The sequence below is a fragment of the Durio zibethinus genome, chromosome 3 (genome assembly GCF_047325235.1).
Source record: "Durio zibethinus cultivar Kanyao isolate XHJ-2024 chromosome 3, ASM4732523v1, whole genome shotgun sequence".
NCBI lineage: Eukaryota > Viridiplantae > Streptophyta > Magnoliopsida > Malvales > Malvaceae > Durio > Durio zibethinus.
Window position 1 is genome coordinate 11,008,700 of NC_143164.1, and position 144,179 is coordinate 11,152,878.

General features: G+C 30.9%; 1 protein-coding gene and 1 pseudogene across 1 annotated transcript; both read left to right on the forward strand.

The window, feature by feature from the left end:
• The first annotated feature begins 22,379 nt into the window (after positions 1–22,379).
• LOC111300167 (peroxidase 12-like) lies at positions 22,380–25,047 on the forward strand. Its single transcript, XM_089758436.1, has 3 exons — positions 22,380–22,642; positions 23,142–23,336; positions 24,276–25,047. The coding sequence occupies exons 1-3, from the start codon at positions 22,397–22,399 to the stop codon at positions 24,900–24,902; spliced, it is 1,068 nt and encodes a 355-aa protein (XP_089614562.1). The 5' UTR covers positions 22,380–22,396; the 3' UTR covers positions 24,903–25,047.
• Positions 25,048–30,837: 5,790 nt separating this feature from the next.
• LOC111299266 (peroxidase 12-like) lies at positions 30,838–98,069 on the forward strand (annotated as a pseudogene).
• Positions 98,070–144,179: the final 46,110 nt, after the last annotated feature.

The following is a 144,179-nucleotide window of genomic DNA, read 5'->3' on the forward strand; positions in this document are numbered from 1 at the left end:
ATAATACGTCGAAAACTGGGTATCTGGCCAAAAAATTCAACCGGTGCCAGAAAAGCCATCAAAAAATTTAAACTTCGTCGAAAAATTCATCGAAATCTGGAAATTTTTCAAAAATTTTTAGAAAAAATTCAACTAAAAATCCTTCAAAATCTCTAGAAAACTCCTAAAATTACTTATGATCCTTCTAAACGACCTTTTTTCCTTCTATTTTCGCTCTCTCTCTTTGTGTGTCCTTTTTGTGTTTGTTCTAGCACCTATTTATAGGGATTGATCAGAAGAGTTTCTGATCAATCCCAATTCCTTCTTGGATTGGGATTCAATCCTTGAATCCAATATGGACTCTGATTAAATCTCAAATTCACGGTAGGATTCTGATTTTTTCATCCTAATCCAAGTCGAAAAGATAAAAATCCAAAATATATATATTAATAGATAAAAATAATATATGTTAATAGATAAATAATAATCATAATAATATATATTAATAAATAATAATAGTAATAATAAATAAAAATATAAAAATAAAAATGCAATTAGGCTTACCCATTTGGATTAAGCCCAATTGATCCGGACCTGGACCAAATTAGGTGTCTACAATTATTTTAGTCATATTATAATTAGTTTAATTAGTTTTATCCTTGTAAACCTTTAAATCTATCTTTTTTGTTGTAACGTATAGATCTAACGACTACAATTAGACATGTATTACAGGAGTCACCATCAATCTATTTTTGTTAAGATGTGATTGGTCACCTAATCAAATCTATCATATTTAAAAAAGAGTCTCAAGATTGACTTAGGTATAATTAAATAATATATTTTAGTCCACGAAACCAAATTTCAGATTTGGGAGTAGGTTGTGCGTGAAGAAGGTTATAGCACCTTTACAACATCCATCCAAAGGATAGTACTACTCTGATTTAAAATTATCCAAGCCTTAACTATATTTATGCTTTACCAAAACATTTAATATTGAAAATAAATCTTAAAATTACTCCAATAGTTTGGTAGCAATTTAAGATAATGCTTTCACTTTAAGAGTATTCATGGAAACTAGTGTCCCACTCTGAAGAAGCCCCTTCGTTAGATTCATTTAAATTTTAGTTAAAGAAATAATTAGTAAAATTTTTCAATAGTTTGATAAGATTTACTTTGATGCAGATTTCTTAATAGTTTGATAAGATTTAATTTAAGATGCAAATCCCCTAATAGTTTGGTATAATAAAATTGTAAAATATTATATTAACAAAAGATGTTTTTAAATTAATTTATGAAGTTCTCCAATATGTTGGTAAGGTTTTTTATTTATATATATATTTAAAATAAATAAAATTATAAGGTTTTTCAATATGTTGGTAAAATCCTATGTTTTTTTAAAAAAAATGATTGCCTTCCAATTTGTTGGTGAGGTTTTTATTTAAATTTTTATTTTGTTATATAAAAAACATATTTTTTTAAGAATATTAAAAACAATAGACAATTAAATAAATGAATGAATAAGTAAATAAAATAACATATAAAGAAAAGCAAAATTACTTGCAGTTGGCTTGGCGGTTAAAGAGGATGGTTATAGGCACAAATCAACTCGAGCAATTTCGAACTCGACTTTCGGTGCAACTCGCTCAGTGCAATAGATCAGGGAACGAGTTAAAATTAGGTTGCATTAAGGGTCAGGTCTAGAAAACTAAACCCAAAATCCTTCGAATGCAAAACCCTATAGAAATTCAAAGCCAAAACACCAAATCCCAATTATAGAAAATCTAAACAAATCAAACCCATAAACTAAAACCTCTTGGTTGCTAAACAAATTTCTTTCTTTTCTCTCCAGAGTTTTTGTATAATCTTTTTCTCCCATTTTTCTTTTCTCTCAAGAGTTTCTGTGCATATCTTTTTTAAATGATCCCCCTCTTTGTGTGTGGTTTCTATTTATTTATAAGGATTGAACCCTTATAATTTTGGAAAATAAATCAAATTGATTATGATTTTATTGTAATTCTGTAATCTGTGATTTGATTTTAAGTTTTTCCTTTTACAGGATTTACATGAATCAAGCTAAAATCACTCATTTTTTTATTTCTCTCTCTCTCTCTTTTCTATCTTTTTTTTTTTGCAACAAGTAAAATCAAATCAAATTAAAATTGAAAATTTTCCTATTGGGCCTGAAGCTTCGTTTTTTGTCCCAAAAAAATCTCAGACAAAATTAGGTGTTTGCAGTTATCCCTCTTTGCACAGTTTTTGTAAAACAAGAATTAAGCAAAGATAAAAGACATCCATTTTATTCGGGTTTGAAAAATGAAATCGAAATTCAAAGTTAAAGTGATTCGAATGAAGTCAAATTAGAATGTGTAAATGACATAACTGAATCCAAGTCAAAAGTGAATGAGGTGTGCTAAAATGAAGATGATTGAGACTAAGTCAAGAGTCAGAAAATTAAAATGGTCTGGATCGAGTCAAGATAAAAAAAGAGTGACAGGGGATCAAACCATGAGTCAAAAAAATAATATGATCTGGACTGAGCCAAGATTGAAAACGAGTGATGAGGATCAAATCGCGAGTCAGAAAAATAATATGATATGGATCGAGTCGACATAAAAAATGAGTGACTGAGATCGAACCACAAGTTAAAAAAATAAAATGATTTGGATCGAGCTAAGATAAAAAATGAGTGATCGAAATTGAACCATGAGTTAGAAAAATGATCTAGACCGAGTCAAGATAAAAATAGGTGATCGAGATCGAACCGTAAGTAAAAAAAAAATGATCTAGACTGAGCTGAGATAAAAAAATGAATGACCAGGATTTCATCGCGAGTAAAAAAAATAACATGATTTGGACCAAGTTAAGATTGAAAGCAAGTGATCGAGATCAAGCTGTGAATTAAAAAAAAGAACTGGATAGAGCTGATACCAGAAATGGGTGACCGAGATTAAATCGTGAGTCAGAAAAATAAAATAATTTGGGTCAAGCCGAGATTGAAAGCGAGTTATCAGGATCGAATCACGAGTCAAAAAAATAGCATAATCTAGACTGAACCAAGATAAAAAATAAGTGATCAAGATTGAACTATAGGTCAAAAAAATAAAATTCAAAATTTCAATTTGAAATCCAAAGATTCACAATTTGGAAATTCAAATATTTATAAGTTCCATAACAAAAGTTGAAAGATCCCAATATTCCAAGTTTTGCAAAAAAAATAGTAAAGATTCAAGATTCATAAAGGATTCGCAAGAATTTCAAGTTTAGCAAGAACTTCAAATTCACAAGAATTTTAACTTTGCAGGAACTTTCATCATTATAAATATTTGCAAATTGTAATTTACATATAAGAATCAAAGATTCTCATTCAAGAAATTTTTTTTACTGATTTACATCCAAAATTCAAAGTTTCATATTTGAAAATTTTATGGATTCACATAAATTTCAAGGCTCACCACCAGAATTCAAATATTCTCATTCGAAAAATTTAAAGGTTTACACCCAAAAGTTAAAGATTTTCCTTTAAAAAACTTAAAGATTCACATCAAAATTTTAAAAAATTCTCATTCAAAAACTTTAATATGTCACAACCAAAATTTCAAAGGTTCTCAATTGAAAAATTTTAAGGTTTCACGTCTAAAATTTCAAAGATTCTCATTTCAAAAAAATTTAGAAATTTCAAAAATTTTCTCCAATCAAAGTCAAATTCTTGTGTGTGGTAAATGTCATGATGCCAATAGCTTCTACATGTTGCAAATGTATCAATCTAGATTCTCACTAAATGATGTGTATGCATGTCTTAAACAGTCATGTAAATGTCATACCATGATTTAAATGTTTTCTACATGACACAAATGAATGCCCCAACCATGATACAAATATAATTATCAAGGATTTAAATATAGTGTAAACACAATGTATGTAATGCAAATGTTACTAAATCAATGCCATAAAATTTCAATTGTGGTAACAAGGTTCTTAAGACTCCACCATCTCATATGTTCTTTTTTAACTTTTCAACAATAACGATCTCAGAACAAATTCCATCATTCAATCTATGTTGTTTTCCTCATTTAGTCACAACTCATAGATTATGTTGACCAATCTATCAATGTATTCACACCTGTGTCACCTTATTTGCCCATTTTTAAATTATTTTTTCAAGCTTTTTTCACTTCTCTCATCTTATATTTCTTTCAAAAGAATAATCTTTATGAACATTGTCATTCATTTGTTTATCATCAATCTAATTCATGACAAACAAGATAGATTTCCTCAATTCATCGAAGGGATGTACACTTTGTAAAGAAATATGGACAATAACAAATCAACGGTGAACAAAGGCAAAATACTGTGACTATTTAAACTGGATATCAGCATCCAAAATAATGATTTTCAAACAATTTTGAACTCCAACTCAGAATTCTTTTTCAAATACACATTCCATCAATATCTTTAATCTTTGAGTCAATCATCATCCTTATTTTTTGGATCCTCATATGAAGTTATTTTTTCAAATTTTTATCTTTATTTAAACCCCTCTTTCGGATTTTTAGTTTAAGTTTTCTTTTTTCTCTTTTTTTTTGTTTGTTTTGTTTCTTTCATTTTTCATTTATTTTTTTTGCACACCTTTTTCTCATGTTTTCACATTTCTTTTTCTTTTGATCCATCAATGATACTTCAATCAAAATCTCAAACAATCCAATGGCAAGTCACCTTAGTTTAATTTATGATTCTCCAATTTGAGTATTCATATTCGATCAAAATAGACTTTTAAGGGATGTAACATAGGTTAGAGTGAGGGGTTATGAAAGAAATGGATAAAATAGGCCTAAATTGTATTTGAAGGGTTATCAAAACAAGAACCATTTCTTTTCATGTGGAATACCTTAACATTTTACCTCATCAATTTCTCCTTCATTTTTTTTTATTTTTTTTTCCTTTCTTTTTCTCTTCTCTTCATTTTTCAAGAAAAATTTGAGCACAACAAGGCTTTGCCCCTAAAATCACTAAGGATAAACAAGCTTCTCAAACTTTTTCCCCTAGTGTAAGGGAGATCCTTGGTTAGGGTTGCTCAAAAAAAATTTCAGAATGCTTAAACGGGGTAGCAAAGGATAATTTTACTCATTTTGTGAAAGATAGAAGAAAAATGGCCATTTATCATTTCAAACATGAATACTCTCAATGGAAAACATTTATTGACTAAGAAGAAACTTGTGAATGAACAATCGCAATGATCATGTATTACATCACTTTCACCTTTTAATAAGCCAAATTTTCACTAAAGTTATCTTTTTTATTTAGTAGTCCCTATAAATCAACAATCTTAATTTATTAAGTGGATCATCAGGAATGATGTTTTCAAAATCAAATTTTTCATTATTGTCATGACTAGTCTAAGCATTCATTATTCGAAATCAAAGAATAGATATAATGAAAAGATGAAAGAAGGTAAAAGTATGTAACGGTAATTTATAGAAGAAAAAATGGCATGAAAATGCATCAAATCTATCATTTTTATTAAAATGATGAAAAATAAGATGAAATCTAAGTACATAAAAGAGATCTACATTCTCAAGAAATCTTCAAATGATAAGTAGTTTCAATTAGCCTTCTCAAAATCATGCTTCTGGTTGATTGGGCAAAAAGTCTTTATTGACATTTAGTTCTCTTGATTCGTTAAAGCTCATTAAGCCTGCTCGGATCAAATTTTACACATTATGCTTGAAAATAAGGCATGTTTCTATTGAGTGACCCATATTCCTATTATGGTAGTCAAATGTGGCATTAACATTATATCATTTAGGATAGGGTGATTTCAATTATTAGCTATTAGGTAATAAGTAGAATCAATAAATGGTGGATATGAAGCACGACTTTTGAATTGTTTCTTCTCAAAACTCACCACTTAGGCTTCAATTTCTTTTTTCTTAGGCATCTCACCTTTCTTGGTACTGCTGGCCTCTATTTTCTCAAGCTTGTCACTCTTGATGGCATTTTCAATAATCTCCCCTGAGATCACCATGTCAGTAAAGTTTTTTGTTTTGTTCGATATCATCTTCTCATAATAAGGTACTTTTAGAGTGCTAACTAATAATATAATTATTTTTTTCTCAGTTAGAAAAGGTTGAACTTGAGCATATTCTTTGTTGTGTTCAAATTTTTCAAATAGAAAATTTCTCCATTGTTGGGCATATTCTTTGAAAAACTCTGTTGCTTTTTTCTCCATGCTTTGTAAAGAAAAGTGATCAAGAGCCAAGTTTATGATATGATAGTAGTGATTAATAAATGAATAAATCAAGTCCTTTCATATTCAAATACGAGTCTTATCCAACTGAATAGACCATTTTGTAACAAACCTAATAAGGCTATTTTAGAAAACATGCATGAGTAGCTTTTCGTCTCTTATATGGGTAACCATTTTTTGACAATACATAGTGATATGTGTGATCGGGCACTTGATACCATTGTATTTTTCAAATTGAGAGACTTTAAACTTTGGTGGGATTATAACATTTGAGACCAAGTAGAAGCCGACTGCATCCATGGAGGCATAAAAGTCTATACCTTCGATGACTCATAATCTATCCTTCAGCAAGTTCAACTTATGTTTAGAACTTATGTCCTTTAAACTTTCAACCACCTTCAATTTCAGCTCCTCATTCTTCTTGAGGTCATATGAGTTAGAGACTGGGACTAGCTCTACTACTTCTTTAGTAAAGATAGGATTAGCAAAACTTTGAAATTGCCTTTGAATTAAGGCAAATGACATTCTTGTGTAAGTGTACCCTACAGGGAATGTGAACTACTATGGTGATGTGCCTTAAATGGATTGGGCTTGATATGAGCTATAGCAAGGAAGATACAGAGGATCAACAACATCATGTAATGAATGGTCTTTAGGTCTAGCCCCTTATTCTACAATCTTTCCTTTGTTCAGCTTGTTTAACTCCTCTAAAATTTTGTTCAACTCCCTTTTCAGCTCTTCTTGGGCCCTTTCCAACTTCTCAATATAGATTGCATTGTCTTCTTCCACTCTTCTGGCTTGAGCCCAAGTATTATACTTGTGGTAAATTAGTCGAGCTATCTTTGAACTTTGTTAGCCTTGAATTGATCCTTATTTTGAAATGACAAAACATTAAGCTAAATAAGCTTGATAAAGATTTTGAAAAAGAATTATTTAGTACAAGTTCTTAAGTCTTATTATTTTTAGTACTAAATAAATAATATGATTTTCAAAGTTTAAACAAACCTTTCTTTATGTTTTCATATTTCTCAAATCAAAACTATCTTTAAACATTATTTATTTGAGCTTAGATGAAAGTCCAATTGTTTTTCTTGAAGTAAACTTATTCATTTTGACTTAACACAATTTTGATAATATTGGTTTTGAGAAATATATTAACTTAAGAAAATTGTTTTACAAGAACAAAGTTTTCTAACATTGAACTTGTTTTATTTTTTTGTATTAATTCACAAAGCTTTAATATTTGAATTTTATATGGTTGGAAAGCTCTTTAAGCCTACTTTTTAATGGATTAAACAAAATCAAAATCCAAATTTTCTAAGAGAAGATTTTGAATTTTTATTAGACACTCTATAGTTGTCTAAAAACTGCACAAGGGGTAGATTTGAAAATTCACTATAATTTGTACACAGTGAAATAAGTAATGAATTTTACATGGATAGAAATCCCTTTAAGTCTAGTTTCTAAATATTTAAATGGTTTGTGATTTGGATTTGTATAACTCAAAATATGATCAAATTAGTGAGTAGAGTACAAAATAAGATACAATAAAGTAGCTTGACTAGATTAACCATCTGGGTTACAAGATCAATCCCCTAGCTAAACCAATTGATCAAGTCATTTACTTAATCAATTGGGTCATTTTTTCAAGAAAAAAATGGCACAAAACTTGAAACAATCAATCCCCTCATGGAAGGGATCGATCGGGTACAGGCATAAACTCTCAAATGGCTAGTTTTTCATGCTTCCAACAGGCATTTCTTCTTCCATACCTTCCCCAACGGCTAGTTCTTCAATTTTTCTATATATTGACCATTTTAGCACACCAAGGACGTTGATGAATCAAGAGAGCAAGATAAAACAATTCATACTTTCATTCTCTTAAAGAAATCAAAAGTTTTAAAGCTTAAATTCAATATCCTTTGTATTTCTTGTATCCAAAAAATTGTTGTATTTCATTCATAATTTTCTTTGTACTTCATTAGGCAAACACTCAACCTTTAGAGGTATTTTAGTTTGCAAAAATTATTTAGGTTATCTTGTAAGTAAGAGGTGAGGTATTTTCTTGATATTGTAAGGGTAAAAGTTGCTATCTAAGCCTTAAAAAAATATAGAGATTTAGTATAAGATAGGTTTGTATCTTGTATGAGTTTTTCTTCAATAGCGGGCTGAAGCCTTGGTGTGGATAACTAAGAAGAAAAGACGTAAGTGCCTTGTGGAGAAGGATCAAACCTCTATAAATTATTGTATTTGATTTCTCTATTCCTATCTCCTTATAATTTATTGTTGTTTATATTTGATTTTAGGTTCATTAATTGTTCTTGTTTGCATTATATTTTCATCAAAAGTGCTTATTGTTTTAATTTTCATTCAATTATATTGAAATCATTTGTTTGGAAAGAATTTGAAGAAATCCAATTCACCCTCTTCTTGGATCACCATCTAACCTAAAAAGCTAATAATTGGTATTAGAGCTTTGGTCTTTTTTTGTAGATTTAACCACCTTGAGTTAAGATCCTATGGCTCAATTTAGTTTCTAAAATGGTGAGAAAGTCCTCAAAGCTCTAATGTTTGATAAATTTGAATTTTGTGAATGGAGAAGAAGGATAAAAATGTTCATAATGGCCTAAGATTTTAAAGCTTGGAATGTGGTTGAAAAAGGGCTTGGAATTCCTTCAAATGATACAAACTAAATGAGGCAAGTGATGGATGATGCCAAGGCCAAGTGCTTACTATATGGAGCTCTTAACTCTCACAAATTCAACTTGGTATCAAAGTGTTCAACCTCAAATGAGATATAGGAGAAGTTGGATGAAATACAAGAAAGACAACAATCTAACTGAAATGCATTATATCTCATGATTATTGAGGAATCAAAGGTAACCTCTAACTCATGTGATATAAACTTTTATGCTTTTAATGAGTTATAATATGCTTACAATGATTTAGTAATTAAATTTGAAAAATGCATTTAAAACATAAGAAAATGATTTCAAAATTAAAACTTGAAAATGAATTTTTAATGAATACAAAGAATGACTTGGAAAAACAACATGAAAAGTTGAAAATAAATTTAGAAACTTTTCTAAGTAGAAATGAATTTTTGGAAAAGGAAAATTTTGATTTGAAAAAGAAATTTGATGATTTGATGAATGAAAAACAAAATCTTTTAAAGAATTCATTTAGTACTAAAATGATTAAATGCAATTTTTGTAATTTTCATGGTCATACTATACACACTTGTCCCATAAAGAAAAAAGTTTTATTTAGAATTAGGCAAGTATGGGTTCCAAAAGAAATAAGAGACTTGGTGACTAACTTTCAAGAACCCAAAGTAGTTTGGGTACCAAAAATCAAATGAAAAATGTCTCTTGTAGGTGTGCTAGAGTAAGGAGCTATAATGTGAGATTGAAGATTGAATACTCTAAACACACAATGAAGATAGGTAACCTCTAAATTTTTATTTAAAGAGAATTTGAATTTGGTTACCTATTCTTGATGAAATTTGAATGCTCGATTGATTATGCAAAATTTGCTTGACATTGATTACAAGACATATGTTGCATAATCTTGAGAAAATGTGAGCTTGAATTGAAGATGCATTTATTTTGCTTTTAAATATGTTTGAGATTCTTGTTGAAATTGTTTGTGGTGTTAAATTGCTTGAGAATAATTTTGTTGATGAATTTTTTATTGATGCTTAGTGTGATTATTTATGTGCTAAATTGTTTTTATATTTATGCATAAACTTAAAGGGAGTACTCAAAGCTTAATGATTTTGAGACTTTATGTTTTGCTTTGAAAATTATTTTTGCTAGAGTCAAGCCTTAAAATATGAAATTTTGTTTTAGTAAGTTTTAATTGTAAAATGAATTTAAATATCTTGAATTCAATGATTTAAACTTGCTCAAACAAAGAAAACTTGATAACTTGCATTGGTTTTAATTTTTTATAGTATTATATGCAAGTTTCAAAGGATTGTAGAGCTTAAAATATCAAATCTTGTTTTTAAACATTTATGGGTATAAAAACCATTTGGAATTTTTCAATGTGTGATATAAAACTTTTCTAAATGGTTTCAAGAGCTTGAATGTGTGTTTAAACATATTTACCCATCTTAATAGCCTTTTTCAAGTAAATATGGGGATTAAAAGTTGATTTTTTTATTCCCTTGTTTCTAATGCCAAATGATCACTTGAACAACTTTGTTTTGTCATTTGAAATTTGTTAAAATGGTTCAAGTTGGTTAAAAATGAGCTTGACTAGTTATGAGATTTATTAAGATTTTTTTTCAAGCAAAAGTGGGCTTCAAAATATCAAAAATAAAAATATTGAAAATATTAAGCTTTGAATGATTTATCCAATGGTATTTAACATAAATATATTTGTTTGAATGATTTTAGCATGATGGAAATAATTTTTGTTGTTTTTACGTATTTTGATTTGTGATTGTTGAACATGCCTATATGATTATGATGTTTAAAAATTGCTTAATTTGTTTATATTGCTTGGATCTTGTGAAATATTATTTAAACTTGATTATTTTATTCTCAATTATTTTAATTCTTGATTTGTGATTTTAGAAATTGATGATCATCTTGTGCCTAAATCATATATATTGACGTTTGATTATTCATCTCTTGATTTCTGATGAAATAGTCTTGAAATATGCTTTAATTCTTTATCCTTATTAATTCAAAATTTATTTCTTCTCTTGTGTTGATGAATTGATGAACTTTATGTGCTTAAAAGATATATATTGATTCTTTGTTCATTTATGTTTTCGGTCAAAATATGCTTATATGATGATTGATTCAATTTGACCTTGATGCTTGTGGTTTAAAATGCTTAAATTGTTTATCTCTTGATTGTACAAGATATTTTGTAAAATATGTTTATTTTTGTGCTTAAATGTTTTATTAATTTTGTGTAATATTTTGGATCCTTATGTTCAATTGATATATCTGTTGATTTGTGATTTTGAATATGATGAACTACTTTCTTGTAAATGATATGTGTTATTGGTTCATTTATTGTTCTTGTAAGTGTGTGTATATATGATAAATATGATTTTTTTTTATTTGACATGGTTGCAATATGACTTAAGTAAATGATTTTTTTATGATACTTATTTTTAGCTTAAGTCATTGTTGATCATGGCCTATAATTTGTGTAGACATATTTATGATTTTGTGCTAAAATTCTCTTGAATATGTTTTTGATGATAGATATGTCTTCCATGAGTTTTTAGTTTTTATATGACCTATAATTTATTTTGATATATTCTTTGGTGATTTATTGAATGTACATGAATATTGAATATGTCTATTTTGTATTCATGAATGATCTAAAAGGTTTGATTTTTACACATTACATGAGAACTTTTGCTTTAGTGCCATTCTTGTGCTATTTGATGTTTAAATTGATATACAACATTTAGCTTAAGTCTATATCTCCTTTGCAATTGGCAACTTGTGCTTAGTGAATAAATTTTCTTTTGCCTATAATGGCTTAGAATATGGAATTGTTTTCTAACAATTGGTATAATTTTTATCAATTGATTTTCTTGATGCTTCTAATGAAAATCTTTTATCAAGAAATTTTTCTAAGTCTATGTTAAGAGAACTTGAAATAAGCACGAATAAGCCTACATTTTTAGAATTTCAAGTGGAATAAGCAAAGCAAGTCATCTTCATCAATCAAGCTCAAGAACATCAAAGACTAGCTCAAATGATGTGGAATGGAGGATTCAAAGCCTCACTCAACTACAATGAGCACAACAACATAGCTTGACAAGGATGAAGGTAATTGTATTAAATCTATGCTATGTGCCTATAATTTATAATGTTTTAATTCACGATTTGATAAATGCTTGCTTTGATATGTGCAAAAACGAGATATCATGTTTGAATTTGTGAACATAATCATCAAGCTACTTGATAGAATTTGTCTTAACTTTATTAAAAGCTTGGATTGATTAATTCACTTCAATTAATATTCATGCCTAGTTCTTAATTGCTTTGATTAAAAGTTTTAATACATGAATATTTGGTCAATGCATAAATTCTTGAACATGAATATGAGTTAAATTGATTGATTTCTTTGAACATGTTCATTGATTAAGGATATTGAAATAGCATATACCACATTATGTCTAAATATTTGTATCTTTATTGGTATATTGCTATATGTGATTTGAAATATTTTTACATATGCTTTTATGATTTTGATTGAAATATATATTTAGATATTTGCATATGTTTAGATTAAGTTCATTGCTATGCATTGAAATAATTTGAAATATATTTGAATAATTACACTTTTATTGTTTCTTTGCTATAGCTTATGTGTTCATCATGTTTAGAAAATGCTTGAATAATATTTGTTATGACATGATGATAATTGAACCTTATTGCTTATTAGTATTCACGCTTTATTAAATCCATATGAGCTTTTGAAAGATCACTATTATAATTTATGCATGTATTGAATGAATCTCTCATATGCTTGAAGTATGTGTGCTCTATGAAAGTTGTTGAATAAAATTGCTAATAATTGGTATCAAAATTGCTAAAAATTTTTAACTTTAATGGACACTTGTTTATGTGCCTATCCTTGATATAGCTTGTACCTTTCATGCAAATTTGTGTATGCCTTATATTAATTAATCCTTATTTTGAAAATGAGAAGAATCTTATAATACAATTTTACTTGATTTGTTTTGTGATAACAATTGGTAAGCTTCTTGATGATATATCTTTAACAATTGGTATCCTTAACAATTGGTATTAGCTTGTATGCATGTGCTTGAATTTATGCTTAATTGTTATTTATCTTTTAGGTTCTAAGCACATCTTATGTTAACATGATTTATGAGTAGATTGCATATCATTCATTATCCTTTGCTAAAAAATTTCATGTAATAAATTTGATAACTTGTGCCAAAATGCTAAAATTGGATATATTTATGCTTTTATACTTGAATACATGTATGTGAACTTCATTTTGCATATTATACTCGATTACATGCATTCCAAATACTCTTGATATTATTGGTATCAAGCATTTTGTCTCATGCCTTGAATTGATCTCTCTTTCTTTTGGAATGACAAAAAAGGGGAGAGAGTTTATGGATATTTTTTCTTATATGCTTTAGCAATTGATATAGAAGCTTAAACATTTGGTATAAAGACCTTAAACAAAAAAGGAGGAGAAATGCTTCATGAATATATTTGTTAATAATGCCTCTTTGTGTTTATTTGCTCATTAATATGCTCATGCCTTTTTGCTATGACAAAAAAGGGGAGAAATATCATATGGACAAATTTGTTTGTGCTTGATATGCATATGTTTGATTGTGCTTATTTCATATATTTGACTAACATATGTTTGTTGAATTGTGTTGGATTAGGATGAATTAATTAGGTTGGAGTTTTGTCATGCATTGTTTAAGGGAGAGTTTTTCAAAATGTTTTTCAAAATCTTAAATGTTTCAAAGAAAATTTTTCATCAAACAAATTTATCTTTAAGTTTTGTCATATCAAAAAGAGAGAGATTGTTAGCCTTGAATTGATCCTTATTTTGAAATGACAAAACATTAAGCTAAATAAACTTGATCAAGATTTTGAAAAAGATTTGTTTAGTACATGTTCTTAAGTCTTATTATTTTTAGTACTAAATAAATAATATAATTTCAAAGTTTAAACAAACTTTTCTTTATGTTTTCATATTTCTCAAATCAAAACTATCTTTAAACATTATTTATTTGAGCTTAAATGAAAGTACAATTGTTATTTTTAAAGTAAACTTATTAATTTTGGACTTAATATAATTTTACTAATATTGGTTTTGAGAAATAGATTAACTTAAGAAAGTTGTTTTACAATAATAAAGTTTTCCAACATTGACTTGTTTTATTTTTCTGTATTAATTCACAAAGCTTTAATATTTTAATTTTATATGATTGGAAAGCTCTTTAACTCTACTTTCTGATGGATCAAACAAAATCTAAATCTAAATTTTCTAAGAAAAGATTTTGAATTTTTACTAGACACTCTACAGTTGTCTAAAAACTGCACAAGGGGTAGTTTTGAAAATTCACTATAATTTGTACATAATGAATTAAGTGATGAATTTTATATGATAGAAAGCCCTTTAAGTCAAGTTTCTAAATCTTCAAATGGTTTGTGATTTGGATCTGTATAACTCAAGATATGGTCAAATTAGTGAGTAGAGTGCAAAACAGGATACAATAAAGCACATTGACCGGATTGATCCCCTAGTTGAACCACTCAATTAGGTCCCTTACCTGATCGATTAGGTCATGTTTTTCAAGTGAAAAATGGCACAAAACTTGAACCAATTGATCCCCTCATGTAAGGGATTAATTAGGTCTAGGCATAAACTCTTCAACAGCTAGTTTTTCATGCTTCCAATAGGCATTTCTTCTTCCAAACCTTCCCCAATAGCTAATTCTTCACTTTCTATATATATTGGCCACTCCAACACACCAAAGAGGTTGATGAATCAAGAGAGCAAGATAAAACAAGTCATACTTTCATTCTCTCAAAGAAATCAAGAGTTTTAGAGCTTAAATTCAACATCCTTTATATTTCTTGTATCCAAAAAATTGTTGTGTTTCATTCATCATTTTTATTGTACTTCATTAGGCAAACACTCAACCTTTAGAGGTATTTTAGTTTGCAAAAATTATTTGGGTTATCTTGTAAGCAAAATGTGAGGTATCATCTTAATATTATAAGGATAGAGGTTGCTATCTAAACCTTAAGAAAAATATAGAGATTTAGTACAAGATAGGTTTGTATCTTGTATGAGTTTTTCTTCAATAGTGGATTGAAGCCTTGGAATGGACAACCAAGAAGAGAGGACATAGGTGCCTTGTGAAAAAGGACCGAATCTCTATAAATCATTGTGTTTGATTTCTCTATCCCTATCTTCTTACAATTTATTGTTATTTATATTTGATTTTAGCTTCATTAATTGTTATTGTTTGCATTATATTTTCATCAAAAGTGCTTATTATTTTAATTTTCATTCAATTATATTGAAATCATTTGTTTGGAAAGAATTGAAGAAATCTAATTCACCCCCTCTTGGATCACCATCTCACCTAAAAAACTAACAAACCTTAATTTTTCACAATTAGGGTGCAAATTTAGAGTGATGTTTATATGACCATCAAATTATACATGAGATTGAATGTAAAGATGCATGAATGCAATAAGGAGGATTTAATGATGTAAATGCATGCATATTCAATAAAAAAAAGGGGTTAGTAAACATAATATATTCAAAGAACAATATAATATATTAATTTACAAGAAAAATAAATGTCCTATCATGTATCCTATTGAGGATTTTCTAACACAAGGGAAGATATGACTCTAACTTAAGTTTAGACCTTTATGGTTTACTTATATGCTAGGTTCAAAAGTTTGATAGTCTAAGGATTCCCAAATTATTCCTTACATCATTGTCCATTATAGATTAGTAAGGTATCCCAATCTTCAACCATTATAGGCTACAAATAGAAATGGTTAAATTTGAGTGAGAGTTTTTCACTAGCTCATGCAGAGATATAAAATCTCACGAAAGTGTAGGTACTTTACTCCTTCTTAGGGGATAGAACTTAGGTGTAAAGCTCATGTTATGCACATGCAAATAAATGACAGATATATGAAAATGAATAAATAAATAAATAATACAAACAAGGAAAACAATCTCAAATTTATTAGGTTAGGCTTGGATAACAAGAAATCATTTACTGGCCTAACTTTCAATTTTTTCAGTAAAGTTAAAAAATTGTCATAACATATAGATTTGGGGACTTACCACTAGACATAGATTAAAGAAGTTGCCATCAATCTTTTTTTGTTAAGGTGTGATTGACCACATGATCGAAACTGTCATATTTATAGAGTAGTCCTAATATTGACTTAGGTATTTTTAAATAATAATTTTAGTCCATGAAATTAAATTTTAGATTCAATAGTACAGTTACGCGTGAGGAAGGTTATAGCACCCTCACAACACCCATTCAAAGAATGGTATCAGTTTGATTTCAAATTATCAAAGTCTTAACCATATTTATGATTTACCAAAATATTTAATATTAAAATTACTTTAATAGTTTGGTAGTAATTTAAGAAAATTTTATCACCTCAAAAGTATTCATAGAAGCTAGTGTCTCACCCTGAAGAGATACCTTCATTTGATTCATTTAAATTTTAGTTAAAGAAATAATCAGTAAAATCTTTCAATAGTTTGGTAAGATTTACTTTGATGCAGATCTCCTAATAGTTTGATGAGATTTTATTATAAGATTATTTTTTAAAAAAATATATTAAATCTTCCAATAATTTGGTAAGATTTAATTTAAGATGTAAATCTTCCAATAGTTTGCTAGGATAAAATACAAAATATTTTTTTAACAAAAGATTTTTTAAATTAATTTATGAAGTTTTTTAAATAAATAAAATTATAAGGTTTTCCAATATGTTGGTAAAATCTTATTTTTTTAAAAAAAAATTGTTTGCCTTCCAATCTGTTGGTAAGGCTTTTATTTAAATTTTTATTTTGTTATATAAAAATGTTTTTGTAAGAATACTATAAATAATAGATAAATAAATAAATGAATGAATAAGTAAATAAAATAACATACAAAGAAAAGCAAAATTACCTGCAGTTGGCTTGGCGATTGAAGAAGGTGGCTACATGCACAAATCAACTTGAACGGCTTGGATCTTGACTTCTGACGTAGCTTGGCTTAGTGCAGTAGATGGGGGAGTGAGTTAAAACTAGGTTACACTGATAGTCAGGTTCAGAAAACTAAACCTAGAGATCCCAAGAATGCAAAACCCTACAGAAATTCAAACCCCAAAACACCAAATCCCAATTCTAGAAAATGTAAACAAATCAAACCCATAACCTAAAATCTCTTGGTTGCTAAACAAATTTCTCTATTTTCTTTCTAGAGTTTTTGAATAATGTTTTTCTCGCATTTTTCTTTTCTCTCAAGAGTTTTTGTATATATCTTTTTTTTTAGTGATCCCCATCTTTATATGTGGTTTCTATTTATTTATAAGGATTGAACCCCTGTAATTTTGGAAAATAAATTAAATTGATTATGATTTTATTGTGATCGATTTTATTGCAATTTTGTAATCTGTGATTTGATTTTAAATTTCCCCTTTTATAAGATTTGCATGAATCAAGCTAAAATCACTCATTTTCTAATTTCTCTTTTTTATATTTTTTTATAATAAGTAAAATCAAATCAAATCAAATCAAATTAAAATTAAAAATTTTCCTATTGGGTCAAAGCTTCATTTTTTGTCCCAGAAAAATCTTAGACAAAATGAGGTGTCCAAATTGTCATAACATATAGATCTAAGGACCTACTGCTAGACATAAATTAAAAAAGTCGCTACCAATCTTTTTTTGTTAAGGTGTAATTGGCCGCCTGATTGAATCTGTCCTATTTAAGAAAGAGTCCCAAGATTGACTTAGGTATCTTTAAATAGTAAATTTTAATCCACGAAATTAGATTTCAGATTCGGGAGTGTGGTTATGCATGAGAAAGGTTATAGCACCTTCATAATGCCCATACAAATGATGGTACCAATTTGATTAAAAATTATCCAAGCCTTAACTTATTTATGACTTACCAAAATATTTAATATTGAAAATTAATCTTAAAATTACTCCAATAGTTTGGTAGCAATTTAAGATAATTTTCTTACCTCAAAAGTGTTCATGAAGACTAGTGTCCCACCTTGAAGAGGCTCTTTCATTGGATTCATTTAAATTTTAGTTAAAAAAATAATCGGTAAAATCTTTTGAATAGTTTGGTGAGATTTTATTATAAGATTTTTTTTAAAAAAAATGTATCATATCTTTCAATAGTATGGTAAGATTTAATTTAAGATGCAAATCCTCCAATAATTTGGTAGGATAAAATAGAAAATATTTTATTAGCAAAAGATTTTTTAAATTAATTTATAAAGTTCTCCAATCTGTTGATACGTTTTTTTATTTATATATTTTTTTGAAATAAATAAAATTATAAGAATTTTCAATGTGTTAGTAAATTCCTATTTTTTTTAAAAAATGATTATCGTTCAATCTGTTAGTAAAGTTTTTATTTAAATTTTAATTTTGTTATATAAAATTATTTTTAAAGAATACTAAAAACAATAGACAAATAAATAAATAAATGAATAAGTAAATAAAATAATATATAAAGAAAAGCAAAATTACTTGTAGTTGGCTTGGTGGTTGAAGAAGGCGGCTATAGGCACAAATCAACTCGAGTGGTTTAGAACTTGACTTCTAGCATAGCTCGACTTAGTGTAGCAGACGAGAGAGCAGGATAAAACTAGGTTACGCTGAGGGTCAGGTCCAAAAAGCTAAACTCAGAAATCCTTAGAATGCAAAACCTTAAAGAAATTCAAACCCCAAAACATCAAATCCCAATTCTAGAAAATCTAAACAAATCAAACCCATAACCTAAAATCTCTTAGTTGTTAAACAAATTTCTCTCTTTTCTCTTCAGAGTTTTCATATAATCTTTTTCTCCCCTTTTTCTTTTCTCTCAAGAGTTTCTATATATATATATATATATTTTGAATAATCCCTCTCTTTGTGTGTGGTTTCTATTTATTTATAAGGAATAAACCTTTGTAATTTTAAAAAATAAATTAAATTGATTATATTATTGCAATTTTGTAATCTGTGATTTGATTTTAAGTTTCTCCTTTTACAAGATTTGCATGAATCAAGTCAAAATCACTTGTTTTATGATTTCTTTTTTTTTTTTTTTACTTTTTTTTACAACAAGTAAAATCAAATCAAATAAAAATTGAAAATTTTTCTATTAGGCTTAAAGCTTCATTTTTTATCCTAGAAAAATTTCGAACAAATTGAAGTGTCTACAGTTTTAATTAATTTAAGAAGTTTAAAAATAAAAGAACAAATGACTTACCCAAAAGACGAATAATGTTTTTATTATTAAGAAAAAAACTAAATTGATATCAAGTTTTTTAAAAATCTACGATGTTACCTTAACATAAAAAAATAAAACTATAATCACATAAAAAAACCATTAAAAGTCAAAAGAAATCTTCTAAAGAAAACATAAATTTGTTAACAATATAAATGAATATAACAACATAAAATATCTATATTTTATATTTTAATTATCAAATGAAAATTATGGAAAAAAATGAAGAAAAAAATCAATAAATAGATTAAGAGAAAAAAAAGTGAAAAACATGGGATAACAAAAGAAATCAAAATCTTATTGAAACATTAAAACTTGAGTATTACTTTCCATAGTTAATTAACTCATATATTACCAAAACTTTAAAATTCTTGTAAAAAAAAATCAAACACAATGAAAAAAAAAGAAAAGCAAATTTTATGTTGACTTGATTTCCTAAAATAAAATATCAATTCGTAATTTAAACATAAAATGAAAAATTATGATACAGTTGATAAATCAAACCATTCAATCCTCATTACAACACTTTATTTATTGCTTAAAAAACTTCAAAAGTCATAAACATGTCTCAACTGCCAAACAGATATATTTAAATAACAAAAACATTAAACATGGATTATATAAAAAATAAAAAATTATAAAGATGCAAACATAAAGATGATACTTACAAATCTCATGATTAGTAACAACACTACATACCAAAAATCTAAAAATAAAATATATTAAAGATTGAAAGAATTTATATAATCCAAAAAAAAAAGAAAATAAATAATCATAAATAAATAATATAAAAAACAACATTCATGTCTATGGTTTAACTAAAAATAATAATAAATTAAAGATAAGAAAATGACCTGACTAAAACATAGAAAAAAACATATATACATTTTCATTAATCAATATAATTTTTATACAATATGTTGTTTAGTTTTAACATCTCACAATCGACAAACACGAGTTTTGTTCATTCAATAATATTTTTAAGAGATAATCATCAATCGTGGTATATTTTAATTTGTTAATAGTCAAGTTTAAATTACAAAAAAGAGAAACATGGTAAAAAAATTATAAAAATTATATAATAAAAAAAATACACCAATTTATTGACAAACTTGAAATGCAAAAAAAAAAAATATATATATATATAAATCATGATTAAAAAATTATAAAATTATAAAAATGAAAGCATAATAATAAACAAATCTTATGATTAGTAATGGTTAATAGTCAAGCTTAAACTAAAAAAAAAAAGATCATGGTAAAAATGTAAAAATTTATAAGAAAAATAAAAACACTAAAAAATACAGTAATAGGAAATAAACAAACATGAAATGTAAAAAAATAAATAAATCATGATTAAAAAATTACAAATTTATAAAATTATCAAAATGAAAATATAATAACAAGAAAAACTTCATAATTAGTAACATGACAAATAAGAATTGAGAGAAGAAAGTGTAATAGAGGCATAAAAGATATTTATATAACCTCTCATCCTTAAAAGAGATAAAAAATCATGAGTCACAAGAAAATTAAAAGCAAAAAATATGTATGTTACAAAATCAAAGATTTGATCAATAAATTTTAACAGATAATGGTTACAAAAAAAATAAATACAAAAAAATTAAAAATCAATAATCAATAATCCAAATAATATGATAAATAAGAATTGGGAGAAGAAAATGTAAAAGAGACATGAAAGAAACTAATATAACTCCAATCCTTTAAAGAAATAGAAAATCATAAATCACAAGAATCTCAAAGTAAAAAAATATAAATGTCAAAAAATCAAATGTTTGATTAATAAATTTTAACAAATAATGATTTTAAATAAAATAAATATAATAAAATCAAAAGTCAATGATCAAAATAATATGACAAACAATAATTGAAAGAAAAAAAATGTAATAAAGACACGAAAGATACTCATATAACTTTCATCCTTTAAAAGAGATAAAAAATCATAAGTTATAATAAAATTAAAAATTAAAAATATAAATGTTATAAAACTAAAAGGTTGATAAATATATTTTAAAAATAATAATTTTAAAAAAATAAATATAAAAAAATCAAAAGTTAATAATCCAAATAAATATTAAACAATCAAAAATTTATTGTATTTTATATGATAAAATTAAGATGCATAAATTTATAATTTATTTAAAAATGATTTAACATTTATTATAAAATATTTAAATTATATATATATATATATTGATTGTTAATTTCTTCGACAATCTGTCATAGGTCTATCGTGGATTCACATGCACCAAAAAGAGGCTTGTTAAGTAGAAAAAAAAAAAAAAGCACTCTTTTTTTTTGCATAGGAAAACAAAGAACCTTGAAATAATAAAAAGAATTTTATATTTCGAACAAAAAAAAATTATACATATATGGGAGCCAAGTTTGACCAAACGTGACAGATTAGTATTAAAAATTTTATTGGAGAAGGCATTTATCACTCTTAGAACATCCCAACAACTTGCAATTTAATGCGATGCGATCACGTTGTTGACAGGGATGTGTTCACCACATGGCATGTTCCAATTTTCATTAATTGTTCTGCCTAAAGCACTTTGTCAATTTATTCTTTTTTAAATCGGCAAATCACCTTGCCACGGAACCTGTCTTAATTATTAAATAAAAAACTACTACTATAAAAATGTTATTGTTAAATTTTATTTTTTAATAATTAAGACAATAGAATTAATCAATTGATAAAAAGAATATTTATTATTTTGTTTATCAGAATTTGATAATGGTGAAAGTACTTGAGAATAAATTTTTTATTTTTGAAACAAAAGATGTCGTGATTTTGAAGTAGGAGAAGAAATTTTAAGTATTAAAATTTAAATTTTTAAATTTTTAAAATTTTAAATGTTTATTTAAAAATAATTATATAAATTAATTAAATTTTAAATTTTTTAAAAAATAAGATTTTGAATACACTAAATAATATTAAGGGATGTGATATTAAATTCGTAAATGAAAAAAATTAGATATAAATAAAATTAAAAAATGCCATGATGTATGAAAAAAATCTAAGAAAAAAAAATTAGAAAAGCAAGACTATTGTGAATAAAATCTTAATTAATGACATTACGAGGCTATAAATAAGTCCATGATTTGTCTAGGACACATAACACCAAGCCATGGCTAAAGCGACATCTTTCACTACTGTCCTTTTGATCTCTTCTCTATTTCTTGCTCCTTACTTTTCTATCTCAGAGGCAGACACCTCTGCTCCTATAGTGAGTGGCCTCTCGTGGACTTTCTACAAATCATCATGTCCCAAAGTTGAATCCATTATCAGGAAACAGCTGAAGAAGGTTTTCAAGAAGGACATTGGCCAAGCTGCCGGCTTGCTCCGTCTTCATTTTCATGACTGCTTTGTTCAGGTATCGTAATAAATGTAATGTAGATGCAAATACAAACTCTAATAGAGTAATAGTAATTGCTTTTCGAGGATGATCCCTTTGAGTATGAACAGTACGATTCTTCTTCTGACAGTGGTCTGAATCTTGATCACTGTTTGGTTTAGTGTATAGCCTAGCTGCTACTTCTTTGACTTGTCTGAAACTGAACCCAATTTCATGGAAATAATAATTTCTTATGGAAATTACAACTAAAAGAGTTAAATGAAAAAAAAAATGAAGATCATTATTTTCTGGGTTTTGAACTAAATTGCCCCAAATATATCTATTTTCAGTTTTTTGCCTACAAGAATTAATCAAATCTCTTGATCTGCCTCATTTGTTTTCTGGGTTTCATGAAAAGACACTTGTAATGTCGCCAAAATGAGTTGGTCAATTTTTGAAGGAGAATTTAATATGATCAGGTTAGGTCATATGTCTTAATATTACTATATTTGTTTATATATATATTAAAAAATTGCAGGGATGTGATGCATCGGTGCTGCTGGATGGATCAGCAAGTGGGCCAAGTGAGCAGGATGCTCCCCCGAACCTGAGCTTGAGAGCGAAGGCGTTCGAGATCATCGATGACCTGCGTGAGCGTGTGCACAAGGAGTGTGGAAGAGTCGTCTCTTGTGCTGATATCGTTGCTCTTGCTGCTCGTGATTCTGTTTACCTGGTATATAATCACCCAACTAATTTGTTAATTAATTACCTACTTTTCTAGTAGTCTTGGTATACTTCCTATTGCTCTTTTATATTTTTGCATTGTAAATTAAGATTTTCACAATTAGGACTGAAAATTTTCTTTGTCTTTTATTATTTATCAGAAGGGGAAATAGTTATAATTTTTAATTTGAGTTGAAAAAAAAGTATAATTTGAAATTTGTTATTTTGAATAAAAAATTATGTATTAATCATGAAATTAAATATTTGATTACAAAAATAATCACTTCTTCCATCCTAAAATAATTATCCCCAATTGATTTTTTACTCCACGAAGCTGGTAGCAACGGTAAAGAAATTACCAACATGAAATGAGTCTTGTTTCAAAGAATACAGTTTTAGATTTTTTTTGTAATTTCTTATATTGGTGTTTGGTAAAAAATTTATATTTGATTCACGGGGCAATGTATCATATAATGTAATATTAAAATTAGTTTTTTTATAAGATGACATTGAATGATTTTTAAACAATTTATAATTTTTATACATTGATTGTGTATCAACTATAAATTCATTTGGTAAAAGGGAAAGGATTGATTGCTGCGCTCCTAAAAGTACCCTGGACTGAGTCAGTTTTTTTGTGTTCAACCCACTCCACTCTACGATATATTATTTGTTTCGTTGGACATTCTCTTCCTAATTCGTTAATTCACTCCTCTGTTCATGCAACGAAGGTATGAACCATTAAGCAAGCTAGTATACGATAAATTCTAAATAGTTATAAATATAATAACAAAACAATTTTTTCTTTAAAATTTGCCATGGGAAGCTCCACGAAACTAACCAACTCCAACAATATTAGAGTTCACTTTACTTTAAAAGTTACAGTAAAGATTATCTCATTGCAATGAATTGTCATGGAGTTCAAATTTGATTTTTTTCATCATTGCAGTCAGGAGGCCCGGACTATGACGTGCCATTGGGAAGGCGCGATGGACTGACTTTTGCCACTAGGAATGTAACATTGCAGAACTTGCCACCACCCTTCGCCAATACCAGTACCATCCTTGCTAGTCTAGCTACCAAAAATTTTGACCCGACGGATGTTGTAGCTCTCTCCGGTGGCCACACCATTGGCATCAGCCATTGCACCTCTTTCACCAGCCGGCTTTACCCTACTCAAGACCCCAGCATGGACAAAACCTTTGCCAATAACCTCAAGGGAATTTGTCCTACTGCAAATTCCACAAACACTACAGTATTAGATATAAGGAGCCCTGACAAATTCGATAATAAATATTATGTTGATCTCATGAACCGCCAGGGTCTGTTCACCTCAGACCAAGACTTGTACACTGACAGCAGGACAAAGGGCATTGTTACTAGCTTTGCTGTTAACGAGACTCTCTTCTTTGAGAAGTTTGTGCTGTCGATGACAAAGATGGGGCAATTGAGTGTCTTGACTGGCAAGAAAGGGGAAATTCGTGCCAATTGCTCCGTGAGGAATTCGGATAACAAGTCGTACTTGGCCTCTGTGGTGGAAGAGGAGCTGGAGGAGGAACCTTGGTCTGAGTTTTAAGGACTTAATTTATTCAAGCCTGAACATGTTATGTTTTTGTATCGAATCTTTTTCTTTATGGTTTTTCTTGGTGTGCTTTCTAAAGGTGGTATTAAGTACTGATAACTCTGTTAATAAGAAGTATCTAACTTCGTTTCCAAGTTAATATCAGCTTTTCCTCGGTCTCTTTTAATTCCTCCAACGCCTGTTTTCTAGGCTAGATAAAGCAGATTCATTGCAGTTAATTTTAAAACAATCTAAAGGAGGAGGTTCCAATTTAATGCTGGTAGTGGATATGGATCCTTGCTCATAATACACTAGAATTCAACACTCTTCCTTTTAATAGTGGCAAAAATGCATTCTCCTATGCCCACAACCTTACCAAACAATTATTATTCCCACGAAGCCAGATACCCCAAAGAACAAAAGGAAAGATAACTTTCCAAGGAATATTCCAGCTAGGAAAAGCTCACTAGAACAACAATTGGTTTGCATTTACAAGTTTAAATCATGGTTAAAAGAAGAAAGAAGTCTTTGTGGGACTCCTATCCTTGTCCAAATTTCAGTGGCAAGAGGACATTCCCTCTCAAAATATGGAGAGCATTTTCAATAGAGTTGCAACATTCTCAAGCAAGTGTTGTTATCAATAATGTTTCAGCTACACAACAGCTCCATGGAAGGTATTTTCTGATGATTCAATAGCCATAGGAAGTGCTGGATTTTTGGCCAAGTTTTGACTTTCCAAATCCAATTCTAGCTTCTTTTCCCTGATAATGTTGATTGGTAATTAGACCCAAGGCAGAATTGGAGGAAAACACACCTCTGGGCTCTGACCACCATTCCATGCAAAAAGATCATGCCCATGCTAATGGTGAGACAGAGGGATAGCAGATATAATCTGCAAATGATTCTCAGGGACTTGGTAGCAAAACCTAGACAAATCCCAGCACCCATTACTATCAATGCAATTTTTAACAGTAAGGGCAAAATCAAAAGGAAGCCGAGGGCCATACAAAAAAAACCTTAAAAGGGCCAAGTCCTGTCCAATTATCAGTAAAAAAATGGACTTGCTCACCATTACTCAGAATCAATCTAACTCCTTTTTGTAAAAAAGCTGAAGCTTTATCGGATAATATTTAGAGGCAGAAACTTTAAACATTTTCTGGTTTAAAGAAGGCTTTTGACCTTGCTAAAGAATTTGGACCCAAGCCTTATTGGTCTCATGTTTATTATTTCATCATGGCCACCAGCTTGGCTTCTCTAGAGCATCTAATCACAAGGTCTTATGATTCTTTTCTACATCAAGTGTTATATTCATATTCTTTTCTAGGAAGCTGCTGGATCTGTATGTAAACTGCGTGACAAGGGAGTGGAAACTGTAAAGTAAAATTAATTCTGGAAATTAAATAAATAAATAAAGAATTAAAAAAAATATAACAATAGCCAATTAGCCATCCTAGCTATAAGCTATAACAAATTCATCAATTATGACAATAAATAAATGAATCAGCAATCTTAAGCTTCATTTGGATAAGCGATGAGATTAGTTGTTGTGATACTAAAAACAATAATAAAATTTATTGTAACTACGAGTAAAAAAAATGTTATTGTAGTTGTGATTGAAAAAAAAATTAATGAAAAATTTATATTGACTTGATCTCACTGTAATTAACGTTTGGATTTAACTGGAGGTGCAGCGAGATCCAAATGGCTACTTAATATGCAAAGGGAAAAGAAAAAAAAAAAGGAAATGAATTTAAACATGAAAGGAGATAAAGAATGAGTAATTGTTAATATCAAACATTTGAAAGCAAAACTTTATTTTTCATGGCAGTTCTTAAACTAGAAAATTTTCAGCTCACTATTTTTAAATGCAATGACAATTTTTTTTTTTTTTAAGTTTTGTTTGGTAAGGAGGAAGATAAAAAGAAATTGTAATTTAATGTAATAGTTGGAATTTTGGATTTATGATCACATTTGTTAGTTTGTAACTCAACATTTGGATTAAAACTTTTTTTTATTCCTTACCTTCCCACTAAATATACAACCGATTGAGGGATAGTGCTGCATTTTTGTTTTTGCATCTTAAATAATTTATCCACTTTGCACCTGCACATCAGTTCATTGAGGCTTCTAGTATGTAAATGTTATTTTAGATTAAGCTATTGCTTTGACAAAAAAATTTTTTTTGGAGGAATTTGGAATTGGTATTCTGCTAGCTAGTAAAATAATAAGCTAAGCTCATGGAAGAGGTGAAAATGAGGCTGAAATGTTTCCAGGAGGCGAGATGTGAGAGAAGCTAATGAAGCTGCTCATAATTTGGCCAAATATGCACTACTAGTCAATAGGGGGGAAATTCACTGGGTTGAGGAGTGTCCAGATTTTATTGAAACCATAGTTGAAAATAACTGTAATCCTGTTTATGCAATATTAAGAGTTAAGTTTACCAAGATTTCAAATAAAAACAATATAGTAATAATTTCTTTCCTAAGTGTGGACCCTGACCATGTAATCTAAAATCTAAAAATTAATTCTCTTTAAACTAAACTATCCATTTGAATCTTCTAACATTCTTGCTGGCATTCGACTTAGTAAGAATTGGAGCCTCATTTCCCATCTTTTATTGGCGGATGACTCTTTAATTTTCATTGCTGCTAACAAGAATAATTGCAGGAACATGTTGTGCTTCAGGACAATTAAATCTGAATAAGTCTAGTATTGTGCTTAGTAGTAATGTTCCAGATTATATAAAGAAGGAATTGGAGGGGTTTCATGTACCAATGGCGGCAAATCCTGCAACATATCTTGAAATTCCTTCATTTTTTTTTTTTTGGGGGGGGGGGGAGGAGTGGGGGAACCAAATATGCTGCTATCAATTATGTAAGGGAAAGAATACAAGGAAAGTTGCAAACTTGAGAAAAAAAAAGGTTTGCTGTCACATGGAGGAAAGGAGATATTGATTTGTGAATAAGTTAACGGGGATATGGCAAGGTTCTGATGGGGTCAAAAGCATGATGAAAGGAAAATACATTGGTTAAGCTGTCAGCATCTTACTTCAAGTAAGGATCAGGGTAGTATGTGGTTTATCAATTTGTTTTAATAGAGCACCGTTGGCAAGCCAGTGTTGGAGAATTCTTATAAATCCTGATACTTATTGGGTACAAGTTCTGAAGGTTGTGTATTTTCCTAAATGTTCAATTGCAGAAGCTAAAAAGGTGCTAGAAAGGTGCTGGAGCTTCTTGGGCATGGGCTAGTATTCTAGGGGGGAGGGATATATGGAAAGACCGATGCGTACCAGGATTTGGTGAACTGGTCCCAAATGCTAATGTTGAAATTGAGCAACTCCCACAGTTGGTTTCAGAGTTAATTGATAAAGAAAGAGGTTGTTGGCAGTTGGAAACCTTGCAAAATGTGGTGTTTGATGATGTTATTATGAGTATTAAGTCTATTCCTATTTGCCAAGGAGGGGAAGATACGATTGTTTGGCCTAAAACTGGTAATGGATTATGCTCTGTTAGGAGTTGTTATCATTCTATTAAAGAAAGAGAGGCAAGAAAAAAGTATACATGGGACATCAACATCTCACCGGATTGATGAAGTTGTCCGGAGGTTGATATGGAAACTGAAGATTCCTCATAAGATTAGGAGTTTTTGTGAAGAGTTTGTTCCAATGAAATTACTACAAGGAAAATTTTCTGAAAAAGAAGGGTATGTGATGGACCCGTTTGTTGTTTATGTGGCATAGAGGAGAGGAAGAGTGTTGTTTCAATGTGAGTGGAAAGTTAGGCCTATGGTAAAATGAAATTCTGGCAGGGATCAGGCAATTTGAGGACGTAAAGTTGAGTTGTTTTGATAGAAAAGATAATAAAGCTGCTGATTGGATTGCAGTCCAATTTAGAGGGAAAACGAGTTTATCCAATTGTGTTAATAAATCTCCATCTTCTTTGACATATTCTGTTTTGTTTGTACTGTCTACTAATACATCCTCTTTGATTGGCAAAAAAAAAATTGTAAAACAGTTTGGTTTACTTTTAATGGAAGAACCAAATTAAACTGATTTTTTCCAATAATACTGGTTGAGAAAAAATTTTCTGACAAAATTATTTATCTTTTTGTGTAAAATAGGAAGAAATCCATAATTACTGATCGCCAGTAATTAAGCAAAAGTATATATATAAGATTAGAAGTTGGGATTATTGGGAATCACCAATTATGTAATATAATTTGCATTAGAACATCAAGATTTAGACAATATGTTTTGCTTTTCTTTTATCTTACATTTGGTACTTGTTAATTTTTTTTCTCATTAACCTTCTTTAATTAACATTATAAGAATTCACAAAATACTTTCTCAATTTGGTAAGTAACGAATATATTAATCGTTTTGGATTTTTCTATATTGGATCAGATTCACATAGTACATTTTTTTTTTTTCTCTTTGGTTGAACTATAATTATATTATAGAAATTTTTTACTTTTTGGGCCAATGGTTAAAAAATTCTTAAAAAGAAATATATGGTGAAAGTTCAAATTTCACCTTCTCCATCCGTTATTTCCTATCTAATGGATAAAAAAAAAAAATTATCCAGTGCGATTGTTATTTTATACATAAACAGTGATTTTTAAAATTTTTACTTTTAAATTTATATGTTGACAGATTGTTAATTTAGATCAAAAACAAAAAAAAAATGTGATAGATAGATCAAGTTAAGTATGAAAGAAGAATAATTTTTAGAGAAATTATCAAATATACTTATAATCAAAATTTTAGAGTCAGCAAATGGAGTTGATTCAGAAATGCATACTCTTAAGAAGTTAAGAAATATTAAAAAATTTCTCTGTTTCTTATATTTTTATCACCAATTTTTTTGGTGATAAAGAATCTAGTACTTCTAAAAAATAAGGCATGTCTCACTCTTAGCATCCAAACAACTTGCAATTTGATGAGATGCGAGTACGTTCACCGTATGGCATTTTACAATTAAAAATTCATTAACTAAAAGTGAAAATTTTAAATTTTATTGTTAAAATTAATAAGGTAATATATATTTTTTAAAATATAATAAAAAGAAAAATGATCACATTTAGAGCTTTTAAATTTCAGTGTTAAGATTAGTATGAAGATAATATACTAAGGTATATTAAAAGATAAAAAATAATTAAAAAAAGTGAGATATGTGAAAGTTTTTTTTTTTAGTTAAAAAATTTTATTATTAATGTATTAAAATAAACCCTAAAAAATAAAAAAATTTAAAAAAATTGTGACATATGATAATTTATTAATTTTACTTGTAAAATTAAAATAATTTCATATAAAAATAATGTTTTTAATTTTCATTAATTATCATCAGTTTGAAGCACTTGTCAATTTATAATTCGATCCCAAAAAATATAATATATATGGGAGCCAAGTCTGACAAAACAAGAAAGAATAGTGTTTCTTGTACTTATATTTTCATGACCATAAAAATTGAATTTGATGATAAAGAATCTAGTACTACCATAAGACAAGGCATGTATCCCGACAACTGCAATTTGATGCGATGCGCACGAGGTTATAGCTACTGTCTGTAAGACGAGGCATGTCTCACTCTTACCATATATCCCGACAATTTACAATTTGATGGGATGCCAACGAGTTATAGCTAGGGATATGTTCACCACGTGACATTTTCCAATTTCATTAATTATTCTCCCAATATCTCCCGAGTCTCTATAAAGCACTTTCTCAATTTGTTCTTTTTCAAAAAAAAAAAAAAATCATTATTTACCATGGAAGCTCACTAGTTACTGAACATGTTTTACTGTTTAAGATGGACAATCACATTTGATTCCAATGAAACTAAAATAAATAAAAGTTAAAAAAGGAAGAATATTGTGAATGCAATCTTAATGAATGACTTGACGAGGATACAAATAAGACTGTTATGCCGCGTCTAGGACACAATGACTAGCCATGGCTAAAGTTACATCTTTAACTACTTTCCTTTTGATATCTTTTTATTTCTTGCCTCTTACTATTCCATATCAGAGGCAGACAACTTTGTTCCTACAGTGAGTGGTCTCTCATGGACTTTCTATAAATCTTAATGTCCCAAAGTTGAATTCATCGTCAAGAAATAGCTAAAGAAGATTTTCAAGAAGGACATTGCCTAAAGTGCTGACTTGCTCCGTATTCAATTCATGATTGCTTTGTTAAGGTATCTTAATATATGTATGTATATGCAAATACAAAGTCTAATAGAGTAATAGTAATTGTTTTTTGAGGATGATCCCTTTGAGTATTGTTAATGGTAAGTATATGTGTGGTTTGAGGAAGGATTACGTGGATGATTGTGGGCTACATTTAATGATTGTAAGCAAGTGTGGATTGTATTTAATGATTCCATATAAATTGGAGGCTAGTTGGTTTGTTATGAAATGATATCTTGATGAGACATTAGTAGAAGTAGTTAGGGTGAGTTTTTCCTTGTTGAAGGCGAGCTCACTTTGTGATGAGAAGTTTGAATGTTGACCCTTTTTTGTGATGACATGGCAATTAGACATGTGTTGACTTAATGATCATTAGAGTTGACCTTGTTGATTGAGTAAATAAGTATAACAATTATTTTCTGGTCTTGAGGAAGGTTATAAAGTGATTGTTTGAAAGGATGCACATGTCGGTATGTCAGTGGGGTGAAAGGCATTGCTTTGGTTGGCTGTGCGTGAAGACGTGTTCATTTTGGGTGAGGTATGCCATTAAGGCGAGATACATTGATGATGTGTCCCTTTAAGATGAGGGATGTGATTTTGAAGAGTCGTGTGTTTTGTCAAGATACGGGAAACAGTACGTGACAACTTAGAAGAAAATTTTGTATCAAACACTATGTAGTATATACAATACGCCATCACATCTCAATGTACGTTGCTGGGCACATGCCCATGTTTCTGAAATATGTGGTTAGAAAGACACGTGGCATAATGGGGTTGATGAGTTGTTAGACATAATTAATGGGTTAAATTTGAAATTGCACCAATTTAGCGAAAAGGGAAATAAATGTGTTTTTTTTTTTGAAAAAGTGTGTAATCGAAGGGTTAGTCCTAATTAGAATTAATTAGGATCATTTTTATACTCGATTGAAACGGTATTTAATTCATACCATTTCATCATGGTATTTAGTTGAGTATAAATAGAATAGGTAAAAAAGTTTCAAACATACTATGTAATTTTGAAGCAAGAGAAACTATGTGTTGTGTGAGCTTTATGCTGTTAATGTGATTTGTTGTCTCGATTTTCTTGTGGATAAGTGTTTTTATGGGTTTTACTTATGTTTGTTTAGTAATTATTGAGAAAATGGCACCAAAAAAAAAGATAGTGGTTGAGGATTCTAATGATAAAGAGGGTACTAAGGTACTGTCATTAGTGGTGGTTTTCAAGGTAGAAGGAAAAGAGTGCAAAGGAAGGATTGTGGGGGCCAGAAGTTTTAAAATTATAGTGGTCGGGTTCACAACATAGTAATTAGAGAGTTAACGGCTCTTGGATCTAAGGTAAGTGCCCTTAGTATTAGTAAGGGGAAAGGGAAAAGAAAGGGCAAGGAGGTGGTAGTGAAGAAGACCAAAAATCTGGCACTAAGGATGTAGCCACCATATATATACTAGTCTATCATGATATGAAGCATGGCAAACCAAGCCCTAGATCGTGTGGCTTTCAACCCAAAGAACTCTTTGTAATTTGTCTCATTATTTCTTGAAGGTTTCACCATCAGCCAAATTAGGACAAATGAATGGTTGATAAGGTTTTATCTTCACAATTTCTGCCACAGTTTCCATCTGCTGCTAGACCCATTTTACATTTGGTGTTTGCCACCTTCAATGTAGTTGCATCATAGTTGGTGTTAAATGCCTAAACAATAATGGTGATCTATTTCATCTATTACACACTAAAAAAGTGGGTTCCCTCAATCAATGTTATCTTAGCATTGTACATGCTAAGGGAGATTAATAGGTGACTGTATTATCTCCAAGCTTGTAGACGGTTGTGTGTGGTAGAGTTACCGTCCAACAACCATCCCAAGTATGTTAGATTTCTGGTAACTTGTACTAAGACACTTGGTGTGCTAGTCAATTTTAAGATCAAATGGTCTTATGCCAAAGTATTGACAAGTGAAACTTCGAAGCTTAGGAAAGACGAAATGAAGCAAGTGAATGCTGTTAAGGATAAAAAGTTATCCTACATAGAGATAGCCACTTGCTCAGAACATTTTTTACTATTACCTTATTTTAGGTGAAGATGAAGGCTTGGCCACTATTGTTTAAGAGGTATTGGACCAAAAGGGAAGACAGGGTAAGAAGCAAGGGATGTCTAAAGGTAAGGAGGATTTATGTTGTAAAAAATGTAATTTGGTTGTTTGTATGTTGCCTTGTGTATTGAATTGTTATGCTAAAAATTGATATTCATGTGGGATTATTATTTCTTTCGTTACAGTGAAAAGGGCAATAATCAAACCTAAGAAATTTGTAGCTCATCAAAGGAGTCCTTAAGCTAGTGATGGTCAGTGAGTAGTTGAAAAAAGGCTAATTGTGGTTGGCTCAATTAGTGAGCAAGAGAGGGTACGTAAAGCTTTAAAGGGGACCAAAGTAATGGAGGGGTATTAAGTGTAAGAAGGTCCATAGGTTTGTATTCTAGCATGTTAAGTGCTGGGCTCATAGATAAAGATAATTATATTATGTGTTGTTTTGATTGATTATGGCAAACTGATTCTACTGTTTTTCATGCCTTGCAGCCATAGACTTTGCTATAAAAAACTCTAAAAAGTTTTTCAACAAAAAAAAAACAGAAGGGAAATAGATCATTATAGGTTAATCAACCTCTTGCTAAGAAGCAAGCAATGAGGAGCTCTAGCACGCTAAATAGTGTAGTGCCCACCAGTAGGGTTTAACCTTTGGCAACCATTTAGGCCTCTATTATGCCTTAGGTAGCAGTATCCAATGTGCATTTTCTTTCTTCAATGGTGTTATTGTAATCTCTAGCTATAGTTGTCCTTGTGCTAACAGTCCCTTCTATCACTTTTTCAATTATGGCACCCACCATTGCAACTATTTCTAAAGTGGTAAGTATTACCCTCAGTAGGCTTATGAGCAAGGAGATGGAAGCTTTCTTAAAAGCTACGATACTTATCGCTAGGTACTCTGCTAAGAAGCTAGATAAGATGTTTATTTCAGATTTTAAAGCAATCTATGGGTGGCCATATACCATTCTACCTTCTAAAGCTGTCTGTTTATGGATCACTACCAGTCTACCCTGATTACTAGAGAAAGGATGCACTAGTTTCTAATTCTTAGCAACTTATAAAATGAATTGTTTTTAGCTATTAAGCTAAGCATTGAGTAAAGTTAGTGCCTTTGTGTTTGTGATTTGTCTATGTTGAATGGGTTACTTAATTATAAGTGTTTATTGGTATGCAACCTTTGGCTAATAAGGTGGGCCTTTATAAGCAAGTAAGGGTGCTGAAGAAAGATTTTAGGTGCAAAGGAGAGATACTGCAGAAAGAGGCCTAGGCTAGGACCAATCAAGTACCCTAATACTAAATAGGGATACTTTGATTAAAGGCTTAGAGATATTGAATGCTACTTTGCAAAAGAGTGTGGAGGAGTTGAAGGCGCATCTAGAAAAGGCTATAAGGAAGAATACGATCATGTAGTAGTGTCTTGATGCTATGATTACTCTTTTTAAGGAAATAGAAGAAGAAAAGACCAAATTACAGGGCAAACAGATGGTAGCTACTGTAGCATCAATCAAGTTAAAATGGAAAGGGACTAAAGTTTGGTGTAGGCCCAGTAGCTAGAGTAGGAGTTGCCAAGTTGAAAGCTGAGTTAAAAAGGGAACGTGTTGAGCCCTCTAAAAGGTTGTAGAGTAAGAGAATGAATGGACCAGTGTTTGCTTGGCCACTAGCAAGTTGTACAGGTAATCAAACTTGTACCAAGTCCAACTATAGCTAAGGCTTTTAGAATTTAAGAAGGGTGGACTTCTCAAATATGAGGATGCCACCAGAAGATTTAATGTAGAGTTCTTTGATGACTTAACTTAATTAAAAAGCGTAAGGGTATTTGAGGGAATTAGTAAAGTTTCAACAGGCTCTAATCTAAATACCTTACCATGGTTGTTAGAGCCAGTAGTTTTGGAAATGAGGCTACCCTTTTGGTGATAATACAGATGCTATGTGTCACAATCGACACTAACTTGTGAGGTATTATCCATTTTGATCCCATTGGGCCTTACAATTTTGTTTTACAAAAGGTACCTTATAAGTTGAAGGTGGTGTGAGCAATTATATCTAAAGACCAATTCTAGTACATAGTTGATGTGGGATTCAGGGCTCATCTTTGAGATTATAACATCCTTCCCACACTAATAAAGGCCCATTATCCCCATGACACATCGTTAGTATCTTAGAGTTGGCTCTGATACCAAATGTCATGGCTCACACTAACTTGTGAGGTATTGTCCACTTTGACCTTATTGGGTATCATGGTTTTGTCTCACAAAAGATGCTTCACAAGTTGAAAGTAATGTGAATACTTATATTCGAAGATCAACTCTAATACATAATCGATACTGGATTTATGGCTCATTTTTAAAACCATGATTCATTTCTAGGACCATTACACTGTGCCTGTTGTTTCTAGTGTTACCAATCTTCCTATGGCTTTAACTAATGACGATTTTATGGTGCTGACTAATGATGCTTTTACCCTTGCTGCTTGTTGAAAATTTTATATACATTTTTGTATTTTATTTTGTCTGCTTGTTTTTAGCCAAATCTTTGTACTTAAATAGCAACTCTTGTATTATTATTAATAAAAGTGAAAGTTTCAATAGCAACTCTTGTATTATATTTTAATTTATACTACCAACCTGTGGTGTTGTTTGAAAGTTCAAATATACTAAAGTCTAAATTAGAGAGAATTTTGGTGACCATTAGTTTTGCATTATAACTTAAATAGTTTACCTTATCTTAGAGGATTACTAACTTAGGTACCATAATTTGTGCAGTCAAGATTTGTTTAGTGACTGTTGATTTTAACTTTTGCCATTGCTTATGTCTTCAACTTAGTGATTACTAAATTGTTTAGTTTTCAACATAAAGTAATTTTTCGTGATAGCTTTCTATAGATTTGGAAATTTTCTCAAATCAAACTAAGTTCATTTCAACTTTTTAAAGAAGACTAAGTAGATTGAGCACTTTGCATGACGTTTTTTTTCTATGTATGTGGGGGTTCACACAATTTAAACATAATTCCTTTATACATTCTCAAATAGACTAAATGATTGGAATAACTTTATATGATGGTTTATTTGTAGAGATAAAAGACAGTGCTTTCATGTTTTTCTAAAAGTAAATTAACTTAAACAATAACCAGTTTATATGTCAATATAGTGGGAATATGCCCTTTAATTATGCTAGAGGGAAGTGTGCTAACATTGGAATATGAGCTCTAAGAAAAAGTAAAGTAACATTAGCATAACGTATCTACTAAGGTAACAAATAAAGTGTACCTTATCAGAAGATGGTTTTTTGTTGTATTGTTGCGTATGTTTGATATGGCGTGGGAGCCTTAATGTGAAGGCAAAGATGACGCACAAGGCATATTGGGCATGTCGATGTGATAGCCATACTGTAAAATAAAGATGACGCATGAAATGCATTGGATGAGTTGGTGTGAGAATCTTAATGCAAATAAAGACAGTATGCATGGTGCATTGGGTGTGTTGACACGAGTCTTAATGCAAAATAAAAATGGCACGTAGAGCGTACTGGGTATGTATAAACACTTAATTTTGTTTAAAATATTTTATTATTTTAACTCAGACTTGGTTTGTAATTAAACTTAAACCATAATTTTTTAGGCCCTTTGCATGATTAATTTTTAATACTCAAGTATGAGGTCCAGTGTGAATCTTATAGTAAGGTCTGTTACGTAGACTCAATTGAAAGCCCAAAATGACTCAATAAAAGGCCTGATAAAATATTAATCCTTAAAGTTTATTAAACAAAAAAATATATAAATAATTAATAATCAATAATAATATTAAAATATTAAAATATTAAAAAATTATAAAAATTATAAAAAAAAGTTTGGCCTAAAATAGCCTAAATGAAGCAAAGAATAAAACAAACAAAGAAAGTTCAAATTAGCCCGAAAACAAAGCCCAAGCCCCAAAACAAAGATCAAGTAGGCCATAAAATCTAAGCCTAAACAAAAAGCCATGAAGGCCCAAATCATGGTCAAGAAAAGGTGGATCGTTCGGCTAACAGTAGCTGAAATGAAGCTGCTTGAAGCTTCACTTGAAAAAAGAAAAAACTGTTGAAAATAAGCTGCATGGAGGCGTGCGCTAGGGATGCTGATAACTAGAAGCTATTACGTGGAAAAACTGAACTGTGAAACGGCATGAATAATGGCCTGGGACGTGGGGTATTTGATGGTTGCAAAATGGCTAAAAAAAAACTGATTGAAGACTGCATGAAGAGGCTGGATCGTGAGCAACAAAAGAGAGGCAACAAAAAAAAGAGAGCAAATAGCGAAACAGAAGGTTGCGGCAGAAAAGAGAGGCAGAAAAAAAGAACAAGAAAAAAACTGGAAAAAAAAAAGACCAAACAGTGGTGGCTACGTGAAGAACGGTGGCAGCAAAAAGGAAAACGGGAAAGGAAGAAGAGAAGAAGGAGAGGTAGCAAAAAAAGAAAAAAAAGAAACTATCATAAGAAAAATTAAGGTGGCAGAGGCGGGGAAGGTCGTGGGGACAGTAAAGAAAAAGAAGAGAGCAGAAAACTGGGAAGCAAAAAGAAATAGTATAAGCAAAGAAGAAAGCCACACAAAAAAAAAAAAAGTCCAAAAAGAAGAGGAAACCGTGAAAAACCCTGCACCAGAAAAGAGAAGGCAGCAAAGCAACAAAAAATGAAGAATGATAGGAAGAAGAAAAATGGCAATCGAGGAGTGAACCAAAAAAGTGAAAAAACAAAAAGCAACCAGAAAAATTGGCAAAGAAACCGCCAGAAAACAGAAAAAGAGGATTGGCGAAAGAAGTAGAAAAAAAGAGATCACGGGTGAAAACTGAACATAAACCAAATAGGAAAAAGAAGTACCAGTAGCAGCCAGTTGCATGAAACAAGAAGAGAAGGACGACAAACCAGTAGCGAGGAAGGGAAGCCAAAAAAAAAAAGGAAAAAAAAAATCTAGAAAAATTGGTGGAAACGTGAAACATCCACAGCTTTTTGCATGATTGTAGGCTGTGAAACAAGATAGCTTAAGTCCAGGTTTTTTTTTGCTTCTTTTCATGTGAAAATTTGTTAAATAACCACATGCTCAGTTCATTTGGTTTCTTCTCCTTGTGTGTGGTCCGCTTGTGTGTGGTCCGCTTGTATGTACCCAAATGATATGCAATGAAAGGGATCTTTTATTCTTTGTTTGAAACCGAATTCTCATGGTAACTTGAGAAGAAAAGGTCCATAATAGCTTAAGAGTTAAAGTTTTTCTTTTCTTCTCTTTTAAACTAGTCATGTTTTTGCTGCATGAAAGGCTTAAAGCATGGTTCTTTCCTTTCTTTGTTTCATGTTCATGGTCCTTCCGTATTGATTCTTGCAAGAGTCTAAGACTTCATCTTGTGCGTGTTGTTCTTTCTCCTTTCTTGTCCTGCGTGTTGATTGTTTGTGGGAACTGAGAACTGCATGCTTGGCTCACGTCTGTTGATCTTTGTTGCATGGGTTGAAAGTTTGTTCTTAACTCAATGAATTAAAGGTTGGGGTTAGGACAAAGTTGTTAGGAAAATGGGGTCCAGTCCCATGTAAGTGGTTTTGGACCAAGTAAAGGCCATGGGTCTTGATCTTTTATTTTACACAAAGCCCTAGCTACTTAATAAAAAAGAGGTGGGGTTGTTTTAGGTATGGATCGAAAACCAAGCAGAGAAAGAAAAAGAGTCAGGAAAAGCAGAGAGAGAAAAAAGAGAAGGGAGAGTTGGTTGAACGAAAGTCGATCTGTGATCCGATTGAGTTGGAACCTTATCAGGAGGTTTATGATTCAGAGTTCTACATTCTGAACGGTGAAGATCGAGTTTGAAGCTCTCTAGGAACAAATCCAAGGTGTATTTGTTGAGTCACTTATTTGGTGAGATTTCTCCAATTGTTTCTCTAGTTGTTGATTAGCTCTAGTTTTAGCTAGAGAAGAACTTTGTATAACTATTATTTGATAGTGAAGATTTTTCTGGTGGCCCGTGGTTTTTTTCCTCTACACTGGAGGGTTTTCCACGTAAATCTTGGTGTGCTTTATTTTTCCTACGTATTTGATTATTGATTGTTGTCTATTGCTTCTGTATTGTTGTGATTATTGCTTCAGGCGCAACAAGTGGTATCAGAGCGAGGGTTATTTTGAGACATCGATACAGAAGCAACCTAAGATAGAAGTAAATTCTGTTTGGGATCATAGAGGGTGATACAAGTTCCACGATAAAATTGACACCATCGAATTATTCAATTTGGAAGCCTATGATGGAGGATCATCTATACTGCAAAGATTTGTATGAGCCAGTATTGGGTGATTCGGCTAAACCAGCAGATATGAAAGATGAAAGCTGGAAGAAGTTAGGTAGAAAGACGCTGGCTATAATCAGAATATGGGTTGATATCAGCGTGTTCCATCATGTAGCGCAAGAGTCAGATGCTTACATTGTTTGAAAAAAATTGGTAGCATTGTATGAGAGAAAAACAAGTATGAATAAAGTTATGCTTGTTAAAAAGATTGCAACTTTACAGTACAGGGATGGACGATCTGTTACAGAGCACTTGAGTGATTTTCAAGATATATTTAATCGGATGACTACTATGGAGCTTAAGATGGATGATGAAATGAAGGCATTATTTCTTTTGGGTTCATTGCTAGACAGTTGGAATACTCTAGTTGTGAGTGTTCTTAATTCAGCTCCTGATTATAAGGTGACATTGGAGATGGTAAAGGACAATATGCTTAATGAAGAAGTAAGGCGAAAAAATGTAGACCATGGGAATCAAGCTCTAGTCACAGAGAATAGGGGTAGAAACATCGACAGAGATCAGGACTCAAAAGGCCGGGGTAAGTCTAAACATAGATCCAAGTCTAGAGGTAAAGTGAAGTGTTTCCATTGTGGTAAGGTGGGTCATATAAAACGAAACTGTAGAATTTTAAAGCAAGAGCGAAAAGATGAGAAAAGTAAGAGTTCAGATGATGGCAATGTTGCAGCAGTGAATTCAGATAGTGATTCAGTTACTTTGATTTGTACACATGGTGATTGTAATCATGTTAGTGATCCCGACATTGAGTGGATAGTTGACACAGGAGCGGCATATCATTGTGTTCCTAAGAGAGAGTTGTTTACAACTTACAAAGCATGAGACTTTGGTTTTACCAAGATGGGAAACAAGAGTGTGTCGCAGATTGTTGAGATTGGTGATATTGTTGTACAAACTAGTACAGGCTGCATGTTGACTTTGAGGGATGTCAAACACATTCCAGATATAAGAATGAACTTGCTTGCTATTAATGTCCTTGATAAGGAGGGATATGAAACCCGACAAAAGAATGGACAATGGAAGCTTCTCAAAGGATCTATGGTAGTTGCAAGGGAAAAACTATGCTGCATAATGTATAAGACATGGATGCAATTGAATGGCAACCAGGTAAATACCGTTGAAAATGATGCTTCAGCAAACTTGTGGCACAGGAGGCTGGCACACATGAGTGAAAAAGGGTTACAGGTTTTGGCAAGGCACTCTCTCATTCCCTTGACCAAAGGTATGTCTCTCGATTCATGTGATTATTGTTTGTTTGGTAAGCATCATAGAGTTTCTTTTCGTAAAAGTTCTCAGAGAAAAAAAAAAGATGGGAATTAATTTATTCTGACGTATGTGGTCCCATTGAGGTTGAGTCATTAGGTGGTAGCAGATATTTTGTTACTTTTATTGATGATGCTTCACGTAAGACTTGGGTATATATGTTGAAATACAAAAGTCAGGTACTGCAGTATTTTCAAAAATTTTATGCCATGGTTGAAAGGATGATAGGGTTACCCTTGAAGTGTATTCGAATTGATAATGGTGGAGAATACACATCTAAAGGCTTTGAAGAGTATTGCTCAAAGCATGGGATCAGGCATGAAAGGACAGAACCTGGAACACCGCAGCATAATGGTATAGCTGAAAGAATGAATCGCACCATTGTAGAAAAAGTCATATGTATGTTGAGGATGGCAAAATTACCAAAGCCATTCTAGGGTGAAGCAGTCAACACAACTTGTTATTTACTTAACAGGTCACCATCAGTTCCTTTGGGCTTTGACATTCCATAAAGAGTGTGGATAGGGAAAGATACTTCATACTCTCACTTGAAAGTTTTTGGGTGTAAAGCATTCATGCATGTGTCGAAAGAGTAGAGATCAAAGCTTGATAGTAAAGCTACACAGTGTGTGTTTGTAGGATATGGTGATGAGGAATTTGGCTACAGGGTATGGGATCCAGTAAAAAGAAAGACAGTCAGAAGCAGGGATGTGGTCTTTCATGAAAAAAAAACCATAACAGACTTTGAGAAAAATGAGAAGACTACACAGGTTACTGTTGAGTGTGATGTTTCAACACCGATAGGGATTTCACAGGAAAGAGCCACAGATGATGAAAATGAGCAAGAAACAGAACTTGGGGATATGAATAAGCCAGCTACAGTTGGTGATGAGCCAGATGCTATTAATTTTGAGCAGGGGGAGCAATCCTCTCTACTTGAGAGTGTTGAGCAGGAGGAGCAACCTTCGGCATCAAGTGATGTAGAGTCTCAGCCCAGGAGATCTACTAAAAAGTGTAAGCCATCTACCAGGTATCCAAGTTCAGATTTTATTTTAGTTACCAGTGAAAAAGAGCCAGAAAGCTTTCAAGATGTGTAGGCTACTTCGGATAGAGAGCACTGGTTAAAAATAATGAAAGAAGAGATGGAGTCATTGTGAAAGAATGGTACTTATGATCTTGTTAAACTTCCAACAGGGAAGAGGCCATTAAAGAATAAATGGGTGCTCAAGTTGAAAAAAGATGGTGACAAACTAGTGAGGTACAAAGCTCGATTGGTAGTAAAAGGTTTTTCTCAAAAATCAGGCATCGATTTTGATGAGATTTTTGCTCCAGTTATAAAAATGAGTTCTATTCGAGTGGTACTGGGATTGGCAGCTAGTTTGAATGTTGAACTTGAGCAACTTGATGTTAAAACTGCATTTTTGCATGGTGATTTGCAGGAGGACATTTATATGAATCAGCATGAGGGTTTTGAAGTGAAAGGGAAAGAGCATTTAGTTTGCAAATTGAAGAAAAGCTTGTGTGGCTTGAAACAAGCTCTGCGACAGTGGTACAAGAAGTTTGATTCTTTTATGGTGAGTCATAGCTATAAAAGAATAGCAACGGATTCTTGTGTGTATGTTAAACAATTTCCTAATGGTAACTTCATTATCCTATTATTATATGTTGATGATATGTTGATTGTAGGATAAGATGCTAGTATGGTTTGCAGGTTGAAAGAACAATTGTCTAAGTCCTTTGATATGAAGGATTGAGGTCCAGCAAAGCAGATTCTTGGTATGGACATTATCCGGGATAGGAGAGCTGGAAAGCTGTGGTTGTCACAGGAAAAGTATGTTGAACGAGTGCTTGGTAGATTCAACATGCAACATGCTAAATCAGTTAGCAGTACACTTGCCAACCATTTTCATCTAAGTAAGAAATCTTATCCAGTGTCTAAGGAAGAGCAACTAGCTATGTCTAGTATTCTTTATTCTTCTGCAGTCGATTCTTTAATGTATCTTATGGTTTGTACAAGGCCTGACATTGCTCATGCAGTTGGTGTAGTGAGCAGATTTCTTTCTAATCCAGGGAAGGTTCATTGGGAAGCAGTGAAATGGATTTTTAGATATTTGAGGGGTACCTCAAAAATGTGCTTGACTTATGGAGTTTCACAACCAGTTCTAGAAGGGTTTACTAATGCTAACATGACAGGCGATCTTGATGGTAGAAAATCTACTTCAGGGTATTTGTTCACTCTTGCAGGAGGAGCTGTATCTTGGCAATCTAACTTGTAGAAGTGTGTTGCTTTGTCAACTACAGAGGCTGAGTATATTGCAGCAATCGAATCTTGTAAAGAAATGCTTTGGATGAAACGTTTTCTTCTTGAATTGGGGTTGAATCAGAAAGAGTATGTGGTATTTTGTGATAGCCAGAGTGCTTTAGATTTGAGTAAGAATACCATGTACCATGCTATAACAAAGCACATTGATGTTAGATATCATTGGTTACGTTCAGTGATTGAAGAACAGCAAATGTTATTGAAGAAAGTCCATACTGATAAGAATGTAACAGATATGTTGACTAAGATACTTCTCAAGGAAAAGCTTGAGCTTTGCAGTAACTTGGCCGGAATGAGTTCCCTGGCCAAGGTAAGTTCCAAATGAAACTGCTATGGTGATGAATCTCCTCCTAATGGGGCTGGAGGGGGAGATTGTTAGGAAAATGGGGTCCAGTCCCATGTAAGTGGTTTTGGATCAAGTAAAGGCCATGGGCCTTGATCTTTTATTTTACACAGAGCCCTAGCTACTTAATAAAAAGGAGGTGGGGTTGTTTTAGGTGTGGGTCGAAAACCAAGCAGAGAAAGAAGAAAAGCCAAGAAAAGCATAGAGAGAAAAAAGAGAAGGGAGAGTTGGTTGAACGAAAGTCGATCTGTGGTCCTATTGAGTTGGAACATTGTCAGGAGGTTTATGATTCAGAGTTCTACATTCTGAACGGTGAAGATCGGGTTTGAAGCTCTCTAGGAACAAATCCAAGGTGTATTTGTTGAGTCACTTATTTGGTGAGATTTCTCCAATTGTTTCTCTAGTTGTTGATTAGCTCTAGTTTTAGCTAGAGAAGAACTTTGTATAACTATTATTTGATAGTGAAGATTTTCTAGTGGCCCGTGGTTTTTTCCCTCTACACTGGAGGGTTTTTCACGTAAATCTTGGTGTGCTTTATTTTTCCTGCGTATTTGATTATTGATTGTTGTCTATTACTTCTGTATTGTTGTGATTATTGCTTCAGGCGCAACAAAAGTCAGCATGCATGCAGGAAAATTGGTGGGGATGGGTTTTAGACTTCTACCTATTGCCCATACTGGGTTTTTATCCATGAAGCTAGTAAGCCAAACTAATGGATTTGGTTTTTCTTACTAAGCCCATTCATATTTCTCCTGCAATTAATTATAGCTCAAATTTTATACATTTTATTTTCTTTGGTGCTCATTTTAATTTAATTTTTTATACTTTAATTTTCAATGTGATTAATTTCAAATGATTTTTAAAATTTATAAAAAATAATAGCAATAAATAAAAATATATATGTTATTATAAATATAAAAAATAATTTTTAAAATTCGTGTCAAGATCTTGGGGGGAATTAAAAATCATGTTTTAAAAATATTATCACCTAGATATTGGAGAAATATTACATAATATAAATATAAATAAAAATAATGAAAGGTAAAAAAGGGTAAAAACATAAGAATATTGAATTTTATTGTATACAAAAATATAAAATTTATTTTTAAATAAATTATAAAAAACGAGCTTACTTTTAAAATTTATTTAGATGTTGAAAGTTTTAAAAAAAATTCGTAATTATCTAAAATAAAACTCAAAACCTTAATTGAAACCGAAATCTTAGATGAAATAAAAAACCTTAAATCTATCAAAAACCTTGAAACCGTAAAATTTAAAGATTTGTAATTAAAGGTTGGGGTTAGGACAAAGTCAGTATGTACGTAGGAAAGTTGGTAAGTAAGTATGTATGCAGGAAAGTTGGTGGGGATGGGTTTTAGCCTTCTACCTATTGCCCGTATTGGGTGTTTGTCCATGAAACTAGTAAGCCAAGCTAATGGATTTGCCTTTTCTTACTAAGCCCATTCACATTTCTCTTGGAATTAATTATAGCTCAAATTTTATACATTTTATTTTTTTGGTGCTCATTTTAATGGAATTCTAATTTAATTTTTTATGCTTTAATTTTCAATGTGATTCATTTCACATGCATTTTTAAAATTTATAAAAAAATATTAATAAAAAATAATAGTAATAAATAAAAATATATATGTTATAATAAATACAAATAATAAATTTTAAAATTTTTGTCAAGATCTTATAGGGAGTTAAAAATCGTTTTTTTAAAATATTACCACCTAGATGTTGGAGAAATATTAAATAATGTAAATAATAAAAAATAATAAAAGGTTAAAAAGGGTAAAAACATAAGAATATTGAATTTTATTATATACAAAAATATAAAATTCATTTTTAGATAAATTATAAAAAGCGAGTTTACTCCCAAAATTTACCTAGATGTTGGAGATTTTTAGAGAGATTCTAATCATCTAAAATAAAACCCAAAATCTTAGTTGAAACTTGAAACCCTAGATGAAACTGAAGACCCTAAGTCTACCCAAAACCTTAAAACCATCATAAAATTTTAAAATTTGTATGAAAACTTTTCGTGAAATAATCTATTCTCGAATATCACTTAGATGACGGGATATTTAAAAAATTTTACTTCATCAAGAATTTTCATATATTTTTGAAATTTAAAATAATAAAATTAAATAAAAATAAAAAATGATATTTTAAATATAAAAAATCGCACCCAGATTTTGCCCAGAGGATGAAGAATCCATGTGATTTTTTTATACTTAAGAACCTGAGCTAAAATTCACATCTCATTGTCATTTAGGAACACACTTACATCTATGTTTGCATTTATTGCTTATATTGCTTATATATATTTTTATTTTAATTGTTGATGTTTTTTGTTAGTTATTTAATTAATTATTTTTTAAGTATATATAATTTCAAAAGTAAATAAATAAATAAAATTAAAATAATATTCTAAGGAATGTAATTTTAGGTACTTTACCTAGATGTTGTAGAGTCACCAACAATTATCATTTTTAAAGAATATTATTTTTATTTTCAAGAAAATGTTGTGATAAATTTTAGATGGAAAGGATTATTTTCAAATTCTATCTTTATGTTAGAGAATTTTATGGTATTTCTTTAATTTAGAGATTTTCATAACATTTTTAAATAAAGATTTTTGAATAATTTTATTTCTTAAAAATAAAGTGAATTATAGTTAAATTTCATATAAAATTCATTTTTGTCTAAAGTTGCATGATTAATTGGTTCTAATTTTATGGGTGCTATAGAGGTACTAATCCTTCTCCATGTATAACTGACTCCCGAATTTAATCTTGTTTTCATAGACCAAAATTATCTTTTTAATAAACTTTAAACTCATTTTATTATTTTATTAAAAATATAAAATTTTTGGGTGACTAATCACACCCTAAAAAAGATTTGTGGTGGCTCCTCGTGTTTTCACAATTTAATTTTTACGTTTAGTGATAAAGTCTCCTAACTAATATGTTATGATAGCTTGACGACTCTATTAAAGATCTTTTGAGAGTCAGGCCAAAAATTTTAATCATGTGCTATCAAAAGTTTTAGATTTAATTGATTTTATTTGACATTTAATTTAATTCCTTTTATTTTATTTTTTTCAAAAAATATATATAAATAAATTCCATGTTAATTATCATCTTATTTTGATTTTGTTATTTGTAATTCATTTATGCTGTTTAGATTGATATACTACTTGGCAGACTTTGCATATGCATTGTATGCATAAGATCTAGACCCGGACTCTGTCCTTATTAAGAGAAGTTAAGTAACTGCGCTCTTGTGAGGTAATAATCTTCGTATTTATTAGCGAAACACTTCCACTCATATTGAACCCTTTTTGTTTGTAGCCTGTAATGGGTGAGGATTGGTGTGCCTTATTAGTTTGCAATGGACAATGATGTAAGGTTTGATTTGAAAACCTTTAGATGAATAAATCCTGACCTAGCATATCGTGAGTTATAAAAAGCCTACCTAAGGTAGAGTCATGTCACATTTTTAGAAAATCACCAAAAATTAGGACATTGTATATATTTTGATGTATTATATGGCTGCTATATTGTTTCTATTATTTATTTGTTTTAAATAATTGATTCATGTTATTGTTATATTCTTTAATTTTGTTACATACATCATATAAGCATTATATTTTAAGAAGGGGTGTTTATTTTAGGTTAGTCATCAGCAAAAGGTTCTTTTGAGGCCATAAGTAGTGTAAACCACTTGTATAAATTTTTTAGAAGTTAAAAGCCATATCGATTTATTTCGTAGAAATTACTTAAAAGTAGGATATGTGGGACATTCTGATGTAATTTGTGTTTAAGGTAATAGTGTAAATAAAGTTAGGATACAAAAAAAGAGTCTAAATAGAAAGAAGAAAAAGGCAAAGAAAAAAAGAAAAAGAGATAGGTAAGGAGTTGGTAATCTTTTTGGAATTCAATCATTGCATTCTACATTCATTATGAAGGTGATTTGTATATTTTGGTCTATTCCATTTTTTTTTTGTAGATATAGTTGCATCATTATCTTACTTTAGGCATTCACAGACATATTTTGTATAGCATGCAAATTAGGAGTTGTGTTATTCATTCAACAAGAATAATAGCATAAACATTTTGGTTTAAACCCTTAAAATAAAATATGTTTTTTTAGTGGGTATAAGAAGTTGAAAATATGGAACATTAATTAGAGGCCTGAATTAGTGCATTAGAATGCAATTGAGAGGAGTTTGGTAATTATATTCAAGAGATGACAAAACAGCTTGCTGAATTGACAAAGACAGTTGATTGACTCAAGAAATTTGTTTTAGTCCATTCTCAAGGGTCCTTACTAGTTTTAGCCTAAGTAATTCCTATGAACTTATAGAGCTATGATCAATTGATTCTTGATAGACCTAGTACATTTCCTAATCATGTTGAAGCATTCAGTGGTTTAAGCAATAATGAAGATCTAGATAAGATCATGAAAATGATGAATGATCTAACTATGCAAGTGTCTAAGTTACAAAATTTGATTTCCAAGATAGAGTTACCAGGTTTCGTACAACCTTCACCAGTTGTTTTGAACCCAAACCTACATTCAAATCCTTCTCATGTCTATTTTTGACCTCATTTCCAAACATCTAGGTTCAGGCCCTAAAATGTCTTACAATCTCTGAGAAGTCCACATCTATATTCTTTCATTCCCCAATCACCTATTCAGCCAATTTCTCCACTCTTCACCTTTGCACCACCACCAAATTCTTAGACTCTTAGCTAATTTGTTGCCCAAAAATTATACAAGAAAAAGAAATAGTTGAATCCTATCTCTATTTCATATGAAAAACTCTTTCCCTATCTGTTTGAGAGACACCTTGTTGTCCCTATGCCTTTAAAGCCTTTAAAGCCTTCGTACCCAAAATATTTTGACCCAAATGTAAGATACGTATACCATGATGGGAATATGAGGCATTCCATTAAAAATTGTGAGGGTTTCAAATGGAAACTGCAATCACTCCTAGATACAAAATGGTTCAATCCAACTACAATAGGGTATCAAAGATTTAGAAACAACGAGAATGAAAAGGCATAATGTTGAACATGGATGAATTTTTTATTAAAAAAAGGTCTTCAACTGATAGGTTGTTCAAAAAATAAAAAGCTTTGTGAATATCTTTTGTTTGGAAAATGTTTCTTTTTATGTTAATATGATATTGTCTTTTTGAACTTGGATATGTAAATTATGGCTTACTTTTAGTTCTTGCTCATATTTCAATTTTCACACTTTTCACCAAAGATCTTTAACATTTGTGCATTCATTCATTCCTCCATTTATGTACCCACTCAATAGAATGCAATTCATATGTGCTTAAAAAAAGAATTTCTTCGATAATAATCTCTGTGATTTCTTCTAAAGTCAGGAGAATATTGATTTGATAAGAGAGATGAAAGAGATTATCAATGGACTTTTTGCTTAAGGAAATGATCAACCCGAAAGACCTAGCTTAGGACCCTCAAAAGAGGAATCATGGAATCTAGATGAACAAAAGAGGTATAGTCTTTTGGAAGAAAAGATTTAAGCCATTAAAGGTAATGATAAATCTTATGATGCAAAGGAATCCTAACTAGTTCCAAATGTGGTTATTCCGCCTAAATTTAAGGTTTTGACATTTGAGAAGTAGAATGGAATTGGATGTTCTAAAACACATTTGGCTTAATACTATCACAAAATGGTGGGTATTCTGGTACCGAAAAGCTGGTTATTCATGCCTTTCAAAAAACTTTGATTGAGGTAGTAGCCAATTGGTATTATAGTTTGGAAAGTAGTCAAATTTGTACTTGAAAAGATTTATCTCAAGTATTCTTAAAGCAGTACTAGATTTGTTAGAGATGGCCCTAGACTGATTAACCTTTTAAAACATGAGAAAGAGCCTCAATAAAAGTTATAGAGAATATCTTGCTAAATGGAAAAAGGTTGCATCGCAAGTCTGACCACCTTTAATAATAGGCAGCTGAACTCTCTATTTGTAGATACCATTTCTTTTCCCTATTATGACAAGTTGATCGGTAATATGTCATCGAAATTTGATGATTTGCTATTTACAGCGGGTAGAATCAAGGATGGGATTAAAAAAAAAGAATTATGAATGCTAATGTGGAAATTCCTTATAAAATGTAGGGGAATATTTTTGATGAATACGTTCAAGAGGTAATTGTTGAAAGGTAAAATAAGAGAAACCTCACCATGAAACAGGAAGATTTGGTGAATGATTATTCCCAATGGTTATCGTATTGTTCCCAACCGACATCTCAAGCTGGTAATTTTTCTTAACCATTTCATTCATGTGCTCTAGTTTTTTCATCACAAAAATTCACAGAACAAAAGATCAACCAAAGCTAATCATAAAGGCATAAAAGAAAGCGAGTCAAGAGGTATCATTCACTCCTAATGTCTTACACTAATTTTTCACCTTGTCAAAAATCATATGACTTCTATAATCCTTGCAAAACCTAAAAAACCTCCTTACCCTAAGTAGTATGATCCCAATTTAAAGTGTGAATTCCATGATAGGGTTGAAGGGCATTCCATAGAAGATTGTATTACTTTCAAGGATACAGTTCAAGCTTTGATTGAGCAAATCTTGTAAAATTTAAAGAACTGGTTAGTAATTTTGATGATTGATAGCAGTAGAGTTACGGGTTAATGATGTTAAAGTTGAAGCACCAAGTAAAGAAATTTTGTTTCTGTAAATTTAAATGTCATCACAAAAGCACTATTGGGATGTGAACTTTTAAGGTTTGTGTTTAAGTGTTTGGATTGAATGAATGTATGTTGTGCATCATAATCATTTGAGTCTTTTTTTTTTTTTATTTCTTTTAAGTTTTGGACTTGTAGGTTTTTTTTTTAAGAAAAATTAGTAGAAAAGGGAAAAATGTTAAATTTGAATAAAACCCCACATAGTCAAGTCTTAAGCTTATGGAAAAAGAAATGCCACAAAAGGAAAAGAAAAAGGAATAAAAACGGAAAAAAAAGGGAAAAATAAAAGTTTTGAGTCTCGGATGAGTTGGCGATCACTATTAGAAATTTCTCAAATACCTAAACATTATTTCTTAAATTATTCAGTTGATTTCATTCATTAGCCATGACCTTTCAACAACCATGAATTTGAATTTGTGAACCTTGATTTCATCTAATAATGCTATGATATCAAGAGGTGATTTTTTTCTAAGAAAATGAATAATGAAATAGCTAATTTAAAAAAAATGTGATTCCTAGAAAATCAAGCAAACATGACATTTTTTTAAAGAATTCAAATGTGGTAATTTGATGTGTCAGTGTTATGTTATAGCTCCAAAATTTTCAAAAATCAAACCAACCCAAGTCAAATAAAATAACCTCAAACATACCAACCTTTCAGTTTTGTTTACCCAAAAATTATCCTTGTCCAATGTCCTTAATTCACATTGATTATAAAAGAAAGACCTTATTACTTTTAAGATAATTTGAGTTATGATCAACCCATATGTTTATTTTTTTTTTGTGAAGTGACATGAACCACTTAACACCTTAAAAGGGTTTATTCTACGTGACTCTTTTTCTCGTTCATTCCATATGACCTTTTTTTTCTCATAATAAATTTCATTAAGGGAGGTTTGTTAAAATGGGACATTTTTCAAGAATTGCACTATTGGAAAAATGAATTAAGGTATGAATTATGGGGGACATGTCAAAAACAAAAAATAAAAAAAAATGGGAAAAAATGACTAAGAAAAATATTATGACATTATGCATTTAAGAAATTTGAATAAATCTAAATAGAAACCTGACAAATCTAAAATTTTATAGAAGAAATAGAGAAAAAAAAAACCTAAAGCCTAAGATGAAAAAGCCAAAAGAAAAGTCAAGGAAGCAATAATTCAAAAAAAAAAAAAAAGAAAACTTTTGAAATGAAAACCTTTTTTCAAGTTCATTTTCCCAAAAGGAATTGCTATTCAATTTAAGTGACATGTTTAAAATGACAAATGACCGTCATTCATCATCTCTTTATAAATATAAAAATTTATCTCTTGCTATCGTTTTAAGCTTGATAAATTTTCTTTTTAAAAAAAAAACCCCTAACTAAGATTCATCTTTTACACATAAGGATAAAATGGGATGCATTTAGTGGTTAAGAACGGTGATGCCCAAATAGAATCCCAAGTGTTAGGGAAAAAGCTAATATAAAAGTTTTCAAAAGTTTTGAATCCACTTAAAGGAAAGAAAAAGTGAAAGAATGACAAATAAAAAGATAAAGAGAAAAAAAAAAAGGAAAAAGTGAAAAAAAAAAAAAAGAAAAGTAGAGAAATGAATAGGTGGAAAGCACAAGAAAATGAAGGGGAACATACCCTAAATGAATCCTTCAAATGAAATAATGATATTTGGTTTTAATTACCCTTAAACATTTAATTTGGACCTATCTATCCTTTTCTTTGAAAACATGAACCTTGGCCTACGTTACATCTTATGAAAAGTCTATATTGAATCAAGTATTGAGGTTTAAAATTGAAGAGTTTCTCTTAAGAAATTGGACATGAAATCTATGAACCTTTTAATCCCTCTTTAGTACCTAATTTTCTATTTGGACTATTACTCCTTTTTGGACAAGTTTGAATTCTTAAGTGCAAGGTGTGCCAATAAAAAAGAAAAAAAAAAAAGAAAAAAATAATGAAAAAATAAATGTGACTCTAGGGTGAAAACCCTATAAGAGGGTAGCCTAGGGCAAACTTTAAAGGTCATCCTAATACTAGATAAGGTGAATGCTGAACAAAGATAAGTCAGACCTTTTGAAAGATTTGAAATATCAAAGTCTCAAAAGTTTGAGAAAGGTTGATTTTGAAAATCTCAGCCTTTTTTCCATTCTTAAGTGACCTTTCAAAATCTCAAATCCTTATAGCTAACCTTGACATGTATCAAAATATCACATTTTGAGGTTAAGGGAAATGTCAAACATGTTTGGTATTCAAAAGATTCATGTTTTTAGAAAAACTTATGTTTCATCTGTGACCCTGCATGAACAAATATATGCCTTTTTTTTTTTTATCTTTTTTAGGTGGAAAAACCCTTTTAAAGAAATGGAGACCTCCTTATATTGAACTATTCAATCTATTTGGAAGGAAATTTACACCTCTTTCATTTCTGATAGAGATTGCCAATTCCTAAGAAAAAATTTAAGCCCAGTTTAGCTAGCATTCATGAAAATTTAAGCTCAAATTAGTTGGTATCTAAGTTTTAAGCCTAGTTTAGCTGACTCCTAAGTTTTAAGCCCAAATTAGTTGGCATATAAGCCCAACTTAGCTTGTATGTAAACCCAAATTAGCTAGCACGTAAGCCTAGATTATTTGGCACATTAGTCCAGATTAGTTGGCACATAAGCCCAGTTTAGCTGGCATGCAAGTCCAGATTAGCAAAAAAAGTATACACTTTTTTTATCCACTGTAAGTGAAATTTAAACCCAGTTTAACTGGCACCTAAGTTTTAAATCTAGTTTATGTGGCATCAAGAAGTCTTAAACTTAGTTTAGTTGGCACCTAAATTTAAACCCAGTTGAGCTAGTACGTAAGTCTAGAATTAGCTAGTATGAAAGCCCAAATTAGCTGGCATATAAAGCTAAGATTAGTGATTACTCCATTCAACCTGTAGTTTAGTCTTGGTTACTTCATTTGACTTACAGCTTAATCCTTGTTATTTTTATCTTTTGACTCACGATTTAATCCCGATCACCTCATTCGACCTATAGTTTAGTCTCGGTTACTTCATTTGACCTGCAGCTTAATCCCTATTATTCTTATCTTTTAACTCACGATTTAATCTCAATTATTTAAAAAAAAAGTTAAAAAAAAATAAAAAATCTCTTAGTAGGTAGTAATATCTAGACAAAATTGTTGTCTATGTCTTTATATTATTATTAATCCTAAAAAATATGCAAAGAAAAGGCAAATGTAGATATATAATTTTATCCGAGACATTTTATCATTTTAACTCTAGTTCGATTTGCAGTTGGGCTTTAACCATAATTTTTCATGCCCTTTACGCGATCCATTTTTAATGCTCAGGGATGAGGCCTCACTGCAAGAAAATAAAAGATTAGTGGCAATTTTGTAGCAGCATTTCAGTTACAAATACCGCTAGCTTTTGTGTTTTTATAAAACTTAAGGCGTTTATTATCAAAATGCCACTAAATATTCAAATAGCGACATTGTTACTTATAAACGCCACCAAAGACTTGATATTAATGGCGTTTATCAACTAAAACGCCTTGAATAATCCTGTCTTACAAATTTGAGTGAATACTAAAGATGTTTTTGGTAGAAAATGGATTGAATAATTCAGTTAAAAAAATTGATTAGGAATAACTGAAAGCATTTTTGGCAAACAATGCCTTGAATAATCCCCTCATAAAAAAATGTATGCGATTATTAAAGGCCTTTTCTATAAAAATACCTTTAATAATTCAACAAAAAAATTTCACAGGATTATTGAAGATGTTTATGGTAAAAAATGTCTTCAATAAATATCCTATCAAAATTTTAGGATCATACGGATGTTAACCATAAGGTGGTAGGTTTGATCCCTCTCTTTAGCCTTTTTCGGGTTTTTGCATGAATTATTTGTAATGGATTATTCTAGGCATTTTATGGGCAAAAATGCCTTCACCAATCAATTTAAAAAATTTTGGAGAGAATATTGAAGGTGTTTTTGGCAGAAAAATGCTCTTAATAATCAATAGAAAAAATATGGAATGGATTCTTGAAGGTATTTTTGGTCGAAAGTGCATTCAATAATCCAATCAATAAATTTTTAGATAGGATTATTGAAGGCAGTTTTTGTCAAAAATGCCTTTAATAATCCATACAAAAAAGTTGGAATAGATTCTTGAAGCCGTTTTATGGCCCAAAACGCCTTTAATATTTCACACAATAAATTTTTAGATAGGATTATTGAAAAATGCCTTTAATAACATTTTGTTAGGGACTATTCAATGTGTTTTCTTGCTAAAAGTGGCCTTAATAATCCATGCAAAAAATATGAAACTAATTTTTAAAGGTATTTTTAGCCAAAAGCACCTTCAATAATCCAATCAATAAGTTTTTAGTTGGGATTATTGAAGGTGGTTTTTGTAAAAAATGCCTTCAATAATCCATACAAAAAAGTTCGAACAAATTTTTGAAGGCATTTTTGGCCCAAAACACCTTTAATATTTCACAAATTAAATTTTAAGGTGGGATTATTAAATGTGGTTTTGGTAAAAAATATCTTCAATAACATTTTGTTAGGAATTATTCAAGGCGTTTTCTTGCTAAAAATACCTTTAATAATCCCATAAAAAACCTTTTTTTTATTATATATGAGCAGTTAGTTGTAGATTTATGCCCAGAAAACATTTGGTTTATATATGTGATACTATGAATTACATTTTGGAATTTACATTATGAACATTGTTATATTTCAATAAATTGACCACACATCCGAATTTAAAACTGATAACGTTGCCATATTAATATACTTTTCTCAAATAATTGTACTCAATAATATATTGAGTACACATAATGTATTCATATAAAACAAATACATACTAATAATATTAAACCAATACCCCTATCTACAAACTTAAATTATCCATTCAACATGGCATGTTAAAAACATTATAACAATTTGTTCCTCATATTTTTATATTCAACCAACAATGTCCAACCTCAAGGTTTATTAATAATGATAATACATACTCACACCATTCTTTACAGACTTCATCTTATTCCTTTACCGTGAAGCTTTCTTTATTCTCCTACTAAAAAAAATCAAAAGTAAATGTTAATAAATGAGAATATAATTTAGCTTTTGATTATTTTTGAAGATATAATGAGGTTATGAAATTTATACTAACCTTAAATGGTGTGGTCATAAAATTATATAAAACTATCTCTCACATAAAATGAAGGACATAATATCCACATTCAGTATTTTTAGGTTGACAAGGTACCTAAAAATTAAATTGAGTGGGGTTTAGAAAATATTTATCTACACAAACTCAGTATAAAAGAATAAATTTCACATTTACTAGTAATGACACCCTTTGTTTTTTTGCCTTATTATCGAATGTAGATATTACCCTAAATTGAAAAGAAAAAAAAATTTAATACATAAATAAAATTACTTATGAAGAAACAGAAGATATATAATATAATAAAGTGTATACCTCTTTAAAAAAGTTTGAATTTTAAGGTTAGGCATCATCGTTAGATTAATTGAATTAAGTAAGTATGGAGTTAAGGATTTTCTATCAATCATAATAAGCACCCAATGATGATTGCAAAATAATAATAATGATATAGTCAGATTAGGCATCATATCAGATTCGAGTAAGGTTGAAATAATTATTTGTATGAATATAACTTACTGCACATTATATGGGAGCAAATAATAATCATCCGATGTTTTCATGCATTCAATCACATTATTAGCATAATAAGCGACTATACCACTCTGCTCACTAATGAAGTTATGGTCAACGAATCTAAATCTATTGGTCATCTATCTCACATTGAGTTCTCTATATAGGAAGCTGCACGATAAAATCAACAATACTAGTTAGTATTACACCATAATATAGATTAATACATATTGAGTGTGCATATTTGTATTTAGAAGCTAATCTCATATAAGCAACAATATCAATAGCTGATATTTCATTCAATTCACAAAATTCTTGAACCTCATCCACACCAATGTAAGAAAATAATGGTTTATCAAATAACCCTTCCTCAAACTCAATGGTTATGAAGTTTCCTGTGGATAAATGCTTAAGCAAATAATTAGATAACTCATCCATGGTAGCCTGAGCAAGGGTCATACTCTGAGTACCAACATCCTACTACAATATTTAATGAAATATAAGTATTAAAACCAAATTAATAAATGTAATAAACAAATTAATATTAAACTTATAAACAAAATCAGACTTTATGGCTGGTAACAGTTCCCTGCTTAACTTGCCATGAAAGCTTGTCCTATGTGGATGACGTTATTTGACTGGCCTACAGGCATGCTATACTGCATTGCTGCCAACATAGCCTCAAAAGCAGTGAGTCTTTGTTATTGGTCATTGAGGCATTGCTCTTGATTATTAAGTCGTTGCTATTGTTGCTCAATGATTGCTTCATATTGTGCATTTGTCATTCATAGGGTTTTGGGTTGATTACTAAAAAACTTTGATGGCAACAAAAATTTACCAACCTCACGAACTCGACCAATCCTTTCTTTAGCGCCTAATGCTAAAGACAATAGATCTTCACCATATTGGATTGCCAGTTCACTGGATTTAACTTTGGTAGCATAATCATCTTAAAAGGCAATAATAAAATGGGCTGTAACAACAAATCTATACAAGCTAGTACAGAGTCATGCATACAACCACAATGTCAATCATACATGATATTAAACAAGCAGTTATACATACAATCTTTGTAGCCATTTCTTTGGTTGCTTCATCTACAAAGGATCCATCATTCCGTAGATGTCCCTGTTATTAGACATCCTATTTGGAAACTTTGATGCCAGAGCTCGTTGATTCTTATTAAATTACTGCAATATAAGAATCAAAATGTATGAAATGAATGTTCATAAATATGTATTAATGAGTATAAAACATGTGTGCGAATACTTATAAACTCATACTTCACATTTGCATATCTTTTTCTCGCTGTCCGATGGTGATATAGTTGTTTGGCCTGAATGTTCCGTTGGTTTTCTTTGATTTTTTGCAAAAGAAAAAAATTACGTCAATCACATATGAAGATATTGAATATATTGCATAAAATCTTATAAATAATATTTTTGGTAATGTGTTTGCATACTGAAAAATCTTTTGATTGTCGATCTCAAACAAAATTTATCAAATCTTCAACACTTATTACATATGCATATGATGTAGATGGAATAGCTAATACATCACCTTGATTAGCCAACAGTCAAATATATTAGGTTGTCAATTTGCTTTTAAAATCTCTGAATGCTTTCCCAATAGATTGCAACATAATCTTTTTACAGTCAATTAGGACATCGAATTGTTCCTAAATAATTTAACACAGTTAATATGAACACATTGAATTTCAATTAAGTGATCATTTAACAAATTTTACAAAATAGTTGATTAAACATACCATAACTGACTGCCATATGCCATTCTTTAGATCATCAGGAACTCGTCACTAATTGGTGTACGTAATTAAAATCCTACTATGGACGATGGCACCAATATGAGTAGTTAACTTGGCAGCTCCTTCAGACATAGGCTGCCCACTTTGATTGAAGTTAACGTGAATTTTTATGTCACTCACTTTAATTTGTTTATTTCATCCCCTTCTTTTTCTTTTTTGGCCTACATTTGTGTCTTATGCATGTTCAATAGAAGGAGAATTATGTTGTTTAGAGTCCATAATACATGTGATTTTGATCATAATTATATGAAATATACCAAAATGATCATCTAAATTTAACCCTGTACGTATTTAAATACAACCAATACTATGCTACGTACATAAATAAAATTTAGCAAACCAATTAGCAATGTGTTCAAAACACCCTTCAACAAACCATTTAGAAACACCATTTAGCAAATCATTCAGCATATGATTCAGCATACCAATATTATACAATACCATTCAGCAAAACAATATCACACAATACAATTCAGCAAACCACAATATTTAAAGAAAACTACACAAAAAACATCATTCATGCAATACCAAGACTTGGACGACTATGGTTACGATAAAATGAATAAAAATATATATGCATATGTATATAGTAAGCAATAAAAAAAATACCTCTATCGAATAATATAAATAATATAGTAAAAAAAATAATAAAGACATGCAAGTAAACAGAGAAGTGTGCACTGTTGATTTGTTGAAGGTTGATGGTGATGATAGAGATAAAGAAACCAAAAGTCTGATAGAAATGTGTTTATAGGTTTGGTTTGGTTGATTAATGCAAGTTTTAATCATTCTCTATACTAGTAGTTTGTGATTCCGATGTTCAAAATAAGGGAATGAATATAAAAATTATAAGTGAAGATGTTTTTCTGAAAAAAATGCCTTCAATAATCTCGTTAAAATTTTAGTTGAAGATTATTGAAGGCTATTTTTACTAAAAGATGTCTTTAATAATCGAAAAAAAATTTCAAAAAAAATTATTAAAGGTGTTTTTCCTCAAAAAATGCCTTCGATAATTCTGAACAAAAATTATTGAAGTCGTTTTTAGTAAAAAATTATCTTTATTGATATTCCCATAATAAGAATGGAGGGAATTATTGAAGGCATATTATGCAGAAAATACCTTCAATAGATTCCTTCAATAAATTATAGCAAATTAGTGAAGGTATTTTTCTGAAAAAAAATGCCTTCACTATCCACCTTAAAATGTTAGTAGTGAAATATTGAAGGTGTTTTTCACTAGAAGACACCTTTAATAATCTCAAACAATTTTCAAAAAGAAATTATTAAAGGCGTATGATGCAAAATACCTTTAATAAATTCCTTCAAAAATTAGAACGAATTAGTGAAGGTGTTTTCATGGAATAAATGCCTTCAATAATAATCTTAAAATTCTAGTAGTGGAATATTGAAAGCATTTTTCACTAGAATATGCCTTTAATAATTCCAAATAATTTTTAAAAGAAAATTATTGAAGGTGTTTGTTATAAAAAAAATGCCTTCAATAATTCTATGTAAAAATTATTGAAGGCGTATAATGCAAAAAAACACATTTAATAAATTCTTACAAAAATTAAAACGAATTATTAAATGTGTTTTTCTAGAATAAATGCCTTCAATAACTTTTTTAAAATTTTAGTAGTGGAATATTGAAGGCATATAATGTAAAGACGTCTTTAATAAATTCTTTCAAAAATTAGAATGAATTAGTGAAAGTGTTTTTCTGGAATAAATACCTTTAATAACCATCTTCAAATTTTAGTAGTGGAATATTTAAGGTGTTTTCTACTAAAAGATGCCTTTAATAAAAATTTAACAATTTTGAAAAAAAAATTATTAAAGGCATTTTTTCTCAAGAAATGCATTCAATAATTATCTACAAAAATTAATGAAAGTGTATAATGCAAAAAACGCATCCAATAAATTCTTTCAAATTAGAACGAATTAGTGAAGGCATTTTTGTAGAACAAATGCCTTCACTAACTGTCTTAAAATTTTAGTAATGGAATATTGAAAGTGTTTTTCACTAGAATACGCCTTTAATAATCTTAAATCATTTTTAAAAGGAAATTATTGAAGGCATTTATTCTAAAAAAACTCTTTTAATAATTCGGTAAAAAAATTATTGAAGGCGTATAATTCAAAAAACACCTTCAATAAATTCCTTGAAAAATTAGAACGAATTAGTGAAGGTTTTTTTGTGGAATAAACGCCTTCAATAACTATCTTAAAATTTTAATAATGGAATATTGAAGGCATTTTCTACTAGAAGCTACCTTTAATAATCTCAAACAATTTTTAAAAGGAAATTATTGAAGGTATTTTTTCAAGAAACACCTTCAATAATTATCTACAAAAATTATTGAAAGAGTATAATGCATAAAACGCCTTTAATAAATTCCTTCAAAAATTAGAACGAATTAGTGAAGGCATTTTTCTCGAATAAACTCCTTCAATAACCCCTTAAAATTTAGTAATGGAATATTAAAGGCATTTTCTACAAAAGATGCTTTTAATAATCTCAAATAATTTTTAAAATGAAATTATTAAAGGCATTTTTTCTCAGGAAATGCCTTCAATAATTTTCTCTTAGAAATCGAAGTGAATTATTGAAGGCGTTTTTAGTAGAAAATCGCCTTCATTGATATTCACTAATAAAAATAAAGAAATTAATGAAGGCATATTATGCAAAAAAATACCTTCAATAAATACACCATAAAATATAGATGAAAATAGTGAAGGCATTTTTGGGGCATAAATGCCTTTAATAATTGCCTTAAAATTTTACTATGACTTTATTAAAAATGCCTATAATATACACAAAAAATATTTAAGAGAAAATTATTAAAGGTATTTTTCTTAGTAAACGCCTTCAATAATCCGATCCAATTAAATTTTCCCCAAACTTAGCGCATCCAATCATCAACTTCAAGCTTCATCTTCATTATTCTACTATTTCTCTTTCTAAACTAATTACAATTTACTTTCCCTTTCCTTTAGCTTTTAGTAATCGAGCTTTGTCTTTTAGAACCCTATTTTACTATTCATTAGTTATTTACTTTAGCTTTTACTCCATTCTACTATTCCTTTAGCTTTTGTAATTTGCAATTTTCTTTTTGGTTTAAACAATTATCTCTAAAAGCCATTTTTCTCAAATACCCATTTGGAACCCATCATCCACTTTCCTTTCCTTTTCATTTTCTTCATTTTTTGGGTTTTCTCTGTATCTGTTTTACCTTAATTCAACCCCAACTACAAATACTCTAAGGTATTGTCTATGTTAGCAGCAGAGTTGTAAATGCTTAATATCAGGTAGCTAATAAAATACTTCATAACAAAGAGTTCTAGTTTTTTGTAAGTACTGGTTTTGTTATTATCTTTTATTTAAAACATAGTAAGCTTAAGTATTTTACATGTTCGTTTTCATATTAATTATTTATATACATTTGGTCTGATAATGTAGCAAGTACTAAATGTATAATAGTTGGATATAAAAGTCAAGATTAAGTCATGAGTAAAGAGATGGAGTGGAAGATTTTCTTAATTTTGCTTGTGAGAATACAAGTGAAGATAATACGATATTATGCCCATATGTGAAGTGTGCTAATATTGATTGGCAAATGCGTAAAGTTGTTTTTGAACATTTAATTTGTATTGAATCTGTCTTGAGATATGTTAATTAGTATTTTCATGGAGAGTCTGTACTGTCAAGGTCTTTCATTGGAGTTCCTTTAACTTCAAGGGCTTCCCAACACCAACATGATCCTTCTATAGAAAATGACACTGAAGGCATGTTACGAGATGCTTTTAACATTTATAACTAACATTTTCGTAATCTGTCTCCCTAAAATGATGGATTTAATCAATACAATGTTGAAAGAAATGAATTTGGTGAACTTGGTGAACTTGGGATAGGTGTAGGTGACCAACAACTTAGAGGAGAAGCATCAAAGTTTTATAGGTTGCTTAAGGATATGAATAAAAAACTTTATAAAGGATCGAAGCATTCAAGGTTATTTTTCTGTGTTCATCTTTTTCACTTGAAATGCATATGTGGATGGACGAAAAATTCTCTGACTTTATTATTAGAATTTATGAAAGAAATGTTTTCTTTTATAAAAATCTCTGAATCTTGTAAGGAATAAAAAAAGATGATCAAGGATTTAGGTTTTGGATATGAGAAAATTCATAGTTGTCCTAATGATTGCATGTTGTATTGGGGTGATAGAAAAATCAAGAATCTTGTCATTTATGTGGTATTTCTCATTGGGTGGACAAAAACCCCAATGAAAGGTTGAATGAGGATGATGATGAGGTCTATGTTAAAAAGAAGCCTGTTAAGGTTTTACGCTATTTTTCATTAATACCAAGACTTCAATGACTCTTTATGTTTTTTGAAACTGTAGATCCAATGAGGTGGCATCATGAGAAGCAAATGGATGATGGATCATTGAGGCATCTTGTAGATTTTTTGGCATGGAAATCATTTCATTCTAGGTTTTCAGACTTTGCATTTGATCCTTAAAATGTTATGCTTAGACTAGCATCTAATGGATTCAACCAGTTTAAAATGATGAGTACTTTTTATAGTACTTGGTTAGTTGTATTGATTCCTTACAATTTGCTACCATGGATTGCTATGAAACAATAGTCATTTATATTATCTATGATAATTCTCGGGGAAAAAGGTCCAGGTAATGATATAGATATCTACTTACAACCTCTTATTAAAGAGTTAAAGTAATTATAAGAAGGAGTTAAGACTTATGATACATAAAAAAAAGAACTTTAATATGCGTATTGCTTTTATTATGGACTATTAATGATTTTCCTACTTATACGATTTATATGGTTAGAGTATAAAAGGTCATTATGCATGTCCATCTTGTGCTGTACAAACATGTTAGAAGTGGTTACCTAATGATAGGAAGTTCTGTTATATGGGATATCATCGATGGTTAGATGATAATTATCAATTTAGATTTTAAAAATATCTTTTTGATGGAACTGAAGTATTGAAGAGATCGCCTTTACCAATTAGTGGGTTTAATATCTTGTCAAAGTTAAAAGATATTAATTTCACTTATGAAAAAATAACTTCATCAAGGAAAAGAGTGAGGGACATATTTGAAGGTGCTTAGCCTCATATTATGCAAGTTGGTGATGCTGATACTCAAGGTGGTGATCTTGATGTCTAAAGTGATGAAGAGGATGATGAAGAAAATAACCTCAACATGTCTGAGTTATGGAAAAAAATATCTTTTTTGAGTTACTTTATTGGGAATATAATTTATTACGCCATAACTATGATTCGATATACATAGAGAAAAATGTTTGTGAAAATTTTATCGAGACAATTCTCAATGTGAATAAAAGATCAAAGGATGACTTAAAGAGTCAGTTTGACCTAGTTGATATAGGGATTTGCCATGACTTTCATCCAAAGTTGCTTTTTAATGGTAAATATCAATTGCCTCTTACTTGTTTTAGGATTTCTAAAGCTGAAAAAGATGTGTTTTGCAAGGTTTTGAAAAATGTCAAAGTTTCATATGGCTATGCATCAGATATATTGAGATGTGTGAATCTAAAAAAGCAAAAACTTTCTTCATTGAAGTCACATGATTATCACATTTTGATGCAAGACTTATTTCCAATTGCTTTACGTTCATCAATTTCAAAGCAAGTCACTTCCGTGGTAATTGAATTGAGTAACATATTTAAATTTCTATGTGGGAAATGTATGAATGTGGAAGAGCTTGACAAATTTAAGATCAAGCCGCGATTACTTTAGGTCATTTAGAAAAGATTTTCCCTCTAAACTTTTTCACTATTATGATGCATTTGGTTATCCACCTTCCATATAAAGCAAAACTCGGTGAGCCAATTTATTATCAATGAATGTATCCTATCAAAAGGTATTATTTGTTAATAGATCAATTAGGTTGTTATTGATGATCATGCCACTCTAGTTAAAAAGATATATGACTAATGTTTTATGCAGTAGGTTTTTTAAGAGGTTAAAGTCTTATTGTTACAACAAAGGCTATCCGAAAGGTTCTATTACTGAAAGATATTTAGCAGAAGAGTGTATGACATTTTGTTCTCGTTATTTGAAAGATGTTGAAATGAGATTTAATAGACCATCGAGAAATGTTGGTATGCAACATACTTACTTTGCCTACAGTTATCTTTTTGAAATTTTTGGACAACGAATAGGCAAAGCTAAAATGGTGGAGTTAGATAATAAATCTTAGGCATAAGCACATCAATATGTTCTTTCCCATCATGACTTAATTGAATCATTTCGCAGGTAAGTTTTTTAGCAAGAAAATTATTCATTCCATTAAGCATAATTTATTATATTTTTTTTATTGTTAATACTTTATCATGATATTTTGTATTGAGTATAGAAATAATTTGAGAGCTCCAGCACATTATTGAAGATCAAACCCTTAAAGCTTGATAGGTTGTTTGCTGAAAACTTTCATGAATGGTTAGGAGTAATTGTGAGTAATGCCATACTTCCCATTATGATAGAATGCTTACAGTATAACTAACATTAATAACATATATATATTTATTCCACTTTTATAGGTTTAGAGTGGAAAGCTTGTTAGTGAAGAGGTAAAGTGTCTTTCACAAGGTTTGAACATGATTATGAAATGATAAAAAGGTTTCATCATCAATGGATTTAGATTTCACACTAAATCTCATGAGAGATTTAGAAGTACACAAAATTTAGGAGTTGTTGTTACTTCAGCAACTACTAGCTATGCTAGTGCTAGGGACACAAACCCTTTAGAGGAAAATGTTGACTATTATGGCATGATTAATGACATCATTGAGTTGGATTATTATGGCAAGTGAAAAGTTGTCTTATTTTGGTGTGATTGGGCTTATGTGAATAGTGCAAGAGGTATTAAGAAAGATCAGTATGGATTTACACTTGTAAATTTTTCTTGATTAATTCACACTGGACAACAACTCATCGATGAACCTTATGTTTTTTCATCTCAAGTTAAACAAGTTTTTAATTCTAAAGATCCCAAAGAATTGGGTTATTTGTTGTTTTTCGAAACACACCTAAAGACTTATTTGATATGAGGTTAGATACCAGAGATGATGTTGAACATGGAACTGAATGTTATCTTTTTGCTAAACAAAACTTAGATGAAAATATCTCCAGTACCTACGCTCAGTGGGTCCACGAAGATGTTACTAAAGACATTTATGAACCATGATAGATCATCTATATTTTGTAATTCGAGTGTTTAAGACATAATATAGTAAATGCTTATATGTAATTAATGTCGCATTCACTATTGTATATTTATTATATTGTAAATCATACATTATCTTTTGATTTAATTAAATCGATATGTTCTTTATATATCATGGGTTATGATTTCTTAACTTCTTAATGTCTTTATATATGTTCTAAACTAATATCTTTTATATATTCGCTTTTATGATGCAAGTAAGCTACAATGCGGAGGAGTAGATTGAAAGGAATACATATTAGAGATATTAGTTCAAAATCATCTACGAAACTTGTTGATATTGGCTATGGATTGAATCCTTTAGAGGGGAATGAATGTACTGTTAGATCTAACTCAGTCACTTGTAACCCTCAACTGCTATTGGATATGAAAATATGAGAGGTTTAGGTTTAGATAGTATTCCATCAATTGATTATGCTTTAAATTTGAATGCAGGTATCATATACCCCATATTTAGAATTCGATTATAATGATTAAAGTATTGGCATTTTACAAATCGATTTGTTATTTTTTGTAGTTGATAACAATGGTTAACGGAGAACCAGAGGCCGAACAACTTTGAATGAATTATTTGCACTACCTCCGAATGAGGGTATTATAGTGTCTACAAACTATGATAAGCAACCAATTGGTGAAGAGGCTCCAACTGTTGGCTGGATTTCTAGGCATGCTAGTTTGTAATGGAATGAAATTGCCTATTCATTATGAACCATGGCATAAAATTCCAACAGAAGTTAAGGCCAATGCTTTAAACTTTATTAAGGTATTAGCATAATTAATGACATATAAAAATATAATTATTTTACATTTTGTTTACTTATTCAAACTTTTCTTATTGTATTATTATAATCAAGATTTATATTTGAAATACCAACTTCATTTGTGCTTAAGTCATTGGAAAAGAAATGGAAAGATTATTAGCATAATTTGAAGAATAATTATTTTGATCGAAAAACTACTGTAGAGGTGACGATGGAAAATCTACCCCGTAATGTGATTAGGTGGCAATATGAACAATTAGTTAGATTTTGGTTCTTAAGAAAATGAGAGGTACTAATTTGTAACTTTGTATAATAAAATGAAATAATGAAAGTGTTTTATGCTTTAAGTTGGTAATATTTGTATTTCAACCATATACGCAATTATTTTTTATGACAGGAAAGAGAACATATTGGGATTGATAGCAGAAGCAACAAAAATATAGCCATACAAGTGGATCAAAAAGTTTTGTAAGAAAGTAAAAAGAAATAGTAAGTTTATGATTTTAAACTTATTCCAATGAATGAACTTTTTGTGCCGTTAAAAGGTAAATATGCAAATAAATAGTTATTGTTCTGTTTTAATAGTTTTGATAGTTTCAATACAATGACTAAACTTATCAAAAGCATTGAACTTAGTTGATATGGATGATATGTATGAAAAAGATATTATTTACGTCTATTCAAGTAAAAATACAAATTTGTTATTGTTCTATTTTAACAGTTTGGATAGCTTCAATACTTGATATTAAACTTGTTCGATTGATTAAACTTGGTTTCTATGGTTGATATAGGTGAAAAAGTTGTCGATATCTATTTGGGACTATTTTTGCCTTTAAAAGGCAAAAATACAAATTAAACTTTTAGATGGCATTGAACAGTTTGAATGGCTTCAATCCATTATATTAAATTTGTCCAAATAATTGAATTTATTTTCCATGATCGAAATGTATGAAAGGTCAAAATGCTTTTATTGTTTGCATTTGTTTAAGATTATTGTGTTGTTAAGGGGCTAAAATATAAATTTACGGTTATATTTATATTTTAACAATTTAGATAGATTAAATACATGATATTAAAATTATTCAAAATTTTGAACTTGATTGACAGGCTTGATATGCATGAATAAGTTGCAGTTGATATGTATTTAACAATAACATATGTTTTTGCATAGGAGATTGAGATGGGTGGTAAAATTGGAAGTGTGAAACTTTTTTGCTTAACGCACACAAAAAAAGACGGATCTTACATGAATATCAAAACACAAGAAATTGTGGTAATTTGAAACATCTATTTTAATAGAAAGTAAATATTTACTCTTTTTAACATATTATCAATTAATCATTAAACTTGATAGTTGTATATGACAAATTTACGAGAGAAAGTGAAAGAGAAAATGGCTACTGAGATTGAAGTAGCATCTGATGATTCTGTCAATATGTAAGAATTAAAAAACTGAATATTCATAGAAGTTTTTGGAAAAGAAAGGCATGGATGGGTCCGAGGCCTTGGATTGGGTCCAACCATCTACCTACTATGAACGTAGCTCTCATCAGTTTACATTCTTAGCAAGTTAGTTTTCACGAGACATTTCGATATTGAGAGAGGAGTTGCAAACTATGCAACAATATTTTCAGCAAATGAAAGCAGAAAGAGAATAAGAGTGTGCCAAAATTGAGGAAAAATATGCTAGAATGGAGCAAGAGCGTGCAAAATTTCAGTAGTTGCATGATTGATTCGATCATCTTATGAATTTTATGGAACAACAATTTTTAGGAATTGCTCTCGATGGTCTACCAACTCAAGTATTATATTTAGTAAATATTTATATTTTTTAATATAAAAAAAGCTTATTATGAAGTGTTAAAAATTGTATGGTATTATTCAATAGGTTCCTAAGCACACTAGTGACCAAGGTGGAAAACTTCCTTCATCAATTGGTAGCCTTCAAAATTTATGTAATCATCAATTTCATACATTTTAATTTTTTTTGTTAATGTATTAAAAAAATTTGAATGTTATTATACTAATTATTAAATTTTGTATTAATTAGATGCATATTTGAATGTGAATAAAATTTTTATTAATTTTAGTTTCTGAATTTAAGTTTGTTTTTATTTCATTAACATTTCTTGTTACTGAAAATAATAAATATTAATAGAAATTTAAAAAATAAAAAATAAATTTCTGAATTTCGCAGCATTCGCGTTCAAAAATACTGTTAAATGAATAATTTAGTGATATTTGTACTATAAAACGCCATTAAAAAAAATGACGTTCTTATCAAAAAATGTTGCTAAATTAGTGACTTTTTTGATACAAACGTCGCTAATTTAGTGGTGTCTTATCATATAAATGCCACCATAATAGTGTTATTTTTCTAATAAAAACGGGGAAGGAAGAAAAAAAGGAAGAGAGGTGGCAAAAAAAAAAAAAAAAGAAAGCGAGAGAAGCATGAAACGAAAAAAAAAAAAAAAAAAAGAAAACTGGGCAGTGAAGCATAAGAAAAATTAAGGTGGCAGAGGTGGGGAAGGTCGTGGGGCAGTAAAGAAAAGGAAGAGAGCAGAAAACTGGGAAGCAAAAACAAAAAAAAAAAATAGTATCAGTGAAGAAGAAAGCCACGCAAAGAAAGAAGAGGAAACCGCGAAAAAACCTGCACCAGAAGAAAGAAGGCAGCAAAGAAAAAAAAAAAGAAGAAGGATAGGGAGAAGAAAAATGGCAAACGGAGAGTGGACCAGAAAAGTGAAAAACAAAAAGCAACCAGAAAAATTGGCAAAGAAACCGCCAGAAAACAGAAAAAGAGGAGAGGCAAAAGAAGTAGAAGAAAAAGAGAGGCACAGGTGAAAACTAAACATAAAACAAACAGGAAAAAGAAGTACCAGTAGCAACCAGCTGTATGAAACAGAAGAGAAAAACGGCAAACAAGTAGCGATGAAGGAAAGCCAAAGAAAAAAAAAAAGAAACAAAACAAAAAAAAAGGAAAAAAAAATGGTGAAAACGTAAACATCCCCAGCTTTTTGCATGATTGTAGGCTGTGAAACAAGACAGCTTAAGTTCAAGTTTTTTTGGCTTCTTTTTACGTGAAAATTTGTTAAATAAACCCCAAAGTTCCAACCATTGCATGCTCAGTTCATTTGGTTTCTTCTCCTTGTGTGTGGTCTACTCGCATGTACCCAAATAATATGCAATGAACGGGATCTTTTATTCTTTGTTTGAAACCGAAATTCTCATGGAAACCTGAGAAGAAAAGGTCCATAATAGCTTAAGAGTTAACAGTTTTTTTCTTCTTTTCTTCTTTTTTAAAATAGTCACGTTTTTGCTGCATGAATGGCTTAAAAGCATGTTTGTTTTCTTTCTTTGTTCGTGTTCATTGTCCTTGCGTATTGATTCTTGCAAGAGTCTAAAACTTAATCTTGTTGTGTATGTTGGTCTTTCTCCTTTCTTGTCTTGCGTGTTGATTGTTTGTGGGAACTTAGAACTGCATCCTTGGCTCACGTCTTTTGATCTTTGTTGCGTGGATTGAAAGTTTGTTCTTAACTCAATGAATTAAAGGTTGGGGTTAGGACAAAGTCAGTACGCATGCAGGAAAGTTGATGGGGATGGGTTTTAGCCTTCTACCTATTGCCCACATTGGGTTTTTATCCATGAAACTAGTAAGCCAAGCTAATGGATTTCGTTTTTCTTACTAAGCCCATGCATATTTCTCTTGGAATTAATTATAGCTCAAATTTTATACATTTTATATTCTTTGGTTCTCATTTTAATTTAAATGTAATTTTATTTCTTATGTTTTAATTTTCAATGTGATTCATTTCTCATGCATTTTTAAAATTTATAAAAAAAAATAAAAAAATAATAGTAATAAGTAAAAATATATATGTTATAATAAATATAAAAATAATTTTGTATTTAAAAATATTTTCGCTTAGATGTTGGAGAAATATTAAATAATAAAAATAAAAATAAAAATAATAAATGGTAAAAAAGGGCTAAAAACATAAGAATAATGAATTTTAATAAAGTATACAAAAATATAAAATTCATTTTTAGATAAGTTATAAAAATCGAGCTTACTCCGAAAATCTACCTAAATGTTTGAGGTTTTTAGAGAGATTCATAATTGTCTGCAATAAAACTTAAAACCCTAGTTGAAACCTGAAACCCTAGATGAAACCGAAAACCTTAAATCTACCCAAAACCCTGAAACCATTATAAAATTTAAAGATTTGTATGAAAATTTCTCGTGAAGTAATCTGTTCTCAAATACGGCCTAGATGATGGGGTATTTAGGAAACTTTACTTCATCAAGAATTTTCATATATTTTTGAAATTTAAAATAATAAAATTAAAAGAAATGGAAAATGAGATTTTAAATACAAAAAATTGTACCTAAACTCTGCCTAGAGGATAAAGAGTTCAGGTGGTCTTTTTATGTTTAAGAACTTGATCTAAAATTCGCATCTCATTATCATTTAGGATAAACATTTACATCCATGTTTGCACTGTTTGCCTATATCTATGTTTATTTTAATTGTTGATGTTTATGGTTAGTTATTTAATTATTTATTTATTTTTTAAAATATATATAATTTCAAAAGTAAATAAATAAATAAAATTAAAATAATATTTCAAGGAATATAATTTTGGATACTCTACCTAGATGCTGGAGAGTCACCAATAATTATCATTTTTAAAGAATATTACTTTTATTTTCAACGAAATGCTGTGGCAAATCTTAGACTTAAAAGGATTATTTTTGAATTCTACATTTATGTCAGAGAATTTTATGGCATTTCTTTAATTTAGAGATTTTATAGCATTTCTAAATAAAGATTTTTAAATAATTTTATTTTTTTAAAATGAAAAGAATTATAGTTAAATTTCATATAAAAACCATTTTTATCCAAAGTTATAAATAGCACATGATTAATTGGTACCAATTTTATAGGCACTATAGAGGTGCTAATCTTTCTTCATGCGTAACTGACTCTTGAACCCAATCCTGTTTTCGTAGACCAAAATTATCTTTTTAATAAATTTTAAACCCATTTTTATTATTTTATTAAAAAGATAAAATTTTCAGGTGGTGAACCATACCCTAAAAAAAAAATTTGTGGTGACTTCTCATGTTTTCATGATTTAATTTTTACATCTAGTGATTAAGTTTCTAAATAGATATGTTATGATAGCGAGTTGATGTGAAATCCTTAATGCAAAGTAAAGATGGCATGTGAGGTGCGTTAGGTATGTCGATAGGAAATGGGGTTAGTATTTGCTTATATGTCTTAATGTAAATATGAGTTTGTAGAAAAAAGTAAATGGAGTAAGGTGATGGAACGTCATCTTTCTTTCATTAAGAATTCTTGTATATAGATGTTAAAAAATTTTGGTGAAACTCAATACATACATAAAAGGAATAAGTAGTCTTGGATGGCATAAAGTAATAAGTTTGAAAAACATGGTAACTTGGTGGTGGATGTTGCTAGAGATAGTACTTCTTCAGGTGGATGGCATTCTATGTCTTTAGTATAGGGTTGTCCCCTATGTCTTAATGACAATAGAGACCCTATATGTTCATTATCAATTTGGTGACAACTTTTTTATCTCTCTCATCAATTTACTTGCTCCATAGTTTTTAAGTACCAAGACGCCTACTTGAAAATGCATGTGTTTAAGAGTTATAATATCTAAAGACTTGTTGGGCCCTGATGGCTATTCTTACTTCAGCTAAATCCCTGGTCTCTTACAGTAGGTGAAGATTTGCTTTCAAGGCTTCTGAATTCATTTTAGGGTTAAAATGTGATGTCCCTAATATGTTTACACCCATTTTAGCTGGTATTATAGTTTTGTCCTATAAGTTAGAGTAAATAGGGTTTCACCTAGGGTTTCACCTATCGTCAAATGGTCAAAAGTCTTAATTGCCCAAACTATTTCAAGTGCTTATTCAACTCAAATCCTTTTTGTTTCACTAAGTTTCTTATTCTAGGTGGTCAAAATCTTCTGATTCATCGACTCCACTTGACCATTGGTTTTGGGGTGGGCTACTAAGTTGTGAAATAGTGCTACTTTAAAATTTGGTAGAAATGTTTTAGCTTGTTAGCTTGCAATTGTGTTCTATTGTCTACCACAATGGTGTTGGAGGACCAAATCTGTATACTATAAGCTTCCAAACAAAGTCTTCACTATTTTTATAGTGATTATGGCCATGGGCTCTACTTAAACTCATTTAGTAAAATAGTTGTAAGCCACAATCATAAACTTCTTATAGGCCATTGCTATAAGGAAAAGACATAAGATATCAATGCTTAATTGTGTAATTGGCCATGGGTTAAAAATTTGATTAAGTACTTTTACTGGCTACTATGGACCCTTGATAAATTGTTGACATTTGTCACATTTCTTAACTAGTTCAATTGCATCTTTTTTCATAATAGGCTAATACTTGCCTTATCTTAGTGCCTTCTGTGCGAACAATCACCCACCCACATAGTGCCAACACACCCATTCATGAATTTTCCTTAAAACATATTCCACCTCGGTTAGTGGCAAACATAGGAAAGGGGCAAAAAAGTTTTCTTATAGAGTGTGTCCCCAATAGTGCAAATCTAGCTACTTTTTTTTATAGATTTTTTTGGCCACCACCAGGTCAAGAGAGTACTTGCCTTTAAGGTATGTCATGATAGGAGTTATCAAACTATTTTTTTCCTCCAAACATAGAACTAGGGTAGGCTATAAGTATCGAGGGGTTGGTATGTGCTCTAGTAGGATTTTGTCAAGTTCTTTTATCTTAATTGAAGCTATCATGTCAGTGTAGAAGACTTGTTCAAGGTTGACTAAGCTAACGAATGATTGTATGGTACTTGGTGAGCATAGGATCTCAAACATTGTACTCACCATTCACCTGGTGAGTGATTAGTTATGAATCAGTATAGAAGATGGGGTCTTTCACATTTAGAGTAGCAACCAATTCTAGCCTTCCAGCCACTATTTTATATTTAGTTGCATTGTTAGAGATAAAAAAATCTAAAAGATAGCCTATATTGCCACTTTTATCCTTAAAGGCTCAATAATAAAATTTCTACCCCTAAGCCATCTTTTTTTGAAGAGCCATCAACATATAACATAAGTTTGTTATGGTAAGAGGCCTAGTACTGAAAGGTATCAAATAAGTTGAGGGTGGTGGGGAAATTGATTGGCTTGTTTGTCTCATTCTTTTGTTGTTGCTCTAAGGGTTAAGCATCATCAATCGGTGTTAGTGTGGTTTCTAAAGTGAAGGAGCACTTAGCAACAAAGTTTGGAAAGGCTTGGTCTTCGATAGCTTTCCTGAGCTTATACTCTATATATAACTCGCTAAGCTCGACACTCTATTTCATCATTCTCACTTAATATGTCTAATATGTATAGGACTTCTTCAAGAAGCTAGTTAGTGAACATAATAATAGCATATGCCTGAAAGTATTACCCAATCAATGAATAGTGTAAATAAGTGCAAAGACAATCTTTTCCAGCCTCATGTAATTGACTTTCTCATTCTATAGTACTTTGCTGGCATAATATACTAATTCCTAACATTATTCTCTTATTGAACCAATATTGTAATAAATGTTTAATTTGACACAACTAGGTTTATCTAGACAGGCTTGAAAGAGATAGGGCTGGCCCATAAGAAATGCGAGTTAGGATATTTCTTGAGTTCTTCGAAGGCTTTTTGGCATTGGTCATCTGATTGAATGTAGTGGCACTTTGAAAGACCTTAAAGAAAAGTAAGTAGTTGTTAGCCAATTTAGACACAAATCTATTCAGGGTTGCCATTTGCCTCATAAGTCTCTGTATTTCTTTGGTTGTTCTAAGTGATTCATGTTTAAAATGATTATGACCTTTTCATGATTTGCCTTAATACTTTTGTTAGAGACCATAAACCCTAAAAACTTCCATACCTCTATACTAAAAATACTTTTAGTAAGGTTTAACTTCATGTTGTAATGATGTAGTGTAGAGAAAACCTCTACCAGGTCTTGTATGTGTTACTCTAAAAAAAAGAGCTTTTACTAGCATATCATCCATGTACATTTTAAGGAAGTGTTCAACTGATCTTTGAATATTTTATTAATGAGTCATTAATAAATAGCTCTTGCATTTTTAAGCCCAAAAGACATGACCATGTAACAAAATAAACCATCCTTGTTGTGAAAGAGTCTTCTTCATCTACCCTTATCAATTTGATTTGGTTGTAATCAAAGAAGGCATCCATGAATCTCAAATATTTGTGACCCACAAAGGAGTCAACCAATTTGTTAATAAAGGGCAAGAGAAAGGTGTCTTTTTAGCAAGTTTTATTGAGATCTATGAAATCCATACATATAGGCCACTTCTTGATAGATTTATTTACCAAACATGTTGGTGATCCATTTAGGATACTTCACTTCCCTAGCATAGCCTATAGACAATAATTTGTCCTCCTCTTTATAGATTGCTTGGATACACAATCCGAGGTAAATCACCTTTTCTTTCGTCTCATCTACTTGGTTGTTGGGTCAATGTTTAAAAAATAGGCAATAAAATGCTTATCAATTTTTATAATGTTAATAGTAGACCAAGAGAAGACATCTATATTTCACTATAAAAATTGATGTAATTATACCTGGCTAACAAGCTTTAGGTTGGGAGATATAGATGGATTGGCATTGTTTACTCAACAGGGTATGTTTTACACTCCTTTGCTTCATCACATGTGTCTGGGTTGTGAATGTTGATAGTTTACACCAGGGCAGGGTTAATAAGGTATTTTAATAGGGTATAGGTTCTTGGGGTTAATAAGATTGTTTCTTAATCTATTCTTTAAGAGTTACTACAAGCTTAGAGTTGTTTCTTCTTCTAGCTTCGCCTTCTGTGCTAACTGTAAGGAAAGAGTATGGCATTGATGGGCGATCACTTGATTGGTCTGCATGAACTCTATTCCTGTAGGTGTAGGATATTTGACTTTAAGGTACTATATGGTAGTGACCACTTTTTGTCTTCATTCCTAATGTTAGTGGCAACGTGATAAACCTGTTGACCATAATAGGTTTGTTGGTGAAGCTAAATATAGGTTCTGATGGCCTGAGATCATCATTGGAAAACCCATATATTTGAAGGCCTGTTTAGATTATATCCACTACACTCTCACTATCGATTAAAATCCTTTGTGCCTAAAAGTTGGCGATTGTTGTTGAGACAACAATGGGGTCATTGCCATTGTCAACTAAGATATCAATGTTGTCCTCAGAAAATGCTACCTTTTAGTCATTTGTTTATATCTTTTTAGGGGCCACATTAATAGCCATAATATTACACAAGTGTGGCTCGTGCTTGGATTTATTGTTCACCTATTCTTTTGTCCCCCTTATAATGATGTAGATCAGTATAGAAGATGGGGTCTTTCACATTTAGAGTAGCAACCAATTCTAGCCTTGCAGCCACTGTTTTATATTCAGTTGCATTGTTAGAGATAAAAAATCTAAAAGATAACCTATATTGCCACTTTTGTCCTTGAAGGCTCAACAATAAAATTTCTACGCCTAAGCCATCTTTTTTTTGAAGAGCCATTAACATATAACATAAGTTTGTTATGGTAAGAGGCCTAGTACTAGAAGGTATCAATTAAGTTAAGGGTGGTGGGGAAATTGATTAGCTTGTCTGCCTCATTATTTTGTTGTTGCTCTAAGGTTAAGCATCATCAATCGGTGTTAGTGTGGTTTCTAAAGTGAAGGAGCACTTAGCAACAAAGTTTGGAAAGTCTTGGTCTTTGATAGCTTTCCTAAGCTTATACTCTATATATAACTCACTAAGCTCGACACTCTATTTCATCATTCTCACTTAATATGTCTATTATGTGTAGGACTTCTTCAAGAAGCTAGTTAGTGAACATAATAATAGCATATGCCTGAAAGTATTACCCAATCAACGAGTAGTGTAAATAAGTGCAAAGACAATCTTTTCTAGCCTCATGTAATTGACTTTCTCATTTTATAGTACTTTGCTGGCAAATATACTAATTCTTGACATTGTTCTCTTATTGAACCAATATTGTAATAAATGTTTAATTTGACACAACTAGGTTTATCTAGAAAGGCTCGAAAAAGATAGAGCTAGCCCATAAGAAAGGCGAGTTAGAATATTTTTTGAGTTCTTCGAAGGCTTTTTGGCATTGGTCATCCGACTGAATTTAGTGGCACTTTGAAAGACCTTAAAAAAAAGTAAGTAGTTGTCAGCCAATTTAGACACAAATCTATTCAGGGTTGCCATTTACCTCATAAGTCCCTGTATTTCTTTGGTTGTTCTAAGTGATTCATGTTTAAAATGATTATGACCTTTTCATGATTTGCCTTAATACTTATGTTAGAGACCATAAACCCTAAAAACTTTCATACCTCTATACTAAAAATACATTTAGTAAGGTTTAACTTTATGTTGTAATGATGTAGTGTGGAGAAAACCTCTACCAGATCTTGTATGTGTTACTCTAAAAAAAGGGCTTTTACTAGCATATCATCCATGTACATTTCAAGGGAGTGTACAACTGATCTTTGAATATTTTATTAATAAGTCATTAATAAATAGCTCTTGCATTTTTAAGCCCAAAAAACATGACCATGTAACAAAATAAACCATCCTTAGTTGTGAAAGAGTCTTCTTAATTTACCCTTATCAATTTGATTTGGTTGTAATCAAAGAAGGCATCCATGAATCTCAAATATTTGTGACCCACAAAAGAGTCAACCAATTTGTTAATAGAGGGCTAGAGAAAGGTGTCTTTTTAGCAAGTTTTATTGAGATCTGTGAAATCCATACATATAGGCCACTTCTTGATAGATTTATTTACCAAACACGTTGGCGATCTATTTAGGATACTTCACTTCCCTAGCATAGCCTACAGACAATAATTTGTCCACCTCTTTATAGATTGCTTGGATGCACAATCCAGGGCAAATCACCTCTTCTTTTGTCTCATCTACTTGGTTGTTGGGTCAATGTTTAAAAAATGGGCAATAAAATGCTTATCAATTTCCATAATGTTAATAGTAGACCAAGAGAAGACATCTATATTTCACTATAAAAATTGATGTAATTATACCTGGCTAACAAGCTTGAGGTTGGAAGATACAGATGGATTGGCACTATTTACTCAACAGGGTAAGTTTTACACTTTTTTGCTTCATCACATGTGTCTAGGTTGTGAATGTTGATAGTTTACACCAGGGCGGGGTTAATAAGGTATTTTAATAGGGTATAGGTTCTTGGGGTTAATAAGATTGTTTCTTAATCTATTCTTTAAGAGTTACTATGAGTTTAGAGTTGTTTCTTCTTCTAGCTTCACCCTCTGTGTTAACTGTAAAGAAAGAGTATGGCATTGATGGGCGATCACTTGATTGGTCTGCATGAACCCTGTTCCTGTAGGTGTAGGAAATTTGACTTTGAGGTACTATTGGTAGTGACCACTTTTTGTCTTCATTCCTAATGTTAGTGGCAACATGATAAACCTGTTGACCATAATAGGTTTGTTGGTGAAGCTAAATATGGGTTCTGATGGCCCGAGATCATCATTGGAGAACCCCATCTATTTGAAGGCCTGGCTAGATTATATCCACTACACTTTCACTGTCGATTAAAATCCTTTGTGCCTAAAAGTTGGTGATTGTTGTTGAGACAACAATGGGGTCATCGCCATTGTCAACTAAGATATCAATGTTGTCCTAAAAAAATGCTACCTTTCAGTCATTTATTTATATCTTTTAGGGGCCACATTAATAGCCATAATATTACACAAGTGTGGCTTGCGCTTGGATTTATTGTTCACCCATTCTTTTGTCCCTCTTATAATGATGTTGATTATCCTATAGACTATATGCTTGCTAGCTGCCTTCGTCTAATGAGCTTGTTTTTTTCTAGTTGGAAGAGACCTTCACCTTGTTTATGGGCATTTATGTCTCTTGGTGAGTGGGTCGATGGGTTATTCTAGCATTCATCATGGTGAATGAGTTGGCTGGTAATTATGCCCTTTAGTTTTTTAATTTCCTTTTCAAAAGCTATGCACTCATTTGTGGGGTGCCTCATATTAAATGATAGTTGTAGTGCTACTTTGTAAGGGGTTAATTAAATGGTTTTCTCAATACGGTCCTTGCTTGGGTGGGTCTTCGGTTAGTTTTTTGGGTGCACTATTAAATGATGGCTTTTTAGGTTTTGTTTGTTGTTTGATAGTGGTTACACTATGGTTGGGAGCTTCAATTGGTGTTGGGTTGCTAGTCTATTCTTTTAGGGGTAATTATGGGATTGATGGTTGTCGTGGAACCACTGGCTAAAGGCTTTTATCCACCTACCATCACCTCATTAATGTTTAGGGTGCTGGTCATGCCTTTCGACTCAGTTTGTAGCCCTAACTTCCTCAACCTCTGTAAATTTCCAAGCTCTCTCATAAAATAATACAATTATATGAATTTGTTTTTAGTTAGGGAATACTATAGATATCTAATTTTATCTGAGTATGTTCTAGTCAGTTATAATACTTTTAAAGTTAGGTCTAGCTCATTTCCAATATTTCTTTAAGATTTATGAATTTTTAAAATTGAATTTTGGGTTAAATTGACCAAAATGCCTTGTGGTCAAACATGGTCAAGTATGATAAAACTTAGTCAAACTCTATCAAACTTTGGTCAACCCTTGGAATTCACAATTAAATATGACTATTAAGACTTGAGATTAATAAAATTATGATTTGGATTATTGAGAATCTTGATTGCACATCATAAGGGTAAAATTATCAAAATGCCCTTTAAGGGTATTTTCATAATTTGGCCTTTTGATATTAGTTTTTCATGAAAAACTATAGGTCATGTTTTAATATTAATCCATGAATTTCAATTCATTGAAAGCCTTGATTGCACTTCCGAAAAGTTTGAATTGCCAAAATGCCTTTTATGGGTATTTTCATAATTTAACCATCTTGAGATTAATTTTTTGTGACAAGCTCCAGATCATGTTTTAGTATTATTTCATGAATTTTGATGTATTGAAAACATTGATTGCCCCTTAAAAATGGTGAAATTACCAACATATCTTATAGGGATATTTTCATAATTTGGCATTTTCGAGGTTGGTTTTTCACAAAAAGTCCATATCATAGTTAGACAGTATTTTATGATTTTTGATCCATTAAAATCATGAAAATAATGTTGGATCATAAGATTTTAGGAAAGCCATGAAAAGCTTAAAAAACACTAATAAGGGTAAAATGATCTTTTTTCATTAAGACAGCTGCATTATAGGCCGAGATAGATGTTGTATTTTTTCAGAGCCATTGATTAGAAAAGGTCTATATCTTAAGGTCAAGATTACTTTCCTTGGTTAACAAGCTTAGGAAAAGACAAAATAAGTAGAACCCTTAGATGAAATTGATCCAAGAGCTAGCAAAAAAGGTCTTGGTCTTTAAATATATCATTTAGGGTTGGCATTTAAGATCTGGTAGCAAAGAAAATAAGAAAAACCTAAAAAAAAAGGAAAAAATGAAAAAGCTTTGTAAGGTAGGCATTTCTTTCACATTTTCTTTCATTTTTCATACCATCCACATTGTTATCCATGTAGTTTTTTCATTCCTTTGATGGTTTGTTGGTTGCCATTATGTATTTTAATGAGTTTTTGGTTATGCAATCTTATGATTATGTGTTTCTTTACTTTGTGACTTGTTCGCTACATGTTTTGTGGTATAAAAACTAGCTTTTTTAACTATTTATTTTTATAGTTTACTAGGTGTTTGATGAAAGTTATTGGCAATAAAAAGTAGAATTCTAAATAGGTTTTCTAGGTGTTTGAATAAATTTTCAAAATTAGAAAGTTAATACTTTAGGTGTTTCAAAAGTGTTTGATGAAATAAAAATGTATGTTTTCATAAGTTTTTCAAGTGTTTGATAAAGTGACTACATAATGATTACTAACATGACCTAATGGTCTTGGTCTTGGCATTGCCCATTACCTTGGCCAAGTCCATCATTTCTCTCTTGGTCATCAATTGCTTGTTTTTAATTTTGCTAGGTATTTGTTAATTTGTTCATGTCATGCATCATAGTAGAATAATCTCATGCAACTAACATTGTCATGCATTATTCTTGTTAATAATAAAGGTGAAATGATAAAGTAAAATTTTGAAAAAAAAGATTTTTAGAAGTAAAAGCTAATATTGCTAAGTAAAAATAATTTTTGGGACCCTACCTACAAATTGGAGAACTTTTTAATAATTATTCTTTGTAAAGGAATATAATGTCAAATTTTGAGGATCATTATGAAAATTTGAAGTAGAGAAATATTTTTCAAAATTTCGCATAGATATTGGGGAATTTAGAAAAAATTTTGAAACTAAATATTTTCATCTTATTCCTAAATAAAAGGTTTTAAAAAATATTTTCTAAAATTTTTTTTGAAGGAATTAATTTTAAATATTATAATTAAGACCATTTTTATCAATATTAAAGATAAGACATGATCAGTCGATACTATTTTTAAATGGGCATTGTGAGGCTACTAATCCTTCCCTACCCAAAATCGTATTCCTGAACCCAATTCTGTTTTGAAAACCAAAATTGACTTTTTGATAAATCTTAACTTGTTTTAGGGTTTTATTAAAAAGATAAAACATTTTTTTGTGGCCAATCACACCCATCCAAAAAGATTAATGGTGACTCTCCCTATTTTGAAACTTTTAAAATTTTCATCTAATGGTCCCAAACTGTTATGATTCTAAACTTGCATTATGCACTTATTGCATTTCATATAAACACATCATCTTTCATGAAATTAGACATTGTATTCCATGCATGTAAGTTCACATAGTCCTATTGTACATGTGTTGCATTTCACATAAATGTGTCTCATCGCTCATACATTGGAACATTACATTTCATGCACATGTATTTGAAAATGATATCATTTTCATCTCACTCGTACTTTAGATACACTTCATTTCATATAAATATGTCTTGTTATTTTGTGTATACATGGATAAATAATATGATTCACTCAAACTTGAGTGCCACATGCATTGCATTTTAGGGAAATATATATCATCTTTGTTGCACACACGTTCACAAATTTATCATGGAAATATTGTGCCACTCACACATTTGTTTAATTGTTCTCTCATGACATCCCATCATTGATGAATAAAGAGAGTTCCCTATTGGTTAAAAAATCCTAAAGTTCTTGCAAAAAAGATCATGACTATGAAAATCTTGATGAAGACTAAGTTGTCTTCTGGTTTACTTCCTTTTCATTTGAGTTTGGCAAGAACTTTAAGAAGTTGAATACGGAAGAGGATTGAGCACCTTGAAATGAGTAAATCCAAGATGAAAAATAACATTTTGGAAATGAAAGATGTAATTGTTGAACATAAACGATCTTTGCTTTTTCTAGCATTGTACATAATTTTGTTTTAGAAATTCTTAAAAGCATATTGTTGTTTCTAAAAGAAGGAATGGTTTTTTAATTTTTGAAGTTTGTAAATGATAATATGTTGACTAATTAGATTGGATTTGTACATACTTTTTTATTATTTTATTTTCTAACTCTTGTTTGAGAAAAATTTAGATAAAAATTGATTTATAATTGTTTGAGAATAAAGCCCTATATATGCAATTTTCAAGATCATAAAGAAAAATCAGCATAAGAAAAAAAGCGTAGCAAAATTTTGGAAAAAAAAAAGGTCTTTTCAAAAAGAGAGGAGAAATATATGTTTTTATATAAAAAATGACAAGTGTCTCGAAGATATTAGCAATTACTATTAGAAATAAACTTATCAAATAGCTTTTCACCTTTTTGAATACTCTCATATCTCAAACCACTCAAATAATTTCACTCATTGGCAAAAAACCCTTTAAGGTGCATAAACTTGAATTCATAAACCTTGTCATCATTTGATCATCCTATGATGTAAAAAGGTGACAATTTTTTTCCTCAACAATGAACAATGAAATAGTCAATTTGAAATCTTTTTGTTTCTAGAAAACTAAGAAAACATGATGCCTCTTCAAAGATTCTAAGTGCAAGTATTTTGATAAATGTCAAAGTTATGCTATAGCTTCAAAAATTGCCAAAATCAAAATCTCTTTAAATAACCTCAAACATAAGCTTTTAGTTCTCGACCCCAAAATTGTCCATGTCCAGTGTCATAAGACATATTGACCAAGAAAGATCTCATAGCCTTTAAGACAACTTAAGTTATGATTAACCTTTTTTTTTTAGAGTGACATGAACCATTTGGCATTTTAAATAAATTCATTCCACATGACATTTTTCTTAAATTAACCTGTATTTGGGATGGCTTGTCAAAATGGGGCATCTTTCTCAAATTGTGATGGGGCAAGCAAAAAACCAAAAAAAAAAATGAAATGAAATGAAATGAAATGAAAAGAAAGAAAAAGAAAAAGAAAATTTTTTGTGATGACATCAAGCGCTTTAGGCATTTAAATGAATCTAATAATAAAAGGATCTCAATAAATTTATAAAGAGACAAAGGAGAGAAAATTAGAGAGTTCAAAGAAAGTTAGAAAGATTTAGAAAATCCCAAATAAAGAAAATTTTGAAAAAAAAAAATTCTTCAAAATTTTTTTTCAAAAAAAAAATTGCTTATCATATTTGGGTAACTGTGTTTAAGATGATAAATAAACATCTTTCATCATCTATTTATAAATATAGAAACTTATCCTTTATTACCCCTTTGAGCCTGATAAAATTATTTTAAAATAAACCTTAACCAAGGATTATCCACCACATCAAAAGGCAAAAAAAAAGTAATAAAAAGACGTATTCAGAAGTTATGTATGGTGAAGTCTAAGAAGGAACCCTATAGATTGAGGGCAAATGTCTAATAAAAAGTTTTCAAAAGTTTTGAATTCACTCAAAGAAAAAAAAAAGAATAAGTGAAAGAATAAAAAAAAATAAGAAGTAGGAAAAAAAATGAAAGAAATGAAAAAGGAAAAATAAGAAAAAAAGGAAAAAAAAAAGAAGAAAAAAAGGGAAAAAAAGAAGAAATAAAATGATTTAGTGGAAAGCATGGGAGAATAAAAAAAGACATACACCCCAAAATGAATCCTTTAAATGAGAAAAAAATGATTCTTAGGTTAATTACCCTTAAACACTTATTTTTAGGCCTATTTATTCGTTTCTCTAAAAACCCAAACCTTAGCCTACATTACGACATTAGAAAAGTCCATGTTAGATCAAGTATGGATGCTTAAAATTGAAGATCTTCTCTTTGAGGAGCAGCCATAAAGCCTATGAACTCTTTTATTTTCCTTCATTATCTAATTACTCATTTGGACCATTAATTCATTTTGGATAAATTTGAATTCTTAAATGCATGATGTAATAATCAAAAAGAAAAGAAAGAAAGGGAAAAAGAAAAAAAATGAGGCTATAAGGTAAAACTTCTACAAATGGGGTAGTTTAGAGTAAACCTTAAAGGCTTTAAAGCCATTTTTTATACTAAGTGAGATATATGCTAACCAAAAGCAACCTAGATCCTTTGCAAGATCTGAAAACATTGTGGTGCCAAAAGTCTGAAATCCATAAAAAAAGATTGATATCGAAAATTTGAGCTCCTTTCTAATCTAAAATGACCTTTCAAAATCTTAAAGCCATTCTAGCTAACTGGATATTTATCAAAATGCCTCATTTGGAGAATAAAAAGAATGTCAAAATGTTTAGTTTTAAAAGACTCAAACATTTCAAAAAATTACATTTCATTTGTGAGCTTAGAGAGAAGAGCACACATCTCTTTTGTTTTTTTCAAGCTATAAAGCTCTCTTGAATGAATCGAGCCCTTAATATGCTAGATTACCCAATTTGTTTGAAAAGGAGATTATTACCTTTTTTTATTTCTAATAAGGAATACCAACTTTTAACAGACTCCAAAGTCATAATTGTTTGATTATTTCATTATCTTTGGTTATGGAATTTAATTATGTCTGGCAATTTTGAAAATTTTTGAGTGAATAGTTCAGCATTATTGTAATAAGGAAAGAAATCATTTAGACAAGTTTTGATTCTTTAAAAAAAAAAAAGAAAAATATATGTTTTGAAGAAGAAAAATATATTCTTTCATGCACTCAAAAAGTAAGAGTAATATAGTTGTTTGTCTTATTACATGATATATACATTAGAATTGAAAATAATCATACGCATGTGGTATGTTTGGAATCGATGATGGATCAAGAAGAGAAAAAATTGAGGTTGAAAATAAAGGGAACTTAAGAAGATTGAAAAGAAAACGGAAGCTAGTGAAGAAGCCACAATGAAGATGGAAGAAAGAATGGGGAGAATGGTAGGAGGAAATGAAAAAGTAAATCCATTGGTTCGAAATTGAAGAACTAATTAGATGAATAAAACAAACAAGCAAATTTAAAACATGGAAAGGAAAAGGAAAATTTTCTAGTACTTACATCATAGAGCATGCATCTTCATCATAGAAAAAGGCAATTGCATCATCAAAATAAGCATTGCACTTTAGTTAGAAGGCATTTGCATTATTAAGATAGAAACTTATATGTGCACTTATGGAAAAAACTATCGCATTATAAGGATGAATATTTGCATTTGCATTCTAGTTGGAAAGCATTTTCATCATTAGATTAGGAATCTACATGATCAGCCTTGAAGAAAATGTTTTCATCATTGGGAGGAGTATTCACATTTGAATCTTTGTAAAGGCATTTGCATCACAAAAAAGGAATGTTATTTCCATCATTGGTCAAGATCTTTGCATGTGCATTTTTGCATTTTTATGTTGCAAAAGATATCTACATTTAGATAGGAACACTTGCATTTGCATTATAGTAGAGTTCATTGGCATTTCACATCTTTATTGTTGATCATTTATGTTTGCTTTCTTGGAAGAGGGTTTTGTATTTGCATTTTAATGGTTGCAAGGATAAGTGCTACTTATTTGTGAATCTTTAACCTCTCTTATGAATTTTTAAAATTTATGAATCTTTGACTCTTAGGAATCTTTGAATTTTATTAATCTTTGATTCTTGCGAACCTTTGTGATTTACAAAATTTCAACTCTTGCGAATCTTTAGAGTTTGTGAATCTTTGGTTCTTGTGGATATTTGAAAGTTGTGAAGTTTTGACTTTTGTGAATCTTTGAACACTTGTGAATCTTAGAAATTTGGTGAACCATGGAATTTTTGAACCTTGAAACACTTTTTGACTCCATTTATGAATGTTTGAATCATTTGTGAATCATTGAATCTGATGTGAATCCAAAAAACTTTAATTGTGAACTCATGTCCTATAATTGTAAATCATTAACTCTAGTCATGAATCTAGAGTCCTATAATTGTGAATCGTTGGATTTAATGTGAATCTAAAAACTCTAGTTTTGAATCTAAAGTCCTGCAACTATGAATTGTTAACCCTAATCTAAGAGAAAACATATTTAAAATTAGAATTAAAAGTCAAAGTTGCAAACTACAAGTGAATATGAAAAAATAAAAAATATGCTTCCAAAACTTGAAGTCGTAAATTCAACAAAAACTGAATTTATTTAGCATCAATTAAATTGGTATTAAATTGAAAATTGCAAGAGCAATGAGTGATCTAAAGGGAAAACATAATCATGAAGCAAATTTGGAGGGAAAATGGCTAGATCAAATAAAAAAGAGTGAAAACCAAAGCTAGATGCAAATCTGGAAATTATGGAAACAAAATGTTCAATCTGAAATCTAAATTTATATCATGTAAAATAAAATGAACATGAGCTGGAATTTGAAAATACATTGAAGGAACTATGAGAATTTGTAAGAGTGAAAAGAAAAAGCAAAAATTAAGAAAGAGAAGTGAAAACTAAATTGAGTTTAGCAGATAAAACTACCGAATTAGCTTACAAAAATTTAGATATGGAAACATCTAAAGAGAACTTAAATTGAGCTAAAGTAAGATCAAACAACAAGTGTTCTATAAGATTCAATAAAAAATTCACAGAAAAATAAGAGAAACATAGCTTAACAAACTAAACAACATATAAAAATGCAAAAAATAGCACATGTAAAAGAAATTCAATCCAAACAATAATTAAACCAAAAGAAATGAACAAGATCAGGCAACATTTAACAAGTAAATAAGTAAAACTAAGAATTTAGAGTGAAAAGGAAGCAAACAAATCATTTAGAAGAGAGAAGAACCGTTCACCAACTTAAATCTCACACCTAACCTCCACTGCTAGGATTTCAACCTCAAATTGAAAGATTAAATTGGAATAATTGGGATTGAATTTAAGGATTTTTTTATTCGATTAAAGCCTAATGAGTTATGAAACTATGAAAAAAAAAAGGAGTAAGAAAAAGAAAAAAATTAAGGAGTTGCAAATAGATCATTGAAGTTAGGTTAGGTGCATAAATTTGAAAACAAAATTGAGATCAATGTGAAATTAACAATATTTGAACATGAAATCAAGAGAATTTGCAAATTTCATTGTGAAAATCTTAAAGAGCATTGAAAAATTCTTCAAAAAATCATAAATTTGCAATCAAATTCAATAAAGAAAATTGAAATCTAAGGCTATTTGGGAAAAAAGAAAATAAAATTGTAGGAAAAAAATACAAAAAAACTAAATAAACAAAAAATTAAAGTCCTAATCTAAAGTCTACCAAAATGGTCGGTTCTATTGTTATTTATAGGCAAGTGAGTGATGCTTTCAACCCTAAAAAATCTCTCCAAAATATCTAAAAATGGTGGGTCTTCTACATCCTTCTTTTCACCTTACTTCATCGCTTATTGCAAAGTGTTTGGCACCTCTATCTCTTTGTTAGTTATAAGCTTCTCTTACAATGCATTTTGCCAATCTAAAAAGTTCACATTATGGCCAATAAGAGCTCTACAAATTGCTAGTACAGTAGCTCCTCATTGCCTCTTTTGAATCTCTAAGAAGTGGCACCAAATGCACATGCATATATAGTCATGGCAAGCTTGCATCTTCTTTTTCATTTTTTGCTGCCACTTGCATGCTTAATAGTTTTAAATTTTGCCGTAATTTCAAGCCATTGAATAAGCATATTTTTCATTAAAAATTGCTAGAAAGGTTATGGAAATATACTTAAGAAATTCATAGAAAAAAAAGGATAAAAAACTCCCTTAAAAAGCAATATAGCTTAATGACACTAGTTATGGCCTTTTTAGTCCTTTCCACCATAATTCCTCCAAAATGTATCCAAATTGACCAAAATTCATCATTTTTTTAATTTCACATATACATGGTACAAATGTTTATTTCAGAGTATATTTGTCACAATTTGCAAGGAACAAGCCAAAATATATGAAAAATTATACTAAAAATGAACATGAAAATACTAAAATTTTACTAGAATTATTATAATAGTCAATTGTTGAATCTGATGTGAATCCAAAAAACTTTAATTATGAATCCAAAAACTGTAGTTGTGAATCCAAAGTCCTACTATTGTGAATCTTTTACTCTAATTATGAATCCAAAGTCCTTTAGTTGTGAATTTTTTAATTTGATGTGAATCCAGAAACTATAGTTGCGAATCCAGAGTCCTGCAACTGTGAATCATTTACTTTAGTTGTGAATCTAGAGTCCTCTAATTGTGAATTATTAAATTTGATGTGAATCCAAAATTCTACAATTGTGAATTGTTGACTCCAATGCAAATATTGAGTTTTCTAATTTACTTTTAAAACCGATAAGAATCCTAAGCTTTTTCACAGGAAAACCTTGAGATCCAATTATAAAATTTTTACTCTAATGTGAATCTAAAGTCTTTCAATTTTAAAATCTTTGATTCCATTGTGAGTCTTGATTAAAGATAAGAAAAAATAAAAAAATAAAAAAAGTCATAAAGTTCTAAAAAAAGGTTTTCAAATATCTTTTCTAAAGTTGTGAAAGGCCTAACGAGATGAGCTTTTCATTTTCTTTTCAAAAGTTGTGGAGCCTTGAATGAGAGCAGTTTAGATTTCTTTTCAAAAGTTGTAGAGTCTCTAATGAGAGGAGTTTTTAATTTTAATTTTCAAAAGTTGTGGAGTTTTTAAAGAGAGGAGCTTTTAGGTTTATTTTTAAAAAGTCTTGCTGCCTCTAATGAAAGGAGTTTTTTTTTTTTTCAAAAATAAAAGAAAAACACCAAAAACAAATAAACAAAAAAAAAATCCTTGAAGCCTTAGTTCGGGACAAAATTAATGTTTTTATCTTTGCATTATTTTTAATTCTCATAAATATGTAAAAAAAGGCAACTGAAAACACCTAATTTTTTTTAAATGCATTATAGCCAGTTGTGATGCTTTTAATTTTGGGCCCAATTCATATCCAATATTTCTTTAAGATTTACAAATTTTTAAAACTGAATTTTGAGTTAAACTAACCAAAATGCCTTATGGTCAAACATGGTTAAACTTAGTCGAACTGGGTCGAACTTGGGCCAAACCTTAGAATTCAAAATTGAATAGGACTATTAAGACTTAAAATTAATAAAATTATGATTTGAATTCTTGAAAATCTTGATAGCAATTCATAAGGGTAAAATTACCAAAATTTTCTTTAGGGGTATTGTCGTAATTTAGCCTTTTGAAGGTTGATTTTTGGTGAAAACTCCAGGTCATGTTTTAATATTATTCCATAAATTTTGATGCATTAAAAACATTGATTGCACCTTCGAAGGGTTGAAATTATCAAAAGCCCTTTAGAGGTATTTTTGTAATTTGACCATCTCAAGGTTGATTTTTCTCAAAAAGCTCCATATCATGTTTTAATATTATTCCATGAATTTTGATGCATTCAAAATCTTAATTGTACTTCCCAATTTACCAAAATGCTTTTATAGGGTACTTTCGTAATTTGACTATCTCAAGGTGGATTTTTTACAAAAAGTTTCGGATCATATTTTAATATTATTTCATAAATTTTGATGTATTGAAAACCTTGATTGCATCTCAAAAAGGATGAAATTACTAAAATAATTTTTTAGGGTATTTTTGTAATTTGACTTTTTCAGTGTCAATTTTTCACAAAAAACTCTATCTCATGTTAGATATTATTTTACGATTTTTGGTCAATTAAAATCATGAAAATAAATATTGGATCATAAGATTTTAGGAAAATCATAAAATGTTTAAAAAACACTAATAAGGGTAAAATGGTGTTTTCTTATTAAAATAGCCGCACTATATGCCAAAATGGATGTTGAATTTTTTTATAACAATTGACCTTAAAAGGTTTATATCCTAGGGTCAAGATTGCTATCCTTGGTTACCAAGCTTAAGAGAATAAGACAAAAAAACCCTAATCCTTAGATGAAATTGATCCAAAGACTATAGAAATAGGTCTTTGTCTTTAAACATATCATTTAGGGCTAGAATTTAAGATGAGGCAGCAGAAAAAATGGTAAAAACTAGAAAAAAAAAAGAACAAGATGAAAAAATTGGAAAAGCTTTGTAACTTAGCTATTTTCTAACCTTTTCTTTTATTTTTCATACCATTCACATCTTCATCCATGTAGTTTTTTCATTCCTTTAATGGTTAGTTAGTTGCTATTATGTGTTTTAATGAGTTTTTGGTGATGCAATCTTATGATTATGTGTTTCCATACTTTGTAAGTTGTTTGCTACATGTTTTGTGGTTTAAAAAATGGTTTTCTTTAACTATTTATTTTGATAGTTTACTAGGTATTTGATGAGAGTGTTGGCAACAAAAAAGTTGTATTCCAAATAAGTTTTCTAGGTGTTTGAATAAATTTTCAAAATTAGAAAGTTAATGCTTTAGGTGTTTTCAAGGTGTTTGATGAATTAAAAATGTAAGTTTTCATAGGTTTTTCAAGTGTTTGATAAAATGACTATACAGTGCTTATTAACATGAACTAGGGGTCTTGGTCTTGGCATTACCCATTACTTCAGCCATGCCCCTATTTTCTCTTTTGGTCGTCAATTGCTAGTTTTTAGTGCTTGCTAGGTGTTTGTTAATTTGCTTATGTCATGAATCATAGTAGAATAATCTTTTGTATCTAACATAGTCATGCTCTATGCTTGTGAGTAATGAAGGTGAAATGATAAAATAAAATTTTAAAGAAAATATTTTTAGAAATAAAAATTAATATTTCTAAGAAAAAATAATTTTTAAAACCCTGCCTAGATATTAGAGAGCTTTTTAATAATTTTTCTTTATATAAGAATATTATGTCAAATTTTAAGGATCATTATAAAAATCCTAAGTAGAGAAATATTTTTTGAAATATTACCTAGATATTTGAGAATTTAGAAACTGGTTCAAAACTATAGTTTTCATTTTATTCTTAAATAAAAGGTTTTAAAAAAATTTTCACAAAAAATTTGAAAGAAATATTTTTAAATATTAGATAAAGACTTTTTTTTTATCAATATTAAGGATAACACGTGATCGGTTGGTTCTGTTTTTAAACGGGCGTTATGGGGTTACTAATCATTCCCTATGCATAATTGTATTTCCAAACCTAACTCTGTTTTAGAAAACCAAATTTGTCTTTTTAATAAATCTTAATTAGTGTTAGTAAAAAGATAAATTTTTTTAAGTGGTCAATCACACCTAGCCAAAAAGATTGGTGGCAACTTTCTATGTTTTAAAACTTTTAAAATTTTCACCTAATGGTCCTTAAAATGATTATGACAAATACCTGAAGTGATCATGTCTTACCCTAGAGGTGAATGCTTGAATGGCCCATTATATGTTCAGGTCTTTAATATCCATAGTTGGTTATTTAAATCTTTTTAGGTAGCTATTGTTGAATTTCATTAAGTTTTTGCTTTACGGCTAATAAGCTCACAAAAGAATGTACCTTGACTCTGCTATTGAGGAAATGAACCAGAAGTTGCTGATTAAATGTATCAAAATTTTTAATAGTTGCAAAGGCTATTGAATAAAACCACATACAGGCTTTACCTATAGTGTTGATACTTTTAAGTCATTATGGAGGTCTATAAAGGTTTGAAGTGGTCTGGTTATCTTCTGGATCGGTGGTCCTGTCATAGGTTTCCTTAAGAAGTTTAAAGAAGGTGAGGATGTCAACTTGTCTGATAAAGGTGGTTAAGGTGTTGTAGTCATCTTTTAACCATTTAAGATCATTATTATCTTCTCTCTTGATGTTGGCTAGTTACTTTCGAAAGGCAGTCACTTACATCGCAAGCTTATTTTTTAGATTAAGGTTAATGGGGGGTTTGGTTTTGTCTTATATGTTAAGGGGGTAAGTGTTGTCTTAGAGAGGTTAAGGGTAGCTTTCATCATGTTGAAAGCAGACTTTATGTGGTTCTTAAAAGAAGAAAGGCCGATCTTTGTCTAAGGTTAGATCTTTCTTATGGTGGTTGTTAGGTAGCCTATTGGTAATGTGTAACAATCTCTATTAGGTGGTTACTTGGGCATTCAAGAGTTATATTTGGGTCATTAAAATGTGGTAAAAATTTGGAAGAGCTTATTGCATGTTTATTTGGTACATGGGAATCTATAAAGTTAGGGGTCTCACTTGCATAGTGGATGCAACAAGGGAATGTTTTGTTAGGAAGTTGCATTAATTGGCCGTAAGGTTTGCATTTGTAATGGAGGTGGTTATGAGATTAAGTGTGATGGTATAGTAGTAGTGGTGTGGACCAATAGAGGGGTCAAGGTTATGTTTGGAGATAAAACTCGCATCAAGTTTTAGTAATTACCCATTACTGTGAAGTCCTGGCATTCACTAACATAAGGTTATTGGGAAATGGAAGGATGGTATCATACCTTAATGTCCATAAAGGGAGGTTTGGAAATGGGATTTGTAGGGGAGTTAGAAGCATGGCCCCAACATTAGAGGTAGCTGCAAGTTGGGTGGGCATGTTCATAACTAGATTGCTGTTTCAGGGAAATGGGTGAGACATGGCTATTGTTTCCCACAAACAATGCCAATTATTGATGGTAAGTCTATATAGAGCTTGAAGAGAGGCCACATGGGTGATTGTGGACTACATTTAATGATCCCATGCAAGCATGTGCTACACTTAATGATTCTAGGCAAGTTAGATGCTAGATGATCTATTATAAAGTGATGTGTTGATAGACATTAGTGAAAGTAGTTGGATGATTCTCTCCTTGGCAAAGGCGAGCTCATTTTGTGGCAAGGAGACTAAATGTCAACCCTTACATGTGGTGGCACGGTAGTCGGGTGTGTGTTAACTTAGCGAACATGGGAGTTGACTTTGTTAATTGAGTAAATAGGTACAAAAAGTATGAACCATATACATATTCTTGTTCTGATAGTGGTTTGAATGTTGATCAATGTTTGGTTTACTATAGCTAGTTGCTATTTTTTTGACTTGTCTAAAACTAAATCCATTTTCATCGAAATAATCATTTCTTATAGAAATTACAACTAAAAGAGTTAGCAAAAGGAAAAAAAAAATGAAGAGCAATATTTTCTAGTTTTTAACTAAATTACCACAAAGAAATCTACTTTCAGTTTTTACCAACAAGAATTTATCAAATCTCTTCATCATTGGGTTATATGAAAAGAGACTTTTAATGTGGCCAAAGTGAGTTGGTCAATTTTTTAAGGAGAATTTAATATGATCAGGTTAAGTCATATATTTTAATATTATTACTATTAAAAACATGTTTGTGTCACATGGCCATTACCATCTCTTTGCAAAATTAGCTTATTAGGGTGTGCAACGCCAATGTTTATATGTCTAGTGACCTTTCCTTTCCTATCTGATGTGGGATTAATGCACGTTGCCTACTCTCTTTAAATGCCTAGCATGACATTCTCCTCACCCAGTCTCATAACGCTTTTTTCATGGTTGCCACCTTGCTTGCTTCTTTTTGGAATGCTTGGTCTGGTCAAATTTTGCCTACCATCTTACCTTTTCCCTTTTAAAGTGCTTGGCATGGTAGGCAAAATAAATAAATAAAAAATATCTTCTTATGTATACCCTAAGATGGGATGAAACAAAATACCTTAAACTTGTCTCCAACTCGTTTTCAATACTCAAAAAGGAAAGCATCCTACCTCGACCCGAGTTTGATTTAAAAAAACTATCCCTATTGGATCGATGGATAAAAACCAATTGGATACGTGTTGCGTTAATATCTCAGCATGCACTTACTGTATTTTTTACAAATTTTATTTTATTTAAAAAAAAATTTTTAAAAAGGAAAGGTAAAAAAGACAAAATGGGGATGCCACATGGAAACTTTTATTGCCAATTTATATTTCCAAATATAGATAAAAAAAAGCTAAAATGCATAATTAAAAAAGACCAAAACTAAAACAAGTAACCTAAGAAAAAAAAAACCCAAATTAAAAGGGGCACCTGATTGACACATCCATTTAAAGATGATAATTTGTTAAGATAGATTTATGCTCACCTCAACTTTAACCCATTTTTTTAATAATTCAACCTGACTTCAAATTCAACCTAACATTAAGTTATTATTTCTTGATACCCAATCTTGGTCCATCATATATATGTATAACCCGTATCTTACCTTAACTGATTAAAAATTATTTTGATAATTTTAATTTAATATAATATTATAAAAATATTCTTTGTAATTAAATTACATCTTAATTATGGACAAATATAAATTTTTTATTGAAATAAAGTATTAAATAATAACTTTATTAATATAATACATAAAAAAATATATAATTTTAAAAAAATCAATATTTGGGACAGGATAGAACACCCTAAGCCCACCTCCTACTTAGCTTGATTTTTAAAAAAATCTCAACCTAATCTCAGATTAATAAAAAAAATACCTATTGGATCGAGGTGAAAACACATCAAGTAAAGATTATTTTATCATTTTACCTCTATTAACTTTTTTTACAAAATTTATCTAATAAAAAATAAATAAAACAAATAAGTAAAAAACAAATAAAAAGTTAAAAATTAAATAATATATAGTTTTGGAGCACAGGTGAAGTGCCACGTAGACACCCTCACATTTTTCCAGAATCTATAAAATTAATATTATGGATATTTAGGGACAGATGCACAGTGAGTGCAAGCCTCCATTAAGATCCTTATGCCTTTTAAAAATATATATTATAAAAATGCTAAAAAAATTTTAATTCCTTTATAATGGCCCTATTAAAAATATAAATAAAATATATGATACTTAAAAGTCAAAAGCTATATTAATAGAAGTAAATGATAGATATTTGAACAAAAAAAAGATTTCAAGGTTACTATAAAAAAAAAAAAAAGCAAGTGAAATGAGTGTAAAAATATCTTTAGTTTTCTTCTACCCACCCCACTTATAGCTTTCACTTTTTCAAACCAAGCAAGCAAGAATAATTTTTAATAGTGAGAAGGAAACTAAAGCAATAGAAAAAGAGAAAAGAAAGCCATTAAATTGAAGAAACAAATTAGAAGTTGATTATTTTCTTCTTCTAATAAGATATTCAAGTAAGTAATTATTTTTTATATTTTTATAATTTGTTAATTAGTCAATGTGATAGAGTATTTATTTACTATTTGAAATTTGTTAGATTGATGACATAATTTGATCGTGTCATTGATATCATGTATATATATATATTTATCATATTTGAACTTTTTGTGTTTTATATTTTTCTTTATTTTTTTAGTTATTACTCATACGACTAAATTAACTTTAAGTTTGGAAAGTTTTTATGTGGAGATTATAAAATTAGTTAGAAGTTCTATCCAATTTCTTACATGGCAATATATTTACAATATGTGAATTGTGATTCTACTCATATATTTCAAATGTAGGGTAGGTTGATCTTCATTACTATGCATAATTTTATTTTGAATATGTCTTCCTATTTTTTATAAATTACATAAACTAAACTATTTAATTTAATTAGTTATAGAGATATATCTTATTAAGAGGAAGCCAATTTTTGAAGAATCATCTAAAATCTATACTAGTGGCACACAACATTGTATAAAGCAAATTTGTGTTGAATTAAATTTAGATGATCTTCCTTCAAATCTTGAGTTATGAAAAGAGTTTTGGACTATAACACTAATGATAGAGACAAGCTTCAAAGAACTTATTTGCAAAAAGCTCCATGTTAACCTTATAAACATAATTTTTCCCAAAGAAAAATTGAAAAAGCATTATATTGTTTTATTCCTACATGGTTCAAAGACTATACTAATTAGTTGGAATATAGTATAGAGAAGGATGTCACTTTTTGTTTGTATTATTATCTTGATAGACCGAATATTGAAGAGCAAATAGGTGGTGATTATTTTATTTCATATGGATTCACAAATTGGAAGAAAGAAAAATTTGATATTCATGTTAGGGGTCCTAATAGTGCTCATAACAAAACTTGAAAATGTTGTCGAGATTTGCTAAATCAAAAGCAACATAATCAATTTGCTTTTGTAGAACAATGCGATTAAGCACCAAAATTTTATCGAGTTCACTTAACTACGACACTTGATTGCATTCATGTTTTTTTTGTCAAGGTTTGGCATTTCATGGTAGAGATGAAATTGAGAATTCTCACAATCAAGGAAATTTTCTTGAGCTTCTTAGATTTCTTCATAATGAAACCATCAATAATGTTGTCTTGGATAATGCATTAGGAAATTCAAAAGTGATAGCACATGATATTTAAAAATATCTTATTTGACTATAACAATTGAGACTACCAATACAATCATGGAAGATCTTGGAGATGGACTATTTTTCATTTTACTTGATGAATCTTGTAATGTTTCAATCAAAGAATAAGCTAATATTGTTTTTCACTATGTGGATTCTAAACGGCATGTTATTTAACATTTTCTAGGTATAGTATATGTTAGTGATACAACCACTTTGTCACTTAAAGCAGCTATAGACGCATTATTCTCTAAGCATAATTTGAGTATGTCAAGGATTCGTAGGTATGGAGCAAGCAACATATAAGGTGAATTCGATGGTCTAAAAACTTTGATCATGAAAGATAATGCATCTACTTATTATGTTCATTGTTTTACTCATCAACTTCAATTGACACTAGTAACCATGGCAAGGAATCATGTTCAAATTGCATTGTTTTTCAATATTATGACAAATGTAGTGAATATTGTTAGGGTTTCATGTAAATGAATAAATGTTCTTCAAGAAAAACAATTTGATAAAGTTGTTAAGGTATTACAAATCAATGAACTTTCCATGGGAAAGGATTTAAATCAAGAAATAAGTCTTCATCGAGCTGCGGATACATGATAGGGTTCACATTATGGGACTTCAATAAATTTGATCCTTATGTTTAGTTCTATTATTGATGTGCTTGAAATTATTGTGGAGGAAATGAATAGCTCGAAGCAAAGAGGTGAATTTTTTACCTTTTTAGATTCGACTCAATCTTTTGATTTTTCATTCAACTTGCATTTGATGAAAAATATCTTAAGAATTACAAATGAATTGTCTTTGGCACTACAAAGGTGAGATCAAGATATTGTGAATGCAATGACATTAGTAAGAGTAGCAAAGAAACGACTACAAATGATGAGAGATGATGGATGGGAACCTTTACACAAAGAGGTTTCTTTATTTTATGCAAAAAAAATACAATATTGGCATCCCAAATATGGATGATATGTTTGTAACTTGTGGAAGACCTCGACGCAATGCTCAAACAATGACAAATTTACATTATTATCGGGTTGAGTTATTTTACATAGTAATTGTTATGCAACTTCCAGAGCTCAACAATCGTTTTAATGAGGTAAATATAAAGTTATTTCTTTGTGTGATTTTTTTAAATCCTAGTGATTCTTTGTAGCTTTTGATAAGGAAAAGTTGATCTGTCTTACTTAGTTTTATCCAACCTACTTTTCTAATGTGGAGTTATTAGTTTTTAATAATTAACTTGAAACTTACATTGTTGATTTAAGATCTCATGATGAGTTTACAAGCTTGAAAAGTCTCACCAACCTCTCCATAAAACTTGTCGAGACAAAGAAATATTTTGTGTATCCATTGGTATACTTATGAAATTAGCTTTGATATTACCGATTTCTACTGTATCAATTGAAAGAGTTTTTTTTGCTATGAAGATTTTGAAGAATTGTTTGTACAACCGAATGGAGATTCCTGAATGAATAATTGTTTGGTCATTTATATAGAGAAAGATATATTTTGTAATATTGATAATGAAAAGATTTTACATCACTTACAAAATATAAAAATTCGTAGAGAACAATTGTAATATGTTATTTTTATGTATATATACAACAGTTTTTTATGCATTTTAGTCAACTTATATATATATGTATATTCAATATTATATATATTTTTGTCCTCACTGAATATAAATTCTAGATTTGCTCTGTGGATATTTGTTTGTATATATTAAAAAAATTACAGGATGTGATGCATAGGTGCTGCTGGATGGATCAGCAAGCACGCCAAGTGAGAAGGATGCTCTCCCTAACCTGAGCTTGAGAGCGACGGCGTTCGAGATCGTCAATGAGCTGCGTAAGCGTGTCCACAAGGAGTGTGGAAGAGTCGTATCTTGTGCTGATGTCGTTGCTCTTGTTGCTCGTGATTATGTTTACCTGGTATATATATAATAACTCAACTAAAGAGTTAATTAATTAGCCACTTTTCTATATGGTCTTTGTATATAGTATAGTAATAACTCAACTAAAGAGTTAATTAATTAGCCATTTTTCTATATGGTCTTACTATATAGTATAGTACTACATATACTAAATTGTCGTGGAGTTCAAAATTGAATTAATCCAATACTAATCATATATCTCATTTTTCTTCATTACTCTGAATAGGTGTCCTGGACTACAACGTGCCATTGGGAAGGCGCGATGGATTGAGTTTTGCCACAAGAAATGTAACATTACAGAACTTGCGATCACCCTTTACTAATGGCATTATATTCGTCAGTCTCGCTACCAAAATTCTTGATCCGATTGATGTTGTAGCTGTCTCCAGTGCCAACCCACACCATTGGCACCATCCATTACGCCTCTTTCACCAACCGGCTTTACACTACTCAAGACCCCAACATGAACAAAACCTTTGCCAATAACCTCAAGGGAATTTGTCCTACTGCAAATTCCACAAATACCAATATTAGATAAGGAGCCCTGACAAATTCGATAATAAAAATTATGTTGATCTCATGAACCGCCAGGGTCTGTTCACCTCGGACCAAGACTTGTACACTGATAGGAGGACAAGGGGCATTGTTACTAGCTTTGCTATTAACGAGACTCTCTTCTTTGAGAAGTTTGCGCTGTCGATGATAAAGACGGGGCAATTTAATGTCTTGGCTGGCAAGAAAGGGGAAATTCATGCCAATTGCTCCATGAGGAATACCGATAAAAAGTTGTGCTTGGCATCTGTGGTGGAAGAGGAACTGCATGAGGAACCTTGGTCTGAGTTTTAAGGGCTTAATTTCTTCAAGCCTGAACGTGTTAACTATGTTTTTGTATGGAATTTTTTTTTTATGGTTTTTCATGATGTGTTTTCTGAAAGCGGGGTTTGTATTCACTACTGATAACTCTGTTAATAAAAGTATCTAACTTTGTTGAAACGACTTTGCTTCTAAGTTGATTCAGCCTTGGAATTAGCATTTTAGCTTCTAAGTTGATGGGAGAATGAAAATGAAATAAGGGTTTAACTCTGCAGAGGTTCGCGTATATTGCACTGTCAGTTGAAGGTTTTATTAGATGTTGAGCATTAACGGACAGATTCTGTGTTAATGCTCACTAGAGGAAGTTGCTTCAGTGTCTATACCTACAGTGTTGCTTTTTTATTACTTGACAAGCAGGGGATTCTTTAGTTATTTAATTATTAAACTAAAATTTTAAAAATATATATCCAAAATAAATTCAAATAAAAATTGCTTTTCTGATGCTCCAAAGCTCGGCTCACTGGCTGGTAGTGACACCAATAAATTTATGGTGGTCTCTAATAATTCCTCCGGTGCCAGTTTTTCCATCGCAGTTAATTTTAAACTAACCTAAAGAAGGAGGTTCACAATTTTTTTTTTTTTGGTTCAATCATAATGGCCAAAGAGCCTACAGTAACCATGAGCATTAAAAATGCAACATACAAAAAGTTCATCAGGTACATGAAAGACCCAGTCTGCAGGGCAGCTTATCTGTCTTGTTTTCCTAGCAACCCAGTCAGCAACACAGTGGCTGAATGAAACGAGCTACAAACACCCAGTTATTGACTAAAGATCTTCAATAGCCACAGTTTCCCAGCACTAAGTCATTTTGGCAGAATTTAACCTCTGTATTGTCAAATTCAAAGATAACCTTGCTCCATCCCCTTCTAACAGCAAAAGCACAAACAAGCCTCAATGCCAAGGCTATTGGGAATAATGACTCAAATCTCTTAAGAGATTTATTTAAGATTGACTAGATATTACTTGATTGATAAAAAACTTGCAAAATAAGAATTCTAAGAGAAAAGAGATTTTTAATAGGTAAGTTTGTATTCTTATAAATAAGTGAAGTCTTTATAGGATTAGGTATGAAAAAAAAAAGACGTAAGAGAGTCGTAGGATTTTATGGGTTAGACATCCCATAAATACGAGATTAACGTCTTCATGGGAGTGTATGTTTGTGAATGGACTAGAGAAGAATGAGATGGTTCATATAGGTGTAGTGCATGGGTGTGCATAGATATATATTTGCTTAGGTTAAGAATACTTAATAGGACTAAAGAAGAATGAAAGGGTCTATAGGTATTGATTGTAAGTGTTTTTATATGATTTGTATGATTGCAATTCTCTACAACTATTAGATCTTTTTTTTCATCTATGGACATTGGGTCGAATTATGTTAAATTGATATCTCTTATGTGATTGATTAATTGTTTGATTATGCTTCCGTTAGCTTCGATTTTTAATTGATTTGGGCTTTTTACCTAACAAGTGTATCAGAACTATAGACACCCATTTCAGTTTAGGCCCAATCAGGCTTACTTTGGTCCAAGCCCAGTTAGACACCCATTTTGGTTAAGCCAAACTAGGCCCATTATAGCCCATTTTGGTCCAATTAGATACTTTTATTATTATTATTATTATTATTATTATTATTATTATTGTTATTATTATTTTTCTATTTCCTTTTCTGCTCAATTTGCACGTGAATGGAGATCAGGATCACAATCCTTCAAGTCAACACAGAATCAAATTAATAAGATTGCTGAAATTTTGGACCTAAAATCTCGTCTAAACATAATGCAATCCCAGGAATCAAGCCTGGGATTGATTATGTTTGTTTCCTAAATTGATCCTAGGCTGCCTATAAATTGGACCTATCCGACAGAGCAAAGACAAACAGAGAGACAAAGAAAAATAGAGTGAAAATCACTAAAAGTAGGTTTGAGAAATTCTTGGGTAGAAAGGGTGTTGGAATTCGATCTTAGGGTTTTGGGAGTTAATTTATGGTTCTGGGATTGAATTCAGATTTTTGGAGGTGAATTTAGGATTTTAGAAGGTTTAAGGAAGGCTTAGAACTATCAGGGAATTTTTTTGGATTTTTTTTTACTTTTTCCAAATTTTTCTGGGTTTTTTGAAAAACTTTGAATTTTTTGGTAGAATTTTCTAACGAAGGTTGAGATTCCTACTAGATTTCTAGAATCCGGTAGGTGTTCCAGAAATCGGTGGATTTTCTAGTTTCTTGTTGAATTTTTTGACAAAGTTTCCAGAAACTAGTGGGATTTTTAATTTTCGGTTAAACTTTTTGGTGGATTTTTTAGAGAGAGGTTAGAGGATTTTGGGGTAGAGAGAGAGAGGCTCTGAAATTTCTAAGGAAAAATGCAAAAAGGCTCCTTTTATATCGCTTCAGAACGGCACTTTTTGGTAAGCCAGGATCCGCGCGTCGGCCCGAAGACCCATACTCTGACCCGCGTCTTAACCCAACCCGATTGCAGATTTTTTCTTTTCCCATTTTTTTATTTTTTTATTTTTTGATTTCTATTTTATTTTATTTTATTTTCACCCATATTTTTATTTTTTGGTTTATTAAAAAAAAAGGAAAAAGTTGTTCTGTCATTTCTTAAGAAGAAGGAGATTTTTTTTAAAAAAAAAATAAAACCAAAAAAATCAATAATTCATTATTTGGTAAATTATAAAATGAGCAAGGCTTAGATAAATCAAAATCAAACTAGTACCATCCCTTGGATGAGCGTTGTGGGGGTGCTACAACCTTCCCCATATGTAATCGACTTCCAAACTTAACCTCTATTTTGCAGATTAGCTTTAATTAGGTGGCCAATCACACCTAACTAAAAAGATTGATGGCGACTCTTTTCATTCCAAGTCTAGCGGTAGATCCATGGATCTATACGTTATGAGAGTTTGGCAACTCCACTAGGGATATTATGGATAGTTAAGCCAGTAAAAGATTTCTTATTATCCAAGCCTTGTTTAATAAATTTGAAATTACCTCTTTCCATTGTTTATAGCTGCTTTATTGTTGTTTATTTGTCTGCCCTATTATTCAGTATTTATATTTGCCAAAATATATGCTTATTATATCTGTCATTCGCTTGCATGTGAATAACATAAGCCCTCCACCCGAGCTCTACCTTTAAGAAGGAGTGAAGTACCTATGCCTTCATGAGATTTCATGTCTCCATATGAGCCTGTGAAATACTCCCACTCAGATTGAACCCTTTCTGCTTGAAACCTATGATGGGTGAGAATTGGGATGCCTTAATAGTCTGTAATGGACCGTGATGTAAGGAACAATTTGGGAACCTCTTAGAAATGGCCCAAACCACATATAGTTGACTTTAGAAGCCCAACCGTAGATAGAGCTTTATTTTCCCACGTTCTGTAGATAATCCAAAATTCTAGGCCATGCTGTTATCTTAACTGTTATCTTTTCCCTATATTTCGTTGAAATGACTAACTAATTTCTTTGTCTTTTTTTATCTCTTTTTGCACGCATTCATGAACATGTTCACAGATTGCATAGTATTCTTGCCCCGAAACTATTTCAACAAAAGTCCTCATGGATTCCACAGAATGTCAGGTTTCGCCTTATCTATATTGTTCAAATGTGATTCTCTTATAGAGGTAAAGATTGAATCGAAAAAGAGACAGCTAGAAGAAGGAGATTATTTACCACCTAATCACATCCCTACACTATCAGGAGAAGTCCATTTACTTTTCAAACACAATAACTTGAAAGGCCTATAAAACACATGGAATGGTATGACCCCTTCGAGACATGAGGCTTTTTGTGAGAAGTTTGGACATATAGCATATCTTTTGTTAGTGGAGGTTGACTACTCACTCATTAGGGTGATGATATAGTTTTGGGATCCCTCCTACCGATGTTTTATCTTTGATGAGGTTGATCTAGTACCAATAATTGAAGAGTACTAAACTCTAATGGGTATGCATCTATTGTATCCAGATAGAAAATACATGAAAAAACACAAATTAGGGAGTCACAAGAAGTTGAGTCAAGTGTTAGTAGTGGGAAAGGAGACTATAGATTCATACATTCAAGAGAAAAGTGATCACAAAGGTATTCTGTAAGGGGTTCTCTGGGATTTCATTATCAAGCATGCAGATGATGACTAGGGAATGAATGCATTTGCTCTAGCCATATATGGGTTGGTTATCTTCCCCAAGGTCTTAGGAAACATTGAGATAGAAGTGGTGGATCTATTTGAGTAGATTGAAAAAGGTTGTAACCCTTCACCAGTTATCTTGACAGAAACTATTAGATCTCTGAGTTTTTGTAAACAGATGGACAAAGCATATTTCATGGGTTGCATACCCTTATTATATATATAGACAAAAAGCCATTTTGAATGCAAGAAAAGTGCCTTTACTAAACTTTATCTCCACACTCAGAGTCTAATTAGAGAATTCTATCAGAGTACTTGGCCAAAGGTAAGAACTCAAAAGGAGTGGAATGTTTGCTACAAGGACTCACAGCTAGTCAGGTAAGATGGTTAGCTCCACTAATGGGTAGAGAACTTATGCTATACCAATGTAGAGATGAGATAAGGATCGCACTTCTAGGCCTATAGAGGTTAACAAGTTATGCCTCATTAATGGTAAGAAGGCAACATGAAGCTGAATAATTTATTCCTATGACCCGCAAGCTTGACCAGTTTGATTGCTCATATGGGAAGCATGGAACCTTCCAAAAGATTGACAACATAATTAAAGCTTGGAAGAAGCCTAAGAGAGTAAGCCTAGGGCCATTCGCTAATCGAGTTACTTAGGGGTATTTGGTTTAGAGAAATAAGAAAGGTTAGGAGATTGCATTTGGGCCTCAGGATCATCACTTACCATGGGTCAAAAGTCTGATAAATAGTTTTTAGAATTAGAGCATGAGATGGAGAAGGAGAAATTGAGACAAGAGGTTTTGAAGTTACAAAAAGAAAAAGACCAATGGCAAAACAAAGTAGAGAAACTAGAAGTCCAAGCCCATAAATTTCCAAAGATTACAGCAAGGCCCAAAAAATTGTTAGAGAATGGAACGATGCACTAATAAAGCTGAAAGAGTTACAATATGAGCATAAGAGGTTGCGCGTACAGGTACAAGCCAAAGAAATAAACAATACTGAGTTGGCTCGTGAAAATGAAAAGTTGAAAGAAGAGTGTGACCACATAGAAAATGCTTTCATAGAGGTTGAGCAGGAGAACCAATAGCTTTCAAACCACATTCTGACTCTAACATCAAAGTTGAGTGAATAGAAAATTCATGTCAAGCTCCTTACAGAAAGGCATAAAGAAGATAGAGATACATAGAACACGTCTGCTTAGATAGGTAAGGCCATGATCCAAGTAGGCGAGATGGCCAAAAAAGTTGAGACTCTGAAAGCTTTAATCATACCAGCAAGGGAGCATGGACAAAAATTGTTGAATTTCATTGAAGAAGCTAAGGATCAGTATGAGCAAGTTAGACATTTCTATAAAGGAATAGTATTAGGTTTGATGTAAAATAGACTTCTTTGGAATAAATGAAAGTTTTTTTTTTTGTTGGATCTTTTTCAAGGGGTAAATATTTTCCTTTTACTTTCTATTTTATTTCATTTGCATCACATTCACTCATGCACTCGTTATCATAACATTATCATTGAATCTTTAATTGTGGTACTAAGGTGCAAGAATAGCTACTCATCAATACAATACTCGGGCTCGAGCTAGAAAGATGGAATAGGACAATATACGTCACTTTGAAAGGATAGAGAAAGCCTAAGAAGCATTAGAGGGAAAACTGGGCCAAATTTTAGAGGCCTTGGAAAAGATAAATAGGGGGAAATCAGTGGAAGAAGATACTTCACAAGAAGCTACTAATTCGACATATCCTCCAAGCTTCGGCACACCACAAAATCAAATCGCACCATTCTTCCAACCTCAACAAGCGACTCTTTCGAAGTACAATTACCCAGGAATGACCTATGCACTAGGTCATGAGAATGTCCAAAGCTATGATAATCCTGTCTTTGCTGAAAAAGTAGCTAAACCCATTCAACTCTTTACTACAGATGAGGTAAAGGAGAAGAAAAAACCACAAGCAGCTACACCCTTGGAAAATTCTAAAATTGACCAGGCTATGAACAAACTTAAAGAAAAACTAAGGGCTGTAGAGGGAATAGATATCTATGGATCCATAGATGCAGCGGGACTTTGTCTAGTACCAGATGTAATGATGCCACCGAAATTTAAAGTACTAAAGTTTAAAAAGTACAATGATACTAAATGTCTTATCATGTATATCACTATATACTATCACAAAATAGCGGCACATGCCAGTAATGAGAAACTACTTATGCATGTGTTTCAAGATAGTTTGACTGGATCTATGGCAAGATGGTATGTCTAATTAGATGGGACTCACATCCAAACATGGAAAGATTTGACCAGATGCTTTATTAACCAGTATCATCACATCATTGACATGGGTTTTGATCACTTTTCCCTACAAGCAATGGAGAAGAAGGCATCTGAGTCCTTCAAGCAATATGCTCAAAGGTGGCAGGATGTGGTTGCCCAGGTACAACCCCCTTTAACAAAAAAAAATCACTGTACTTTTTGTGAGTAGTCTAAAGTCACCTTATTATGAGAGGATGATAAAAAATACGACTAAGAATTTTGTTAAAATGGTGATTTCGAGAGATATCATCGAAAATGCCATAAAGAATGATAAACTTGAAGGAGGTAAATCTTCCAAAATAGCACCTAAGAAGAAAAAAATTAAGACTCAAGCTGTGAGTCTTAAAAGATAGTAATTTAGAAGCTACACTCGACCTATTTACCTTACATTACACCATACAGTAAACCATACCTCTATAACTCATCACCAATCAACCACTTGACCATCTTACCCATTTTCACTAAGATCTTTCACTTATCCAGTTAGCACCACAAGCAACACCAAAGAATCACAAACTCGGGAAAGACTAACCTTTGACCTCATACCTATAAGTTACATAGAGTTGTATCAAAAGCTCTACAAAAATCATTTAATAGCCTTTGTCCCTGCAAAATAGCTTGAATCTCCTTACCTTAAGTGGTACGATTCCAATGCCCATTGCGACTAGTATTTTGGAGTAGTAGGACATTTTAACAAAAATTATATTTTTTTCAAACATAAGGTACAAAGTTTGATTAAAGAAAAGCTGATAAGCTTTGATATTAGTAGGACTTTTGCACCTAATGTCAGTGGGAATCCTTTGTCCAGTCATATAGTCAATGCTTTAGACACAAGTAAAAGACATGCAAAAAGGAAAGTTGAAGAGCTTAATATGCCATTTGACCAGCTATATGAAGCCTTATATAAAGCTGGGATGATACAACCAGTGGTTTCATGTACTCATGTGGAAAAACACATCTCAAATCAAAGATGTAAATACCATGACGGGGCACTAAGTCATTCAATTAATGTCTACAAACAATTATGTGGTGAAGTTTAGAAATTGATGGACTCTCACCAGATAAAATTGTATGAAGAGTTGAGAGTCTACAAAGATATTGAAGTGGCTATAACAGACAAGTGGGTGCCAAAACCTGTTGCTATACGTTGTAAAAAGAAGCCACAATCAGCTGGAAATAAGTTTATTCCCAAACCAGTAGCCCTCAAAATTCCACACCCATTCTTTTATAAAGATAACAAAATGGTATCCTGGAACTATGAATGTGGGGTAACAATTCAAGGGTACCAAAAGAATATGCTAAAAGTTGAAACTGTTCATTTAATAGGAGTAGGGGGCATAACCAAAAGTGGAAGATGTTACACTTCGGAGACTTTGGATAAAATAGAAAAAAAAAAGAAAGCAAATTGAACCAAAGATTCCAAAAAAGGATACATCTAAACTTGTGCTTGAAATGGAGGCCTGCGAGTTTCTGAAACTAGTCAAACATAGTGAGTACTTTATGGTGGAGTAATTGAATAAGATGCCAGCCAAAATTTATTTATTATCACTTCTCTTAAACTCTGAATTGCATCGTAATGCCTTGTTAAAAGTATTGAATCAAGCTTACATGGCCCATAATGTCTCCGTGGAATATATGAATCATCTGGTAGGCAATCTAGTGGTGCTACGCCATATGTCCTTCAGTGATGATAAAATTCCATTGAAAGGCAAAAGAAGCACCAAGGCATTGCATATCACTGTTAAATGTAAGGGCCATATAGTAGCCAAGGTCCTTGTTGATAATAGGTCAGCCATTAATGTTATGCCTATGTCTACTTTGGCAAAGTTATACGTCTTATATCCAAGATAGTCAAATGGTAATCCAAGCATTCGATGGGACTAGACAAGAGTATTGAGAGATGTTGAGCTACCCATAGAGATTGGTCTATGTGTTTTCAATATAAAATTTCAAGTAATGAATATTTTTTCATTATATAGCTGCTTATTGGGAAGACCATGGATCTACAAGGTAGGTACTGTTTCTTTTTCATTGCATCAAAAGATCAAATTCAATGTGGAAGGACAATTAGTAATTATGGATGGAGAGGAAGATTTTCCAGTAACCTAACCCATAAATGCCCCATATGTGGAAGCTATAAAAGAATCACTAGAATGCTCTTACAAATCTTTTGAACCTATTAATATAGTAGATGAAGGGCTCAAATTTAGTCAAATTGTAATCAATCAGATGGTCAACAAAGGTTGGAGTATTGGGTTTAACCTGGGCAAGAACCTTCAAGGGGTAAGAGAACGCCCAAAACTTGACAATAGTGACAGAACAGGATTGGGTTATGAGATGAAAAAAGTATCAAGCCTTAGTAGAACGGTAAAGAATGAGTCAACGGTTGTTCCCCATTTAAATAAAACTTTCATTCTTGGAGGATATATGCTTCCAAAAGTTGAAAAAGACACAAAAAAGGAACCAAGGTGGGAAGAAGCCTTTGCCAAGTTGTCTATTCACATGGTAGATGATAGAAGCCAAAATGAGAAAGCCATGGTTTACCATTGCCCATCGGGATATGAATTGTAGAATTTGAGGGTCATCCAAATGCCTATTGTTTCTAATTTTCCTTTAATGTAATCACATATCCTAATTGCTTATGCCCAAAAAGCATTAGAATGAAATCTTATGTTTGGGCCTTTTTATTTTTTATTATTTCAATAAAAGTAAGAGCATGCATTTTGTTCATTTCTTCCATTCCATTCATTTCACCATCAAAATTTCTTGCCAATATTTCTTATTCTATTTACTTTCAAGTCCCTAAATGAATACAAAGGTAATCATGAGAATGATTTGGGGGGGTTTAACTTTGGAAATTTAGTTAATATCGATAAACTCAATACTGAAGAAGATTTTGAAGAATATACTTTATCTTCAGATTTAATGAGGCTAATTGAACAGGAAGATAAATCTATTGAACCTTATTAAAAAGTGGTCGAATTGGTCAATTTGAGCGATGTAAAAAACAAGAAAAAAGTCAAGATTGGCACTTCACTTTTGGTTGTTGACCAACAACGGTTAAAAGATTTGCTCTAGAAATTGACGGATGTATTTGCCTAGTCCTTCCAAGTTATACTTGAACTCAGTATCGAAATAGTAGAGCATAAGTTACCATTAAAGCCAGAATGCAAACCGATGCAATGAAAACTAAGAAGAATGAAACTGGAGATGTTGCTAAAAATCAAAGAGGAAGTTAAAAAACAATTTGATGCAAGCTTTTTGCAAGTGGCCAAATATCCTGAATGGGTGGCTAATATAGTACCTGTCCCCAAAAAGATGGCAAGGTGTGGATGTGTAGACTATAGAAATCTGAACAAAGCTAGCCCTAAAGATAACTTTTCTCTACCTCACATTGACACTTTGGTGGATAATACAACCTTACATTTGGTATTCTCTTTCATGGATGGATTTTTTTGGCTATAATCAGATAAAAATGGCCCTAAATGACATGGAAAAAACCATTTTTATTACCATGTGAGGAACTTTTTGCTACAAAGTTATGCCCTTTAGATTAAAAAACACTGGGACAACTTATCAATGGGCTATGGTAATACTCTTTCATGATATAATGCATAAAGAGATTGAGGTGTATGTGGATGACATGATTACCAAGTCCTAAAAAGAAAAAGATCATGTAGTCAACCTCATAAAGTTATTTGAAAGGTTGAAAAGGTTCCAACTCAACCTGAATCCAACTAAATGTATATTCGAAGCCAGATCAGGGAAGTTGTAAGGATTTATAGTTTGTGAAAGAGGGATAGAAGTGGATCTAGATAAAATTCGGGCTATTCAGAATTTATCACCACCAAATACTCAAAAAGAGGTTTGAGGTTTCTTAGGTAGATTGAACTATATATCTAGATTCATTTCTTAACTTACTCTAAAATGTGACCATATTTTCAAACTCCTTCGAAAGAATAATCAAGGGGAATGGAATGAACAATGCAAAGAAGCCTTTAATAAAATTAAGTAGTATTTATTAAACCCTCCAATACTAGCACACCCTATTTTAGAAAAACCATTAATCGTATACCTAGTGGTACATAAAGGCTCGATGGGATGTGTGTTGGGTCAACAATATGAATCCAGTAATAAAGAAAAAGCTATTTATTACTCGAGCAAGAAATTCATAAAATATGAGTCCAAATATTTTTTAATAGAAAAAATGTGTTGTGTTTTGGATTGGACAGCTAAGAGACTCAGGCAATACATGTTGTACCATACAACTTTGCTCATAGCTAAACTATATCCCATTAAATATATCTTCGAAAAGCCTTCACTAATAGGAAGAATCGCAAGATGGCAAGTGATTTTTTTTAATATGACATAATATATGTAAGCCTAAATGTGATAAAAAAAATGTCATTGTTGAATCTTGGCAGACAAGGCCGCTGATGATTATGAGCTCATGAAGCTTGATTTCCCAGATGAGAAATTAATGGCCATCTCAGAATCAGAAGAAGATGATAATGAATAAAAAATATGGTGGATGTATTTAGATGGGGCTGTTAATGCCATGGGACATGGGATTGGAGTAGTTTTGATATCCCTAATAGAGCATTATTATCTTATTATAGCAAGATTGAACTTCAATTACATCAATAATGTCACTGAATATAAAGCTTGTATCATGGGGCTGCACGTAGCTTTGGACAAGAAAATTGAAATGTTAAAGGTGTTTGGGGATTCGACTCTAGTCATTTATTAATTGAAAGGTGAATGGTAGACAAGAGATTCTAAACTCATCCTTTATCATAAATACATTTTAGAGCTATGCAAACAGTTTAAAACAATTCGGTTTGAACACTTATCTCAAGAAAAAAATCAGATTACAGATGCCTTGGCCATAATGGTACAGATTAGTGACACTGCAAAGATTCAACTTGTCAAGTTGGATATCAAGGACATGCCAGTACATTGCACCAACTTGGAAGAAGAATAAGATAGCTGCCCTTAGTACCATGGTATTATGTAGTACCTAAAGAATCAGTGGTACCCAAATTTAGCAATGAAAAATGATAAAAGAATTTTAAGAAGATTGCCCATAGGATTCTTTTTGGATGGGGAAATTTTATACAAAAGAGACAAAGATCAAGTGTTACTCCATTGTGTAAGTGCATTTGAAACCAAAAAAATTATTCAAGAGGCGCACAATGATGAATGTGGGGCACATACAAATGGGTAGATGATGGCAAGACAAGTCATGCGAGTTGGATATTACTGGTTGGCAATGGAAAATGATTGCATCGATTATGCTCGAAAGTGCCATAAATCCAGATCTATGCTGACATGATTCATGCTCCACCGAGTGCTTTGCATGTCATAGCACCACCTTGGCCATTTTCTATATGGGGCATGGATGTTATTGGCCCCATCACACCAAAGGCTTTAAATAGAAATATATTCATTTTTATGATGATTGACTACTTCACCAAATGGGTCGAGGCTAGCTTTTTCACAACAGTGACTAGATCAGTGGTCTGTAAATTCATCAAAAGAAAAATAATTTGTAGTTATGAGCTTCTAAAAAGAATCATATTTGACAATGCAAAGATTCTAAATAGCAAAATGATGCAAGAAATATGTGCCCAATTCAAGATCAAACACCATAATTCAGCCCCATATCACTTAAAAAAGAATGGAGCAGTGGAAGCTACAAATAAGAATATTAAAAGAATTCTGGAGAAGATGACTAAAGCATACAATGATTGGCATGAGAAATTACCTTTCGCTCTACATGCGTATCGAACTTCGATATGCACCTCTACTGGGGTAACTCACTTCTCTTTAGTTTATGGGATGAAAGCTGTATTGCCAGTAGAAGTAAAAATCTCATCTCTAAGGGTCCTAAGAGAAGTGGGATTAGAAGAAGCTAAATAGATTCTGGAGCGCTATGAGCAATTAAACTTTATCGATGAGAAAAGGTTGACGATGTTGTGCCATGGCCAATTGTATCAAAAAAGAATTATGAGAGCTCATGATAAAAAGGTCAAACCTCGATAGTTTCAAGAAAGAAAATTGGTGTTGAAAAAGATTTTTCCAAGTCATCATGATGATAGAGGAAAATGGACTCCAAATTGATAGGAGCCTTATGTGGTAAAAAAAGTTTTTTTCGAAGGAGCCTTGATCTTATCAGAAATAGATGGAGATAAACTTCCTAGTCCTATAAACTCTGATGCAGTGAAGAAATATTTTGCGTGATCCTAAAAAAAATAGAGAAAAAGGTTAAATCGAAAACCCGAAAAGGTAGTTTAAACTAAAAAAATAAAAAATAAAAAAATAAGAAAAAAAAGAAAAAAAGGAGAAGTTCAAGTTGAAAACATGAAAGGGTGACTTAGAACTAAAAGAAGGATTGAAACTCTAAAAGGCAACTGGAATTGGCACTACTTGGGGAGACATATCTGAGACAGTAAATTTTGAAGAGCTTTGAAGTGTTAGGGCATCAAGTTTTAACTGAGTTTTTGAAAGAGATCCAAGATTTGTTGCCATGGTTATCTAATAATTTGTCCTAAGGCACTACTACCCTAAATAGCCACTCCTATGCATTATTTTTCCTTCCTACCATCATTTGTAACTGATTATCCAAATAAATGAAAGCCATCTTTTCATTCTCTAAATCCTATACGTTACCCGTTTTCTTTACATCTTATCATGAATGGAAGAAATGCATAACTTGCATCCTCATGTTTTTAAATTGGGATAATGATTAATAATTGAAAAAAATCATAATAAGTGTCTTATTTTGAAGGATTGAAAGAGATAAAGGCAAAAGATGACCCAAAAAACAAAAAAAAAAATTAACTCTCATGGCTCTTTTTAGGATAAACAGACAGACAGATGCAAAAGTTCCTTTGCCAAAAATGCCTCCAGGATGATGAAAAATGGTTTCTTTGTATACTTCTATTGATGAAAGATGATTTCTTTGTCAAAAATACACCTTCAGATTGATGAAAAATAGCTTCTTTGTCAAATATAAAGGGGAATTTCTTCGTTAAAATGCATAATGAAGGTGAACATGCAGGATAATATCTGATGGTTTCTCTACTAAAAGGTACAAAAACAAGAATACAAAAGCCTTAATACCATAATCAATGATTCATTTGCATATTAGATAAAGCATACATTTGCATTATCTCACTCACTTGATTTTGGCTCAATCCAGATCATTTCTTATGATTTGTGGTTTCATCTTGATCATTCATTTTAGACCTCGACTCAGTCCTGGTCGTTTTATTTTAACTCATGGTTGCGTCCTGATCGCTTGATCTTGGCTTAATCTAGATCATTTCTTATAATTCGTGGTTCCATTCTGATCATTTATTTTTTACCTTGACTCAGTCATGGTCACCTCATTTGACTCTTGGTTTTTTCTCGATTACTTGATCTTGGCTCAGTGGTTTCATCCCAATCATTCATTTTCGACCTCGACTTAATCTAATCGCTTTATTTTGACTTGTGGTTTTGTCTCAGTCACCTGATCTTGGCTCAATCTACATCATTTCTTATGATTCATGGTTCTGTCTCGATCATTCATTTTAGGCCTTGACTCAATCCTAGTCACTTCATTTCATATGACTCGTGGTATCGTCCTGGTCGCTCAATCTTGGCTAAGTCCAAATCATTGCTTGTGATTTATGGTTTTGTCCCAATCATTATTTTTGACTTCAACTTGATTTTGGTCACTTCATTTGACTCGTGGTTTAACCACGATCTCCTAACCTTGGTTTAGTCCAGGTCATTTTTTCGAATTCAAGTCCAAAGTAGGTGTCTAGGTCTTTGCAACATCCTTGTCTAACAAAGATATGTAAAGAAGGGTAACTGTAGACACCTATTTCGATCCGAGCCTAATCGGCCCATTCTAGTCTAAGTCTAGTTAGACACCTATTTTAGTCAAGCCCAACTAGGCCCATTATAGCCTATTTTGGTCAAATTAGATACTTTTATTATTATTATTATTGTTATTATTATTATTATTATTATTATCATTATTATTATTATTATTTTCATTATTATGTTAATATTACTATTATTATTGTTATTTTTTTGTTTCTTTTTCTGCTCAATTTGCATGTGAATAGAGATTAGGATCACAATCCTTCAAGTCAACACAGAATCAAATTAATAAGACTGCTAAAATTTTGGACCTAAAATCTCATCTAGACATAATGCAATCGTAGGAATCAAGCCTGGGATTGATTATGTTCATTTCCTAAATTGATCTTAGGCTGCTTATAAATTGGATCTATTCTACAGAGTAAAGACACACAGAGAGACAGAGAAAAATATAGTGAAAATCACTGAAAGTAGGTTTGGAAAATTCTTGAGCAAAAAAGGTGTTGAAATTCAATCTTAGGGTTTTGGGAGTTAATTTATGGTTCTGGGATTGAATTCAGGTTTTTGGAGGTGAATTTAGGATTGTAGAAGGTTCTGGGAAGGCTTAGAACTATCAGGGAATTTTTTTGGATTTTTTTTGGATTTTTTTGGGTTTTTTTAATAAATTTTTTGGGTTTTTTTGGGTTTTTTTGAAGAACTTTGAATTTTCCAATGGAATTTTTCGACGAAGGTTGAAGTTTTCAGTGAGATTTCCATAATCTAGCAGGTGCTCCAAAAATCGATGGGTTTTTTAGTTTTCAATTAAATTTTTTGGTGAAGTTTTCATAAACTGGTGGGATTTCCAGTTTTCGGTTGAACTTTTCGATGGATTTTTTAAAGAGAGGTCAGAGGATTTTGGGGTAGAGAGAGAGAGGCTTTGGAATTTATGAGGAAAACTTAAAAAGGCTCATTTTATACTATTCTAGAATGATATCGTTTTGGTAAGCCAAGATTCACGCGTCGACTCGAAGACCTGCATCCTGACCCGACCTGATCGTAGGTTTTCTCTTTTTTATTTTCTTTTTATTTTTTATTTCTATTTTTTATTTTATTTTCACCCATATTTTTATTTTCTGGTTTATTTTTTTTTAAAAAAAAGAAAAAAAGAAAAAAATTTGTTTTGTCATTTCTTAAGAAGAAGAAGATTTAAAAAAAAGAAAAAAGAAAAACAAAACTAAAAAAATCAATAATTCATTATTTAGTAAATTATAAAATGAGCAAGGCTTGGATAATTCGAAATCAAATTGGTACCATCCCTTGGATGGGCGTTGTGGGGGTGCTATAACCTTCTCCATATGTAATTGACTTTCAAACTTAACCTCTGTTTTGCATATCAGCTTAAATCAGGTGGCCAATCATACCTAACCAAAAAGATTGGTGGCAACTCCTTTCATTTCAAGTCTAGTAGTAGGTCCATGGATCTATACGTTAGATAAGAACTACAAGTTTGAGACATGGGAAGAGGTAAATCTAGATGATCTCAATTTAGTGGAAATGTTTGAGTTCATGTTTTGAGAATGGAATTGCATGAAACATGAAGATACACAAAGAAGCTTATTTCGAGATTTTCATTATAGGTGAAATCAAGCATTTCTAGCATAAAAATTGATGATTGATGAAATTTGAGTCAAGGTAGAGATTGTTGGGAATAGTAGCTCAAATCCCATAAGAAATTTATTTAAAAATGGTTAGATATTACTTGATAGATAAGAAGACTTACAGAAGGAGAATTTTAAGAGAAAATGATTTTTAATAGGTGAAGTCTTTATAAGGTTAGGTATGAGAAAAAGATATAAGAGAGTTATAGGGTTTTATGGGTTATACATCCTATAAAACTATAAGAGATTAACATCTTTATGTGAATGTATGCTTGTGAGTGGATTAGAGAGAATGAGATGATCCACTTAGGTATGGTGCATGGATGCTCATGAATATGTGTTTATTTAGATTAAGAATATTCTATAGGGCTAGAGAAGAATGAGAGGATCTATGGGTATTAATTATGAGTGTTTTTATATGATTTGTATTATTGTAATTCTCTACAATTATTGGATTTTTTTTTTCATCCGTGTATGTTAAGTCAAACCATGTTAAATGAATGTCTCTTATGTGATTGATTGATCATTTAATTATACTTCCACTGACTTGGATCTTTAATTGATTTGGACCTTTTGCTTAACAAAGGCCTTTGCCTTCAGTGCAGATCCTGCTTGAACAAGGGTATTAGTTCCACCAATAAGATACTCATTCTCATCCATAGCAATCACTACAATTCCTGCTTTTTTGGAATCATAGTCAAAAGAGGCATCACAATGGACCTTAACCTTAGACAAAGGTGATTTGTGTCAAACAAGATTGTTCCTACTCTTTTTTTAATACGTTTCTCTTATAACTTTTATATGTATTAGATTCATGCCCTTGCTTTGGTGAGAGATTTTTTTAATATCGATAATTTTCATTGAATTAATTTTAAAATAAAATTTAAAATTATATTAATAGTAATTATTTAATTAAATAATTTTTATATTTTGTATATTTTAATATATGTATTAATATTAAGATAATCACATTTTATTAATTATAAACATTAATTATTTACAAATTACATAAAAGAAATATATTTGAATGTTTAATTTATATGCATTTTTAAAATATTTATATTCTATTATATAGTTTAACATATATTTTTATATATGGTATAAAATATTTTCCTAAACAATTTTTTATCATTTAATTTATTTAATAAATTATTATATTTAGTTTTTACTCTTACCCTTATATATATAAAATAATTCCTAAATTTAATTTATGTTAAAAAATTAAATCAACATGTCTAAATCATTTGCCCTTACAAGTTAGATTGTCTTAATTAGGTTTAGCTTATGTTAGAAGAAACCTTTTACTAAAGTCATTAGTAAAAAATATGATATGAACCATTTAGGATATGGAAGTTCAAACTTATATGTTTCTTTTCATCTTTTGGAAGGTTTTTTTTTTTGGGGGCGATGAAGTTAAACGCCCCCATATTTTATACTGCTAAGAAGCACCCTCAAAGCTAACTTGAGATTCATTAGTTGGGTTGTGAGGTTAAGAGAATGAAATATGAAAAAAAAAAAAAAAGAAATAAAAAGTTTAATGTTTTGTGATCTAATAAGCTAGACATTCAGCTGTATGGAACTTATATATATATATATATATATTCCTTTTTGTAAGAAAAAATTTGAGGATAAATAGGTTGCTTAGTTCCTCAGGTTAGGGTAAGATGTGTTATACCTGATAGTTTAAGACAAGTAACTGTTGGCCGTGTACTCAAGATGACCCCAACAAGTGACCACCGATAAGACTCGAACTCAAGATCTCTTCGTCGACAAGGACGAATCTAACCTATTGAACCAACCACTTGTTAGTATATGAAACTTATATTATTAGTTTACGAGAAGCAACATATCACCATAATCAAAGATTAAAAAGAGAACCCATATTAGTGGGCCTTTGAGATGGTGAACACGAAACCCATTATAATGACATTTTTACCTCACATGTAACCATCTCTTCCATATTTAACCAAATATATCAACAAACTTTTCAAAATTAACCCTCATATTCACTGTCTCTACCACAATTAACCCAATAAATCAACATTCTTTCCAAAATTAATCCTCAAATCATTATTAATTTCAAAAATGAACTGGCTTAGAATTGAAACCCCACACATCAGGGGATAGCCTTATTATATTTTTATTGATACTAGCTATTAGCGTGCTCTTCGCTACAAGAATATAATAAAAATATAATTTACATACGTGGGAGTTTAAAGATGGAACAATAAAAAAGAGAAAAAAAATAATATACAGATTCATATCATTTAAAGTATTTGTATATGTACATTAATTAATCTAAATGATGTAGATATATAAAATTAATTCATTAAATAATAATTCGCTTATCATTGTGATTGAATTACATAATATAATTAAATCTTGCATAGTATTGCACTATAAAAAATAAAAAAGCTGGTAATTCAAAATATTAATCATTACAAAAACTAATTATATTTTTGAAACGAAAGTTACGTAGAATTGTAAAGTTTGTTGAAACTCTAATAAGTTAAATTTTCATTAATAATTGAACACACCAAAAAAATTATTAATCTAAAATGTCGTCAGCTGTAAAAAATGTCATTAGTATTAAATATTATTCCCTTTAACTTTCAAATATAAAAATGACCTTTAAAATATTTTCATATACCTAAACTAACTCCAAATTCTCTTAAGGATGACATCAGATTTTACTCACCCTTACTTTAATTCTACTTTTAAAATATTTCATTGGACTCCAATTTAACCAATTATCAGATTATTATTTTTTATCTTTGATTTCGATTCAAGACATAAATGTATAACCTGCCTCTATCCTACATCCAACCCAAAATTAATATAATGATTTAAATTTAGTATAATATTCATAAAAATATTATTTTTAATATAAATTATATCCTAATTATATATAAATGTAGTGTTTTTATCAAAGTAATATCTTAAATTAAGATATTAAATATTATTTTTATTAATATATGCATATATATATATGCATATATTAATATAAAATATTAGTATGGAGTACCTTAAAATCTATTTTCAACTTGATCCCGATTTTTTAAAAAAATACATGTCTCATTTTTTATTTGACTTTCGATTTTAAAAAAATTGCCCCTATAAAATTAAGACGAATTGAAATTCATTGGGTATTGATTGTTTTATCATTTCTAAAATCTTCTTAAAATTAATTTAAAAAATAAATTTAACCTTGAAAAATATTAATCAAAATATTAAATATCTAAATAAATGTAAGTTAAATGTCTACATCCACCCTATATAGCAAAATCTCACAATTAACCTTAAAATTAAATTATAAAATCATATTTCACCCTAATCATATAATACTATATTCTAATTGACCTTTAAATTAGTTTTTATGATAACTATTAATTTTTTACGAAAGTTAGTGCCAATTCAATTACAATAGCTTTAATATATTCTATAATAGATTATAACTATGTTAAAAGAATTAAATTATCATTATTGTATATATTAAAGCCCAATCTTAAGAATATTGATATAAGCCAGCCTGGGGAGTAATAAGACACATTTGCATAAGTCGGCTCGATCCACCCTCAAAACCGTGCATAATTGCGTTCATCCATGGTTTACTTTAGGAGTGTAAATGACATATTAGTATTCACAAGCTATTTGAGTTCGATTTGAATAAAACTCAAATTTGGTTCGATTATTATTAAGTCGAAGTCGAGCTCTAGTAACTTGACTTATCGATCGAGCTGAGTTCGAATATTTTTATATCTAGCTTTAATAGCTCGCAAGCCGAATCAAGTTTTATATTTAAATATATATTTATTATTTTAATTAATAAAATATCTCGAACTCGAATTAGAGCTCGAGCACAAATAATTGAGCTTATCGAATATAAGGATCGAGTTTATTTTTACATATCAATCGAGCCTAATTGAGCGAATTCGAGTAGCTCAATTTCTATCTCGAGTCAAGCTCGAGCTAAAAAAATAAAACTCGATTGGTTTCGAGTCAAATTTCGAGTTCCGATTTTGAATCAAGCTCGAGTTTAAATTAATACTATATCGATTCAAACTCAATCGATTACACTTTTAATCTACCCAACCTCAAATCCTAATGCATATAAGATCAAAAACTACAAACCACAAATATGTAGGAAAAATGTATAATAAAAAAGGTGGGCAAATCTTAGCTCATATGTATAATTTTGATAAGAAACTTAAAAGGAAGCCCAAGATCTAGCGAAAATCCCCTTCAGTTGGCCGAAAAGCAGGGAGAAACCGTGCATTCATGGCTGGCCAGCATAGCCGTTAGGGTTACCAAAACAGAAAGTAATAAGTTAGTACTCAACTTTAGTAGTTTCTTAGGTTTCTTTCATAGATTCTGATTAAAGCATTTCGCGGTTCAAAGGATACACTTGATTTTTCATTGTAAAAAATGTGTCAATAAGATATTAAGAGAATTTTAAACATTCGAATCGAATTGACGTGACAAATCAATCTAAATTATTGAGTTAGCTATCAATAATGCCAATACAGTAACCCACTTGATAGAAGCATTACCATACTGATGTGTCTCCCAAATATTAAGAGTCAATACACCACGTCAGCACGGGTTGAGCCATATCGACCTAGCATTCGTTTCTTCAGAACGGGTCAAATCCAATCCTATCACATCTTATCACAAGTATAAATATCTCATTTTCATTTCAGGTAAAGAGATCTCACTTTTTCAAGATATTTCTGTCTAATTTTTTTTCTCTTTTAAGCACTGAATTGTGTATCAAAATACAAACGTAAGAGATAACTCTCGTTTTTATTTTTAACCGATTTTCAGTCTTATGATTTCTTATTTCTATCTTTTAATCTGAGTTTGGTACAAATGGATTCTTTTTAGATTTTCATTTAGATGCTCTAGAGAAGGGCAGTTTAGAAGTTAAATATAAAATATTTTTGTTAAATAAATAACATTTAGACTGAAATGATATGAAATTTAAAAATTCTTGTTTAAAATCGGGTTTAAGACAGGTTTGGCGGACCGTTAAACCCATGGATATGTCTACTTAGAAGATAGTGTGGAACTCTATTGACCCAGGTTTTATGTCCCTGGCTCCTGCCAATGCCAAGGGTTCCCTCGTACTTAGCACGAAACAAAACAAGAAAACAAAATACAATGTGTTATAATTGAACATTACATTTTTATTGATGCATATATATGAATTCCCACTAGTATCTTTCGTTCTTTGAGAACTTTGCTCGTGTATTCTTAGGCCTAGTTTAATATTTTTATTGAGATGGGAAAAAGTTTTGTTTGAAACAAAAAAGGTTTAAAAGAAACCGTAAAAAAACTATATTTTAAAATTTTTGAGTGTTTGACATTGCTTTGAAAAATTAAAATGTATAAAAAATATGATGTTGGAAAAAATAAATTACTTTTGTTAAAAGTAAATAATTGAGTGAGTTTAATCATTTTGTCTCTAAAATATAAGTTTTAAACCGCAATTAAACCTCCTAAGTAACTTTTGCAATTAGTTCAATTTTAGCTATAAAAAGATGCTTTCAATATAAATTATAGTATATTTAGCATTACTTTTGCTTTCAAAAATTATATTTCTCAACTTGAACATAAGAGGAAACAAGACCGTATTGAACCTCATAAATTATGGGTTCAAGTTTTATAAGGTGTTAGGGACATTTTTGAGTCATAAACGTATAATTGTCTTTTACTTTAAGAGAGTAACTTACAATTGGATCAAAGATATTTTGGTCATTTAGTTTGAGTTAACTTGTATAAATACTCCCACTCTTTTTAAGTAAAAGAGGGACCGATTCTTTTTTCAACCTCTCATACTTTCCTTTGAAATCTTCTCTTCAACCCTCTTATTCTTATCTTTGAGCATATTATTGAGTTCTTCCCTATAATATGAACTTAGCATAAACAAATGGCTCATGAGGTAAGGGTTTTTCTCAACTAAGTTTGGAATGACACCACAAAAAGGTAGAAAAGCTCAAACCTAGCTTGGCCAAAGTGTTTGAACCCAGCTCGGCCAAAGAGTTACAACCTAGCTCTACCAAAGAGCTCAGACTTAGCTTGGCCAAAGAGTTCGGACTAAGCTTGATCAACGAGCTCAAATCTATATATCAACTTCAAAAAGGCCTCATTTCCACAATAGTTTGACCTAAGAGCTAGAACTCAACTTGACCAAAAGAACTTGGATTTACAAAATGTCTTTTATAAAGGTCTAATTTAACAAAATAGCTCAGACTTAACTCGATCAAAAAAGTTTGGATCTACAAAATGCCTTCATAAAGGCCTAATTCAACAAAATATCTCAGTCAAAAGCTCGGATTCAATTCAACCAAAAGAGTTCAGATCTATAAAATGCATTCATAAAGGCTTAATTCGATAAAACAATTTGGCTTAAAAGTTCTGACTTAGCTCAACCAAAAGAGCTCGGATCTACAAAACACCTTTATAAAGGCCTAATTAGATAAAATAGCTTGACCTAAAAGCTTGGACTTAGCTCGGTGAAAAGAGCTCAGATCTACAAAATGCTTTCATAAAGGTTCAATTCAACAAAACAACTCAACCAAAAGAGTTCAGATCTACAAAATGCCTTCATAAAGGCCCAACTCAACAAAATAGTGTCATAACATATGGATCCATGGGCCTACCACTAGACATGAGTTAAAGGAGTTACCATAAATCTTTTTTGTTTTTAGGTGTGATTGACTATCTGATTGAATCTGTCCTATTTAAAAATGAGTCCCGAGATTGACTTAGGTATCTTTAAATAGTAGATTCTGATATACGAAATCAAAGTTTAGATTCGAGAGTATGATTATACGTGCGAAAGGTTATAGCACCCCTACAGCGTCCATCCATAAGATAGTACCAGTTTGATTCCAAATTATCCAAGCTTTAAAAAATGTTTATGCTTTTGACAAAATATTAAATATTGAAAATTTAGTCTTAAAATTGTCTCAATAGTTTAGTAGCAATTTAAGATAATTCTCTCACCTCAGAAGTATTCATATAGACTAGTGTCCCACTTTGAAGAGGCTCTATTATCGAATTTATTAATATTTTTTTATTAAAAAAATCAGTAAATTCTCTCAATAGTTTGGTAATACTTATTTTGAAGTAGATCTCCTAATAGCTTAGTGAGATTTTATTGTAAAAAGATTTTATAAAAATCTATTCTTTTTGAGAAAATTCATTAAGTCTCTCAATAGTTTGGTAAGACTTAATTTGGAAAGCAATCCTTTAATAGTTTGGAGGATAAAAATTAGTTTTTTATTTTTTATTCATTATTATTTTTTTGAAAATAAATGATTTTTGGAATTTCCCAATAGTTTGGTGGATTCTATTTTAAAAATTAAATCCATGATAATGCTCCAATAGTTCGGTAAAATTTATGAATTTATTTGAAAAGATTTTTTGATTTTTCCTTTTTTTTATTTTTTTAGAAAAAATATTTTTTTTGTAGAATTATTTGGTATATAAATCACTCAATACAATTAAATAAAATAAAAAATAGTAAGATAAGATAAATAATATGAAAAATGATAATAAAATAAAAATAAAAATACATAAAATATGAAAATAAAAAAATAGAATTAAAATTGAAAAGGGACAACTTGTGATCAGGTCAAGTTGGATAAAGAGTAATGCACAGATCCTTGTTAGATTATGCATAGATTCAAGCTTGCAAAAAATGACATTATGGGATGGGTATATCAGCCAATGTTCAGCTTTTTCCTCTAAAAATTAGTCTCCCTTCTCTCTCTAGGTTTAGATTTCTTTGTCTTCTTTCTAGGATAGCTAAGAACAGTGCCTAAAAGTTCAACCAAAAACTAAAAAATCCACTGGTTTCTGGAAAAGTTATCGACATCCCATTGAAAAATTCAACCTTTGTTGGAAAATTCCACCGAAAAATTTAAAAAGTCATCCCCAAACCCAGATTTTCCCAGATTTTTCCAAAACCCAAAAAAACTCCAAAAATTTGACCTTGATCCTAGAGTTTCAAAACTTCAATTCTAACAATCTGATATAGAAACTAGAAGCCAAAACCTCCCAATTACACAAAATCTCAAACCTAGAAACTCATAGAACCAAACTTTCAAAAACCTAACTCCCAAAATTTTTCCAGACCCTTTTTTTCCCAAAATTCACTCTGTCTTGTTCCTACGATTCTTGATTCAATTTATAGGCATTCTTAGGAGGGTCTTTAGGAAATGGACGAATTTAGGGTTGGATTATTGCTAACGTCTACATACAAATTAAAGGTTTTGTGATATATGTCATTAAACCATGCATATCTTCTGATAAGTTGATTCAATTTCAATTCCAAATCATTGTTACAGATTGAATAGGAAAGAAAAGCAGAATAATAAAATGAATAAAAATAAAAATGAAAACAAAATATAATAATAATAAAAATAATAATAATAGAATATACTATGGTATAATAAATATAGTATAACAATAATAAGAATAATAATACCATACTATAATAATATACAATATAATGTACTATACTATATGCTATACTATAATAGTACTAATAATAATATTATACTGTAATATTATTATAACACACTATAATACATAATACCACACTATACTATAAAAATGATGATAACAAAGGAAATCAACCCTAATTTGCCCTGGACCCAAATGGGTGTCTACAAATAGCTTTACCTAAGAATTCAATCTCAACTTGGCTAAAAGAGCTTGAATCTACAAAAAGCCTTCATAAAGACTAAATTTGACAAAATAGCTCGGCCTAAGAGCTTGAACTCAGCTCAATGAAAAGAACTTGAATCTACAAAATACTTTTATAAAGGTCTAATTTGATAAAATAGCTCAAACTAAGAGCTTGGACTCAGCTTGATCAAAAGAGCTTGGATTTATAAAATGGCTTCACAAAGACCTAATTCAACAAAATAGCTCGACTAAAAAGTTCAGACTTCACTCTTTAAAAGAGTTCGGATCTACAAAATGCCTACATAAAGGCCTAACTTGACAAAATAGCTCAACTTAAGAACTCAAACCCGGCTCAGCCAAAAGAGCTAGCATCTACAAAATGACTTCATAAGGGCCTAATTCGACAAAATAGCTTGGCCAAAGAGTTAAGACTCAGCTTGACCAAAAGAGCTTGGATCTACAAATTGCTTTCATAAAAGTCCAACTCAATAAAATAGCTTGACCTAAGAACTCGGACTCAACTTGATAAAAAAAGCTCAGATTTACAAAATGTCTTCATAAAGGTCTAGTTCAAAAAAACATCTTGGTTAAAGAGCTCAAACTCAACTCAGCCAAAAGAGTTTGGATCTACAAAATGCCTTCATAAAGGTTTAACTTGGCCACCTTGGCCAAATAGCTCATCTCAATAAATTATCTTCATAAAAGCTTAGCTGGGCCATCTTGGCCAAAGTGATTAGCTCGGCTAAAAGAACTCACCTCAGTTAAAAAAGCTTTTCTGGGCAACTTCAATCAAAGAGCACATCTAAAAAAATTATCTTCACAAAAGCTTAGCTCGACCACCTAGGCTAAATAGCTCAACTTGATCAAAAGAGCTCAGTTTGGCCAAAAAAGCTTAGCTAAGCCAAAATAGCTCACAATGATAAAAAAAACTTATCTTGGCCACTTTGATCAAAGAGCTTATCATGATAATTTGCCTTCATAAATGCTTAGCTGGGTTATCTCGACCAAAGTGATTAGATTAGCTAAAAGAGCCTAGTTCAGTTAAAAAGGCTCATTTCAGTTAAAAAATGCATCTCGACCACCTCGATCGAAAAGTTCATCTCAATAAATTAACTTCTCAAAGGCTTACTTCAACCACCTCAATCAAAGAGCTTATCTAGGTAAATTACCTTTATAAAGCCTTAGCTAGGCCACATCAACCAAAGTGATCAATTCTACCGAAAGAGCTCACCTCAGTCAAAAAAGCTTAGCACGATCGAATTTTCTTGGCAAAAGATCAACTCGATCAAAAAGTCTTAATGATTAACTCGACAAAAAGAGCTTAGGATAGTTAAAAAAGCTTAGTTCAACCAAATTTCTTGGATAAAGTATTAACTTTACCAAATTTCCTTCAAAAAATGTTAGTTTAGCTAAAAGAGTTTAGCTTAGTCAAATTTCATTAATAAAATATTAGCTTTGCCAGCTTGACAAAAAATACTTAGTTAAGCTAAAAGAGATTAGCTCAGCTAAAAAAAATTAGCTTAGCTAAAAGATTTTGGCCTAACCAAGTTTCATTGATAAAGTAGCAATTTTGTCACTTTTTCTTAACAAAGATATAGCTTGACCAAAGAGCTCAAGTCAACTAAAAAATTTTAGCTTGACCTAACTATTTAGCTCAGTAAAAGAGCTCATTATAACAAAAGTTTCTTTCAAAAAAGCTCACTTTAGTAAATTTTCTTTTAATATGGTTCGATTTAACAAAATTATCTTTGTAAGAGTTTAAATTCATCAAATTCACCTTAGTGAAAATCACTTCGATACAAATTCACTTCAATATAAATTCTCTCAACATAAATGAATTTACAATCTCATTATAAAATCTAGCAAGTGTCATGTCAATTATTAGGTAACTAACTTAGACAACCTAAATACCCTTAGATCAATCGTCTATTAAACTTGGCCAAAATAAAATAGTTAGTAAACAAAGTCAAATAACTATTGAGATCCCATTAGTTATCCACGTTAAATGAATCACAAAATGACATCTCATCACATCGATACCTCAAACCACTTGTGTCACTAAAAGGTTGGACAACGAATTCGACATTTAAAGTTTGAACTCGAATGTATCTTTAAATTTTAACAAACACACTAAACACAAAGTAGGTTAGACATCTTGGCTTAACCCTCGTCTGAATCTTCAGACTATTTTTTAAGGGGGACATATGTTAAGGGCATTTTTAGGTCATAAGTGTATAATTATATTTTACATTAAAAAAGTAGCTCACAATTGGACTAGGGGTATTTTGATCATTTAGTCTGAGCTAACCTGTATAAATACCCCTACTCCCTCTAAGTAAAAGAGGGGCCAATTCTTCTTCTAACTATCTCATATTTTCTTTTAAGCTCTTTTCCTTATCTCTGAGCTCTTTCTTCCAATTTGAACTTAGAACAAACATAAGGTAAGTATTTTCAAAGCTAATTTTTTTTTCATTGAAAAGTAATTTAAATATTTGGTTTGACATTTGATTTCAGTTCTCTAATCTTGTTGCCTATGCTAACCATATTCCTTAACCATTGTTACATTTAATAGTTAAGGATATTCAAGACCACCTGTCATAACGTATAGATCTATGAACCTACCACTATACAAAGATCAAAGGAGTTACCATCAATCTTTTTTGTTTATGTGTGATTGGCCACCTAATGAATATGATCCACGAACTAGATTTTAAGTTTAGGAGTACAGTTACACGTGAGAAAGGTTGTAGCGCCCTTACAGTGCCCATCCTAAAGATTGTACCAGTTTGATTCCAAAATATTAAATATTAAAAATTAGCGTTAAAGTTGTCCCAATAGTTTGGTAATAGTTTAAGATAATTCTTTCACCACAAGAATATTCATGGAGACTAGTGTCCCACTCCTGAGAGGCTCTATCGTTGAATTTATTAATTTTTTATTTCAAAAGAATTAGTAAAGTCCCCCAATAGTTTTGTACGACTTACTTTGAAGTAGATCTCTCAATATTTTGGTGAAACTTTATTGTAAAAAGATTTGTAAAAAATTTTGAGAATTTCATTAAGTCTCCCAATAGTTTTGTAGAACTTAATTTGAAGCAATCCTCAAATAGTTTAAAGGATAAAATTGTCTTTTATTTTTCTCTCATTATTTTTTTTGAAAAAAATGATTTTTTTGAAATTTTTCAATAGTTTGGTGGATTTCATTTTAAAAATTAGATCCATAAAAATTCCTAATAGTTTGGTAGACTTCATGAATTTATTTTGAAAAAGTTTGTTTCTTTTTTTATTATTTTTTTAAACTTATTTGAGAAGATTTTTTTATTTTATTTTTATATTTTTCATTATTTTATTTTTGCTTCTTCTATTTTTCAGAAAGAAAAGGTGTTTTTTTTAAATAAAAAAATAGTGAAATTAAAAAAAAGATAAAAATAAAACAAAAAATTAAGATAATAAAATGAATAAAAAATCAAATCAAAAAATAAAATGAAAATAGAAAAGAAAAACCTTGAGATCGGGTCGAGTCAGAACATGAGTCAACAGGTCAGAGCACGTATTCTAAGCTATTGAAACGGTGCCGTTTTAACATTGTATAAAAGCCATTCCCCTTTGCTTTCATTTAAAACTACCTGGTTCCCTTTCTCTCTAACCCTTAATTCTCTCTCCCTTTTCTCTAAAAAAAACCCAAAAATTCAATGAAAAACTGGATCTTTCGTCAATTTCTAGAAATCTGGCAGGAATTTGGTTGGAAAATTAAAATTCCTGTCGAAAAATTCATCGACAAATTCAAATATTCATAAAAAAATTCATATTTTTCAGAAAAAACCCAAAATTTCCTAAACTTTTGTAGATTTCTTCCAAATCTTTCCAGACCTTCAATCTTAACTTCAAAACCCTAAATCTAAATGCAAAAGCCTCAGCATTTCTAAAAAATTTTAGATCAAAATCCAAAACCCTATTACCCAAAATTTTCCCCAACTTTTCAATGTGTAATCGAAATCCACCCCCATTTGTTCTGTAGTTTCTTGTCTAATTTATAGGCCTTTTAAGATAGATTTTAAGAAACTGACAAAATTAATCCCAAGCTTGAATCCTAGGATTGGATTATGCCCGAACCTCAAATTGAGTCTAGGTTCTTGGCTAATTTCCTGGGTTGAATTTGTAACCCTAATTACAATAAAACTATTGACTATGTTGAATTCCTTTGATCGGATTACAGTTTCCAAAATTCATGCTAGAATCGAAACAAAAAAGGAAAGAAAAAAAAATATAATAAAATAAAATATAATAATAATAATAATAACTATAATAATAATATAGTATAGTAATAATTATTATTATAATAGCTATAATCACTGTAATATAATAATATAATATAGTATAATATAGTACCATAATAATAATATAATAATAGTGATATGCTATACTATAATACTAGTAATAACAATAGAAAAAATAAAATTGACCCGTTTGACCTCAAACATAGATGAATGTTTACAGTTGCCCCTTTTTGCATATCTCTATTAGATAGGGATGATGCAAAGACCTACATACCTATTTTGTTATAATCTGAGAATAAGAGTTAGATCAGTTAAGAAGAAATGACTAAGATTGAGATTGAATAACAGAGACAAAATTGTAAGTCAACAAGATGAAGTGATCAGGATTGAGTTGTGGTTGAAGATGGCTGATCGGGATGAAATTACGAGTTAAAAAATGATCTAGACAAAATCAAGATTGAATGATTGGGACAAAACCATAAGTTGAAAAGATAAAGCGACTAAGATCAAGTCAAGGTTGAAGATAATTGACCAAGATGGAATTGTGAGTCAAGAAATGATCTAGACAGAACCAAGATCGAATGATGGGAACAAAACCACAAATCAAAAAGATAAAGCAACAAGGCCCGAGTTAAAGTGGAAGATGACTAATCGGGATAGAACCGTGAGTTAGTCAGGAAATGATCTGGATGAAATCGAGATTGAATGACCAGGATAAAATCACAAGTCAAAAAGATAAAGCAACCACGATCACATTGAGGTCAAAGATGATTGATTGAGATGAAACTGTGAGTCAAAAAATGATTTCGATGGAACGAGATCGAATGACCAAGACAAAACTGTGAGTCAAAAAGATAAAGTGACCAAGACCAAGTCAAGGTCGATAATGACTGATTAGGATAAAACCATGAGTTAAAAATGATCTAGATAGAACTAAGATCAAATGATCGAGACAAAATCATGAGTCGAAAAGATAAAGTGACTAGGACTATGTCGAGATTGAAGATGACTGACTGAGATAAAATTAAAAGTAAAGAAATGATCTGGACAAAATCGAGATTGAATGACCAAGATAAAATCACAAGTCGAAAAGATAAAGCGATTAGGATCGAGTTGAGGTTGAAGATGATTGACTAAGACGAAATCGTGAGTCAAAAAATGATCTAAATGGAACTAAGATCGAATGATCGAGACAAAATCACGAGTCAAAAAGATAAAGCAACCAAGACCGAGTCGAGGTAAAAGATGATTGATCAAGATAGAATCATGAGTTAGAAAATTATCTAGACAGAATTGAGATCGAATGATCAGGATAAAACCATGAGTTGAAAAGATAAAGTGACCAGGATCGAGTTGAAGTAAAAAATGACTGATCAAAATGGAATCGCGAGTCAGGAAATGATCTAGATAGAATTAAGATCGAATGATCAAGATGAAATTGTGAGTTGAAAAGATAAAGTGACTAGGACTAAGTCGAGGTTGAAGATAACTAATCGAGACGAAATCGTGAGTTAATAAATGATCTGGACAAAACCAAGATAGAATGATCAGGAAAAAATTACGAATCAAAAAGATAAAGTGACTAGGATCGAGTCAAGATTGAAGATGACTGACCGAGATAGAACCGTGAGTCAAGAAATGATCTGGACAGAACTAAGATAAAAAATGAGTAATAAGTGATATTGCAATGATGCAAATGAATATCCTATCTAGGATGCAAATACAAATACAATGTGTGTAATATTGATGTCATGAAATTTCAATCGTGGTGATAAGATTCTTAAGACTCAACCAACTATTCTTAGCTTCTTGGTATTAATAATCTCAAAGTAAATTTTATCAGTTGTTTCATGTCATTTTTTTCATTTGATCATGTCTTACAGGCCATGTCAACTAATCTATCAATGAATTGGGTCATCTTGTTTACCCCTTGTAAATAATTTTCTCATGCTTTTTTCATTTATCTTATCTTGGATTTCTTTCAAAAAATGGAAAACTCTTTGTTAAACATGTTATTCATTTATTTGCCATCATTCAAATCAGTGGCAGACCTGATACATTTCTTTAGTTCATTCAAGGAATGTTCATTTAGTGAAGGATAAGAAGAATGGGTTTTTATTATTGAAAAAACAAAAGGTAGGGTGAAAAATAACTCAAGGGTGAACAAAGGTAAAATACTGAGATTTATTCAAATTAACATCCAAAATAATGTTTGGTTAGATAATTTTGAACTCAAAATCAGGATCATCTTTCAAAAACACATTCCATTAATATCTTTAACCTTTGAGCTAATCATCATCCTCCTTCTGAAGACCTTCACATGAAGTTTTTTTTTTTAGTTTTCATTTTCACTTAAATTGCCCTTTTGGGTTTTCGGTCTAAGTCTCCCTTTTTCCTTTTTTTTTCTCTTTTCTTTCTTTTTACTTTTTTTTGCAATTTTCTTATTGTTTTTTTTGCCTTTTTTGTTTTTATTTTTTTTGCACACATTTTTCTCATTTTTTCCATTTTCTTTCTCTTTTATTCATCAATAACACTTTGATCAATTTTTTAAACAATCCAATGATAAATCCACCTTAATTTAATTCATGATTCTCCAAATCGAGTGTTCACATTCGATCAAAATTAATTTTTAAGGGACGTAATGTAGGCTAGGGTAAAGAGTGCCAAAGAATAAAACAGGCCTAAATTGTATTTGAAGAGTAATCAAACCAAGGATCATTTCTTCATGTTGTGCACATTGATGTTTTGCCCCAACAATTTCTCTTCATTTTCTTTTTTCCTATTTTTTTGTTTTATATTTTTTGTTCTTTTCTCTGTGTGTGTGTGTTTTTTTTGTTGGTGGAGCATATTGGCATTTTGCCCTATCAATTTTCTTTTTTTTTTTTCAAAAAAAAAAAGGGCTTTGCTCTTGGAACTACTAAGGGTAAACAGACTTTCTGACTTTACCCCCCAATGTAGAGGTGATCCTTGGTTAGGATTTTTTTAAAAAATTTTTCAATAGGCTCAATGGGATAGCAAGGGATAATTTTATTTTTGAAGGATAAAAGAAAGATGGCCATTTATCATTTCTAGCATGAATACTCTCAAAGGAAAATCTTTATTGACTAGGAGCAAACTTGTGAATGGATAATCAGGAAGATCATGTGTCGCATCACTTTCACCTTTCAATAAGCCAAACTTTCACTAGAGTTATCTTCTTTTTTAGTAGTCCCAATGTCAAATTTATCAATCCAACCACCATGAATGGCATCGAATCCTGAATTATTATTTTGATTGCCTAAACCTTTATTATTTAGAATCAAAGAAATAGGTATGGGAAAAGGTATAAGAAAGTAAAAATAAATAATGAGTATTCACACAAAAGAGAAATATCATGAAAATGCATCAAATTGGCCTTTTATTAAAATAATGAAAAATAAGATGAAGTCTAAGTACATAAAAAGATCTATGTTCTCAAGAAATCCAAATGATAAGCAGTTCTAATCAACCTCTCCAAAATTTATGCCCCTGGATGATTGGGCGAAAGGTCATTATTGACATTGGATGCCGTGTTTCCACTAACATCGAAATTTATCAACCCTTATTTTATCATACTTTGCACCATACATTTCAAAGAGATACAATTTTCGATGGAATGACCTACCATCCCAAAATGGTAGTCATAATGGGCAGTGGAGTCATACCATTTGGGATAAGGAGGTATAGACACCAAATTTTGTTCGGGTCTATTGATGCTTTAAATCACATTTTTGGTTTCTGTTTATCAATATTAAACTATTAATAATAATAGAAAAATATTTATAATAAAATATTAATATTAATTTAATATTGAAAAAAATATAAAAAAGAGACAAAAAATTAATAAAGAAAAGACAAAAAAATAAGAGGGCTGGTGTACGGCGTCATTCCGTAATCCTATCAGACCTACCACCTTTGTGACCAGCCACCAGACCAGCCACTAGACCAGCCACCCTATAGCCACCCCTACAGCCTACCCTAGACACATCTACAGCCACCTAGATCCCTAGCTCCTTAAAGCCCAGCATCTTTCCCTTTCAGCTTTCGAAAGCTTTCAAAAAACACAGACTCAGATGCCCAAAACCTCCTAGCACCTCTTACACTCAAACCAATCTAGCCATTACCAAAAAACCCATTTTAGACTCGATCTCTGTGCCTATACACAAAGCCCTAGTACCCAAGCTAACCTTCAGCTTGACTTTACCTTGGTTCCTAACCTCTACACATGCACCAAAAACTAGAAGCTAGCCTCCCCAGAGCTTGAGCCCTTCACCCTCACCTAGCTCCCAAAGGGTTAGAACACACACACACGCACACTTCAAACATCCTGCAAAGTCCTCACCCATCAAAAAGCACAAAAAAGTAAAAATAAAAAAAAACAAAACACAAATCCACAAAGAAATACTCTTCCCCGCAAAGAGGAACCCGTGCCAAAGAGGTACCTATAAAAGAAAAAACAACATCAATTTTGGTTTATAAAAAAAAAAAAAAGAAAGACAGAAACTTTGAGCCTTGATCTACATCAATCGGGGCTATTTCTGGTGAAGAGAAGGTCAGATCTAGAAAGAAAAAGTTGAAAGTAATCTTTTGGGATTTTTTTGGTGCTTTTTTACCATTGGCAGCAACCACCGATGGCGGTCGACACAGCGACAGGCGTGGTAGCGGCAGGTGATAAGATGTCGGATGCCGGTGGAACCCTGGGAGCTCTCTCAGAAGTTTTGAATTTTTTTTGGCAGAAAGTATAGAATGAATTGAAAAAAAAAAATAGTTTTATATAGAAAGCCAAAGCCCAAAACGACACCATTTTGGACTAGGAAAGATCCGCGCATAGACTCGAAATCTGCGTAACCTAACCAGTTACCACTTCTGCCTTAACCTAGGATCGACTTAGTTAAATTGGTTTCAAACCACTAGTGAACTGGTTCAGATCGATCAGAACAGGCAGACTCGGATCTGACCCGAGATCTACGTAACCCAACCAGTTACCGCTTCTACCTCAACCTAGGACCGACTCAGTTGAACTGGTATTGAACCATTAGTGAACCGGTTCAGATCGATCAAAATAGTTAGACCATCGAGCGACCCAGACCAACGTTGACCGAACCGTTGATAGGTCTGGTTCAAGTTTTTTTTTTAATTTTTTAATTTTTTATATGTTATTATTTTTGTTATTTTGAGTTTTATTTTTAATATTCATACATGATAATTTTTTAAAAAATTTGTTAAAATAAATATTTGATTTTTTTAATAATAATAAAATGAAAACGAAGTAGTATAATAAAAAAAACTAAAAAATGCTTAATAATAATAATCTGAAAAAATAATAAGAATTGAATTAATAATATTTTTTTTATTTTTCCTGCCTAGATGTTGGAGGGAATAAAAAAGTCAAACCCTAAAATATAATTCCACCTAGATGTTGAGGAATTATAAAAAAAGAATAATAATGAAAACTAATAATAATAATAAATTTTCATAAAAAAATATATATGAAAAATTTTAATTAATTTTCAAAAATCATAAAAATCGAACTTGCTCCAAAAGTCTGCCTAGATGTTTGGAATTTTTAGAGATGTTTGCGTTTTTAAAATATTAAAAAATCTAAACCCCAAAATCCAAACCTTAAACCCCAAACCTAACCCTAAAATACAAAATCTCAAACCTTAAAATCCAAAACCTAAAAATCCAAATTTTTAAAAACTCTTAAAATCCAAAATCCCAAACCCTAAAATCCAAAACCTAAAAATCCAAAAGTCTAACGACCTAAATTTGATACGCATTTTTGAATCTTCAAAATCTTGGAGCCCTAGCCTTTAAAACCTCTGCTTAACCTTAAAATTGAAAACCTAAAAAACCTAAAAGACCAAAAGTCTAAAGACCCAAATGTGATATGCATTTTTGAATCTTCAAAATCTTGGAGCCCTAGCCTTTAAAACCTTGGCTTAAGCTCTAAGCAAAACCATCTCAAAATCCTAAGGACATGTATGAAAATTTCACTTGAAATATTTATTCTCGAATGCCGCCTAGATGATAGGGTGTTTAAAAATTTTTATTTCATTAAGTTTTCATGCCAATCCTTAATTCACTTTAATAATAGATTAATAATAAAAATATACTAATAACATGGGATCTTAAATATAAATAGTCGTACCTAAGCTCTGCCTAGATGTTAAAGAGTCAAGGTGGTCTCATTATATTTAAGAATCCATTTTTTTAAATTACATTTCACCATCATGCATAACATTTGTTGGCATACACATATCTATTTGCTATTGTTTGCATTTGATTCGCATATTTATGGCTTAATTTTTGTTCACTACCTAATAGTTCATTATTTACTTTTTTGCACAAATTTTTTTTACTTTAAAACATAAATTTATAAAATAAAACAAAAATAATATTTTGAAGGAAATAATTACTGGTACTCTACCTAGATGTTGGAGAGTCACCAGCAATTATCTTCTACAAAGAGTGCTATTTTGTTTTTATTTTAAGGAGTATTATGTTAAATCTTAAGCGAAAAGAGTTATTCTAAACTCTGCCTAGATGTTGAAGAATTCTAAGATAACTCTTCAACTTAAAGATTTCTTCAATACTCCTAAATAAAGATTTTTAGCGAAAATTTATTTTTTTTAAAATAACAAAAAGGAATTATTATTAAATTTCAAAATGAAACCATTTCATCCAACATTGAAAATAGTGCATGATTAAATGGTACTAATTTATAGACGTTGTGGGGGTGCTAATCCTTCCTCATGCATAACCGACTTCCGAACTCAAGATCTATTTTTGTAGATCAAAATTTATCTTTTTGATAAACTTTAAACCCGTTTTTATAGTTTTATTAAAAAGATAAACTTTTGGGTGGCCAATCACACCTTAAAAAAGATTGGTGGTGACTCCCTCGTTTTTTCTCGATTTTTAAAATCCTTTACGTCTAGCGGTCCCAAAACCGTTACGATAGCTTGGCGACTCCACTGGGGACCTTTGAGAGTCAGGCCAAAAATTTAATTATGCGTTATTAACAATGATTGGATTTAATTTGTTTTATTTGGTATTTAATTTAATTTCCTTTATTTTAATTTTTCATAAAAAATAAATATATATATATAAAAGTGAATAAATAAAATAAATTGTATGTTAGTTATTACTTTATTTTGATTCTATGTTTATGATTTTTTTATGTTATTTTTATTAATACATTACTTTGCACAGGCATTGCATATTCACTCGCATGCATGAGCTTTAGACCCGAGCTCATTTCCTTTTAGGAGGAAGTGAAATAGCTACGCTCTCGTGAAGTGATAACCTTCGCATTTGCTAGCGAAACAATTCCACTCAGATTGAACCCTTTTTGTTAGTAGCTGGTAATAGGTGAGGATTAGGGAGCCTTGCTAGTCTATAATGGACGATGATGTGAGGAATAGTCTAGGAACCTTTAGACATATAAATCCTAACCTAGCATATCATGAGCCATAGAAAGCTTGCCTAGGGTAGAGCCCTATCGACCTTTTTATAGAAATAATAAAAAATGTATTAAAATTTGAAAAATGGATAATAAAATAAAAGCATTTTCTTGGAAAAAAATAAATTTTCTCTTAACATGTAGTTCATTCATTTCGTAATTATCCAAATTTTAGATTTTCATAAAATATTTTAGAATAAAATGATTCTTTTTAGCATTATCCAACAAGCAAAAAATAAAAAATAAAAAATAAAGTTTTTAGAAAAAATTAAAGACTTCTCTTAAATTCTTTGTTTATTGGCCAACTAAAAATTAATTTTCAAGTCCTAGTTAATTTGTGTAAAAAAAAAAAAGTTCCTTCTAAAAAAAAAAGAGAGATTTTTTCTTTCTTTCTTTCTTTTTGAATATTTCTTCATATTTTGCATTTCCATTTGATCTTTAATGTACCCCATCCCATTTACATCATAATAAGATAGTACATGCATCCCATGTTATTTACATGTTGATACATGCCTTCGATACGCATCTTCATAGGTAGTGCGCACACTCCATTTCATTATATATTTAAAGGTAGTGTCAGGTTCACTATGTTGGCATAACACAAGCATTGCATTCCATGTAAAAATGTAACATGCACTTGATAAGTTCATGTATTCCATACAAGTATGTTGCATTAGTCATAAGTATATATCTCATCATTCATGTAAGTATGTCATTGCATTTCATGCATATGGATTCATGAATAGTAGGGTTTTATGGAACATACATTGTATTTCATATCTCACTATCCTTATAACATAACATTACATTCCTTGCATACACATTTATGGTTGACAACATAATATTACATTCCTTGTATACACATTCATGGTTGACGAAAATTTTCATTTGGGTCCTTGTACATATAAAAATTCGTTATCTTAGGCATATATGCATTTCATGACATTCAATAGGCATCATTGCCACATTCATGAACATGCTATGTGTGTCATGTAAGTTAAAAGTTGTTTTTGTGGCATTCATTCAATAAGGGTAATAGTCTAAAATTTTTGGTCTAAGTCCTAAAATAAAATGTTTGTCTTGGTGGAAACTAGAGTGATGGAAATGGGAGATCAATTGGAAGCAAGGATTAATGCTTCAGAGTTGAATCAAGAGGAATTATGGCTCAAGCTTCGAAAGATGAAACAACAGATTGCTCAATTGATAGAAATGGTTAAAAGTAATGGTATGGTTGAGGTTGTTGCCCCTCAAGGATTGTTGTCACTTACGATTCCATCAAGTCAAGGTCAATTGGCTCCTGTTAGTTCTAGCACTTATTCAGAGTGTACTAAGGTGTTAGGTATTTGAACAGTGACCAAGGTTTAGGTGAACTCAAGAGAGGAATGGGTGAACTAGCCAAGCAGATGACTGAGCTCAAAAATTTGATTTCCAAGAAAAAGTCATCTGGCTTCAAACAACCATCACAAACTATCCCAAGTCCAAACCCACACTTAAATCCTTTCCATGACTACTTTCAACCTCCTTTCCAAGCACCTAGGATTAGGCCCTCAAATTTCACACAACCATCGAGAATTCCACATCTGAATCCATGTCCACCATCTCATATTTCACAATCGTTTTTTCAACATGCTATCTCGTCACCACCTTTTGGACCTAATTTTTGACCCAAAGTTTCCCAATTCGCTTCAAGGCCAACTAAGCCACCATCTTTTCAACAAAGCAAACTAACTATAGGATAGAAAAACTCTAGTAACACCAAAAGAAAAACTCCTGTTGATCCAATACCCATGTCTTACACAGAGTTATACCCATTACTCATAGAAAATTATCTTATTGTCCCTATCCCTGCTGAACCTCACAAATCACCTTTTTCTGAATGGTATGACCCCAATGATCGATGTGAATACCATTTTGATGTCATGGGCCATTCTATGGAAAACTGCACAGCTTTGAAACATAGGGTACAGGGGTTGATGAAAGTTGGATATCTGGGTTTTGATGTCAAAATAAAACCAATTGTTCACAAGAACCTTTCATTGATCCATGCCGAGATAACAGGCAGTACTGAAGGTAACAGTAAGGTTGGCCAAGATAATGAATAAAAAGTAAAAGCTTTAAAAGTAAAGGATTATCTTCTTCAGCAATCATAGTCAACTGTTTTTGAGTTTTTTAGGTGAGATAAAAGGGAGTGAAATAGGTTTAGCACTTTTTGGCCCTAGCCCTAGAATGGTTCATGATGTGTAAACTTGATACTTTTAAGAATGAATAGATAATTCTTTTGACCTGAATTTTTTATGCATTGATGCCTCTATCCATTTTTAATAATTGTATGTCTAAAAAAGCCTATGAAAAAGTGATGGTTGTGAGTATGTCTTCACCAAACTTTTGAGGTGGAACAAATGTCTACAAGAGGGAATTTGAGCTTGTCCTTAACAATAATAAAATTTGACTTACACATCATGCATCATCTGTTGGAATTCATTATTTTTCATGCTAGCTAAGGACAAAGAATGATGATTGTGAATATGCTTTTGTTAAACATTCAAAGTCAAAAGATTTTTTATAATAAAATTCATGTCATGTATTTTTTACTTTTGATAATTAATAATAGATGCAAGGATAGCTATCCTAGGAAATGAGATCCATTAAGTTTGTGGACTTATGAACTCAAGTTGATATTAGAATCATGGAAAATAAAGATGCAAGTCAGATGGATAGAGTAGAAAAGGCCCAAAAAGAGATCAAAGAAATAGTTATGGGAATGCAACAAAATGTGGACAAACAGTTGGCAGGATTAAAACAGATGTTAGCAGAGTTGACAAAAGAAAAAGGAATTGTTAAAACACATAGGGTAAAGGAGAAAATAGCTATTGAGATGCTATTGTATCCATCTGGGTTCACATATGTTCAAGACCTCTATATGCCGTAAGCACCTCCAACAACTAATCAACCTTATACTGGCATTTTTGCCAAGTTACCCTTAGTTCAGACAAATGTCAGTCTTGGGCCCACTCTCTACAACTCCACTACTATGCCTAATACAGATGATCCTAACAAGTTAGAAAAATTGAAAATGGTGCTAGATCCATCAAAAGATATGGTGATGAAAGATAAATATGACCTATTGAAAGGGAGATTAAAGGTAATTGAAGGCCATGATGTCTATGGGAATGTCAACCCTAATGAACTTAGTCTAGTGCCTGATCTCATTATTTCATCAAAATTCAAAGCCCCAAATTTCGAGATGTATGATGGAACGAAATGCCCTTTAACACACATCACCATGTATTATCGAAAGATGATAGGTTACACTCATGATGATAAGCTATTGATCCATTACTTTTAGGATAGTCTCATTGGGTCTACGATAATATGGTATGCTTAACTAGACCGAAATAAGATTTCCTCTTGGAATGATTTAGCTAGGGCCTTCCTAGCATAATATAAGCATGTTAAAGATATGACGCCAGATAGGATATCCCTGCAGAACATGAAGAAAATGTCAACTAAAACTTTCAAAGAGTATGCATACAGATGGAGAGACATAGCAGCCAAGTACAACCACCCTTGTTAGAGAAAGAGATTACTGTTCTATTTGTCAATTCCTTGAACACTCCTTATTATGAAAGAATAATTGGGAATGTGTCTAAAAACTTTTTTGATACGGTTATTTTTGGTGAGATTATAGAAAATACAATTAATAATGGTAGGATTAAGTTAAAGATGCAACAGATGTTGAAAAAGAAAGTACATCAAAAAATAATGAAGGGGAAATGTAGACAGTCATAATGGAAGGGCATCTACCCAATAGCATCATCCCATATAATCCATATCCTTCTCATCAGCCTCATCACCTTGTTATAGACGGTATATCTTAAAACTCATATCCTTGCCAACCAAGCCAGCATTTGGGCTTTTCAACAAATCTCCATCCTTAAATGGCCATTCATGATCTTGTTCCTACATTTGAACCCACCACCTGACAAACAAAGAATCGAAAAAGACTAAAGAATGGTTAAAAGAAATTGCCCATCTCTATTTCTTACCTCTTAGCTTTACTAATAAAAAGTCAGTATCTCACTCTTGTGCCTCTGAAAATGACACCAAATCCATTAGCAAGGAGTTATGATCCCAATGGCAAGAGTGATTATCATATGGGGACAATCGATCACTTAACTGAAAAATGCAAACAATTGAAAGAAAAGGTTGAAGATCTTATCAAGAGTGGTATTTTAACTTCAGAGGTGATAGAATAATGGAAGTTGACTCTATCCAATTGCCAAATGTGAGGAGTTAAGATGAAAAAGAAAGTCTCAAGTTCTGAAAAATCAAGATAGCATGACTTTCTTTTGAATCATTTTACTATATATGTATGACATGTGCATTGTGTCCCTAAGAGTTATCTAACTTATTTTGGAAGAATTGAATGCTTTGGATCTTTTTCTTTATGAAATTTTCTCCTTATGCATTTGTTTGAATAAAAAGTTCCACATAAGTAACTTTCAAGATAAAAAAAGTAAATAAAAAAACAAGATCAAAAAATGAAAAAAAGAAAAGAAAAAAGGTTTTCTTCTGTAATAAAGATGAAAAGATTCTTGAAGGAAATGGTGATTACTATTATGAAAGATTTCATCGAATACCTTTGCACCTTTTGAATACTTTCATGCTTCTAATCACTCAAGTGATTTGACTCATCAACCATAATCTTTCAGGGAATATGAGTTTGAATTCATACTTTAAAGGGTATATAATCTTTTATTAGGCAAAGAATGAAAGAGGTTAATTTTGAAAATTCATTTTGAATTTCAAAAAAATCAGATACTCTTTCAAATTTTTAATTGGTAATTCAATGTGTGCCAAAATGTTGCTATGACCATAGACACAAAAATGCCTGAACCTATTCTCTTAAGTAACCCTTGTTTCATGTCTTAAGGCACATTGATTAAAAAAGCAAAATCCCTTTTTGCCTAAGACAATTTGTTTCATACCTTTATACATTTTCTCTGCCTTTCACCAAGAAAATACCAAAAAAATTTAGAGTCCAAAGAGCTTTTTTGAACTATGGGATCAATCCCATATAACTTTATCGTCATTAGAACCTTGAGTGAAAAAAATAAGATAGGGCATCACAAAACAAAAAAATAAAAAAAAATAAAAACAAAAAAATAAAAATAAAAAAAAAAAGTAAAAAAAAACAAAAAAGGCATTTTTAATGATTTGCTCTTTTAACCAAGTGATCATGTTTGAAATGATGAATGGCCATATTTCTCTATCCTTCTCACACATAAAAATTATCCATTTATTATCCATTTGAGCCTATTAAGTTTTTTGTTTCAAAATGAACCTCGGCCAAAGATCATTTTTTATATTAGGGGGCAAAATAAAGATACCTTCAAGAGACCAACTTCAATAAAAGTGTTTGGAGATGAGAGTCCAGGGCAAGAAGTGAATAAAGTTTTAATTAGAAACCTAAGAATTTAAGAGAGTGAATAGCTAAGGATGAAGTTAGGCATTTCCAAGGAAAAGCAAAGAAACCATAGGGATAAGCATTTGAAGCTTCAATTAGAATTAAAAAAAAAAAAAGAGAAAACATGTACCTTGAAAACGAGAATTTAGGACAAAAAAAAGGTGGATAAAGTTGCTGAAATCAAAGCTAAATGTTTCAAAAAAAAAAAAAGCAAAGAAAGAAAGTTAGAGAATGCTCCCCAAGTTTCTTGGCCCAATCACCCTGAATAATATATTTTAAGCCTATTTATCCATTTTTTCATAACCCCAAACCTCGACCTCGATTACATACCTTGAAAAGTCTATTTTGATCAAATGTGGACACTTGGATTAAAGAGTAATGTCCTTGAATTTGTTTACATTTGTTGAATTCTTCATTGATAAAAAATATAACTCTAAGGTGAAAACCCCAAAAGGGCAGTTTAGAGCTAAAATCATTCTTGATGCCCCAAATTGAATTTTAGAGTTTCAAGGTTCTATCCAGAATAAAAAAAAAATTCTCGATGCAAAACCTTTTAAAAAATCAATACCCATTAAAGACCTTACATTCTTAAAAAAAAAAAAAACTAGCCTTGTCCTCTTCTCATATCTTGTTTGGAAGGTAATGGCTAGTTTTGACACACATTGAAGTATCACGTTTTCAATAAAAGAAGTGTTTTAAAAAATTTTCTTCTGTGAGCCCAAGAGAAATTCTTGCAATATTCATCGAGCTTTCCATGAGATATGCCACCAATGAAAAGAATTGAATTGTCAATTACCTCACCCATAAACCTTCCAAACAGTAGTCATCAATTTCCAAGAGATTCAAAAGTCTTGAGTTTTAAATTTTTTCATTTGATTACAAAGATACTTTATGTGGGGTAATTTTTTGATCACTTTTGAAAATTTTAAAGATTATTTAAGAATTTTGTACATAATACTGAGACAATTTTTTTTCATGAAAGCGAAACATTGAAAATTTGAACAAAGATTCTTAAAAAAAAAAGAGGGTAAGAAGAGTCTTTGTATTTGCATCGTTTGTATCTGCATCACAAGAAAAACATTTACATTTGCATCTGTATAAGACATTTGCATTCACACCATAAGAAGAATTTGCATTTGCATCATGGCATTTGCATCCTAAAAAAAGGTATTTGTAGGGGCATTTGCATGAAAAGAACATTGTCATTTGCATTATGAAAAAGTCAAATGTATTTGCATCAAGCATTCTCATTCTTGCATTGTCATTTACATTCACATCGACATTTCCATTAGCATCATCTGATGAGAATTGACTTTTTTTTATCATGATTGCATTTATCAACTTTGTAAGTATTAAATATAAAAAAAAAGATAAAAAAAATAGAAGTAAGATTCAAAGCCTTTGTTTAAGGGGAACCATTTTCAAACAAGATTTCAAAACCTCTGTTTAAGACGAACCTTCTTCAAGCAAGACTTTTAGAGTCTCAAAGATCTCTGATAAGATGAAAGCCATTTTCAAAAAGATTCTTTATATTTCAAAGTTTCTTTGCCTTTGATTAAGAGGAGCATTCAAAAATTTTAAGATTTCTAAGACCTCTGGGCATAATCTTTAAGACCTCTAGGCATAATTTTGATTCACGGTGTTGTCCCGATTGATTCCTTATTTTTTGACTTGCGATATTTTCTCAGTCGATTCTGAAGACCTTTGGGCATAATTTTGATTCGCAGTGTTATCCTGATCGATTTTTTATTTTTTGACTTGCGATGTTATCCTAGTCATTCTATAAGACCTCCGGGCATAATTTCTAAGTCCTCTGGGCATAATCTTTAATACCTTTGGGCATAATTTTGATTCGTGGTGTTGTCCCAATCGATTCTTTATTTTTTGACCTGTGGTGTTGTCCCAGTCAATTCTGTAAGACCTCCAGGCATGATTTCTAAGTCCTCCAAGTGTAATCTTTAAGACTTCCAAGCATAATTTTGATTCATGATGTTGTCCTAATTGATTCCTTATTTTTGAACTTGTAATGTTGTCCCAGTCGATTCTGTAATACCTCCGAACATGATTTCTAAGCCCTTCGGGCATAATCTTTAAGACATCTAGGAATAATTTTGATTCACAGTATTGTCCCAATCGATTCCTTATTTTTTGACTTATGGTGTTGTCCCAATCGATTCTGTAAGACCTCCAGGCATGATTTCTCAGTCCTCCAGGCATAATATTTAAGACCTCCAGGTATGATTTCTAAGTCCTCCGGGCATAATCTCTATTCGTGATGTTGTCTTGATCGATTCTTTATTTTTTGACTTGCGATGTTGTCCTAATTGATTCTGTAAGACCTCTGACCATGATTTTTAAGTCCTTCGAACATAATCTTTAAGACATCTAGGCATAATTTCGATTCATAATTTTGATTTACGGTGTTGTCTCAATCGACTCCTTATTTTTTGACCTATGATGTTGTCCCAGTTGATTTTGTAAGACCTTCAGGTATGATTCCTAAGTCCTCCGAGCATAATCTTTAAGACATCCAGGCATAATTTTGATTCCCAGTGTTGTCTCGATCAATTCCCTATTTTTTGACCTGCGGTGTTGTCCTAGTTGATTCTGTAAAACCTTCGAGAATGATTTCTAAGTCCTCCGGGCATAACCTTTAAGACTTCAAGGCATAATTTTGATTTACGGTGTTATCCTGATTGATTCCTTATTTTTTGACTTGCGATGTTATCCTAGTCGATTATGTAAAACCTCCAAGCATGATTTCTAAGACCTCCGGGCATAACCTTTAAGACCTATGGACATAATTTTGATTTGCGATGTTATTCCAACCAATTTCTTATTTTTCGACTTGCGGTATTGTCCTGGTTGATTCTTTATTCCTCGACTTGTGTTGTCTTAGTCGATTCTTTATTTCTCGACTCGCGACATCATCCCGGTCGTTGTTTTTTTCATTTGACTTGAGGTTCAATCACCAAAAAAAAAACAAAAAAACAAAAAAACTCTTCGATTTCTTTCCAGATAAAATTGTTGTTTTTGTCTTTACCCTATTCCTGATTCTCAGTAATATGTAAAGAGGAGCAACTGTAGACACTGAATTTTATCCAAGTTTATTGATGCTTTAAATCACATTTTTGGTTTCTATTTATCAATATTAAACTGTTAATAATAATAGAAAAATATTGATAATAAAATATTAATATTAGTTTAATATTAAAAAAATATAAAAAAAGAGAGAAAAAATTAATAAAAAAAATAAAGGGGCTAGTGTATGGTGTCGTTCCCCAGTCCTATCAGACTAGCCACCCTTGTGACCAGCCACCCTACAGCCACCCCTACAGCCTACCCTAGCCATATCTATAGCCACCTAGATCCCTAACTCTTTAAAGCCCAGCTTCCTTTCCTTTTAACTCTTGAAAGCTCTCAAAAAATACAAACTCAGATGCCTAAAACCTCCCAACACCTTCTACACTCAAACCAATCCAGCCACTACCAGAAAACCCCCTTTAGACCTCGGTTTTCATGCCTGTACCCAAAGCCCTAGCACCCAAGCTAACCCCCAGCTTGACCTTACCTTGGTTCCCAACCTCCACACATGTACCCAAAACCAAAAGCCAGCCTCCTCAGAGCTTGAGCCCTTCACCCTCGCTTAGCTCCCAGAGGGCTAGAACTACACACGCATGCACACACTCCAAACATCTTACAAAATCCCCACCCATCAAAAAGCACAAAAAAAGCAAAAAAGAATAAAAAATAAAAAAGCAAAAGTAAAAACAAAAAAAAAACAAAAATCCATAAAAAAATAGTCCTCCCCGTAGGGAGGAACCCAATGCTAAAGAGGTACTTGCAGAAAAAAAAAAAACAACATCAATTTTGGTTTATAAAAAAAAAAAGACAAAAACTTTGAGCCTCGATCTACGTCGATCGGGGCTGTTTCCAATGAAGAGAAGGCCAGATCTAGAAAGAAAAAATTGAAAAGAATCTTTTGGGATCTTTCTGGTATTTTTTGACCACCGACAGCAACCACCGATGATGATCGGCACAACAATAGGTGTGACGGCACAGATGACAGGACGCCGGACGCCAGTGGAGCCTTGGGAACTCTTCCAGAAGCTCTGAAATTTTTTTTGGCAGAAAAGATAGAATGAATTGAAAAAAAAATTTTGGTTTTATATAGAAAGCCAAAGCCCAAAACGACACCATT

Excerpts from the sequence above, each read along its gene's own strand:
- LOC111300167 (XM_089758436.1), top strand. The coding sequence starts at position 22,397 with ATGGCTAAAGCGACATCTTTCACTACTGTCCTTTTGATCTCTTCTCTA. Across the intron at positions 22,643-23,141 it reads TTCATGACTGCTTTGTTCAG|GGATGTGATGCATCGGTGCT; the intron begins GTATCGTAATAA and ends AAAAAATTGCAG. Across the intron at positions 23,337-24,275 it reads CTCGTGATTCTGTTTACCTG|TCAGGAGGCCCGGACTATGA; the intron begins GTATATAATCAC and ends TCATCATTGCAG.